The sequence below is a fragment of the Schistocerca piceifrons genome, chromosome 5 (assembly GCF_021461385.2).
Source record: "Schistocerca piceifrons isolate TAMUIC-IGC-003096 chromosome 5, iqSchPice1.1, whole genome shotgun sequence".
NCBI classification, from domain to species: Eukaryota; Metazoa; Arthropoda; class Insecta; order Orthoptera; family Acrididae; genus Schistocerca; species Schistocerca piceifrons.
In genome coordinates this window covers 106,281,120-106,425,298 of record NC_060142.1, presented here as the reverse complement: position 1 = coordinate 106,425,298, position 144,179 = coordinate 106,281,120, and the positions used below count along the sequence as shown (strand labels likewise).

At 43.9% G+C, this 144,179-nt stretch overlaps 1 protein-coding gene across 2 annotated transcripts; it reads right to left on the bottom strand.

Moving 5' to 3' along the window:
• Window positions 1–55,244: 55,244 nt before the first annotated feature.
• On the bottom strand, window positions 55,245–138,857 carry LOC124798594 (cytochrome P450 6k1-like). 2 transcript variants are annotated; one of them, XM_047262061.1, is made up of 8 exons: window positions 138,786–138,857; window positions 101,043–101,269; window positions 94,556–94,794; window positions 75,175–75,437; window positions 71,922–72,121; window positions 67,941–68,162; window positions 66,208–66,459; window positions 55,245–55,919 (listed from the first exon to the last, which is right to left on the bottom strand). In XM_047262061.1, the coding sequence occupies exons 2-8, from the start codon at window positions 101,260–101,262 to the stop codon at window positions 55,753–55,755; spliced, it is 1,563 nt and encodes a 520-aa protein (XP_047118017.1). In that variant the 5' UTR covers window positions 101,263–101,269; window positions 138,786–138,857; the 3' UTR covers window positions 55,245–55,752. The 2 variants fall into 2 exon arrangements, with proteins under 2 accessions (XP_047118017.1, XP_047118016.1); XM_047262060.1 differs by lacking the exon at window positions 138,786–138,857 and adding an exon at window positions 108,849–108,977.
• Between the last annotated feature and the right edge of the window lie 5,322 nt (window positions 138,858–144,179).

Here is a 144,179-nt window from a genome sequence, read left to right as displayed (position 1 = left end):
GTCTCCACCACGTTCTCTGTCCGTACGCAAACGCTGTGGAAGAGCATGTATTCCCTGCTGGTAAAAGCTCTTGTCCTGTAGGCGTAGCCATGTTTCCACTGCATGACTGACACTCCTATCATCTTCAAAGTGTGTTCCCTGTAGAGAATCGAGTTTTGATGCGACGGTCGTCACGAATAATGGCACCCGCACGATTCAGCACGTCTGGGAACAGTGGCTGTGACAGGACGTCCCGAGCGTGGCTGATCATGGAGCTCTGTTTCTGCATTTCTTGAGGCTGTAACTTTCTTTACCCATCCCCCAACTATACTCCTGTCAACTGCAGCATCGTCATATACTGCACAGAAACGTTTACGGATGTTTGCCACGGTTTCTTTTTCTGACATAAGAATTCGATAACATCACGCTGCTTGTAGCGTGAGTCATACGCAGACACCATTTTGACGCTGTACTGCGGCTCTGCCCACCGCGAGAGAAATAATTTAAAACCTGGTTTGATGAACCCTCTGCCACGCACTGAAGTGTGAATTGCAGAGCAGTCACGTATATGTAGATGTAGACGTACTTTGCTTACAGTTTTATCGAGGAGTCTCACTACGTATCACCAGTGAAGAGGATCCCGAAATATGAGTCATAGATTACGTCATAGTATATACAATTACATGCATTCGTATTCTCATTTACTCCATCGAGATATTTGCTAGCAAAATACTGCTTTGCGGGAAGAACCACACGTTTCACAGTACATAAACAATGAGTCGTACGATCAGCTCCCAGATACCGAGCACAGAAATTGCGTGTCACGCTGACTAGGAGAATGTCGTATCGGTGATGGCAGTTACAAGAGACGCAGATGAAAGCCCGCCGGCTCTGAACTGCTACTTTATCTCTGCGGCGTCATGACTTCCTGTCGTGCGGGAGCTGAGTCACCGTTGCCTAATGAGGGCTTTTGTCTTACCTCTTAGCGGTAGAAAGCACTACAAGTTTCCGTGTTTGATCAGCTTTCTACACCCACGTTCTAGACACGAAATAGACGTAATAGTGCGTTCAGTAGTAAACCAAGTTCCTTTCGAATTATTATTAATTCGGTTAGTTGCTACGCATGTTTAAAGAGGCAGGCAAATCTTTTTAAATAATGTAAATTTTTTGACATCGATGACTTTTGATAAGCGTAACACTAGTAACAGTTACTTTTCCAGTTTTCGACATACTAAAGGCGACGTTGGTTTTGGTCAGCCAGCTAATGTGATCCGTATTGAATTTTCTTAGAAGTAGAAACAATAGAAACTCGTGTACGGGTGAGGTATTTTAAAGTCAAAGCAGTGGACTATTATATTTCGCATCTGATCAGGTCTGTCACAGCATTACAATAACGATAACTAGTAAGACAGTTTAGTCAAAAGAACAATCTGCAAACTGTTATCAGTATCTTACTACAATGTATGTGATTTACGATTAAAGGCAGATTCCCTATTTTACTCAAAACGTGTATACACTTCTAGAGTCAACTGAACATACCAAATATCGTGACGTAATGATATTGCGATATCATACATGCTCATATGGTAAGTCAACAAAACACTGACAAAACTGTTTGTGCCTACATTATTTTTTGGCATGTAAGATGTGGCGGCAAACTGAACTGAAGCGTAGTCTAGATAGAAAGGTGACATTGTGTTTATTGAAGGGTGAAGTTAATCCCAGTTCTGCGAACTTCGTAATTTTTCACCTATAAGAACGGCATAAAAATCTGCAGGGGACAGTTTTTGCAGGTCTCCGAATAGAATATGTATGGAATCACGAGGATAAACGAGGGTCGTTCAATAGGTAATGCGCCACTTTTTTTTTTAAGCAGTCGATAATATACATGGATAAATGTCCTTGTTGGTGCTTCACATCTCATGTTTGTCCTGTACACCGGTGAAGTTTCGAACTGGTCTCGCGGTGGGCAGAGCCGCAGTACAGCGTCAAAATGGTGTCTGCATATGACTCACGCTACAAGCAGCGTGTTGTTATCGAATTCTTATGTCAGAAAAAGAAACCGTGGCAAACATCCGTAAACGTTTCTGTGCAGTATATGACGATGCTGCAGTTGACAGGAGTACAGTTGGGGGATTGGTAAAGAAAGTTACAGCCTCAGGAAATGCAGAAACAGAGCTCCATGATCAGCCACGCTCGGGACGTCCTGTCACAGCCACTGTTCCCAGACGTGCTGAATCGTGCGGGTGCCATTATTCGTGACGACCGTCGCATCAAAACTCGATTCTCTACAGGGAACACACTTTGAAGATGATAGGAGTGTCAGTCATGCAGTGGAAACATGGCTACGCCTACAGGACAAGAGCTTTTACCAGCAGGGAATACATGCTCTTCCACAGCGTTTGCGTACGGACAGAGAACGTGGTGGAGACTACGTAGAAAAACAGGAAATGGACATGACATGTTACTGTATATTGTCAACAAATTCTGACTCTTAACAATCCATATATGCTGAGAAAAAAATTTTGGACATTACTTTTTGAACGACCCTCGCACGTAACCGATTGCAATATAGGCACGCACACAGCAGGGATGTTATGTGCGAATGCGATGGAGGTATTGTCTGAAGCATTAGTGTCTTAGATCCAATTGTGATGGTGGTTCCGAGGCTGTGCAAACATCGACAGCTGTCATTCTCCTGATGCAGCTGCAGCTAATGGTACATTTGCACGTAATCGCTTTCCCTATATCTCATGATATATTGGGAGGAGTCCCAAAATTTTTTCTGTCGCACTTCCCTGACCTTAGCTCTTAGCTCTTTGTATGGAATCCACAGCTGAGATCGCAAAATGAAGCATTTCGCCGTTGTCAGTGGCCTCTCTGGCCAAAACAGCTTCCGTTCCGTGTTCCTTACTGTTGCAGTAAGCCATTTCTAGGCAGAGGTAGACCTCCTCTGCAAAAATGTTATAGGGATACATAGGTCATACGCAGAAGCGTGGTCACGGCTTACGCAGTACCAATGTATACCACGTAATAAAATAATTTATAACCGAACGAACAAGGAAATAGTTAATAAAATTGATGTTGCTGTATTGGAAGAAAGGCATTATGTTTAAAGTTTGACGTTTCGCCGACGATAAGGTCATTAGAGGCAGAGCGCAAGTACGGACTGGAAGGATGGGAAGGATATTATACGTACAGTTTAAAAGGAACCATCCCAGCATTCGCCTTTACCGATTTAGGGAAATCTCGGGAAACTGACGCATGGATGGGAGTGTGAACCGCTGTGCTCTAGAAAGCGAATCTATTGTCTGACCTCAGCACCGTCTAGTTCCATACTGGGATAAAGAAGAACAACACCTGTCACGCATCTCATTTCAGGCGGTCCGAGATAAGAAGGCGCCCTGTGTAGTGTTTACGTTGTTCTTGTGGTTGTGGTCTTCAGTCCTGAGACTGGTTTGATGCAGCTCTATCCTGTGCAAGCTTCTTCATCTCCCAGTACCTACCGCAACCTACATCCTTCTGAATCTGCTTAGTGTATTCATCTCTTGGTCTCCCTCTACAATTTTTACCCTCCACGCTGCCCTCCAATACTAAACTGGTGATCCCTTGATGCCTCAACACATGTCCTACCAACTGATCCCTTCTTCTAGTCAAGTTGTGCCACAAACTTCTCTTCTCCCCAATCCCATTCAATACTTCCTCACTAGTTATGTGATCTACCCATCTAATCTTCAGCATTCTTCTGTAGCACCACATTTAAAAAGCTTCTATTCTCTTCTTGTCCAAACTATTTATCGTCCATGTTTCACTTCCATACATGGCTACACTCTACACAAATACTTTCAGAAACGACTTCCTGACACTTAAATCTATACTCGATGTTAAGAAATTTCTCTTCTTCAGAAACGCTTTCCTTGTCATTGCCAGTCTACATTTTATATCCTCTCTACTTCGACCATCATCAGTTATTTTGGTCCCCAAATAGCAAAACTCCTTTACTACTTTAAGTGTCTCATTTCCTAATCTAATTCCCTCAGCATCACCCGATTTAATTCGACTACATTCCTTTATCCTCGTTTTGCTTTTGTTGATGTTCATCTTATATCCTCGTTTCAAGACACTATCCATTCCATTCAACTGCTCTTACAAGTCCTTTGCTGTCTCTGACAGAATTACAATGTCATCGGCGAACCTCAAAGTTTTTATTTCTTCTCCATGGATTTTAATACCTACTCCGAATTTTTCTTTTGTTTCCTTCACTGCTTGCTCAATGTACAGATTGAATAACATCGGGAAGAGACTACAACCCTGTCTCACTCCCTTCCAAACCACTGCTTCCCTTTCATGTACCATGACTCTTATAACTGCCATCTGGTTTCTGTACAAATTGTAAATAGCCTTTCGCTCCCTGTATTTTACCCCTGCCACCTTCAGAATTTGAAACAGCGTATTCCAGTCAACATTGTCAAAAGCTTTCTCTAAGTCTACAAATGCTAGAAACGTAGGTTTGCCTTTCCTTTATGTATTTTCTAAGGTAAGTCGTAGGGTCAGTATTGCCTCACGTGTCCCAACATTTCTACGGAATCCAAACTGATCTTCTCCGAGGTCGGCTTCTACTAGTTTTTCCATTCGTCTGTAAAGAATCTGCGTTAGTATTTTGCTGCCGTGACTTATTAAACTGATAGTTCGGTAATTTTCACATTTGTCAACATCTGCTTTCATTGGGATTGGAATTGTTATATTCTTCTTGAAGTCTGAGGGTATTTCACCTGTTTCATACATCTTGCTCACCAGATGGTAGAGTTTCGTCAGGACTGGCTCTCCCAAGGCTGTCAGTAGTTTTAATGTGTTTAAGTAAACACTTAAAAAATACGCAGCATGTTGGTACAAATCGTTATATCGTTTCTCAAAACATTTGCCTTTAAAATTTTTAACTCTTTTTCTTGTATTCGATCCAGTTCAGGAACCATGCAGTCTACTTTAGTGTTGGTGCTACAGAAACATGCTTTTGAAAGGATCAAGAACTCCTTGAGGGGATGCAAGTCACACACATTTTCGCCTAACATAAGGGAAAAATAATAAGTCTTTAGTCAGGTGAATACCGATAATGAGTCATAAATTCGATATTTTTAAGCGTCAAATTACCGATTGCTTGACTTGTCATATGACAGGCTGTCATTGTGATGAAGGAGAGTAATGCGAAGTTTTTCCTGGTTTCGTCCATGGCAAGAAAGATGTACAGTACCATTGACCATGTTGAGTTCTTCGATTTACCAAGGCAATGGTCGTGACACGTCCCGTGTAGCCATAGAAGCAAATTACCTTGTGACTGCATCACAAATGAAACACATATCCGCAAATAGTCATACTCCTCATCGATACATAGTAGGTGTTAAGGTTGTGAAGCCATAAGTGAAGTGCCCGGCTTGAAATGCATCTGATTTTCCATTAGTGTATTTCATGAACTGAGTAGTGACTGTGAAGAATCTGAGTGTAATAGTGATGATAACGAGTGCTTGCTTTCAGTAGATGAAGAACACTGAAAGAAGGGCAATTAACAACTGAATCTAAAGAGTTTGAGCGAAGGCCTTTAGACGTCGTCATGGGACTGTAGATGAAATGTGGATTCATCATCGTATGCCGGAGACCAATCCACAGTCGCAAAAAGGGACTGGAGATGCTGAAAAGTCCCGAAGTGGAGTGTATAGCTCTTAGTTGGAAGAGCGGTCAGGGCTGTTTCTGGCCTCAAGGGGTTACATCATCACGAACAATAAGGGTACACCTGCAGCGCAGCTGAATCGAGAGTGTTAAGAAAAAACAGCAGTTCACAGATAATAAGATCTCAGATAGTTAAAGAACATTAATCGGTGAATCCAATAATGTTCTTGGATAGATTCATTGCCCCCCCTCCCACCATAGACACACGGTAGTAACCACCAGAAGGAATGGGTAAATAGGTCAGTAAAAGGACCACATAGCATAAATTGCGCTATTCATCAAGAACGAACGGCTCATTATGTGGAAGGAAGTCGTAAGACATACAGTACCATTAAACAAACATTAACACTATTACCGTGATTTCGATTTAATTCCAAAGTAGAAAAATTTTAGTGAGATTTCGTATTAAATTTTTCGTCTCTATTGACTTTTTTGACAACGGGACATTAAGCAGTATTTTTTTTGCTTGCCATCACTTCAATTGAAATTTTACGTTTCTTGGTCCCTGTAAAGGGAACTGAGATTCTGATCCACCACATCTACGCTCTTTGCTTTCATTGCTCTGATATCCACGATCTGTGAACTCTAAGCATTGGTTACTAGTGTTTCCGTTTCTGTCTTGGAGTACAGATTGTTTGCATACATGCTTACGTAGTTTGTGACATCCGTCTTCTACATCTACATACATACTCTGCAAGCCACCGTATGGGCGACCTTACTCTGCGCCAAAACTAGTCGTTTCTTTTCTTGTTCCATTTGCAGACAGAACAAGGGAAAAACGACTATCTATATACCTCCATATGAGCTCTAATGTATTGTATTTTATTTCATGGTCCCTAAGCCAAATGTATATTGGCGATAATACACTGGAGATCCAAAGAGACTGGTACACCTGCTTAATAATATGCAGGACTCCCGCGAGCACGCAGAAGTGACGGAACACGAGGTGCCATGGACTCGACTATTGTCTGAAGTAGTGCCGGAGTGAATTGACACAATGAATTCTGCCGGGTTAACTATAAATCCGTAAGAGGACGAGTGGGTGCAGATTTCCTCTGAACAACACGTTGCAAGGCAACCCAGATATGCTCAGTAAGTTTCGTGTCTGCTGAGTTTGGTGGCCAGCGGAAGTGTTCAAACCAGAGTTTTCCTTGAAGCACTGTGTAGCAATTCTGGACGTGTGAGGTATAGCATTGCCCTGCTGGAATTACTCAACTCCTTCGGAATGCACAATGAACATGAATGGAGGCAAGAGATCAAGCAGGACGCTTATGTACGTGTCACCTCTCAGAGTCGTATCTTGAAGTATCACGGGTCCCATACTACACGTGCAAACAAAATGGTTCAAATGGCTCTGAGCACTGTGGGACTTAACATATGAGGTCATCAGTCCACTAGAACTTAGAACTACTTAAACCTAACTAACATGAGGACATCACACACATCCATGCCCGAGGCAGGATTCGAACTTGTGATCGTAGCGGTCGAGCGGTTCCAGATCGAAGCGCCAAGAACCGCTCGGCCACACCGGCCAGCTCGTGCAAACAAAGTTGACACTCGCCGTGGTGGCTGATGGGGGCGACCGTAAAGGTATTTCCCATTTACAGTCGCTCCCATCAGCCACCGCGCCGATTGTCAACTTTGTTTGGGCGAACAATATCACTCCAACTGCACACAGTTACAAAGCCTCCACAAGCTTGACCAGTTCCCTGCTGATATGCAGAGGCCATGGATTCATGAGGTTGTCTCCATACCCGTACACGTCTATCCACTCGATACTATCTGAAACGAGACTCGTCTGACCAGACAGCACGTTTCCAGTCGTCAACAGTCCACAGTAGGTGTTGACGGGCCTGAGCGAGGTGAAAAGCTTTGTGCTGTGCAAACATCAAGGGTACCCGAGTGGCACTTCGGCTCCGAAAGCCCATGTCGAAGATGTTTCCTTGAATAGTTCGCACGCTGAAACTTCTTGATGGCCCAGCACTGAAATCTGCAGCAATTTGCGGAAGGATTGCACTTCTGTCAAACTGAACGATTCTCTTCAGTCGTCTTTTTTCGGCTGCAGAGATGTCGGAGATTTAATGCCTTACCGGATTCCCAATATTCACGGTACATTCGTGAAATGGTCGTAAGGGAAGATCCCCACTTCATCGCTACTTCGGAGATGCTGTGTTGCATCGTTCCTGCGCCGACTATAACACCCAGTTCAAACTCACTTAAATCTTGGTAACCTGCCATTGTAGCAGCAATAAGCGATCTACGAACTGCGCTAGACACTTGTTGTCATACAAAGGCGTCGCCGACCGCAGTGCCGTAGTCTGCCCAATCACATACCTCCGTATTTCAATATGCATGTCTATACCAGTTTCTTTGGACTTCAATGTAGGATCATTCTGCAGTCAGCTCCAAATCCCAGTTCTCTAAACTTTCTCAGTGGTGTTCTACGAAAAGAATATCTTTTTTCTTCCAGGGACTCCCACTTAAGTTCCCGAAGCGTATCCGTAACACTTGCATGCTGATAGAACCTACTGGCAACAAATATAGCAGCTCGCCTCTGAACTGCTTCGATGTCTTCTTTCAGTCCGACCTGGTGCAGATTCCAAACTCTCGAACATTACTTAAGAACATGTCGCACTAGCATCCTATATGTGGCTTCTACAGACGAATTACGCTTTCTGAAAATTCTCTCAGTAAACCAATGTCAACCATTCACCTTCCCAACAACAATCTTCACATCGTCGTTCCATTTCATATCGCTTCACAAGATATTTAAACGATGTAACTGTGTCAAACCGGACACTAGTAATGCTGTACCAGAACATTGCGGGTCTGTTTTTCCTACTCATCCGCATTGACTTACATTGTTCTTCATTTAGAGCCAGCTGCCATACATCACACCAATTAGAAATTTTGACTAGGTCGCCTTGTATCAACCTAGAGTCACTGTACACCACAGCATCATCAGCGAACAACAACAGATTGCTGCCCACACAATCTGCCGGATCATTTATGTATATAGAAAATAGCAACCATCCTAGATGAACACTCGCCGTAGAGGAAAACATGCTGGGTTGTATTACTTAAGAAGTCTTCGAGCCAGTTAACAGTTTGCAGAGGGTACTGTGTCGGATGCTTTCCGGAAATCTAGAAATATGGAATCAACCTGTAGCCCTTCATCCGTAGTTCGCAGTATTTCATGTGAGAAAAGGATAAGTTGGGTTTCAGGTGAGCTGTGCTTTCTAAAGCCGTGCTGATACGTGGACATGAGCTTCTCGGTCTCCAGGGAATTTGTTATATTCTAACTGAGAATGCTCTAAAATTCTGCAGCAAAGCGAATTTAAGAATACTAGTCTGTAATTTTGAGGATACGTTCTCTTATTCTTCTTATATGTAGGTGTTACCTGCGCTTTTTTCTAGGTGGTTGACACTTATAGCTGGTGGAGAGATTCGCGATCAATGCAAAGTAAGTACCAGGCCAATGACATAGAGTACTCTTTGTAAAACAGAATTGGGATTCCATCCGGACATGGCAACTTATTTGTTTTCAACTCTTTGTTTCTCTGCGCCAAGGATTCTTATTGTTATGTCATACATACAGGACTCAGTGCGATGGTCAAACGACCGTTTATGGAAAAAGTTCAAGGCAATCGTAAAATGCGTTTTAGACAGGTACGTGCCGAGTAAAACTGTGAGGGACGGGAAAAACCCACCGTGGTACAACAACAAAGTTAGGAAACTACTGCGAAAGCAAAGAGAGCTCCACTCCAAGTTTAAACGCAGCCAAAACCTCTCAGACAAACAGAAGCTAAACGATGTCAAAGTTAGCGTAAGGAGGGCTATGCGTGAAGCGTTCATTGAATTCGAAAGTAAAATTCTATGTACCGACTTGGCAGAAAATCCTAGGAAGTTCTGGTCTTACGTTAAATCAGTAAGTGGCTCGAAACAGCATATCCAGACACTACAGGATGATGATGGCATTGAAACAGAGGATGACACGCGTAAAGCTGAAATACTAAACACCTTTTTCCAAAGCTGTTTCACAGAGGAAGACCGCACTGCAGTTCCTTCTCTAAATCCTCGCACAAACGAAAAAATGGCTGACATCGAAATAAGTGTCCAAGGAATAGAAAAGCAACTGGAATCACTCAATAGAGGAAAGTCCACTGGACCTGACGGGATACCAATTCGATTCTACACAGAGTACGCGAAAGAACTTGCCCCCCTTCTAACAGCCGTGTACCGCAAGTCTCTAGAGGAACGGAGGGTTCCAAATGATTGGAAAAGAGCACAGATAGTCCCAGTCTTCAAGAAGGGTCGTCGAGCAGATGCGCAAAACTATAGACCTATATCTCTTACGTCGATCTCTTGTAGAATTTTAGAACATGTTTTTTGCTCGCGTATCATGTCATTTCTGGAAACCCAGAATCTACTATGTAGGAATCAACATGGATTCCGGAAACAGCGATCGTGTGAGACCCAACTCGCTTTATTTGTTCATGAGACCCAGAAAATATTAGATACAGGCTCCCAGGTAGATGCTATTTTTCTTGACTTCCGGAAGGCGTTCGATACAGTTCCGCACTGTCGCCTGATAAACAAAGTAAGAGCCTACGGAATATCAGACCAGCTGTGTGGCTGGATTGAAGAGTTTTTAGCAAACAGAACACAGCATGTTGTTATCAATGGAGAGACATCTACAGACGTTAAAGTAACCTCTGGCGTGCCACAAGGGAGTGTTATGGGACCATTGCTTTTCACAATATATATAAATGACTTAGTAGATAGTGTCGGAAGTTCCATGCGGCTTTTCGCGGATGATGCTGTAGTATACAGAGAAGTTGCTGCATTAGAAAATTGTAGCGAAATACAGGAAGATCTGCAGCGGATAGGCACTTGGTGCAGGGAGTGGCAACTGATCCTTAACATAGACAAATGTAATGTATTGCGAATACATAGAAAGAAGGATCCTTTATTGTGTGATTATATGATAGCGGAACAAACACTGGTAGCAGTTACTTCTGTAAAATATCTGGGAGTATGCGTACGGAACGATTTGAAGTGGAATGATCATATAAAACTAATTGTTGGTAAGGCGGGTACCAGGTTGAGATTCATTGGGAGAGTGCTTAGAAAATGTAGTCCATCAACAAAGGAGGTGGCTTACAAAACACTCGTTCGACCTATACTTGAGTATTGCTCATCAGTGTGGGATCCGTACCAGGTCGGGTTGACGGAGGAGATAGAGAAGATCCAAAGAAGAGCGGCGCGTTTCGTCACTGGGTTATTTGGTAACCGTGATAGCGTTACGGAGATGTTTAATAAACTCAAGTGGCAGACTCTGCAAGAGAGGCGCTCTGCATCGCGGTGTAGCTTGCTCGCCAGGTTTCGAGAGGGTGCGTTTCTGGATGAGGTATCGAATATATTGCTTCCCCCTACTTATACTTCCCGAGGAGGTCACGAATGTAAAATTAGAGAGATTAGAGCGCGCACGGAGGCTTTCAGACAGTCGTTCTTCCCGCGAACCATACGCGACTGGAACAGGAAAGGGAGGTAATGACAGTGGCACGTAAAGTGCCCTCCGCCACACACCGTTGGGTGGCTTGCGGAGTATCAATGTAGATGTAGATGTAGATGTAGACTGTGCGTTAGTACGATTCTCCTGAGTGAACTATTTCTTAAACGTGGAATTTCAAACTCCAGGCTTCCGTTAGCTGTCTCCTACCGTCAAACCAGACTGGTCAACGAGTGACTAAGTTGGAGCCTTAGACCCGCTTCGCAATTTTACGTAGAACCATAATTTTTTCGGGTTCTCCGTCATATCTTTAGCCATGGTATGACGTGGTAGCTGTTGTATGATTCGCGCATAGATCTTTTCACAGACTCACGAATCTCTACTAATCTTTGCCTGTCGCTATTTGCGCGTTCCCATTTGAATCGAGAGTGCAACAACCTTTGACTCCTCAGCATTTTTTGGATTTCGTTATTAAACCACGGTGGGTTTTTTGTGTCCTTAATCTACTTACTAGGCACATACTAGTGCAGAGTATGATTTACAATCTGTTTAAACTTTGTGTAATGCTTCTGGCTTTTCGTCCATCACATTTGGCTCCAAGAAACTCTTGTTAGAGCAATTGAGAAGGCAGCAGTGAGTTGATGACGTCATGTGGTGTGAGTTACGGATAACACATGGTTTGTTCGGTACGGGTATCGTGAGAAAGAGCACCTAAATTGTGGTCCTTCTCCGCGATTAGTTCCTGCGTTCGGAATGTGCGCGCCAAAATGGTAATCTTTTATTGTTAATATTAGACAAATTACACAGCGCATTTACGTGCATTTCTTATTTAAAGCACCTCTCAATAGTGTCCTATCATTCCATTATTTCACAGATATTCAGAACCAACAGAATAATAAACAACTGCTTAACGAAAAGGCAGACGAAGCACTTCGGTGATCTTCAGATCGCGTCTAACTGGGATGACGGGCGAAGTGGTTCGGCAGTGAGATCAGAGCGGGTTCGACAGACATGTTGTCTGCCGCGGTCGGTGTTAGTTAAGACTTTATTAGCACTGTATGTTTATTTGATATACATAGTTGAGACAGTGTGACAGTAATTACGGAGATACGCAATTCATTAATTTGTTGAAGAAAAGAAATTATTTGTGACTAAAGTAGAACGTAATTGTGCAGTTTCACGTGCTCCGCTGATAAAAAGCGAGTGGCATACCATACAAACAAATGTATTGGAAATGTAATCATTTCTGAAATAACAGTTCCTCTCTAAGAGTTTCTTACAGCCTCAAAATGACGGATTCACGACCTACGTGCTGTTTTCTGCGCAGGGGACAACCACTATAGAAGACTCAAGGTTGATGAACATTTATTAGAAATTGCGCATTCCACTCAGGGCGGTGTGATATTCTCCATGCAATAAATGATATTCACTGATATTCAGTACTTTTATCAATATGATCACTCCAGGGATCAGTTCTTCGCCTCTTCTCTTCAATATTTACAAATCTGACCTACCAAACACCCACTCTAAAAAGTTCATTTACCCCGACGACATATGTTTAATTAGCCAATAAGTCGACTTCGAAACATCAAAACATCAGAGATTACTCTTGAAAACGACCTGAAAAAGATGGACGAATACTTCCAAGTATGGCGACTAAAATCCAACGCCATGAAGACAAAGACAGCCTGCTTCCACCTAACAACAATCAGGCACACTATGCACCAAGAATCGCTTTCACAAACCAAATATTGAGATAAAACCTCAACCAAAATACCTGGGAGTAACGCTTGACCGCACTCTCGCCTTCAGAGCCCAAACTACAGAATGCAAAACAAAGACTAGAAATTGCATAATCCAAACAACGACAGGAAATTGCAAGAGCATACTCAGTAGTTGGAGAGACTGTCACAGCAGTATCTACTAATATTCACAACTTAGTCAATGTTGTGGAAGTTCTCGTTTGAAATAAAAGGTCATTCAATTTAAAAAAAACGTAATTATGGACTCTATTACGAGGATGGAATACAACACACATTTAATTTTCAACCTAATCCCCTTTAGGTCCTAAGTATTTATGCCAGTGCTGGACAAGCTTCTTAGCTCCAGGTGCAAGCAATTATTCGTGGCAAGTGCATAACCAGTTATGCACTGCTGCCTAGACATCCTCACCATCAGCGAACCTTGAGTCACTAAGAGCTTTTTTCGGTGGCTTAAAAATGTGATAATCTGGAGGTGTAATTTCCGGTGCATAAGGGGGCTGCGCTAAGCAGATGAACTTCTGTGGTCCCTCCACACATCCATGTGCCTTCCTTTCATTTCTTATGTCAGATGTTTTGAACTCATCTGGTACATACTTTGTTGAACATCAGTACGTCATGTACAATACAGTGGACTAATCTGTCACTAATGTTCATAGTTCTGAAATATCGTTCGTCATACGCCTATTTGCCCGTATCATCTCATCAACTCAGGCAATCATGTTCTCTGTGACTCCACAGACAGAGCGTCCTGAACGGTGGGAATCTTGAGCACGTGTTACAGGTCGTTTGAAATGATATGCCCACTCGAACACTTGTGTTCGACTCTAACTATTTTCATTCTATTGCACTACTATCCGGCGCTGAATGTCGACCGGTTTCAACCCTTCATCTAAAAGAAATCTAACGACGCCTAGCTCCTCCATGTTGGCGCAAATCTGCAAGGGTGCTGCCTGCCATCTCGTTTCGCTGATTCCCAGCATCCCGTTCGCGAGGCAGGAGCGCCAGCTCCACTTGACAATAGTTCTAGTTCTAGGATAGCACCAAAATGAACAAAGAAGCACAGACTTTATAGAAGTTTTGTATTTTTATACAGCGCTTCCAGTTATTTATTGAGTGGTCAGTGCACTTAAGAGCAGTCACTGGAAGTCAGGTATTAACTTACGTTATTTGAACACTCATAGGCGCCTTACAACAAATGATCCACGTCCATCATCGTAAAATAAAACAGTACAACACAGCCGTACTACCTGAATCACTTTATGAAGTAGGAAGAACAGAAATTAGCGTATATGAAATTATATGAACTGTGAAAAAGGAATGAAAAATCGTTACAATTTTCGGACCAAAAAAGTGGGAAGGAAATGGCATAAAGCGAAAATCATAGGAAATGTGGAGACGCAAAGGTATCAAAAATATGGACACACAAAGGCAGAATCTGGGACTCGTTCGGGGAAAGAAGAATCAAATTTTATTAACACATTTATAGCTTGACGGCTAAGAGATACGGAAGAAAAATTTTCCAGGTTGTTCATTCACGCAGGGGAACAACAAAATGAATAAACGAAACTTAATATAACATTTGACAAGCGGGCACGACAACACATGACGTAGAAGATGTTGCGGACTAGCATCTTTCCTAGTAATGGACCCATTGATATTTTTAATGAACAACTAAATTATTGCCGTGTTACATCCACGGCTAAAATGATTACGTTTGTGAAAGACAGACGCCTTCTGTTGTAGTGATTCGTGTTACTCAGAGTAATACAAAGGAAAACGAAAATCGATTGTCTCGCTGTATTTAAATTTTGTAACCTGTAGACACGATGCACAGGTCGCCGAAGTGACGTGAAATAAAAAGACCTTCTCTCGCCTGCCCAGTAGGTAGTATCTTCTGGCCAGTAATGACATACGATCATTTCGTTTCATTGATTAGAACTTGAAGTGATGTGCTTTGTCATTTCTTGTAGTATCGTTTAGTTGCTGAGTGGTGACGATAGCAGTTTTCTTGTAGGAAGATACTGAAATGTGATAGTGGAATGCAACACTAAGATTAAAATATTCTGTTCGTAGTACGACCGTTAACTGTAGCTTTCGTTAAAACGGTTTTCAGTTAGCCAAGAGTTCCTGATATGCTGAATGTAGTTGCCGTTAAAGTCGTTATCTAATAGCTAAAAGTTAACAGCCTGGCTATGGAACGACAGAAACAGGCCGTAACGGCTTCTGGCTACCACCGTTAATTAATTGAGGTCTAGGCAGACCAATACTGCTGAAGCAGAGTCCATTTTTGAAGAAACTGAAGAACAAAAGACGGCAATCAGCCAAACCTTTGTGTCGCACAACGCAGCCAGTGAGATTTGTGTTGTGAAAGTGACGTGGCGGTTTTCACTCAGCTTAATATCTCCGATTCACGGTTATCGTTTGCTTCGTAACGCTGACTTTGCGCTGTCGCTTAGCGAGTGGCAAATTCCTAGCTATAAAACCTAGTAGTGTGGCTGAAGTAGTGGGTAAACACGCTATACGCGTTCCCGGGAGTACGGTCGTTCGAATCCTCATCCGGTAGTCCATATGTACATTTTCTTAAAACGCGTAAGGCCGATGATGGGATGGTTCGCTTCATAAGGCAAGGCTGAATTATTCCCCATCCTTCTCCAACGAGAGTCTTGAGATTCATCTCTAGTAACCGAGTTTGTTGACATTGTCAGCCAGGGGATATGCGTCTGTTGTAAATTTTTTATGTGTGTTGTAGACTGAAAATTCATGAAGTAAAGATCGTATAAGAAATCTTCTTTATCTCGATGGATTACGGGTTTCGTCTGGTAATCTAGCCATTCGTCCAGTTTGAGATACAACGCAGATTTCTTCTCATCTTAACAATATACAACAGCCTCGTACAGGTGCATATAATACTGTAGCAGGGCTGAAGAGTACATACACGAATTAATTACACAGTATATATCACAAAACTTTACTGACTAGTGTTGGTACCAACACGGCTTGAGACGTCGTTAATATCGTTCTATTCACACATGAAAAATTAAAAACAGCTTTTCATCGTCCGTGGCCAGTGTAATTGAACGATAGTCCGAAAACGGAAAATATACATTAATAAAGAGAAGAGGCACTGAAAATAGAACAATAGTTTCATCAGGAACAATCTACTAAAATTACTAAATATAAAGTTATCGTCTTACTAAAGGTGTTATGCCGTTAAAATTTAATAACTAGAAATCTACATGTTGTAATAAAAATTTAACGATCAAGATGTAAACGTACTTAAAATTACGTAGCTGACAGCAATACAGCTCGCCTTATAGTTAGACCAATGGGACTTTAACGATAATATATACCACTAAAGAGATCAGCTGACGTTATGTAAACCAAACGATGTAATTTTATGTAATACTTTATAATACTGGTACTTTGCAATGGATTTCCGCCCCTAGACACTGCTTCAAAATCTTTCGACTCCAGTTCATGTCCACAAACGAACCAAATTACAAGGAATATAGCCATAGTCAATATCGCCATCGTGCAATACTATGGGCCACAAATGAGATCAGACTAATGAGACACAATTTCAGTTTTTCCGTCATTGTAACGGTAATAGTTAATAACAACAGATTATACAATAATTTAACCGATGCCAAATGTGTGACAATACAAATGAAGAAAAGATGTCGCTTTTAGACCATTGTCCAATTACAGTTGCCACGAGTGATGAACAGCTGTTTTTAATTATATCATGCATGCATGTTGTCATTTTAAGATGTGAAGTTGTAAAGGCACCAACACTAATAAAGAATGTTTTATCGTAAGTATTCTGTAATTAGTTGTAACTAGTTGGGGTATACACTCTTGAACCCTGCTGTACTACTATGTGTAGTTTTGTAACCTGTAGTGTGTTGCTTACATGCTATATAGGACAGATGTATGGTGATAACAGGATATCAAGCTATCACTGAAGTACAGGTGAACAGCCTCCTGCCGATCTACAGGTGAATAGCGGCTGCTGGAAGGAACATTAGGATGGCGAATAATATTAGAACTGTGACTCACTGTCCCAGCGTGTCCGTATATTCAGGACTCTTATAGCAACATTATTTTGGAATGAAACACACTTCTACCTATTTACAACTGCAAGTCGCATCCTAGCCAACAGAAACATGGGATATACAGCATACGATATTTTTTACGGATGTGGTGCCAGTTATCTGCCTGAATACAGCATCTCAAGAGGAAAAATTGAACTGACCATTCACGTCCAGTCTAGTCCGTTGCCATGTACCGAGTGTAATGTGTGTCTGAAGAGCCAGTCAGCCGAGAAACCGCTCTCTGAACCCTCCACTTCTGGTCGCCCAACCCCAGTCGTGACCTGGCCGTGGCACAATGTGGTGCGAGTTGGACTAACTGCAATCCAACCACTTACGTAAACTCCTCAATTTAAAACATTCGAAACGGGGATGTTGTTTTCTCAGTAATCCTCGAATTTCTCACGCGAAATGTAGATTCCTCCCTTATATACGAGCTGTTTTCTAAGATAGAAGAAACACTATACAAGCAAAAAAAAAAAAAAAATGGTTCAAATGGCTCTGAGCACTATGGGACTCAACTGCTGTGGTCATCAGTCCCCTAGAACTTAGAACTACTTAAACCTAACCAACCTAAGGACATCACACACATCCATGCCCGATGCAGGATTCGAACCTGCGACCGTAGCAGTCGCACGGTTCCGGACTGCGCGCCTAGAACCGCGAGACCACCGCGGTCGGCTAACAGCTCTGATACTCCTGGGCATTGAGTACAGGTACAGCTGCCCATGCAGCTTCAACACGATACCACAGTTCATTAAGAGTAGTGACTGGCGAATTGTGACGAGCCAGTTGCTCGGCCACCATTGACAAGACGTTTTTAATTGGTGAGAGATCTGGAGAATGTGCTGGCCAGGGCAGCAGTCCAACATTTTCTGTATGCAGAAAGGACCGTACAGGACCTGCAACATGCGGTCGTGCATATTCCTGCTGAAATGTAGGGTTTCTAAGAGATCGAATGAAGGGTAGAGCCACGGGTCGTAACACATCTGAAATGTACCGTCCACTGTTCAAAGTGCCGCCAATGCGAACAAGAGGTAACCGAGACGTGGAACCAATGGCACCCCATACCATCACGCCGGGTGATACGCAGTATGGCCATGACGAATACACGCTTCCGTTGTGCGTTCACCGCACACGCAAAACACGGATGCGACCATCATGGTGCTGTAAACAGAAGCTGGATTCATCCGAAAAAATGACTTAGCCATTCGTGCACCCAGGTTCGTCGTTGAGTACACCATCACAGGTGCTCCCGTCTGTGATGCAGCGTCGAGTGTAACGGCAGCCATTGTCTCCGAGCTGATAGTCCATGCTGCAGCAAACGTCGTCGAACTGTTCGTGTAGATGGTTGTTGTCTTGCAAACGCCTCCATCTGTTGACTCAGGGATCGAGACGTGGCTGCACGATCCGTTACAACCATGCGGATAAGATGCCTGTCATCTCGACTGCTAGAGATACGAGGCCGTTGGAATCCAGCACGGCGTTCCGTATTACCCTCCTGATCCCACCGATTTCATATTCTGCTAACAGTTATTGGATCTCAACCACCGTGAGCAGCAATGTCGCTATCGATAAACAGCAATCGCGATAGGCTACAATCCGACCTTTATCAAAGCCGGAAACGTAACGTTACGCATTTCTCCTCCTTACACGAGGCATCACAACAACGTTTCACCAGGCAACGCCGGTCAACTGCTGTTTGTGTATGAGAAATCGGTTGGAAACTTTCCTCATGTCAGTTCGTTGTAGGTGTCGCCACCGGCGCCAACCTTGTGTGAATGCTCTGTAAAGCTAATCATTTGCATGTCACAGCATCTTCTTCCTGTTGGTTAAATTTCGCGTCTGTAGAACGTCATCTTCGTGGTGTAGAAATTTTAATGGCCAGTAGTGTATATATCTGATTTTATTACGATGATCATCTCTCCCTGTGTAGGTTGGAGAGATCCCACTCCAACGAAGAAACGTCTGATTACCGCTCCAACTCTTGAATCACATCCGTGATACTCTTGACCTCGAGTTCACCTGCCAGGTAGCACGTCATAGGTACGAAGCTGATAGGCTAATTAATTAAATTAATTATGAGAGTCCCACTGCATTGAGAGTGATTTTTTCCTGCAGACAGACTACACTCTCCGGGTAACACAGATGTTTCCGTGATGGCTCTGTTCGCTTCCCACAGGCTAGGTAGTCACGTCCTCTGATGCCAAAATGGCTGTTAACCGTAGTCAAGTAGTGTATGACTTCCAATGCTAATTGCGTTCTGCCTTTCGATAAACAAAGTGTCACCTTTCTATCTAAACAAAGATATAGATCAGTTTGTCACTACATCTTTCATTCCAAAAAATAATGTAGGCACAAAAAATATTGTCTATTTTTTGTTGACTAACCCTGTGTGTATGTATGATATCTCAATATCATTATGTCACGGTGTCGGTACGTTCAGTTGACCCTAGAACTGTATATACGTCTTGAGTAAAATGAGAAATCTGCCTTTAATTGTGAATCACATACATTGTGGTAAGATTTTAATAGCAATTTGCAGATTGTCCATTTGACTTAATTGTGTTATTAGTTATTGTTATTATTATGGAGTGACACACTTTATCAGATGCAAAATGTATCGGTCCACTGCTTTGGATATAAAATACCCTACCTGTACACGAGTTTCTTCTGTTCCCACTTCTATGAAACTGCGATATCGATCACATTAGCTTGCTGGCCAAAAGCAACAGTGCCTTTCGTATGTCTAGAACTGGAAAAGTAACTATTACAAGTATTAAGCTTATCAAAAGTCATTAATGGCAACAAAATTTGCCTTTATTTAAAAGAGATTTTCCTGACTCTTTAAACGTGTCCAAGAACTAAGCAAAATAATAATAATTCGAAACGAAATTGGTTTACTACTGAACGCACTATTTTGTGTACTCCATGTCAAGAGCGTGGGCGTAGAAAACCAATCAAAGTCGGAAACTCGTAGTGCTTTCTACTGTTAAGAGGTAAAACAAAAGCCGTCATTGGGCAACGGTGACTCAGCACCCGCGCGACCGGAAGTCCCCTGAGATAAAGTAGCAGTTAAGAGCCGGCGGGCTTGCATCTGCGTGTCAGATGAATTTCGTCAGCGATACGGCAGCCTCCTAGTCAGCCACAACTCATTGTTTATGTACTGCGAACCATACGGTTCTTCCCGGATAACTCTTGGGTGGCCTCCAGCTATTATTTTGATTTCACGCTTTTGTGCAGTGAATACCTTTTCCCTTAACGATGAATTACCCCAAAATATGATGCCACGTGAAAGTAGTGAATGAAAATAGGCATAATAGGCTAATTTGCTGATATGTTTATCACCAAAATTTGCAATAATCTTAATAGCATAAGTGGCTGAACCTAACCATTTCAGAAGATCATCGATGTGTTTCTTCTAATTAAATTTCTCATCAAAGCACACACCCAGAAATTTTGAATATTCTGCCTTAGCAACAGCCCTCTGTTCATGGTCTACATTTATCAATGATGTTATGTCATTTACCCCCCCCCCCCCCCATGAACTATAGACCTTGCCGTTGGTGGGGAGGCCTGCGTGCCTCAACGATACACATAGCCGTACCGTAGGTGCAACCACAATGGAGGGGTATCTGTTGAGAGGCCAGACAAACGTGTGGTTCCTGAAGAGGGGCAGCAGCCTTTTCAGTAGTTGCAGGGGCAACAGTCTGGATGATTGACTGATCTGGCCTTGTAACACTAACCAAAACGGCCTTTCTGTTGTGGTACTGCAAACGGCTGAAAACAACGCGAAACTACAGCCGTAATTTCTCCCGAGGGCATGCAGCTTTACTGTATGGGTAAATGATGATGGCGTCCTCTTGGGTAAAATATTCCAGAGGTAAAATAGTCCCCCATTCGGATCTCCGGGCGGGGACTACTCAAGAGGACGTCGTTATCAGGAGAAAGAAAACTGGCGTTCTACGGATCGGAGCGTGGAATGTCAGATCTATTGGTTATGAACTGTAGATTAAAACTGAAGAAATTGCAAAAAAGTGGGAATTTAAGGAGATGGGACCTGAATAAACTGACTAAACCAGAGATTGTACAGAGCTTCAGGGACAGCATAAGGGAACAATTGACAGGAATGGGGGAAAGAAATACAGTAGAAGACGAATGGGTAGCTCTGAGGGATGAAGTAATGAAGGTAGCAGAGGATCAAGTGGGTAAAAAGACGAGGGCTAGTAGAAATCCTTGAGTAACGGAAGAAATATTGAATTTAATTGATGAAAGGAGAAAATATAAAAATGCAGTAAATGAAGCAGGCAAAAAGGAATACAAACGTTTCAAAAATGAGATCGACAGGAAGTGCAAAATGGTTAAGCAGGCATGGCTAGAGGACAAATGTAAGGATGTAGAGGCTTATCTCACTAGGGGTAAGATAGATACAGCCTACAGGAACATAAAGAGACCTTTGGAGAAAAGAGAGCCACTTGTATGTATATCAAGAGCTCAGATGGAAACCCAGTTCTAAGCAAAGAGGGGAAAGCAGAAAGTTGGAAAGAGTATATAGAGGGTCTATACAAGGGCGATGTACTTGAGAACAATATTATGGAAATGGTAGAGGATGTAGATGAAGATGAAATGGAAGATATGATACTGCGTGAAGAGTTTGACAGAGCACTGAAAGACCTGAGTCGAAACAAGGCCCCGGGAGTAGACAACATTCCATTAGAACTACTGACGGCCTTGGGAGAGCCAGTCCTGACAAAACTCTACCATCTGGTGAGCAAGATGCATGAGACAGGCGAAATACCCTCAGACTTCAAGAAGAATATAATAATCCCAATTCCAAAGAAAGCGGGAGTTGACAAATGTTAAAACTACCAAAATACATCTACATCTACATCTACATCGATGCTCCGCAAGCCACCTGACGGTGCGTGGCGGAGGGTACCTTGAGTACCTCTATCGGTTCACCCTTCTATTCCAGTCTCGTATTGTTTGTGGAAAGAAGGATTGTCGGTATGCTTCTGTGTGGGCTCTAATCTCTCTGATTTTATCCTCATCGTCTCTTCGCGAGATATACGTAGGAGGGAGCAATATACTGCTTGACTCATCGGTGAAGGTATGTTCTCGAAACTTTGACAAAAGCCAGTACCGAGCTACTGAGCGTCTCTCCTGCAGAGTCTTCCACTGGAGTTTATCTATCATCTCCGTAACGCTTTCGCGATTACTAAATGATCCTGTAACGAAGTGCGCTGCTCTCCGTTGGATCTTCTCTATCTCTTCTATCAATCCTATCTGGTACGGATCCCACACTGTTGAGCAGTATTCAAGCAGTGGGCGAACAAGCGTACTGTAACCTACTTCCTTTGTTTTCGGATTGCATTTCCTTAGGATTCTTCCAATGAATCTCAGTCTGGCATCCGCTTTACCGACGATCAACTTTATATGATCATTCCATTTTAAATCACTCCTAATGCGTACTCCCACATAATTTATGGAATTAACTGCTTCCAGTTGCTGACCTGCTATTTCGTAGTTAAATGATAAGGGAACTATCTTTCTATGTATTCGCAGCACATTACACTTGTCTACATTGAGACTCAATTGCCACTCCCTGCACCATGCGTCTATTCGCTGCAGATCCTCCTGCATTTCAATACAATTTTCCATTGTTACAACCTCTCGATACACCACAGCATCATCTGCAAAAAGCCTCAGCGAACTTCCGATGTCATCCACAAGGTCATTTATGTATATCGTGAATAGCAACGGTCCTACGGCACTCCCCTGCGGCACACCTGAAATCACTCTTACTTCGGAAGACTTCTCTCCATTGAGAATGACATGCTGCGTTCTGTTATCTAGGAACTCTTCAATCCAGTCACACAATTGATCTGATAGTCCATATGCTCTTACTTTGTTCATTAAACGACTGTGGGGAACTGTATCGAACGCCTTGCAGAAGTCAAGAAACACGGCATCTACCTGTGAACCCGTGTCTATGGCTCTCTGAGTCTCGTGGACGAATAGCGCGAGCTGGGTTTCACACGACCGTCTTTTTCGAAACCCATGCTGATTCCTACAGAGTACATTTCTAGTCTGCAGAAAAGTCATTATACTCGAACATAATATGTGTTCCAAAATTCTACAACTGATCGACGTTAGAGATATAGGTCTATAGTTCTGCACATCTGTTCGACGTCCCTTCTTGAAAACGGGGATGACCTGTGCCCTTTTCCAATCCATTGGAACGCTACGCTCTTCTAGAGACCTACGGTACACCGCTGCAAGATGAGGGGCAAGTTCCTTCGCGTACTCTGTGTAACATCGGAGGCCCGCATCTCGTGGTCGTGCGGTAGCGTTCTCGCTTCCCACGCCCGGGTTCCCGGGTTCGATTCCCGGCGGGGTCAGGGATTTTCTCTGCCTCGTGATGGCTGGGTGTTGTGTGCTGTCCTTAGGTTAGTTAGGTTTAAGTAGTTCTAAGTTCTAGGGGACTTATGACCAAAGCAGTTGAGTCCCATAGTGCTCAGAGCCATTTGGACCATTTTTTGTAACATCGAACTGGTATCCCATCAGGTCCAGCGGCCTTTCCTCTTTTGAGCGATTTTAATTGTTTCTCTATCCCTCTGTCGTCTATTTCGATATCTACCATTTTGTCATCTGTGCGACAATCTAGAGAAGGAACTACAGTGCAGTCTTCCTCTGTGAAACAGCTTTGGAAAAAGACATTTAGTATTTAGGCCTTTAGTCTGTCATCCTCTGTTTCAGTACCATTTTGGTCACAGAGTGTCTGGACATTTTGTTTTGAGCCACCTACCGCTTTGACATCAGACCAAAATTTCTTAGGATTTTCTGCCAAGTCAGTACATAGAAATTTACTTTCGAATTCATTGAACGCCTCTCGCATAGCCCTCCTCACACTACATTTCGCTTCGCGTAATTTTTGTTTGTCTGCAACGCTTTGGCTATGTTTATGTTTGCTGCGAAGTTCCCTTTGCTTCTGCAGTAGTTTCCTAACTCGATTGTTGTACCACGGTGGCTCTTTTCCATCTCTTACGATCTTGCTTGGCACATACTCATCTAACGCATATTGTACGATGGTTTTGAACTTTGTCCACTGATCCTCAACACTATCTGTACTTGAGACAAAACTTTTGTGTTGAGCCGTCAGGTACTCTGTGATCTGCCTTTTTTCACTTTTGCTAAACAGAAAAATCTTCCTACCTTTTTTAATATTTCTATTTACGACTGAAATCATCGATGCTATAACCGCTTCATGATCGCTGATTCCCTGTTCTGCGTTAACTGTTTCAAATAGTTCGGGTCTGTTTGTCACCAGAAGGTGTAATATGTTATCGCCACGAGTCGGTTCTCTGTTTAACTGCTCAAGGTAGTTTTCAGATAAAGCACTTAAAAAATTTTCACTGGATTCTTTGTCCCTGCCACCCGTTATGAACGTTTGAGTCTCCCAGTCTATATCTGGCAAATTAAAATCTCCACCTAGAACTATAACATGGTGGAGAAACCAACTCGAAATATTATGCAAATTATCCTTCAGGTGCTCTGCCAGAACAGCTGCTGAGCCAGGGGGCCTATAGAGACATCCAATTACCATGTCTGGGCTTGCTTTAACCGTGACCTTCACCAAAATTATTTCACATTTCGGATCTCCGTCAATTTCCTTCGATACTATTGCACTTCTTATCGCTATAAACACGCCTCCCCCTTCACTGTCCAGCCTATCCAGACTATCAGCCTGTCCAGACTATCAGTTTAATAAGCCACAGCTGCAAAATACCAACGCGAATTATTTACAGACGAATGGAAAAAGTGGTAGAAGACGACCTCGGAGAAGATCAGTTTGGATTCCGTAGAAATGTTGGAACACGTGAGGCAATACTGACCTTACGACTTATCTTAGAAGAAAGATTAAGGAAAGGCAAACCTACGTTTCTAGCATTTGTAGACTTAGAGAAAGCTTTTGACAATGTTGACTGGAATACTCTCTTTCAAATTCTAAAGGTGGCTGGGGTAAAATACAGGGAGCGAAAGGCTATTTACAATTTGTACAGAAACCAGATGGCAGTTACAAGAGTCGAGGGGCATGAAAGGGAAGCAGTGGTTGGGATGTTATTCGATCTGTATATTGAGCAAGCAGTAAAGAAAACAAAAGAAAAGTTCGGGGTAGGTATTAAAATCCAGGGAGAAGAAATAAAAACTTTGAGGTTCGCCGATGACATTGACAAAGGACTTGGAAGAGCAGTTGAACGGAATTGACAGTGTCTTGCAAGGAGGATATAAGATAAACATCAACAAAAGTAAAATGAGGATAATGGAATGTAGTCGAATTAAGTCTGGTGATGTTGAGGGAATTAGATTAGGAAATGAGACACTTAAAGTAGTAAAGGAGTTTTGCTATTTGGGGAGCAAAATAACTGATGATGGTCGAAGTACAGAGGATATAAAATGTAGACGCAATTTGTTAACATCGAGTATAGATTTAAGTGTCAGGAAGTCGTTTCTGAAAGTATTTGTATGGAGTGTAGCCATGTATGGAAGTGAAACATGGACAATAAATAGTTTGGACAAGAAGAGAATAGAAGCTTTCGAAATGTGGTGCTCCAGAAGAATGTTGAAGATTAGGTCGGTATATCACGTGACTAATGAGGAGGTACTGAATAGGATTGGGGAGAAGAGAAGTTTGTGGCACAACTTGACTAGAAGAAGGGATCGATTGGTACGACATGTCCTGAGGCATCAAGGGATCACAAATTTAGCATTGGAGGGCAGCGTGGAGGGTAACAATCGTATAGGGAGACCAAGAGATGAATATACTAAGCAGATTCTGAAGGATGTAGGTTGCAGTAGGTACTGGGAGATGAAGGGGCTTGCGCAGGATAGATTAGCATGGAGAGCTGCATCAAACCAGTCTCAGGACTGAAGACCACAACAACAACAACATGACATTTACTATAAAGATTTGTATATACTGTGTTTTCTTAAAATTTAGTGGGAGTCAATTTGCAGAGAACCACTTAATAATTTTCTGAAAGACATCATTTGCAATTTCCTCAGCTGATTTTTCTTTGTTGGGTATGATTTCTACAATTGCATCATCAGCAAAAAGAACTAACTTTGCATCCTCATGAATACAGAGTGGCAAGCCATTAATACATATTAAGAACAATAAGGGACACAAGACTGAACCCTGTGGGATACCATTCTCGATACCTCACCAGTTAGGGGACTCTGCTGATTTTTGTAGAGACTAACTGTACTGTTAATTTCAAACTTCTGAATTCTTCCAGTTAATTATGAGTTAAACCATTTGCGCACTGTCCCACTCATACCACAATACTTAAGCTTAACCAGAAGAATTTCTTGATTCACACAGTCAAAAGCCTTGCAGAGATCACAAAATATCCCAGTGGGTAATGTTTGGTTACTGAGTGCACTTAATATTTGATCAGTGAAAACATATCATTTTCTGTTGAAGATCCTTTTTGAAAACCAAAATGACATTTTGTTAGGTGTTCATTTTTGCAATTATGCGATGCTACCCTTGAATACATTATGTGATGCTACTCTTGAATACATTTATTTTTCAAGAATTTTGGATAAAACTGTCAGAAGTGAGATTGGGCAGTAATTGTTAGTATCAGACCCATCCCCTTTTTTATGCAATGATTTAACAATAGTGTATTTCAGTCTATCTGGAAAGTGCCGTGTTTCAGTGGGGTACTACATATGTGGCTGAAAATCTTACTTGTCTGTTGGGCACAAGCTTTTAGTACTCTGTTGGAAACGCCATCAGTTCCTTGTGAGCTCTTATTTTTAAGTGAATTTATTGTTTTCCAAACTTCAGTAGGACAGGTGGGTTGAATTTCAATCGACTTGCGTAAGTATTGCCTCCTCCATATACTGCCTTGAGTTTTCTAATGAATAGCTGCGTCATAATTTCTCTACGACACATAAAATGATTATTAAAAATGTTTTCTACTTACGACTTTTCATTGAGTTTGATAGAAATACAGTCTTCCTGTGCTCTCAGTTTCTCATTTAACAATATTCCAAATTGGTTTATTTTTGTTATTAGATGTGCTAATCTCAGACATAATGCACATACTTCTGGACTTTTTAATAAATCTTCTTAATACAGTGCAGTAGTTTTTATAGTGTTTCACTGTTTCTGGATAATTACTCATCCTAGCTATCACATACATTTCCCATTTCTTTTTACAAGATATTTTTATCCCTTTGGTAAGCCATTAGTTTTGAGATGGTTTCTTACGATTATGTTTCACTGTTTTTCTAGGGAAACTGTTTTCAAATATACTTTCAAAGGCACCATGAAATAGGTTAAATTTTAAATTAGAATCAGGTTCCCCGTACACCTCACCCCAGCTTAACTGTCACAAACTTTCCCTAAATTTTTCAGTTGTTAAGTCCTTAACTGAATGCACTGTTCTGGAGGAGTATTTTGCATTATGTATAGAGCTATGTCATATACTGTAACGAGCTGTGCAACATGATCAGACAGACCATTCTTAACAGGAAATTTGTTTATTTGATTAAATTTATCTTGGTCTATCAAAAATTATCTATCAGCATGCTGCTTTCCTGTACCACCCCAGTAGGAAAATAAATAACTGATGTGAAACTGAAAGAACCAAGTAATACTTCAATGTGATGCTTTCTATCAGATTCTTTAAGATAATCTGCATTGAAATCCCCACAAACAATTACTCGCTTCCCTTTATCTGACAGATAGCACAACAAACAATCCAATTTTTTCAAAAATAACTGGAAATTTCCCAATGGGGACCTATACATGGCTACAATTATAAAGGTAACGGTATTTAGTTTAAGCTCACTTCTATATGGTAATCTACACAAAATTTTTAGTTTCCAAATTTTTCACACTATGACAGATTTTAACTTATATGTGACTCCTCCTCTCTCCATAGTGTCTCTACTTACATGTGCTGAAAGCTTATATCCACCTACATTTACCATTTCCATACCTGTGACTAGATAATGTTTGGACAGGCATAATACATCTGTTCCACCCTCAGTTTCTAAATCTTCTAACAAACAATGAGCCCATCTAATCCCCTGATATTCTGATGCAATATAGTAACATTTATTTCACTGTGCTTTTATGAGAGTCTTGCGACGTCCTAACATTATTTTTTACTGTACTGTTATGAGACTCTTGTGATATTTTAACATCTATATTACCTGCCTGTCTGAGTTACAGATTAAGCTTAATTTCAAACAATGTTGAATGATTGGACACCGATCTCAGCGTAAAAAAGAACTACTCCCATGAATTTCATTGACTCCCCCCCCCCCCCCCCTTAAAGGCCGGCCAGAGTGGCCGAGCGGTTCTAGGCGCTTCAGTCTGGAACCGCGCGACCGCTATGCTCACAGGTTCGAATCCTGCCTTGGGCATGGATATGCGTGATGTCGTTAGGTTAGTTAGGTTTAAGTAGTTCTAAGTTCTAGGGGACTGATGACCTCAGAAGTTAAGTCCCATGATGCTCAGAGCCTTTTGAACCCCCTTAAAGATTTTACTATCATCCCAGCCAATTTACCCCTCCCTTTGCTGTTAAAATGCAGGCCATGTCTTGTGAAGTTCTACCTATCAATACCATGTCGTTGTATATACACTGTGGTAAACCATGTCTAGTATTTCGGGCTCTTCTTCACTGGTGGTACATAATGTGAGACTTTCCTTTACGAAGTGATTTGAGCTGCATAGTTAAACTACAGGAATCTCCGTCTAAGTACCTTGTGTTGGGAGCTGTTCTTGATTCGAAGTCTGGAATAGTTACTTAACCTTCTTTGCTGAAAGAATTATGTAATTATCAAAAGCGTTGTAGTCGGATACTTGTTGACTATCATTTGACACGCAGCTGACCTTAAGAGTTCGTGGAATGATATCTGATAAACTGCTGATTAATATAACTTGTAGTCTGTCATCGATGTCCATCTAGGATTCGTCCCATGCTTTTGCTCTGGTGTTCGCCTTTGAAACAGAGGTCTACAGTGCACGCCTGTGAGGTAATGCCAGAATTGGAGGTAACCGGTTCGAAATCTGGTGTTGGAAGGATTTTTACAGCTAGTATTTGGCCGGCAAGCCTTTGGGAAGGTATTTGCACGAAGTTACCGATTGCTACACTTTGCGCCAATGTCGTGCACTAGACTTCAAATCTCTTCTCAGGATTTCATCAAGTAAGGACGTGTGACACTTTTATGGTGATTCGACCATCAGATGTGGATGTTAAGCACTGTGTGGTGCTGTTCGACTAAGCTGTGTGCTGTTATCGAGTTTCACGTACCTCTTCTTTCATCATACAACTCAAACACGAATTCACCCCACACAAGGACCAACTGTAGTCACATATACTCAGCCAATAAACGTAAGACATGACCCGCACACAAAGCAAGTGAAGGCGCAGTTGTGCAAGGTTAGATGGCAGTACCTGCCCGATGGGTCCTCCAAACAACAGAGCATCACTACTCTGTTCTCTTCTTCTTGCGAAAGATTTTCAATTTAGTATTTCTAGTTTCTTCTTTTCTTCTGTCTCTTAAAATAATGACTCCAAATCGGATGTTTTCTGTGACGAATACTATCGAGAGAAAACGTAAGTGATATTTAATGTGAGAAATCTATAGTGTGGAGTCAAATCACTCTGTTACTAGACTCATATGTAGGTCAGTTGCTGATTAGGATACTGTAGCACGAATAATGCTGAATATTTCCATCAGTAGATGAAGCAGCCTGCTCTGTGTCCTCAGCTCGACGTCATAACGTCTCATATACAGTCTTACTGATTTACTGCTAAGACTGACTATCAGTTTCATATTTTGCTCTACTTGTCTTACAACGCCATTCTCTATACTGACTTCTATCTTTAAACGTCCAATTTGTTATGTGGTTAATGCAGTAGTTTCCGTTGCCTCCTGCATCCTCATGCCTATAGCTGTACTTTCCCGTCCTGAGGACAACAATGTGCTTTGGATCTCTGCCCACTTTACTGGCCTGTTTTGACAAGCTGTTGCAGCATGAATGTGTCTCTGAATGAACTCTTTCGACTATGAGTGCAAGACGCCTCAGACATTGACTGCCTATGACAGCACTTCACTGTTTGTATTCGAAGCTTGTACATCTCCCCTCCACTTCTTCCTTCTGATTCTCTCCTTCCCACCTCTATGCACTTCGTTTATTACAGTCATTAGTAAAAATCCCACATTCCCCTTCCAATTTTAGTTGTGCACCAAAGGTCTTTATAAACAATGTCTTTTATGGGTCCCCCCAAGAAAAACTCCAGTGGTGTCAACTCTGGAGAACGAGCCAGCCACGATACATCTCCTCCACGTCCAATCCAGCGATATGGGAATTGTCTCTGCAACTCATTTCTAGCCGTCAGCGAAAAATGTGCTAGATACGCATCGGGTTGATACCACCTGCTAGGTGTACACACCACAATCAGTGTTCTCTCAACTAAATAAAAGCGCGAAATTTGCGGAAGCTGTCAACCAGAAAATTTACATGGGAGGGAATAATGGTCCAGTGCAAACACAAGTCCATACTGAATCTTCTCCAATTTACATGTGATCACGAAAGCAGTCCAACACATACTAAGTATTAGTTCGTTATTCGGCTGTATAGAGAATGACATGGTAAGGTGACCTACATTCCTGTACCACAACCGCTCTTTCCATTCGAATGGCTCCTGCTGTTAGTGGGAAAAGTGAATCATTCCCGCCACAGGCCATGGCCGCCGCGCGCCACACACCCCTACACAGAATCGTCTTAGGGAAAACTGGCTACATACATATTTAATAACTGTTAATAAATATGTAATAACTGTTAATAAATATGTAATAAATATTACGATTGCATTCTCATCTGGACAATATTTGACAATGCGTGAAGTATCGTTAATACACCCTGCTGACGGCTGTGGCTCTGGAAATAGAGATATTTGTATCATTCTTATGATCTGACATACTTTTCACTATTCCACGTTAAATCCATACCTTCTTTATGACTGAACATGGTCATTTCCTTTGCACATGTCGGGAAACACACACATACTTTATAAGCCTGATACTCATGGCAAACCTATCACGCACCCCCTACTACTAAGTATAATAGTTCGCCAGTAACTGATTGCCGGCGATACGAAATAATACTGACCGAAAATCCGCGATGGATGGACATGTCTCATACGTTTTTCCTGCGAGTGGTACCACTGTGTCTTAGAAAGAGGTGCCTAATCGTCTTACAAACCGCCATATGTTAAAAAACTCGATCGCAACGGACTGCAGTACCTGTATGTAGTTTGGGGACGCACCACAATGCGGTAGCAAAATCCTCGTCCTCCTCCCAGTTCCTGTACTGCCTTTTTTGTACTACCTCATGTTGCAGGAGCAGGCTTCGTTTGGCGCTGACATTACACGTTGTACACTGTTGACAGAGCTATGACAACATGTTCCCATTTCCACCAAATGGTCAAAACATGGACCTGTCGCACTAAGTCAGGTCATTCTGTTTGTACACAGGTTGCAGGAGGTGGCAGATATAGCTCTTTCCGACTTCTGCTCAGTTCTGACTTCTGCTCAGTTCAGACTTAAATTGCAAAGATCTCATGCGCAAAGCTACACAAATGGCAGCAGTTGCAAGAGGCATAGGGACTATCTAAAATTTTACTGTAGCAGATAGGTTCGAAAAGGGTGACTCCTTTCGAGGTATGGGAGTGCCCAAATATGATTCACTAGTGGCTGTAATCATTAAAAGAATTCTCCATAGGATCCAACGCTGGTATGTAGTGGAATGGAAAGACTTGATTCCATATCGCAGACAGCATTTCTACCGGAAAGTGTAGCACTAGCCATCTGAAAAGCCTGTATACACTTTACGACCTCAATCAGCACACCATCTGCCGTTTGTGATCATTCTCAATCAACCATCGCCTATAATCCAGTGGATATATTGCAGAACCTCTGACGTGGCACCAAGACAGAATGCATTACAAATACTGGAGGAATATCTAGCAGCGGCATGAGGGAGCTGCAAATACCGTCTTCATACTGCATTCCTTAGCCGAATCACTTTCTAAATTCGGTGATTTTCTTACGAGCTTACACAGTCGGCGACTTGTGACCGCCCTTTCGGTCTGTTAATATATGCTCCAGCGATCACCGTCTATATTCTGTGTAGCGGTATTTGCCTGGAAAATCCACTTCATTCGAAAGCAATGCCAAGCCAGTATAGGTTTTACCATGGATACTTGTGTGCACCTATAGAACCAGGAGCGATTGTGATAGAAAAATTACGACCTATAAAAGTTTCACTAACTTCATCCGATAGGGAACTTGATAAGATTTTTACCACACCTCTCTCCTCCCAAACATCGAAAACAAATAGTGTCTGCATGCCGGTATCAATCACATGTGACGACCCTATTGAATATTCTGGTATTGATCCAATGTACAGATCAGTGTAAAGTTGCACCGCCTGTACTGTAGGAGGGTGACCATATCCGACAAACTATAAGTCGCAAGAGACACCCACTGTCACCATCTGTTGTTGTTTGAAACCCTTTGTAGACTGCCATACGTTTTTTTTTTCCCGCCACAACTTTGAGATTTGTGTCAGGTTCTAAAATGACAGTAACACAGTCCGATCCATTGCTTCTCACAGAAAACTAAACGTTGCATAGTGTAAATCACGTTGTTGCTGCTGCTAACGTAACACACCACACAGACACTGGATGATTTTAAATAAAAGACAATTGCAAAATAAGGAAACTGTAAGAGTTTGGCAGGGTTGTGGAGCGTTTCCAAACTGCTGTCCAAAGGTGATGACAACCTCTATATTTAAACTCATCTGTCACAGTGGCGGAATAGCTGATGGCACTGCATTCTATTTTTACTGATTCCTCATATTGCAGTCATGTACGCGATCACTGTTTCAGTGCTAGCCATCCCCAGAAGGTGTTGCCCCTCCAGCAAAACTCTTACTCCATCTCAAACAAGCGATGTCAGTCAATCATTATGTGGTAATCAACAGCGTACCAGTGGACAGATGAGATGGAAAAGACACCATCGATGTACTGCAATAATAAGCATCACAGTTGATAGCGTGAACAATTTTAGCAATTTTACAGTAATTTCAACAGTGATCAATGATGCAACAGCATGTTTCCCAATTTCAGTGTCATCGCTAAACCACCCGTTCTGTACTTTGCGAGTATCATTGTGAATGTAGATAGATGACTGTGCAGTAAGTCCATTCATTGTTAATTGTCGAACATATACATCATGAATGTACACCAGACAGCGCTCTACATATTTCTATCACCTCGAGCATAGTGCATAATTTATGATCTATCTCTATATGCATGGGAGTCACAGGGCATTCTCGCAGTCATAGAATAAAATTAGAGACTGAAAGATCCCCTCACACTATCCTTGACCAACCTGGTCTGCAGCGCCGTTACGAATTTAATCTGCAGCTGACCAGAAGTAGACCGCTACACTCCGTGTCTTGTGAATGAATGGAGCTTACCGGGTTCTCGCCTGTCTCAGTGCACAATATTTCTCCAGATGCGCCCATGTCGAGGAGGTTAGCACCCCTATCGGTGTGTAGTAGTAGATTTGAAAAGAGTTGTGATGTAATAGTAGACAGTTAAGAAGAACAAGAAATGGGTGACTTTCATGCATGATGGGGCTCCAGAAAGATAGATTTCGAAGAATTTTATGTAAATCACCTACGTTATCAATTTTGAAGCATTGTTCTGGTATGTGGGATAGGTACCAGGAGGGTACTGGTAAGAGAGAACATAAAAACACACGCGCCTAAGGCTACACGGTTCCGCACTTAAAACAGGCTATAATGTTACATTACTTCAATTTCTGACGTATCAGCCTTGTGGAATGCAGCGCTGTTAATATTCCATTGTAAGAAATATATTTCCATCACATGACATACATCCTTCTTGCAGGTCTATCTATGATAAACTGTTGTAACAGACTGTAAAATGAAAATAAACTACTTCCTTAAAATATCGATTCAGTGTGATACGTGCACAATGTAGCATTCCAAAGATGTATGGCGTCTACTGTTCACATCCGATCGTAGTTCAGAAATTATACTATGCCCACATCAGTCCTACATAAAATAATCGTTAGTAACAGAGCTATCTTATAAGGAAACATATAGTGCATAGCAGCAGTGTTCGACATGTGAAATTTCACACCATGACGCCACTAACTCTGTAAACACCGATCGCTAACTTAGAATCTTCTTAGTTATGAAACTGAAGTGTCGATTTTATACCCAAGATGTAACAATGGAATGGAGTACATTGGATAAATCTTTGTTCATTTTGAGGAATGTGCCGAAACAGGGACATTTCATCACACTTGAGATGGAAGTCCTCTGATGACCGAGAGGTTTGCTGTTAACAATCGCAGTAGACAGTGCTCTAAGTTTCATACAGAACACGTGATTGTATACAAGTCAAACGCAGGTTATGTCACGTGGCTGATGCATCTTGACAGAACAGTGGAAAAAATGTTCAAATGACCTGCAACATCATCTCCCTCCCTCTCTAGAATGCATCACTCTGCCATTAAATCGTACCTCATTACAGCTCCATCTGAATCGATCACATTGTCCACTCTCTGTTCTCCTTCAGTGCATATGCATGTAAGTTTAGAAGCAGATGGTTCTCTGTTTTCCTGAAACACGTCAAATTCAGTAGTCAGCTTGTATCACTGTTACAGCAATAGACACACAGCAGGATGCTACCTCAACAGAAAAAAAAGTTACTCCTTCCCTGGTTCCCTTCGCTTCCATGTTGACGTTTTCTCAGATTCCTCATGCTGTCGCATACTTGTTCCCATGCACAAATTGTTTTGCGTCAACAAGAAGACACGCAAGTACTTCCTCAATTTCCTCACATTTTGGTGTATATTCTCTCAATTTATACTTATTTTCTCTCATTTTTCGCAATACTGTCGATTTTATGTCAGTTCTATCCATGCAATCCTGACATGACCTCTCGTTCAATGTTCTAAACTTGTAGTACAGCTGCCAACACCTAGCGCAAATGCACTATTTTTGTGATCAGGAGGCACAGTACAGCACTGTAGTCGATTGCATAAATTCGCATCCACCCACATATTCCACATTTGCAGTGCATTTGCTCCGTTTTCTGTATGCTTGTGGGTGTGCATGTATCACAGACACCTCGCAGTACCAGGTTCTTCCACTGATGGACCCAGCGTCGAACATAGAAGATGTCTTCGGACGTAACACATGGTTGGTCCACCTGCAAGTGCTATCCCAAATGTTACATGTGACAGATCCACCTCTGAACATCGGTCTGGATATATAGTGCACGGTAGATCCACATTTGAATACTAGCACGTATGTGGTAAATTGTGGATCTGCATCCTAACATGCTCTGTACATTGTGCATCTAGAGATGAGCGTAAAAAACAAATAAGGAAGCAGGTTAGGACCGGACACAGTAACATCTTTCTACCCAGAGGAAATGAGCTCGCCTTTGTACAACAGTTCAGACAGTGACTTTGGTCCGCTGACGGCGCTCTGGACACACATCGGTAGTGGATGACTTGTGACTGTCAGCTGCGGTGGATGACCACCTGATGTTGTGGGGAATATCTAGTGCTGCGAGGAGTATATACATTGCATGGGCTTATGCTGTCTGTCTTTGCGTTATATGTACGAGTGTCTGGCGGTCGACAGCTATATGCATGATGCAAAAGGGGCGATTTTGTATGGCGCAGGATACGAATTGTATGTTTACTACATCGATGTGGTACGTGGAGATCGGTTTCACGCTGAGATATACAAGCTTCCGTCCTCAGTGGAAGAACAGCGTAATTGAGCAAGACTCTTTCAGTATTTGACGATCTCTAGGCCACTTTTGCAGGGTTTAACTGTCAGTGCAATATGGCGATCTGTACAAAATAATTTTGCCACTGAAAGTCTCGTCTGCAGAAAGCAAAAGGCGGACAGTGCTTCCACACCAGCAGCATTAGCAATTTGGTGAGTAAATTCAGAAAGAGCCGATCAGAATGCTCCAATCATTTGCAAGACATTCTTTGTGCTGGGGCATTAGAGCTTCTACATAGCAGTGAGAATGTTTGCATTTCGGAGATGTTTGTTGAAAGCGGGACTTAACGATTTCCAGGATGGACGGGGTGCCACGTTAGGACCACCAGGAGGGGTGCATTCGGCGTTATTCTGGGCTATTTTCGTAAATAGGTCCTTTTAGACGAGAATTTCCATGGAGACAAGCTGAGACATCGTGAAAGCTCCTACAAAAGCGACTGTTAACTATTTCTATGGCACATTACGATTTCCGAGAGGTAGAATTTGCTCTTATTTACATAGACATGTGACAGCAGTATAACACTGGCAATCATTTAGCTGCATCTGCAGGGGTGAGCCGCTATACAAACATCTCAAACTGGATCCACAGCTCTGAAAGCTACATGTCAGCCAGAGTAAATACGTGCACAGTTAGATGCATCCTGCATGTCCCATTAGGATCGCTAGGAACAATGCACCATGTACTATTCTGGGATGCATTGCAATAGATTTCTATACCGTGTTCAGTGAGAGCAACTTTGCTGTTATTTACATAGCCACGCGGGATTAGCCGAGCAGTCTGAGGCGCTGCAGTCATAGACTGTGCGGCTAGTCTCGGCGGAGGTTCGAGTCCTCCCTCGGGCATGGGTGTGTGTGTTTGTCCTTAGGATAACTTAGGATAAGTTGTGTGTAAGCTTAGGGACTGACGACCTTAGCAGGTAAGTCCCATAAGATTTCACAAACTTTTTTTTGGTTATTTACATAGACATGTGACATCAGTATTCAGTGAGAACCTTCTATCTGCACCTACGATGGTGAGTCGCTCTGCAATTAATTGTTTGCTGCACTGCTGGTAGAAAGGCATCGCACCAGCAATGGAACACACATGCGCGTGGCCCAGAGGCGTTTCAAATAAGGGACTGGCGAGAAAGTATCATCTGACATGCTTGCATTGGGACCTTTGTTCGGAAGAGTTCGCTGATATGTTGCAGTTAACGATAGTTCGAAAGCGTTTTTTACATGGAATGAGTGTTTGTGAATTGCATAATTTGCGGCTGTTTAAGTGCTGTGAGCATGTTTGCATATCGTTACACATGCATTATTTTTTGACAATTTACGAGTTGCTTACATATCTGTTGCATTATTTTGTGAACAGGAGCGCAGGTTGCGCAGTGCATAATTTCGGCAGTTGACGATTAGCAAGCGTGTTTGCAGAGCGTTTTACATGCATTAGTTCGACAATTTACGTTTGCGTGTCTGTACACCAATGTACTGCATTATTCCGGTGATTTACGAGTAGTTTGCAGGTCTGTAGGCTATGTAATGTGATCCCAAGCACTTCAGACTGAGTGTTTTGTATCAGCATAATAAATGAACCATGTGAAGTTCGTCGCTAAATAAATTGTTCCAAAATAAATAAAGTACAGTCCTTCCTATCCAGCAGCCAGAACAGACAGCGTCCTTTTCCCATCATTTTTCCCCATACAGCCTGGGACGACAGCGCCCTCTGTTCGCAATACTGTGCACTTGGTCAGTTGGACTCAAGAACTCATAGTGAACACACTGGATAGAGCTACTGCCTATGACAACTCAAACTGTTTAAATAAACACTGCCTGCAAAGTAAAGACCTGTGTCCATCCTATCCAACAGCTGAGCACAGGCTGAGCCCTTGCCCCACCAACTCCTAGGAAGAGGTGGTGGTCAGATGGCTTAGGTCAGTGGAGGTAGTGTAAGTGGCTTTTATGACCGCTATTTTCTTAGGGTAGTGGAGGTAGCCCCAAGTGCCCTTTTTCCACTAAAATTTTAACTTCCCGCCATTTTCTGGGGCAAGGTAGGGGTTAGGTTAGTGGAAGTAGCCCCATTGACCTATTTTCCTGTCAAAATTTGAACTTCCCTGCATGACGTCATTGCGAGATTGCCATAAGTATCGCCGCCATCTTGGACCCTCCATCTTGAATAAATTTGGCAACAATGCAATGTGAAGTGGTAAGAACTTTGTCCCACTTACTCCCCTCCCCTCAAATATACTCATGTACCCTGATGATATGGCATTCCTTGTCCCTCATTTTAAACCTTCCATTCTCCCAAAGAAATCTTCAACATCACCTTAACTATTTTTTGTCATGCAGCTATCTATCGCACCTGCCAAGAATACCAAGGCATTAACAGTAGGAAAATCACCTGCTGATTTCACCTTCCTGACTTCCACCACACCATACACAGCGTGACAACTGTTGAACTGTATGAAATAAAATGGTCATAACGTTTGAACGGTTTGCGTTCGGACATTCAAACCGGATGGTTGGTCACAGGGCATGATGGTAATCAGTATGCGTATGCGCATGATTTAGGGACGAAGCCCACTTTCGTTTTCTATAGGTTCTTCAATAAGCAGAATTGGAGCATTTGGGGGACTGAGAATCCGTATACCGCGATCGAGAAGTTTCTTCACCCTCAACAGGTGACTGTGTGGTGTGAATTGTCCAGTCACGGAATAATCGTGTGATACTCCTTGATAGCATGGTACATGAAGGTTCTGGAAGATGATTTCAACATAATTATCCGAAGTGACCCTGATTTCGACAAGATGCAAGACGGAGGTCGACTCGATCGAAACAGGAAAGTGTTTGATGTCCTGGAGGAACACTTCGTGAACCGTATACTGGCTCTGAGGTACCCAATGGCCACTGGCATGGGCCTCGATTGGTAACCATATTCTTTGGATCTGAACACATGCGGCTACTTTTTGTGGAGCTATATTATAAACAATGTGTACATCAATAACCACAAAACCATTGTTGAGCTGGAAACAGCCGTTCAGGAGGCCATCGACAGCATCGATGTTCCGACAATTCAGCAGGTCATACAGAATTTCGCTATCCGTCTGCGCCACATCATCGCCAATGATGGCAGCCATATCTAAAATGTCAGAACCGAAATCTGAATATCTGTAGTGACGTTTACATGTTGAATGAAGTGTGTGCATGCCGTATATTGTGACTAATTTACGTTTTTTTCATTGTCTTCATGTACAACTATCTCATGCAGCTTACTAGAACACTAACACACTTGGAAATAATTTGCTACCGCATGATATCCTGGAAACTCAAAGTTCAACAAAAACAACTAACTCCAACAACCGACATGCCATACCTTCGGATCGCACCGTTTCACTAAACCTCGCACCTACAAATACCTTATCTGACTCATTCGTATCTCTGCCAATGCTGCTTGTACTTGTGCATCTTACATATTTTAAAATTCACTGAAGTTCTTGTGTATGATGTTCAACACATTTCATTCTGCAACCCCCTACCCTCGTCTACGTGAATATTTTACTAGCAAATTAAGTCCTCAAACTTCAGATGTTTCGTAGATGCATCTTTGTAAACACGTATGAACTGCGTCAGGAAATCCCCACCGTCCTCACATTTATCACCTACACTCGGCCACTATCTGGACGAACCTCTTTCTCTTAACCTTCATACACCCCAAACCTTCTCTGAAGGTGTTTATGGTCGCTAGCGCTACCTGATCCAAGAAATCCGTACATAAATCTATCCGTCGAGTCAGCCATGTGCTAATATTCCGTCTTCCGTCTCTTCTCCAAAAATATAAACTTTGTCGCATTCCCTTTCACCTCCTACGTATAGCGGCCAAACACTCGCAAAGAACTATTGTTTCCTTCCACCCACAAAATCGGCAAAGTACTCCTGCCACCTGCATTACCGCGTTATTACTGAACACGGCCGTTGTCACTTGTGCTTGCTGATCAGGCCATTGCCTTTGTGTCATAGAGTTACAGTTTATGAGTAGTCCACTTCTGACCATATTTTATGTAGTACTGGTAGCCGTTTTTCTCAAACCTATACACCATATCTCCAGACTGTAGGAATACTTTCTAATCATGGAGACTTTTCCGCACCGTTTTTGCACCTGAACATATCTCCTCCCTCTTACCGCTCTGTTAGCTGAATCGCTACACAGGACCAGAAAGTGACAATGGTAATACAACTAAATATTTTTATGTTGAATTTCAAACGATTTTCCAATAACCCATATTCTCTATTTCTGAAGATGAGGTTAGATTTGTTTATTACTTCATGATAGCATATGTGATATTGAGAAATTACAGCTGCATGGGATATGAAATCTGTTTGTTGGATAGGGTAATTTCTTATCATGCCTCATGTAAATCTCTACAAATAACTACTGATTAAAAACAGAGCTCCTGCAAGATACTATAATTCTTGTGGATGCAACGCGCTGTACAAATACAAGAACATATCTTAAATGACTCTATTTATTTCATATTGGTTCTTGACTAGTTTTTCAGTTCAGTCGGCACCGCTTTTCTTTTTACATTCATTCTTTGCAATTTGAGCTGCTCAGGTTCCATATTCGCGTCAAAGTTGTATATAACTTGATAACTTTTTGAAGCAGTCATTTGACTGGGTGTTGTGTGATGTCCTTAGGTTAGTTAGGTTTAAGTAGTTCTAAGTTCTATGGGACTGATGACCATAGATGTTAAGTCCCATAGTGCTCAGAGCCATTTGAACCATTTTTTGAAGCAGTCATTAGAATTGTTTTCACTCTGGCTTATGTTCGTGGACAGTTTTATTTCTTTCATTTGTATACACCATTGTATGGCATAGAAGGTGACGCATGTGTTGCATGTTCGTAATAAGTAAGATATTTAATCTGAGCAAACAGTATACTGGTATATTTTGAGATTTTGAACTGTCCACAATTTTCTTCCATACTTTACCTTTTGCTATTCTTTTAATTTTTCATATTTCTGAATAAAAATGTCATTGCTTTAATATGTTTCATTATACTCTCTGCAAGATAACAAGTAAGATTCTTAAAATTCACTATATTGTCAGGTGATGTTAAGCAGCTGAGAGAGTTTGCAGCTTGGTACACTATGTGATCAAAAGTATCCGGACACCCCCACAAACATACGTTTTTCATATTAGGTGCAGTGTACTGCCACCTACTGCCAGGTACTCCGTATCAGCGACCACAGTAGTCATTAGACATCGTGAGAGAGCAGAATGGGGCGCTCCACGGAACTCACGGACTTCTAACGCGGTCAGGTGATTTGGTGTCATACGTCTGTATGCGAGATTTCCACACTCCTCAACGTCCCTAGGTCCACTGTTTCCGATGTGATAGTGAAGTGGACACGTACAGTACAAAAGCGTACAGGCCGACCTCGTCTATTGACTGACAGAGACCGCCAACATTTGAGGAGGGTAGTAATGTGTAATAGACCGACATCTATCCAGAACATCACACAGGAATTCCAAACTGCATCTGTATCCACTGCAAGTACTATGACAGTTAGGCGGGAGGTGACAAAACCTCGATTTCTTGGTCGAGCGGCTTCTCATAAGTCACACATCACGCTGGTAAATACCAAACGACGTCTCGCTTGGTGTAATGAGCGTAAGCATTGGACGATTGAACAGTGCGAAAGAGTTGTGTGGAGTGACGAATCACGGTACACGTTATTGCCATCCGATGGCAGGGTATGGGTATGACGAATGCCCGGTGAACGTCATCTACTAGCCTGTGTAATGCCAGCAGTAAAATTCGGAGGCGGTGATGTTATAGTGTGGTCGTGTTTTTCATGAAGGGAGCTTGCACCGCTTCTTGTTTTGCCTGGCACTGTCGCAGTACAGGCCTACACCGATGTTTTGAGCACCTTCTTGCTTCCCAGTGTTGAGGAGCAATTCTGGGATGGCGACTGGATATGTCAACACGATCAAGCACCTGTTCATAATGCACGGCCTGTGGCGGAGTGTTTTTTTTATTTTTTTATTTTGATCATTGATCTTCTGACTGGTTTGATGCGGCCCGCCACAAAGTCCCTTCCTGTGCTAAAATCTTCGCCTCAGAGTAGCACTCGCAGCCTACCGTCCTCTGTTATTTTGCTGAATGTATTCCAATCTCTGTCTTGCTTTACAATTTTTGCCCTCTACAACTCCCTCTAGTACCATGGAAGTCATTCTCCCATGTCTTAACAGATGTCCTATCATCCTGTCCCTTCTCCTTATCAGTGTTTTCCACATATACTTTTCCTCTCCGATTCTGCATAGAACCTCCTCATTCTTTACCTTACCAGTCCACCTAATTTTCAACATTCGTCTGCAGCGCCACATCTCAAATGCTTCCATTCTCTTCTCTTCCGGTTTTCCTACAGTCCATGTTTCACTATCATACAGTGCTGTACTCCAGATGTACATAATCAGAAATTTCTTCCTCAAATTAAGGCCGATATTTGATATTAGTAGACGTCTCTTGGCCAGGAATGCCCTTTTTGCCATAGCTTTTGATGTCCTAATTGCTCCGTCCGTCATTGTTTATTTTACTGCCTAGGTAGCAAAATTCTTTAACTTCATCTATTTCGTGACCATCAACCCTGATGTTAAGTTTCTTGCTGTTGTCGTTTTTACTACTTCTCGTTACCTTCGTGTTTCTTCGATCTACTCTCCGTCCATACTGTGTACTCATTAGACGGCTCATTCAGTTCAGCAGATTATGGAATTCTTCTTCACTTTCATTCAGGACATCAATGTCATCAGCGAATCGTATCATTGATATTCTTTCACCTTGAATTGTAATTCCACTCCTGAACCTTTCTTTTATTTCTATCATTGCATCCTCGATATACAGATTGAATAGTACGGGCGAAAGGCTACATCCTTGTCTTACAACTTTTTTAATACGAGCACTTCGTTCTTGGTCGTCCACTCTTATTATTCCCTCTTGGTTGTTGTAGGTATTGTATATGACCCGTCTATCCCTATAGCTTACTCCTATTTTCCTCAGAATTTCGAACCTCTTGCACCATTTTCCATTGTCTAACGCTTTTTCCAGATCGACAAATCCTATGAACTTGTCTTGATTTTTCTTTAGTCTTGCTTCCGTTATTAACAGCAACGTCAGAATTGCCTCTCTCGTGTCTCTACTTTTCCTAAAGCCAAACTGATCGTCGTCTAGCGCATCCTCAATTTTCTTTTCCAGTCTTTCATACATTATTCTTGTATGCAACTTGGATGCATGAGCTGTTAAGCTGATTGTGTGATAATTCTCACACTTGTCAGCTCTTGCCGTCTTCGGAACTGTGTAGATGATGCTTTTCCGAAAGTCTGATGGTATGTCGCCAGAGCCACACATTCTACACGCCAACGTAAATAGTCGTTTTGTTGTCAGTTCCCTCAATGATTTTAGGAATTCTGATGGAATGTTATCTGTCCCTTCTTCCTTATTTGACCATAGGTCCTCCAAAGCTCTTTTAAATTCTGATTCTAATACTGGATCTCCTGTCTCTTCTAAATCAACTACTGTTCCTTCTTCTATCACATCAGACAAATCTTCGCCCTAAAAGAGACTTTCAATGTATTCTTTCCTCCTATCCGCTGTCTCCTCTACATTTAACAGTGGAATTCCCGTTGCACTCTTAATGTTACCACTCTTGCTTTTAATGTCACCGAAGGTTGTTTGGACTGTCCTATCTGCTGAGTCTCTCCTTACGACAAAAATTACTTTTTCGACGTCTTCACATTTTTCCTGCAACCATTTCGTCTTACCTTACCCACACTTCCTATTTATTTCATTCCTTGGCGACTTGTATTTCTGTATTCCTAAGTTTTCCGACGCATTTTTGTGCTTCCTTCTTTCATCAGTCAACTGGTTTCCCATGGTTTCTTCGCAGCCACCTTATTTGTACCTATGTTTTCTTGCCAACTTCTGTGATGGCCCTTTTTAGAGATGTCCATTCCTCTTCAACTGTACTGCCTACTGCTCTATTCCTTATTGCTGTATCTATAGCCTTAGTACTTTCGTATCCCACTTCTTTGCATATTGATTCTTCCTGACTAACGTCTTAAACTTCAGCCTACTCTTAACCACTACTATATTGTGATCTCAGTCTATATCTGCTCGTGGGTACTCCTTACATCCCAGAATCTGATTTCGGAATCTCTGTCTGGCCATGATGTAATCTAACTGAAATGTTCTCGTATCCGGGAGGACGACGGTTCAATCCCGCGTCCGGCTATTCTGATTTAGGTTTTCCGTGATTTCCCTAAATCGCTTCAGGCAAATGCCGGGATGGTTCCTTAGAAAGGGCACGGCCGATTTTCTTCCCCATCCTTTCCTAATCCGAGCTTGTGCTCTGTCTCTAATGACCTCATTGTCGACGGGACGTTAAACAGTAATCTCCTCCTCCTCTTCCCGTATCTCCCGGCCTTTTCCAAGTATACCTCCTCCTCTTGTGATTCTTGAACAGGGTATTCGCTATTACTAACTGAAACTTGTTATAGAACTCAATTAGTCTTTCTCCTCTCTCATTCATTGTCGCAAGTCTACATTCTCCTGCAACCTTTTATTCTACTCCTTCCCCTTCAGCTACATTCCAGTCCCCCATGTCTATTATATTTTCATCCCCCTTTACATACTGTATTGCCCTTTTAGTATCCTCATACACTTTCTCTATCTCTTCATCTTCAGCTTCCGACGTCGGCATGTATACCTGAGCTATCGTCGTCGGCGTTGCTTTACTGTGGATTCTGATAATAACAACCCTGTTACGGAACTGTTCACAGTAACGCACTCCCTACCCTACCTTTCTACTCGTAACGAATCCAACTTCTGTTATACGATTTTCTGCTGCTGTTGATAGTACTCTATACTCATCTGACCAGAAATCCTTGTCTTCTTTCCACTTCACTTCACTGACCCCTATTATATCTAGACTGAGCCTTCGCATTGCCTTTTCCGATTTTCTAGTTTCCCTACCACGTTCAAGCTTCTGATATTCCACGCCCCGCCTCACTGAACATTATCCATCCGTTGATTATTCAATCTTTTTCTCATGGTAACCTCCCCCTTGGCAGTCCCCTCCCGGATATCCGAATGGAGGACTATTCTGGAATCTTTTACCAATGGAGAGATCGTCATGACACTACTTCAATTACAGGCCACATGTCCTGTGGATACACGTTACGTGTCTTTAATGCAGTGGTTTCCATTGCCTTATGCATCCTTATGCCGTTTATCAGTGTTGATTCTTCCGCCTTTAGGGCGGTTTCCCACCCCTAGGACAAGACAGTGCCCTGAACCTCTATCCGCTCCTCCACCCTCTTTGACAAGGGGGTTGGCAGAATGAGGCTGACTTCTTATGCCAGCAGTCTTCGGCCGCCAACGCTGATTATTAATCAAAATTTAAGCAGCAGCTGGATTCGTAGTCGGGACCGAAGACGTTTTGATTATGAATCAAAGTCGCTACCCCTTTTTTTTAATAAAGAAAGAAAATTACCTCTCCCACTTCATTCCACTTCAGGTGTTGGCCCCTATCACTCATACTACCCCCAAAAACCTATCCAGCCTAAAAACAAAAACAAAGCTAGTGCCACCGCCACTTTCATCCTAAAGCTAACTAGGACGGCCGTTCGCCACCACTCCAGGTTCCGCCAACGAACAAAAATTAAATATGCCTCTGAACTTTGTATAAAAAAAAATAAAAGTAAAAGGAGAAAGGAAAGGATATAATACTTTATTATATTTTATTTGTTGTTCATTTTGTTCTTATTTTGTTCTTGTGTATTTATTTGGATTCGAACGCAGGTCTCCTGCCCACTTTTTTTTTTTAATCTTTTTTTTATTTATATAGATATCAATGTGTGAACAGTCATAATTAATCAAGCCTGGAAAACTAAAACAGAATGAAGACGCCATCGAAGATATGAAACATAAATAACATGAAAAGGAAGCTACCACGTCGTAGTGAGGCTTCCCAGGGACTGCGCCCACTGATAAAGGTTGTTCAATATATGCTCGTTTGCAGTTCGTTCTGACCTCATCTGCCACTGCCTGGAACATTCCAGCTGCACGGCGGGCTGTGAAAGGCACTCCATAGGTAGTTTGCGAAGCACTGTCGATATCTGGTATGCCCGGAAATAGCATGATGTCTTTCTTACAAATAGAGCCATAAGTCAAGGAAATTCTTGTGTCCATCACGACAGAGGTAATGGACTGCATGTCCACGTATCCAGGTGACAGAGTTGGTTCGAGTCTTGGGGTAAAATGTCTCATCCGGAAACAATAACGTGCGTGCAGATATATGCTCCAGCCTAACTCGCAAGAGATAAGCCAGCATCTGCCGCACTAGGTGCCAAACCGGTTCCGCCTCTCCACAGCTGAGGTGGTGCTCGTCAGAATCTACTTTATTACAACCCACACAATTGGGAGATTCTGCCATGTGGATATTGCAGAGACGTTCTTGCGTCACCAGCTTCCCATTAATGACTACGTACCATTGGGAAACAACATCGGAATCAAGCATGGCATCGTGTACAGTCTTCCACACCACGCGCCACCGTACGTCAGGATATTTTAGTTCGACCACATTTAGGGGGCGGCGTTGCAGCATGTCATGATATAGGCGTCGAGTTGTGGCCATTTGTGGTGTCGTGAGCGCGACACTCCAATAACTTTGTTCTAAATAGAAACGTCCTATATAAAAGAGGGGCGCTGGGATGTCCTGTAGTGGCACCGGCGCTCTTAGTGAAGCAGGTCGTAGCGCCGTCAGAAGCAGACTCGTGAGGCTCGTAGGACAACGGCGCAGCAGACATACATGTGAGCTAACATAGAGGGCAATGGCCCTATCATGGACGTTAACTAGGCCGAGACCACTTTTTTCCTTGGGGAGGGTAAGAGATACGTATCTGATCTTCAGTAACATACCAGTGGTGACGAAGTATCCCAGCGCTGCCATAATGCTTCAAGCCAAGGGCTTCGGAATGGGTAGCGTTTGGGCGACATGCGGTATGCGGGACGCAAGGTATACATTGGCATAATACGCCCGCTGAACGATGTTGAGGGATCGCAAGCGCTGATTTTCAACACCGGCCCTAATTTGGTTAAGAAGGCGTCAATAATTGAGCATCGTCGCGCGTCGCATGTCGTTCATGAAATCTAAGCCCAAGCAGCGTACAGTATCACTGAAGCGTAAGGGGGCAATGTATTCCTGCGGTAGCCCAATCCCGATGCTCAAGGCGACGGACTTGTCAACGTTGATTTGGCTACCAGAAGCTGTACCGTAGGTTGCAATCCAGTCCAAAGCCGCCGCCATGTCGGCAGCTCCACGTATGACGATCATCAAATCATCCGCATATGCGGTGCAACGATAGATGGAGTCGCAGAACTGTATCCCAGTGAGCCTGTCTCGGAGACCACACAACAAAGGTTCTAAGGCCAATGCAAATAACAATGTTGATAACGGACATCCCTGTCGTACTGATCGGCGGATCGGCATGGGTGCCGTCAGTCTTCCATTAACAAGAACTCGAGAAGTTGCACCATGTAGTAGGCGTGTCAACACTGTGATAAAGGGGTCGGGGTATTCCATGCGCCGTAGAACGGCCGTGAGGAAAGTGTGGCCCACACGGTCAAAAGCCTGGCTAAAGTCGATAGACACGAGGGCTGCCGGCAAACGTCTCACCCGTGCAAGGGAGATGAGATCTCTGTAACGACATAACGCAGTTCTGACGTTGTTGGGTCCCCCCAAGGACGTCTGATCGCCGGACAAGACGTGCAATAGTGTGCCGCGAATACGTTCTGATAGCAGCCTCGAAAAGATCTTGAAGTCGCTGTTCAATAACGTTAAGGGACTATAATCGCGGACATGATTCCGTCCCTTCGGCTTATGGATGGGGATAATCAGACCTTCCAAGAATGGTGCAGGCAATGTTATACCCGGGGACATCAATTCCTGGCAAATTTCAATCAAACACGGTAACAACAGTTGTTTAAAGGCTCGATAGAACTCTAATGGTAATCCATCGATTCCTGGTGATTTATGGGGAGCACCTTTACCAATGGCGTCGAGCACTTCCTCTTCTGTCACTTCTCCCAGTAAAGTCGGTACCATGTCTGGTGGAAATGTACCGTGGACGTGTGCTGAAACGGTGTCTACCGTCGCCATATCAGGGAGCACTGCTGAATAAAGTTGAGCCTAATGCCCATAGAAGGCTTCTGCTGTATCTGCTTGTTCTGCCACGTGTCGACCGTCGTCGGTTATCATGTCGGTTACCAGTGCCCTACGGTGCCTCCTGCGTTCTAGGAGCACGTGGTGCATAGATGGCCTTTCTGATTGTATCATGTCTGGAGCACGCGACCGTATAACAGCGCCTTGTAAACGATGGCGTGCTAAGGAGACGAGCTGCGCTTTCGCGCGATTGACTATGATCTGCCTGTCAGGTGAGGGCTCCATAGCAAGACATTCCCGTAGGACGGTATAATAAAAGTTTTCCGTGCTCCTCCTCCATGCCGCTGATTCCCGGCCGTAAGACATGAAGGTGCGCCTAAGAGCAGGCTTCGCACATTCAATCCACCAACTGAGGGTCGATCGGTAACGACCACGACGCTGTAAGGACGCGTTCCACGACTCTTCGACAGCACCTTTACATGCCGGCTCGTCCAGATGGGCGACGTTCAGTTTCCAGGAGGGCCTACTGCGCAACACACGTGCAGGTTGGAGGGCAATGGTGCAAATATAGGCTGTGTGGTCGGTGAAAGCAGTGGGCCAGAGCTCTGCTCCTCTCGTCGCCGTCGAAAGGGTGCTTGTGACGTAAATCCTGTCTAACCGACTTGATGAATGGCTTGTATAATGGGTGTAACCAGGAGCTGGGCCATGGATGTGGCGCCACGTGTCAATCAGGTGGAGGTCACGCACTAGCATTTCCAATTCCGCACACGGGACGTGATGTGGCTTCTGATCAGACGGAGATAATGTACAGTTAAAATCTCCTCCGATCACCATATCGTCTACGCGGCCCATAAATAGACGCGTAATATCTTCCGAAAAAAAGCGGGCCCGATCTCTCCGTCTCCCTGACCCTGAAGGGGCATATACATTGATGAGTCGTACACCGTTGACAGTTACTGCCATGGCTATTGCACTCGGTAAGTACAGTACGTCCGTAGCCGCCAAACCGTCCCGTAGCAGGACAGCCACACCACAATCGGTAGAAGAGGCGTGGGAGATGTGGGCGGTATATCCGTAGAAATCGGGGAAACTAGCGACACATACTTCCTGTAAGAGGGCCACGTCGATGTCCATCGGGTCAAGCATGCGTTGGTGGTGCCCTTATTGCGTTGATACTGATTGTGGCTAGGCGAAAGGTGTGCTGCCTAGCCTCTTCACCTAGGGTAGACGCCATGGCAATCAAAGCTAACCGCAAGAGATGCCGGACCCACCAAACCCGTTACAAATTATGAGTCTTTCACGCTAGGAGTGGCATCCCCAATGCCGCCCCCTCCCCTGTCACCCGTGCCCTCTTCAGGAAGTTCCTCAACATCGTCCGACCACAGTGGGTGCAACACGATGCTGTGTAGCTGATTGGCACCTAAATCTCTCTCACGTACGTCGTCTTTGGTAGAGGTAGACGGAGCGCCATCCATCGACGCCACCTGCCGCGTTTGTGGTGCAAGAAGTAACTGGGCACTCGTAGTATGGGCAAGTGAACCGTCTCCACCACTTAGATCCTCAGCAGGCGCAGCATCCATGCCGTTTGATGAGATGTCACCTTCTTGGCCGGCCGTGTGTAGGAGGCAATCGTCAGAAGTGGTCCGCCGACGTCGCTTGCGTCGTCGAAGCGAACGTTGCTTTCGAACGTGGACATCCGTATCCGAATGTGGGAGGCAATCCAGCGTCGTATCACCTTCCGCTAGGAGAGCCGCGGTCGGGACAATGTTCGCGTCCACGTCCATCGCGTTCTGAATGTTATGTTTCGTCTTGAGTCCGTGGGACTGTCGCTGCTGTTGTTGCTGTGAAGGGGGCGACATATGAGTTGGCACCGAGGGTCCTTCTTCTTCCTCCCTTGGTACTTCTGACGTCGATGGATGTGTCTGATCGCCCGTTTCGTCCTCAACTACGGTGCGCATCGTCGTCTGAGCGTACGTGAGGGGCAGGATTGTCGTCCCCGTCGGGGAAACGGAGTCTCCACTGGTATCTGCGTAATTCTACGTTGTAAGCAGCTCGATCGAACATGGCCTTCCTGCCCACATCCGGAACAGGTACGCGGTTGACCGTCGTACATGATGTTTGCACGACAGCTACCGATGTTCAAAGAGGGCGGCACATGCTTCTTGAGCTCAAGTTTAATTTGGCGCACACCATTGTATACCTTATACGTCGAGAAAGTTTGCCACTTTTCTGCAACGTGGCTGATAACATTGCCACATGGTCGCAAGGCGTCCTTGACAACTTCCTCTGGGACCTCGAAGGGGAGCTCAAAAACCCCTACAGTCCTTAGGCCCATGCCTTCATGATTCACCGTCACTGCACCGATATGCCCGTCAGAATGTTTGAATCTGAGAGAGTTCGAGTATTTAGAAACCACTGTCGCGCAGACCTCTGCACTGGTCATTTTGACATAAACCACGCTCGCCGTTATAGAAAAATGTATTCCGACGACAGTCGCCGGATCTAAACGTAGATCGTCGCGTATGAACTGTTCTATTTCATAGGCTCGAGGACGCGCGTGATCTGATTGAAAAGTAATTTTGATCGTATCGTGGCGCCATGTGTGTGCCATAGCCGCACTGAACTTGGAACAAATACAACTCGCGCCGCGAGAAGGTAAACACAAGCAAGCGCTCACGGTCGCGCACGGCGGGGCGCAGCGGACGTCCTCGCCCCACCGCAGCCGAAAGCAGACTGACCCCTGGACGAATGGTTGCATGACAGTAATATCCCTGTAATTGACTGGGCTGCACGGGGTCCTGACCTGAATCGTATAGAACACATTTGAGATGTTTTGGAACGTCGATTTCGTGCCAGGCCTCACCGACCGACATCGATACCTCTCCTCAGTGCAGCACGTCGTGAAGAATGGGCTACCATTCCCGAAGAAACCTTCCAGGACCTGATTGAACGTATGCCTGCGAGAGTGGAAGCCGTTATCAAGGCTAAGGTTGGGCCAACACCATACTGAATTCCAGCATTACCGATGGAGGGCGCCACGAACTTGTAAGTAATTTATAGGCAGGTGTCCGGATACTTTTGATCACATAGTGTATGTCTTGAACTGATGAGTGACCTCCCTGTGGGGGTTGTGAGTTTTAGGGTGAAATCGCTGAGATGTGTGGATTTCCTGATCTGTTTATCACCTACAGAAATAAAAGATTTGATAAACAACTTTCGTATTCTCTCTTGAAATTTTGCTGATTTATCTGATTTATCTTTCTTCATATAATAAACATAATTTTCTAAGACGAAACTATTAACTTATACTAATCCTCGTCGCACATGATCATAGCTGACTTCCATTTGTCAGCTATTGATCGTAGTGCCACGCCAACAGTCGGAAATGATATCTCATCTGTTCTGCATTTAATGTCAACCTTGTTGTCTTGCTAGGGTTATTTTAATTCTTCCACTACTGTACTTAACTCAAACTGAAAGCTTAGCAATCGCTATTCTGCATTCTGCACCTCTTTACAGATTTCCCCTTGCTTCTCCGTTTGCCATATGTCAAGCAGGCTATTCATTTCATTCAACTATTCTTATGTATCTCGCTTTCTTTCAGCGGGGACCTTAGACTTACCATCTGTCCCCACGCAACCTCATCTGAAGTAGGATGTCTGCTACAGTTTCTGGTCCGGTGAAATTGATGTTAGCTACAAGCTCTTGACCAAATCAGCACAAAATTTTATTTCATTATGTTACGTACTGTTGCAATGTTGGAGGCGCTATAAAACCCTTGAAAAAAATTAATTTGATGTTTAGTCTAGGTTTCAAAGAAAGATCAGTAGTATTGCAAGGCCCATTGTGTCATAGTCAGAAAACAGTCTTCAGTTAATACTGATCTCTTACCGTAACAAGACAGAATGAGTGTTTAATCATCTGTCATTTTTTTTAAAGTTAATGTAAAATCCTACCGTTCATCCTGCTTGTGTAGGTTAATGCAAGATGCACTAGCTTGAAGTACACAAAGTTAATTCAGACCAAGGTAGAATCTGTGCCGTGCATGACACACAGTGCAATTTTTACGTCACTTTTACTGTCATCCTGGCAAATGGTGGACTTCGTGCATTTCCGAGGCAAACTGTGTCATTTTGTCAATACTATTTATTTATTGTAATTTCATCCCTTAGGGCACTGCTGGTAATTGTGCCTCTTGCCACTCTCCAGTAAAATGAATTGTATAAGTAGTAACAGATTTTTTAAAACAAATTATAAGACATAAAATTACAGTATATTTTAACACTGTAGGGAAGCAGCTTACTCACCCCATATAGAATTCATATGCTTTCCATTGTGTGCCAGCCTAGTCCGCAGTAACTAGCTATGACGTCACAAATGTTGCGCAATACCTTAAAAGTAAAGTAAATGATCTGAAAAGTTAATAGCATGTCAGGAGTGATGCTAAAATAATAATGTGTTAAGTTCCCAGTTTAGTAACTTTAATAGTTTTCGAAATTTGGGCGTTGTACATAAAAATCATTGACGCAACAGGAAGGAGCTACAAACTTCAAAATTTATATTCGGATTCCTTTTTCATTGTAATTTAATGGAAACAGCATGCTGGATGTCACAAAGTAAAAATTTCGTTGAAATTCATGATTTTCTGTTTTTGTATCCTAAGAGTAAGGAAGCAAGATAGATTAAGTAAGTGATTAGATAAAGCTACGATGTTTAGATTTAGGTAGAATGGAGATACGCTATAATAACAAAGGTATGAGAAGTTTCCAAAAGGTAGCTATAAAACTATAGCTGTAGCGTCTCTGCAAAGGGCAAGTTCAGAGCTCATCTATTGCGTGCAGTGCAACTAAAATAATTCTCTCGCCAAAAGTAATTAGCCTAGCCACATCAGAATTTTATTACAGATACTTACCGGTGTGCTGATAGCACAATTAAATTGGGAACTTCATTGGCCTTCAGCGAATGAAGCCGTTAATTATTTAGTAACTTGAAGTGGTGCTTTACAGGCAGAGCGGCTAGTCAGGAAGGCAAATGCTGTCGGCTGTGCCTTGGGCGGTGCGCAGCGCGGCTATATAAATAAGGGCGTTGCGAGCTAGAGCCACTCACCCTCGACCGTCGCCTCTCCTGGACTCCCCATCTCCATACAATCCAAGCCAAGGCACGTTCCCGACTCCGTCTCCTCAAGCTCCTTTCCGGCCGTACGTGGGGTCTGGACCCTTACACAATCCTCCACACCTATAAATCCCTCATCCGCCCTATCCTTTGTTATGCCCATCCAGCCTGGATCTCCGCCCCCCCTACCTTTTATAAATCCCTCCAAATCCTTGAACGCCATGCTCTCCGCCTCGCCTATCGCATCCGTCTCCCCTCCCCCACGCGGATCCTGTATGATCTCATCCCCTTCCCCCACCTCCTCCTTTTCCTTGAAAGGATACGGATCCTGTACACCTCCCGTAAACTCGATCCTCCTCACCCGCTCGTCTCCCCAATCCTCTCCCATCCCCGCCCGCTGCCGCGCCTGTATTCCCACGTCCCGCCCGGTCTCCATCTCTCCACCCTCCTTACTCTCTCCCAAGGTGGCTTCCGCCAGCTCCCCCTCCCTGATGATGTCCTCCTCCCCTCCATCTACCCCTCCTATCAACTTTGACCCTGCCCCACCACCCACTTCCGGTGTCCTTTCCTTTAGGCACCCTCCCTCCCTCCCTTCTCTTCCCCTCCCTCCCCTTCTCTTTCCTTTTCCCCCATCCCCTCCCTCCGCCGCTCTTCCCCCCGGGCTTCCCCTCCCCCTTCCTCCCTCCCCCTTTCTCCCCTGCCCGTGGCATCTCTGCTCTCCCCTCTCCCTCTCCCACTCCCCTTCCTCCTCCTCCTCTCTTGGCGGGTCCCCGGACTCGCACACGCATGGTGAACATTCGCGCGCCGGAGATCATCGCCATCAGTGTCTAGTGTGTGCCGTCGTGTTTAGTGTTCAGTGTTCCCCGTCACACTCCCTCGTTCACCAGTGCCATCGTCCTCTTCAGAGTTTGTGCGTCGTCTCATCAGTTAGCAGTGTGGATTATCGACGAGTGTGAACGGCTCCGTGTTTGTCTCTATGTGTCTCCTGTTTTATTGCCCACATTCTGTAACTTATGTGTCTTCTCCTGTTTTCTCTGCTTGTATATTCTATGCTGAAGAGCAGCGTAGTGTGCTGCTGACAGCCTGCCTGTTGTACAGGCTTTAAAATAACAATAAAGTAAAAAAAAAAAAGCTTGAGCCAGGCCCCAGTTCTCTTCTAGGTTCGTATCAGAGCGCACTCAGTGTTGGAAGCCTCGTCGCGTTGCAAGGAACAGCCTTGGATGCCATATTACGTAACTCGGTATGCACGTAACAATGAGTTCATATTTGGGTAAAGTGTTAATTGCGGAACGACTCCAGTGATTTATTCTCAGTTTGCGTGTGTTGTATTTTCACATGTCGCTGCAGGATAGACCTTCTATCATTACTAGCGTGGCGTTTGATGAGTATTAACATCAAATTTTGGCGAGCATTCACTTTGAACATTTACATCGATAAAGATTATTGAACAGTTTCGTAATCTAGTGATAATACGATTTACGCAGTAGACTCTGAACAGCTCTGATAGTACAATAGCTGATAGTAGCAGTGCTTGGTAAAACATTTATCTGGAATTTTACGCTTTACCATTTTCAGAATGTAGTGAAAAATGTTATAGTAAACTGCATATACTATGAATCCCAGACATCCTACATCCTCAGAGTAACGAACTTCAGTGATCAATAACTTTATTTCTCCATCAGAGTGGGCACAGTGAAATTTAATTACAGGCATCACGTTTTTGCTAATCACTTTCTGGTTGCCAACATTGTAGTTAGAGAGCTTGTGTTGAGAACGGCGACAAATAATACAAAGAAATTAAAATTTTCCACCCGCCGCCCCACAGCTGGTAAAACAGAAGTTCAGCACACATGGTACCGAGATTATCATAAATATTACTGTTCTTGGAAGTATGAAAATACGAACTTCAGATCCTACACATTTTAGACAACAGTTAAGTTATTCAGATTATTTCATTTGTCTGAATGTCTATTTCATAAAATCACCTCAAAATGCTCTTTTACGAAAGCATAGGTCTCTGTCTTCCTGATGTACAATTTCTATACCATAGAGGCATCTCAGCATCGCTATTGTCATCTATGGAATAGGTACTCAACTGGGAGCCAGTTGTATAAAGTAACCATTAGATGGCCACTGTGGTTTCCCTTTTAGAAAATATTACGAAGAGCAGTTGCAGTAGCAATCATCATCTTACAGTTTAAGTGAAATACGTAGTAGTGTGTTTATTTATCAAAAATAAGTGCACAATATGTGCTAAAAGTTCAATATTGAATGTCAGTTGTCTGCATCTCACGCAATAGTAATTCAAAGAATAAAGCCGTTGTGTAAGGATTATCTACGACCTACAATGCTTAATTACATAGACAACACAGAACACAGTAATTACAATTTCAGGCACCAATACTGATCACTTTGCTCGTGAAGATCATTCTTCTTTGTTGTCCTCCTAGAAACGCCTTACAAACTGAAGATGGATTCCACTTTTAGCCATGAGGACTGGAGACCGTGGATGGTAATGCAGGTTTGCTACTGTCTTCTGAGTGGTTCGCATGCTATACTTAGAGAGGATGTTCGTGAGGCCCACTTTGGTTTGCAACAGGCCCATCCGCATACCTGAAACATGTATACAGATCAAATTATAGAGCTGGGGGGAGTGATTTTAAATCAGCATAAACTGTGCCTCCTCATTAGAAAGAAACTGCTTTTCTGTATCGTCCTGTCGTCGAAAGTATCCGGACACCCCCAAAAACAAACGATTTTCATATTAGGTGCATTGTGCCACCACCTACTGCTAGGTACTCCGTATCAGCGACCTCAGTAGTCATTAAACATCGTGAAAGAAAAGAATAGGGCGCTCCACTGAACTCACTCACTTCGAACGTGGTCAAGTGATTGGGTGTCACTTGTGTCATAAGTCTGTACCCGAGACTTCCACACTCCTAAACATCCCTAGGTCCACTGTTTCCGATGTGATAGTGAAGTGGAAACATGAAGGGACAAGTACAGCACAAAAGCGTACAGGCCGACCTCGTCTGTTGACTCTCAGAGACCGCTGACAGTTGAAGAGGGTCGTAATGTGTAATAGGCAGACATCTATCCAGACCATCACACAGGAATTCCAAACTGCATCAGGATCCACTGCAAGTACTATGGCAGTTAGGCGGAAGGTGAGAAAACTTTGATTTCATGGTCGAGCGGCTGCTCATAAGCCACACATCACGCTGGTAAATGCCAAATGACGTCTCGCTTGGTGTAATGAGCGTAAACATTGGGCGATGGAACAGTGTGTGGAGTGACGAATCACTGTGCACAGTGTGGCCATCTGATGGCAGGGTGTGGGTATGGCGAATGCCCGGTAAACGTCATCGGTCAGCGTGTGTAGTGCCAGCAGTAAATTCGGAGGCGGTGGTGTTATGGTGTGGTCGTGTTTTTTATGGAGGGGGCTTGCACCCCTTATTGTTTTGCGTGGCACTATCACAGCACAGGCCTACATTGATGTTTTAAGCACCTTCTTGCTTCCCACTGTTTAAGAGCAATTCGGAGATGGCGACTGCATCTTTCAGCACGATCGCGTACTTGTTCATAATGCAAGGCCTGTGGCGGAGTGGTTACACGACAATAACATCGCTGCAGTGGACTGGCCTGCACAGAGTCCTGACCTGAATTGTATAGAACACCTTTGAGATATTCTGGAACGCCGATTTCGTGTCAGGCCTCACCGAGCGAAATCGATACTTTTCCTCAGCTCATTACTCCGTGAAGAATGGGCTGTAGTTCCCCAAGAAAACTTCCAGCACCTGATTGAACGTAAGTCAGCGAAAGTGGATGCTGTCATTAAAGGCTAAGGGTGGCCTAACACCATACTGAATTCCAGCATTACCAAGGGAGTGCGCCACGAACTTGTAAGTTATTTTCAGTCAGGTGTCCGGATACTTTTGATCACATAGTGTACGTTTCAGACAGGTAAAATGCGGCCATTTGTGTACTTTGACACAACATTTACTCTATGAATTCCCTGGACTTGTTATAAACGTAAGCTCTAAACGTTACTGTTGTTTGTCCGCAAGGCATATCAGAATAAGTTCAAATGTTTCAAATGGCTCTGAGCACTATGGGACTTAACTTCTCAGGTCATCAGTCCCCTAGAACTTAGAACTATTTAAACCTAACTAACCTAAGGACATCACACACATCCATGCCCGAGGCAGGATTCGAACCAGCGACCGTAGCGGTCGCGATGTTCCAGACTGTAGCGCCTAGAACCGATCGGCCACTTCGGCCGGCATCAGAATAAGTATCCACGGATAAGGTGTCATGTGCTGGTGCTATGTAGGCATATGCTAGGCTCCGTTTTCCTTATTTTGCTCTCTCTCTCGTTTTTCCTTTTCTTTCTAACAACATTGGCGATATTTACTGACATCACAGAAGCCAGAGGTATCAGTTTCCGATTTTAAAATGTTTCGAGTTTCAGTATGAAACCAAAATGTTAAATGTCACCTGCTTGCTTCATCTGAGGAACTCATGGTGACAGTCGCGGAAGTAACTGCGGGATAGGATATTATCATGACTTATACAGTAATATGCTCGTTCTGCAATGTGACTTTTGCATCAGAGATGGAGGTTTCTCAATCAGCTGAGAAACTATAATTGTGTTAATTGAGAACTGGTGCTGAAATGCGCCACCGAGAAACCCGGTATTGGTTTTTAGTGTTTACATGGAATGACTTCAACAGAACGCTGCGGTGGATCCTTTTTCAACTGGGCTACTGACCAGTGGAGGATGAAGACCGGCTGGTTCCGAGCTCCCTCTTGGTGGCCCAGGCAGCCCAACACCCCCGGCCAGACCGGAAGCAAAGAGTCACACACCATGCCTGCCAAGACACTTCATCATGCACGAAGGTAGGTGTGTTCTGTAATGTTCGAGAGTTGTGTGTTTGCGAGTAGAGGAAGTATGTGTAAAATGTAAAAGAGGCTGCTTTATTCACAGCATCATAGCTTGGTAATTAACTTGCTATCGTTTAATTGTCAGGCGAGGTTATAATAGTAATTCGAAATGAAGTAGCAATGTTTCACGTAATTCAGAGTTGACACAGTAGGAAAGCAATGCTTTCTTTACCTCTAGTCTAGTGTAGCTCGTTCATACCTGCCAATCATTCAATTGATTCAACAGTGGGTTCTTGAAGAAACATTGTGTGTTGCATTAACTAACCGAAAGCCCATTTTTAGTACACAACTGACCCCAAAATGGCAACCAACCATAGATAAACAAGCCATCCTTTTAATATATGTCCCAAGAAGGCTATGACCAGGGACGTAAAATAATAAAAACAATAGCCACAAATACTGAATTTGAATTCAGCGTTATTGACAAAATTCTCTACAAGACTTGTAAAAGCAAACCAGATCACTATAGTATCCAATGGACACTGTAGATAGACTGCAAAGGATATTTTGTAATTTACCTGTTACAGATAAAATTTCTAGTAGTATGAGCAAAATTTTAAAGGCAAAGGGTTTTTCTTTGTCTTTATATATCCCACAGACACTGGGTAGATGTTTCTTTAATTCGAAAGGGAAACAAAACGGCCTTAACGGAAAAGTGTGGTTTATAAGATCATCTACAAAGAGTGTTAGTCCTCCCGTATACTGGTCAGACTGGAAAGCCAATCCGTACGAGACTAAAAGTACAATATGGAAGCTAGAGATTAAAGAATCCAGATTCATCCTTTGCCGAACACTGCTTAAACCAAAAATACAAGTATGTGATAGATGTAGAAGGAGATGTAGAGGGAAAGGGGTGAAGATTAAAAATATTATAAATTAAAAAAACGGATGTTTGTATTCCCACATTAACTATTAAATGCAGAAAATAATTTCAATTATGCAACCCTTTTAGACAATGTTACAAACTCTACGTGCGAGGAGAACCTGGGCGCCTCTTTTATAAAAGGATAATGACAATAAGTCTCATTTCTCTGCACATACCTCCACTTCAGTGTATGTCTATACGTAATTATTGTAAAAGGTGTTCTAAGAATTGTTTTTGGATGCAAATGTAACTATGGCAAAATTGTCAACAGAGATGATTTTTATACTTTACGTCAACGATCGGTCGATTAAGAAGTTGACGTGTTTATCTGTGCTTGGTTACCTTCACTGTGAACCGAGGATGTAGAATAATAACAACGTTTATGAAACACGACAAAAAAGCGTTTCATGTAGTTAAATGTAGTCAAAATATTGTAATTCTTTCAGAAGTTGTAAGGAAATCCATGTCTTCTATCACACCCAAAAAACTGATTTACATCCACATCTATAAACATGTTACACAAGCCGCCGTACGATGTATGGAGGAGGGTTCCACGTACCACTTACTAATCATTTCATTTCTTGTTCCACTCGCAAACAGAGCGAGGGAAAAGGACTGTCTAGAAAACTCCGCTCGAACCCCAATTTCTCGCATCTCATCTTCGTGGTCCTGTCCTTACGCGAAATGTGCGTTGGCGGCAATAGAATCGTTCTGCGATCGGTCTCAACGCCTACTAACTAAATTTCCCGAATGTCGCATCACGAAAAGTTCGTGGTCTACCCTCCAGGACTCCCATTTGAGTTCTCGAAGCACCTCCGTAACACTTACTTGCAGACCAAAGCTACCGTAACACATCTAACAGCGTACCTCTCAATTGTTTCGACAACTTCCTTTCATCTGGCCTGGTAGTGGTCCACAACACTCGAACAGTACTGAAGAATGGGTCGCAGTAGTTTTCTATACGATGTCTCCTTTGTGGATGAGCTACACTTCCCCAGAATTCTCCCAATACAACGAAGTGGAACCTTTGCCTTCCCTACTTCCAACCTGACGTGCTCGTTCCATTTCATATCGCTCTGCAACGTTACGGCCACGTATTTAATCGATGTGACTATGTCAAGCAGCGCGCTACTAATGCTTCATTCGAACGTTAGAAGATTATTTTCCCTACGCATCCGAATTAACGTACATCCTTTTTTGTGCATTTAGAGCAATGTTCTGTTCCTTGTAACAATTAGAAATTCTAAGTCATATTGTATGCTCCTACAGTCACTCAACGACTACACCATCTTGTACACCACTGCGTCATCAGCAAACAGCCGTAAATTGCCGCCCACCCAATCCGTCAGATCACTATTCATGTATACAGAGAATACGAGCACCCCTACCACGCGTCCCTGGGGCACTCCTCAGGCTGCCTTCAGGGACAACGAACTGGGTTCCATTATTAAAAACGTCTTTGAGCAATTCACGTGTCTGATAACCTCAACTGTATGCTCCGACCTTCGTCTGCAGTGGGGCACCGTGTCAGATGCTGTTCGGAAATCTAGGAAAATAGTATCTGCCTGTTGCCATTCATCCATTGTTTGTAGGATATCATGCGAAAAAAAGGGCATGTGGATACCAGCAGGAGCGACGCTCTCTAAATCTACGCTGATTTGTGGCCACATGCTTTTCTGTGGCAAGGAAATTTATTACGTACTAGCTCGTAATGTGTTCAAGAGTGTTGCAGCAAACCGATGTAAGGTTATTGGTCTGACATTCTGCGGGTCCAGTCTTTTGCCTTTCTTATACACAGAATTTAGCTGCGTTTTTCTCCATTCGCTTTGGAATTTGCGCTGGGAGGGTGGCGGGGGGGGGGGGGGGGGGGGGGAGAGAGAGATTCAAGATAGATGGAAGCTTAATAAGGCTCCAGACCGAACTGGGTATCCACCCGGACCTGTCGACTTACTTATTTCCAACACTTTTGGCTGCTTCCCTAAGCCACAGATACCTATGTCCTCTATGCGGGAGTTTGTAAGACAGTCAAAAGACGTTATGTTTATATGATCCTCCTGCAGGAATGATTGCTTAAACGTGAAATTTAAAACTTCAGCTTCCTTTTTGCTGTTTTCTACACAACCAGACTTGTTGACGAATGGGTGGACAGAAGCCATCGATCCGCTCTGTGATTTTACGCAGGACCGTAATTTTCTCGAGTTCTTGGCAAGATCGTTCGCTGAGGTATAATGATGGAAGGTGTATGCTTACCGCACTGATGTTGCTACGGGAGCACGAGTTTCTATTAATTTTTGGCTGTCAACATCTGTGCGCACTTTTTTGAACTGGGAGTGCTACAATCTCTGTTTCTTCAGCATTTTCATTATCTGATTAAAACCACGGAGTCTCCTTTTCGTTCTTAATCCACACACGCCAACATCACCGATCGGTGTCATGCAGAATAGACTGAATTACGGCGCCTCGTATCACATAAATAACTCGTGTTCTCCAGATAAAATTTTTGCTTAAGAGTATTACGCAAAGGACAGATCATTTTCAATCATGGTTAATACCAGAAATTATTTATTCATGGAAATAGAAAAGTTACGATACGATTCTCAACGCAAAATTTTTACAGTATTTGATACCTTTGCAAATAGAAGAATAGTGACACAGAGAAGCAATTTTTATATTGCAGTGTTTAGTGAAGTAAAAAAAAACAAAAAACAATGCTACCTCAGTATATCTGGTAGCAAGTTTTAATCCGTAGTGATATAATGACAGTTCCGATTTCTGCCAGTGACGTTGGTGGTAGTTGAAATCTATCCCCCCCCCCCCCCCCCCCCCCCCAAAGCCCTACCCGCCACCGGCCTTCCACCCAGGCTCGATCGTGTTGAAAGATTCAGTCGCCGTCCCTGAATTGCTCTTCAACAGTAGGAAGCAATAAGGTGCTTAAAACATCAACGTAGGTCTGTGCTCTGGTAATGCCACGCAAAAGACTCTTCCGTGAAAAACACGACCACACCATAACACCACCACCTCCGAATTTTTGGCTGTTGGGGCTACACACGCTGGCAGATAACGTTCACCGGGCATACACCGTAGTCAACCCTGCTATCGGATGGCCATACTGTGTATACTCTGTAACAAAGTATGACTGAATAAATGTTCTCTCGCATGGAAACCATGCATTTGCAGACATAAGTTCATTGGTCCTTTTTTGTTCCATATCCTCTCGTCGATCAATCCCTTGAGTTTGTATACGGTGGAAAAAGTCGTCCTGTATGTTATATACTATCGCGAAGTTTCATAACGGTTGATACACTGGTGGGTTGATCTTTTCTGGTTTTAGCATCTAAGCTGGTGTGTTCAATGTCTGGATCGGCAGTAAATGCAAGAATATTAGCAACTGTACTACGTTCAAATGGCTCTAAGCACTATGGAACTTAACATTTGAGGTCACCAGTCCCCTAGAGCTTAGAACTACTTAAACCTAACTAACCTAAGGACATCACACGCATCCATGCCCGAGGCAGGATTGGGACCTGCGACCGCAGCAGCGCGGTTCCGGACTGAAGCACCTAGAACCGCTCGGCCACTGCGGCCGGCTGCGTCCAGCTAAAAAGTGGGATGATTGGGTGGGGAAGCGGAGGACATTGCACTGGCTGTAAACTTTGAGCCTAGTTATGTCACCTGGCACTTTCATAAATGTATTGCCCAACTGACGTTATTATCTGTCTCATGTGAACTGTAGTCTGATCGAACTCTGGACTCTAAACATGTTATCTGTGTATTCCATCTTCTCTCAATATTACCTTATTTCTGTCAGAGGCATCTAAATATCGCGATATTAACATGAAATTGTTCATGATGTATATTAATGACCTTGCACAAAATATTAACAATAACCTCAGCCTTTTCATATATGATGCAATTATCCATTATGGGGTACTCTCTGAAAAATTTGCACGAGTATTCAGTCAGATATCGGCAAGATTTTCAAGTGGTGCAATGACTGACTGGCAGCTTATTATTAATATAATTAAATGGATTTTAGAAAAGCTGAGTAGTCGCATACAAACAGGTTCTAGTTTTTTTTGTGCATATATACCAGTTGATATGTTTCTGGCTCTCCCCATCATCAGATTTCCTGGTGTAAACACTGCGACAAATAATTTGTAGTGTCGGCAGACTTGCCAACACTACGTACACTAATAGAAAGAGGTGGCCAAGATGCACGCGCTAACTCACGCTGGGTGGCGTGAGGTCTGAAACAGGATACGTAATGAATACTATAAAGAAAAGTACGTAGCTGCTGGAATACTTAACTTTAATCCATCATTTGTACATCGCTCTTGACGATACAAGTGAGACTCTCTCTAGATAAATGCAATGTAATGCTAATGGCGCCTTGCTAGGTCGTAGCCATTTACTTAGCTGAAGGCTATTCTAACTATCTGCTCAGCTAATGAGCGATGCTTCGTCCGTGTAGTCGCTAGCAAAGTCGTCCGTACAACCGGGGCGAGTGCTAGTCAGTCTCTCGAGACCTGCCGTGTGGTGGCGCTCGGTCTGCGATCACTGAGTGGCGACACGCGGGCCCGACATGTACTAATGGACCGCGGCCGATTTAAAGCTACCACCTAGCAAGTGTGGTGTCTGGCGGTGACACCACATAATTAGTTATACATTTTTTTAAAACACCAAATGTTAACAAGGAAGCGTAAAATCGAACAAAGTGTTAGGACCAATACATACCACTTCATACCAGAAATAACTTTGACAGTTTGTTCCTTAATCATAAATTCACGAACCAAAAGGTGTGACATATAATTTAAACCTGGAAAAAGGGAATGTTTGTCGTGAGAAGGACTACGGAGTACTGCTACTTCAGTGCGCTCGCAGTTGCTATGGAAACCACTCGGTGCAAGAGCGCACCACCTCACGGCAGTGCGGCTGTGCAAATGCCGATGTTTTTATCAAAAGTCAAAACAGTAACCAATAACAAGTAAAAGTATATCTTATGTGCCTGCACATTGGTAAACACACATTGCAGTAGTACAAAGTACATTACAAAATTGTAGAAGAAATGTTTTGTCTTGGAAAAGGATGACTTGTCCAAGATTACAAAGGGATTTGTCTAAATTGGAAAAGTAAATTACAAAATTGTACAAAAAAGTATTTTGTTTTGGATAGACATGACTTATCAAAAATTACAAAAAGAAATGTTTAGATTTGTAGTTCCACTCTGCACTGTTCGTCAAACGAAAAAATGTGAAGACATTTGTCCCACCCTATAATTTATTATTACTGTTGTTCATATGCCAATATGTTTACTGCCCGTTAAAGCAGTAAAATAAAAACAACAAAAACACATGTAGTTTGTGTGCACGTAAAGAAAATAGTAAAGGGACGGTGGTTGCCTGCCACATTTAACCTCAGTAAAAGAAGCATCACTGTAATACCTGGGCACGAGATTGTACCTTTCAACAATTAAAAAATTATTTATCTACAAAGAATAACGTTACAAAATTTCAGAAAATTTGTCTTGATTCACTAATCAGAATGGTACATAGGGAAGGGACTGTACATTTGAAGGTTCAATTTTTTTATTCTTTTTAAATATTTTTATTAAATTTTTACGTGGTATTTGCTAATCACTGTAGGGCGCAAAGAAAAGTAGTAAAGGGAGAAGTGGTTGTCTATATACTCTATTTCAGAAAAGTGGTTAGGAGGGTGATAATAGTTTTTACGTGCCTCTCACAACGTATCGTCAAAATGACTAAAAACCATTCCCTACCTCTACTGATTAGTTCTTTGATTAACAGTTCTGGAGCCACTTGACTGAATGCACGTATTTCAAATTCGCCGGCCGCAGTGGCCGAGCGGGTTCTAGGCGCTACAGTCTGGAACCGCGCGACCGCTACGGTCGCAGGTTCGAATCCTGCCTCGGGCATGGATGTGTGTGATGTCCTTAGGTTAGTTAGGTTTACGTAGTTCTAAGTTCTAGGGGACTGATGACCTCAGATGTTAAGTCCCATAGTACTCCGAGCCATTTCAAATTCCTCCAAGATGTCCCAATTGTTCCCCTTCCTCTCTGTGTGTAGGACTGTCATGCTACTTTCTAATTCTGCCTGAGTATGGCTTTTATCGTTCACATGGGGACGTAATGCACTACTATCGCTGGCATACCTACGTTCTTGAAACCAGGATTTGAACTCTCGCTCTGTTTGTCCCACGTAAAAACATTCACACACTTTATTTTATGTACTCCAGTTTTACAAAACTTATTTTGCACGGATTCCAGACCGTGCCTCAACAGGTTCCCCAAATTGTTAACCGTTTGGAATCCTACCTGAACGTTAAGCTTTTTGAACAATTTTGCAATCTTTTGTGAAAGTAGTCCTAAAAAATGTTAACGCTATGTGTTTTACTTCTTCTCTACGTTCCATTTAGCCTGCTGCAATCTTAGCAAAACATTTTTCACCTAGTCTCCTAACATTAGCTTCATGTTACTCATTTGACAGACCGATCTGTACAATTGTCCCGATTTCCTTATTTATACCAAAAAACAACTAGTACCTGTTTCTTTGCGACTACCCAGTTTTTCTAAAATCCAGTTAATTATCCCACTTATTAAGTTTCAAGAACCAACTTTAAGTGATCAGTCTGGGGATACATTATAATCCCCTGAAAATTGCTCCTGTAAGATTCGTGTAGAATTAGGCTAATTTACAGCACTCACAGAACGTTTAAGTAGTCATTCTTACCGCATTCTGTTCGTGGATGAAACGGGAAAAAGCTTTTGAAACTGGTACAGAGTACCGTCTGCCATGCACTTCACAGAGGTTCACAGAGTATGGATGAAGATGTAAGGTAAGGGTAGCTCAGAAAACAGTGTATATAGCAACACAAGTCTTATTGAGACAGTCGACAAGTTTGGCTCCGGGCAGTGAATCACATCTCTTCTGTGACCATAGAGCGAGCGGCATTGCAGAACACAACAGTACACGATCGGCCATACGAAAGTCGGTATAAGATGGTCATACTGGCAGCCTGTGCTACCATGAGGTGACAATGCAACTTAATGCAGCCATCAGACGACTAAGTACTCACCTATGCAAATGCGTGGTCCCTCCCCGAAAGGCAGGTACACATAGGGGTGGCGCTTAGCTTTGGCCTCTTCGGAGAACCTCTCAGGGTCGAAGCGGTCGGGGTCAGGGAAATGCGTGGGATCGTGGTGGAGGCCCAGCACAGACAGCACTACTGGAGTTCCCTTCTCCAGAACGACGTCGCTGTCTGGAATCTTGTAGTCTTGGTTGCACTCTCTGTTCAGTACTGCTGCTGGTGGGTGTTTCCTGAGAGACTCTGGAACCGAAATGAAAAAAATCTAAATACTGAAAGACAGAAATGCGCTTAACTGATTCGAGAAAGTGATCACGAACAGTATGAGGGCGGTAGGTACTCGAATCGGCTACTTACGAATCGAGTACCACCGGCCTATGCGGAGTTGAACATCTGACGGAGAACTAGCCGAGAGCTTAAGCCTTCAAAGTCAGTGTCGCGTTGGCGAGAGAGACTTATGAATTGCTTCCGATTGTTGCTGGCACTCATTGGCTATCATTATCATTAAGTTCGTAGGGTGTTCAATAAGTAGTGCAGCACCCTCTCTTTCTGAAATCAGGTTGGTTTTGTTCAGGATTCAAACTGTTCCCCACTCCTTTCGCTACGAAACCGTATTTTTCAACATGATCTCCGCATCTCCGTTCAATGCGCCGGCTTTACGCATCATCCACCTATTGCTTCACTGTGTGCGTCCTTCATTGGGAGTCAGAAGGTGCGAGATCCACCAGGAAGCAGAGTCATCCATTTTCATAGTACGTATTAACAATCAGAGCACAACAGTACAGAGACTGTGGCTGTAGATGATTTTTAAATAAAAATTACTTAGCTAACATATGATTGAAAAAACGTTGATGAGTGTTAAAACATCAGACTGTCTTAAAGTTTCACTTACAGTGACAGCAATGAGATAAATAATACATAAGTTGGACCAGCTTCCAAGACCGGAACATAAGTGTACGAGAGGTATGGTTGCTGACCAATCATCGCGCTTCTGGTTTTTTTTTTTTACATCAGGTTTATTCTTATGATGAACGAAGTATAGCAATGTTTTAGGTACGCCCGTCAAAATGTAACTGAGAACACGACTACATACAACGATTTACAACGTTCTTCCGCTTTCCTGAAAAACGTAAATTTTCGAAAAGGTCGGTTTTTTGTAGTTGGTACTGTAATTTAATCGATACGGGGTTTTAGCACTGAACGCTGCGAATCTCTGGATAGAGGCAGAGTACAAATTACTGTAATTTTACGCAAAATTTCCGCAGCTTCTTTAGCTGAGCTCTTAGCTGGGTCGAACACAGTCTGAATCGTAACCAAATTTGGCAGCTGCTTTAGCTGACTTTCTCAGATGGGTCGAGCACAGTCTCAATCGTAACCACCACTTTCCTTAGATTAACTAAGCCGTAAATTCGAAAATCTCGACAGTTTATTGAAATCAGCTTCTATTGTTTCTCTTAATCCGTTTAATTTGGGGCCGGGATGCTTCCTCGAACAAGAACAAAGGTGAAACCCTTCCTCAAGAATTTCAATCGGAGTTAAAGTACAGTCTCCAAGGAATTCCATGTTCGCAGAATTTTTATTAGTGATATTTATTCCTTCCGTCTTCCGCCATCTAATAAGTGTGTGGGTGAACCCATTGACTCTCCTAACGTGAATGATGACAGTCCACGATGTGGAAGGTTCGCACAGCAAACCAATTGAAACTGAAGATAGATTTTCCTTACCAGATACAACCTTGTCGAGGTAAGTCATTTTGCCGATGGCGTCGTAGGAAATTTCACCGCCGTTTTCCTCGAGCACGGCGTCAATTTCATCTTGCAACTTGCTCTGTATGTCAGGGTTGAGCGCCAATTCGTGAAGCGTGAAGCTCGTCGCTGTTGAAGAAGTCTCGAAGCCTGCAGCGAAGAAGACGAACGCCTGCGCTGCCAAGTCATCCATCGACAACTCTATACAAAGATAAAAGAAAGTTAAAAGTCACAAAAGACTAAAACGTGAAATGTGAAAGGGAATATCATTGAATTATATAATACTTTCATTGTCGAAGACTGTGTACCAAAACAAAAAGGAATGTTTTTGGAGTCTGAAATTGTACTCTTCACCATATTTAGTTAACCAAATCAGACATGCTAGCGCTGCCAGCGAGGTAGTAAATGTATCAGTTGTTTCATTATTTCGCATTAGTCCCTTGAAACTTGTACAATTTCTTTGAAATATGTGTTCAGCCATAAAGAATGGGGTGGTCATTTGGCATTATTGGCAACAAGACACTAAGTAGTAGCTTCAGCTGTCGGATTGTAAAGGCTTTTCTTTCTCTGTATCTACATACTAGGGTCGTTCAATAAGTAATGCCCCACACTTTTTTAAAAAGCCATTAATATGCATACACAAACGTCCTTGTTGCTGCTTCACTTTTGATGTCTGTGCGCGGGTGAAGTTCTGAACCATTCTGGCAGGTGGGAGAGCTGTATTACAGCGTCAAAATAACGTCTACATACGACTCGCGTGACAAGCAGCAAGCTGTTATTGAATTCTTGTGTGCAGAAAAAGAAACCGTGGCGAACATCCAAAGACGTTTGTGCGCTGTGTATGGCGATGCTGCAGTTGAATGGAGTATAGCTGAGCGATGGCTAGAGAGAGGCGCAGACTCAGGAAATGCAGAAACAGAGCTCCATTATCAGCTGCGGTCGGGACGTCCTGTCACAGCCACTGCTCCAGACATGCTGAATCGTGCGGATGCCATTATTCGCATCGACCGGCGAGTCACAACTCGACAATTGTCTCTACACTTTGAATATCATGAGAATACCAGTCATGCAGTGAAAACACGGCTATGCCTACCGGACAAGATCTTTTACCAGCAGGGAATACATGCTCTTCCACAATGTTGGCGTACTGCCATAGAACGTGATGGAGATTACGTAGAAAAATAGGACATAGACAACACATGTTGATGTATATTCTCACCAAATTCTGACTCCTAATAATAAGTATGTTCTGAGAAAAAGAAATGTGGGGCGTTACTTTTTGAACGACCCTCGTACACAGTATGTAAGCTGCGTATGGTGCAGCGCAGAAGGTACTTTCTACCAATGCTTGTCTTTTCCTTTCGTGTTCCACTCGCAAATTGAGCAGGGGAAAATGACTGTCTGTATGCCTCAGTACGAGATCACATTTTACTCATTTTTTCATTGTGGGCCTTGTCCGAGTTGTATGTTGGTGACACTATAATGATTCTGCAATATATATATATATATATATATATATATATATATATATATATATATATATATATATGGTGGTATCTGATCTTTCGGACATTTACGAAAGAACAGATACCATGAGTGACCATGCAGCTTGTTAGAACGGAATTACAATGAAATGAATACCCGTAGCTGCATACAGGCGTTGACATAAGTCAAGGTTCAAATGGTTCAAATGGCTCTGAGCACTATGGGACTCAACTGCTGTGGTCATAAGTCCCCTAGAACTTAGAACTACTTAAACCTAACTAACCTAAGGACATCACACACATCCATGCCCGAGGCAGGATTCGAACCTGCGACTGGAGCGCTCGTGCGGTTCCAGACTGTAGCGCCTTTAACCGCTCGGCCACTTCGGCCGGCACATAAGTCAAGGGGGTCAGTTGAAAATGCGTGCCCCGACCGGGACTCGAACCCGGGATTTCCTGCTTAGACAGCAGACGCTCTATCCATCTGAGCCACCGAGGACACAGAAGTTTACGACTGCCGGGACTTACCTCTGGCATGCCTCCCGTGAGACCCACATTGCCAACTTATTGTCCCGCACTATGTTCATAGCGCCCCTGCCTATTGTACTCATTACTCGCGGCTTTTTGCCGATTCCCGTAAGAGCTGAGGCACTGTTTGTGCATCCGCACAGAAGAAGATGGTCAAATGGCCGGTGAGCCTTAACTATTTATATATATCTGAAGATGGTACCTGTTCTTTCGGACATGTCCGAAAGAACAGACACCATATCCATACAAGTATATAGTTCTGGCAATACCGGCCATGACCTCCTTCTTCTGTGCGGATGCTCACATATTCCTTGAAGTTTTACGGGACTTGGTAAGAATGTCATCCACGAGTAATGAGAGTGTTCGGATGGGACACTACGAATGTAGTGTACACGGCGAGAATGTGGGTCTCGTGGGAGGCATGCGCGAGATAGTCCCTGCAGTCGCACTATCCTCTGTGCCGTAGGTGGCTCAGATGAATAGAGCGTCTGCCATGTAAGCAGAAGCTCCTGGGTTCGCGTCCTGGTTAAGACACACATTTTCATCTGTCCCCATTGATGTATATCAACGCCTGTCGGCAGCTGAAGGTATTAATACCTAATTTAGATACAAATATATCGGGGAGATTGCAAGGTGTGCAGAGCCATGAGAGAATTAACGACCCATTAACAACAGTTGAGCTGATATTCTGGAATGTCTGCTTATTGCTATAGGAGGATTCCTACATGTGTTAAACCGAACGACAACGGCCTTGCCGCCGTGGCAACACCGGTTCCAGTCAGATCACCGAAGTTAAGCGTTGTCGGGCTGGGCCAGCACTTGGATGGGTGACCATTCGGTCTGCCAAGCGCTATTGGCAAGCGGGGTGCACTCAGTCTTTGTGAGGCAAACTGAGGAGCTACTTAATTGAGAAGTAGTTGCTCTAGTCTCGTAAACTGACATACGGCCGGGAGAGCGATGTGCTGACCACATACCCTTCCATATCCGCATCCTGTGACCCCTGTCGTCTGAGGATGACACGGTGGCCGGTCGGTACCGTTGGGTCGTCCAAGGCCTGATCGGACGGAGTTTAATTTTAGTTAAACTGAATGCTAAACTGGTTCCACATAGGAAGGGGTCAGTAGAAGGAAGTACTAACCCACAAGAAAGTATGTTGCTTTTCTGCATGTTATATGTCTTGTTACATTCAAAGTCAAGATCATAAATACAGTGAGACAAAGCACTTTATCTAGTAGGCTGTAATTTATAGTGGTACTCATTACTAGCATGTCCTGCATTCGAAACCACAACAGATAACGCAACGACCCTAATTCTTATTAAATTGAGGGTTTAGGGTTATCTCTTTATTTCACTCAAGTTCTCATACAAACTACGGAATCACGACTCACAAACAATAGAAGACACAATCATCAGTTATGTGATTCGTAGACACACAGAGAATATGATGAAGTTACTGTCATGTAACGAAGTCTTTGTACTGTCAGGCAGAGACCACCTGTTCGGATAGCCGTGCACGTTATGGCGTTGATACCAGGATAGGAGGTGCGGCGGTCCCGGATCGTTTCTGCCTGGCGGATTAATGACGAGGGTCGGTGTGCTGGGGAGCCTGGATGTGGTTCTTTTTTGCGGTTTCCCGCATTCGTCTAGGTGAATAACGGGCTGGTACCCAATTCCTGCCTCAGTTGTACGGTTCGCAAACGTTTAAAAACCTTGCTCACTTTTATGTGAACATCACTACAAACAGACAGTTGAGGAGCAAATATTTCGTCTTGGAGGGCTAATGGTATGATGACAGGAAGGATATGTGGTAACCGCTCTAAATCCGTAAATGTATGTGCCGACCCTGCGCCGATCGGTACAAAGGCACAAAAGGAAGAAGGCCTTCAGAAAGAGAGGGCACTGTGTGTGCAGGTAAACACTAACGAGAAAAAGAAGAAGAGGAACTTACTGTCGGTGGTGCCTACTCCTTTCTGCTGTCCATTCTCCACTGTCTCTCCTTTGTCAGGGTCGACGTATCCCTTGTTTTTGAGCTGAATGAGAAGGTCCATGAAGTCTTTCCTTCTAAAGTTGTTCTTCTCTCTGTAAGCGACAGTGTCTGCAACCATCTGCTGGAAATATTTGCTGACATCCGATCTTCCTCCTTTGATTCTAGAAAAGAAATATAACAGTTGTTTATTATTAAAGCAAAAAAAAAAAAATTAAAATGGCTGGGAGCACTATGGGACTTAACTTCTGAGGTCATCAGTCCCCTAGAACTTAGAACTACTTAAACCTAACTAACCTGACACCACACACATCCATGCCCGAGGCAGGATTCGAACCTGCGACCGTAGCGGTCGCGCGGTTCCAGACTGTAGCGCCTAGAACCGCTCGGCCACACCGACCGGCTTAAAGCAAAGATTCTATCAACAATTCCTCCTTTTCCACTGTGGAAGGAGATTACTTATCTAACATATCCCACATTTTATATACAGTGGCCAATGTAAGAGACAAGTTACTTAGTTTGTGAAGATTAACAAGAAGCGAGAAAAGACTGTGAACCATTCGTACTACAGTGGCAGGAAGAACGATGTGTGCTGCCACATGACTGCTAGCAAGCCTATGTCCATTTGTTCCATAGTGTGGTGTCAAGAAAAGTCTAATCGGCAGATGGACGCAATCCAAGCAGATTCCTGTTGATAGTGTTCAGGTAATGCCGATAACTATAAACAAACGTCGGCTGTTGGAGATTTCATGGACGATTATGGTGAACTCATGTGGCAGTTTTCTTTCCTTTAGCGATCTCTTAATACATTACTGACCATGAAAAGTGCATCACCAGGGAGAATGGCAAACGTACTCAGAGGATGTATATGACTTTAGCGTGTGCATTCTATTGTGAAGGACGCAAAAGGAAAAGTAGGCTTTAAAAACCCATGGGCGACGAGACCAGTAGAGACATATAACTCCTACATCCGTTGAGCATTCTGCCCCAGATGAACGTGACTTCATACACGAAAATTATGTAAGGAGGAAGCCTCTACAGCCGTCCATAACAACGAAGGTGTTGCTAGTGAAGGATTTTCTACACAAACTGACCTCTCCATTATGTCCCATAAACGTTCGATAGCTGGCCATAACATTCGCTCGAACTGTCCAGGACGTTCTTCAAACCAATCGCCAACAGTTGTGTCCTGGTGGCATGGCACATTATCGTCCATCAAAATTTCTTCGTTGTTTGTTAACTCCGTGAAAGGCTGAAAATGATCTCCAAGTAGCCGAACATAACCACTGTCAGTCAGTGATTGGATCAGTTGGAGCAGAGGACCCAGTCCATTCCACGTAAACATAGTCCATATCATTACGAAGCCACCGCCAGCTTGCACAGTGCATTATTGACAGCTCGGGACCATGGCTTTGTGGGGAGTGAGCCACACTTGAACCCTATCATCAGATTTCAACAACTAACATCGGGACTCATCTGACAGGGCCACGGTTTGCCAGTCGTCTAGGGTCCAACCAATATGGTCACAGGCCCAGGAGAGGAGCTGCAGGCGATGTCCTGCTGTTGGCAAAGACACTCGCGTCGGTTGTCTGCCGCCACTTTTCGCTTGACTGTCCTAACGGATACGTTCGTCGTACGTCCTACGTTGATTTCTGCGGTTATTTTATCCCGTCTTTTTTTTCTGTTAGCACTACAACTCTACGCAAACGCCTCTGTTCTCGGTCGTTAAGTTAATGGCGTCAGCCATGCCTTGTCCGTGGTGAGACAAAATCATCAGAACAGAAAAGCAATTACTGTAACACCAGGGTGGCTTGAGGGCCATGTTCTGATCATTCACCAGTTACGCCCCAAGACTGCAGCTGTTTGTTTCAACACAGTTTTAGCAGAACCACTGCCGAAGAACAGTTAGTGACTTGTAATCGGAAAGATCGAAATGAAAAAGATAAATCGTCTTTGAGCACGGTAATTGCAACAACGTAGCACTCCGTCGTGCTGCACATCGGTCGATGCGAATTTGACGATGCCCAAGAAGATGGATAAGAAAGTACGACACTTTCCAGTCACAGATGCCCATGGAGGTAATCAAAAATCAAATGTTCAAATGTATGTTAATCTTATGGTACTTAACTGCTAAGGTCATCAGTCCCTAAGCTTACACACTACTTAACCTAAATTATCCTAAGGACAAACACACAAACCCATGCCCGAGAGAGGACTCGAAACTCCGCCGGGATCAGCCGCACAGTCCATGACTGTAGCGCCTCAGACCGTTCGGCTAATCCCGCGCGGCGCCATGGAGGTAATCGCCAGAGATAACCTCTCGTTTCAAAGAAGTTAGCGCACCAAAGTGACCGACTACATATAGTTGAACAAAGATTTCAAGTGAGGAACCCCACTGAACATCAATACGGTCATATTCTAAGAGCGCACGAAATGGTAAAATGAGTGAAAGTTGCTTGTTTCACTCTCCTGATATATTCAATGACTGCATGATGTTAACCACAAAGTATAGAACAGTTGAGTTCATTGCTTTGTACAAACAAAGATTTGTAGGTTCTCACGTTCCACAGGCTGAGTTATCCCACAACACTTTTTGACTTCATAACTGTTGGTTTGGCTGTTTTTAGAATCTCAAACTGGCAGACGTGCTCTTGGCATCATTCTTGAATGTTTGGACCACTGTCATGAAAACACCCTGTAGGCAGCGATACTCAGCGAAGTAGTGCAAAGCCATAAGAATTTACTTTTTCGAGCAAGTCCAGTATCCCCACGATTAGTGTATAGAAGCATTAATAGTCCATGAAGACGTCGTGGAATGGACGTAACTTCAAAATATTACTTTTGAGACCCTGAGAAGTGAATTCGGCAGCAACACAATAGGGATGCGCTATGTTTATGATATGAAGGGTGTTGTCCATCACATCCAAGCTCTGAAAGAGGACGATTAGGATTTAATGTTCTATTGACAAACAAGACACTACAGACGAAACGAAAGCTTGAATTGGGAAGCGATTTCAGACGTGTCTTTCTAAAGGAATCTTTCTGACGTTTGCCCTAAGGGATATAGAGAAACTACAGAAAAGCTAAATCTGCGTAAGTGGGTGAGGATTTGAACAGGTACCCTCTGGAGCATGGTACCAGACTCTTATCCATTGCGCCTTGAGGCTCCTCATATCAAAGTGATTCGTCTGGTGGAACGGAGCGTTGCAGGTCTCACCTTACATACTCCATTAATGTTGGGCTGACGAAGTTCAGAACGAAAGCGATGCCTGCTTGCCAAGAAGGCTCAAAAATCTTGCGTCCCCACTGCCGGAACTCGTGGTCTGGGTTCCGCTGGCAGTTGCACTCCTGACCGAAGGCGACGGAGGAGATGACGTCAGTGGTGAACCGTGCTATCAGCTCGCGCACCTCCACCGACTCCCCGCGGTCCACCATCTCCCCAATCACGTCCACCATCTCTTGCCCGCAGTCCTGGATCGTCTGTCACAGACACAGATACACTTCGTTGGTTGGTTGGTTGGTTTTGGGGAAGGAGACCAGACAGCGTGGTCATCGGTCTCATCGGATTAGGGAAGGATGGGGAAGGAAGTCGGCCGTGCCCTTTCAGAGGAACCATCCCGGCATTTGCCTGGAGTGATTTAGGGAAATCACGGAAAACCTAAATCAGGATGGCCGCACGCGGGATTGAACCGTCGTCCTCCCGAATGCGAGTCCAGTGTCGAACCACTGCGCCACCTCGCTCGGTCCATACACTTCGTCAGTGTCCATAATAGAGAAGAGTGTTTCAGCAAACTTGCATTTTTTTGTAACTGGATTAAAGTTTTTTTATAAGAAATAACTTAATTCTTTATTCTTAACGGTACTAAATCAACAGTATTGATGTTTATTTCTGGTGTACCTCTGAAGATGTTATAGGATCAGTACTGTTAACAATGTACAGACCGATCTTGCTAGATGGGGACAAACTGCAGGACGCAATCCCTGCAGGTATAAGGGACAAAAAAAGTAATGTAGGTATAAGGCCAGAAATGCGTTCTGAGGGAGGTATATGCACTTGAACTGGAGAAGGGATTTCTGACAGTGGCCGCGGTATCAGCACCAGGCACATGGCCCATCAGCTTAGGGTAAGCCAGACGACCATGTCGGACATTTCCCATGATAACTGGCACTACCTGTACCACATGCGACACGCGCAGGTGGTACTACCAACAGCCTTGCCTCTGAAGCACGGTTCTGTCGTTGGTTCACTGCACAGGCCACCCATGGTTCTGGAACTTCAATCATCCATCTCTCCCAAACTGAGAATGTTTGGAGCATTATAGGGAAGGCTCTCCAACCATCTCTGGGCTTCGACAGTCTAACGCGCCGATTGGACAAAATTTGACCCGATATCCATCAGGAGGACACCCAAAAACCCTGTAAACCAGTGCCAAGCTGAACAGCTCCTTGCATAAGGGCCAGAGGCGGACCAGTGCGTTATTGACTTGCTCAGTGTGCCCTGTCTCTAGAATAAATCTTTCAATTTTTCTGAAATTATTTGTTTGTCTCTACATGGTCCGCCCCGATAGCCGAGTGGTCAGCACGGTGGTCTGTCACGGCAAGGGGCCCGGGTTCGATTCCCGGTTGGGTCGGAGATTTTCTCCGCTCAGGGACTGGGTGTTGTTTTGTCATCATTATCATTTCATCATCATCAGTGGAAGGCAACAGGAAACCACCACTGGAATTACTTCCCTAGACGATCATGTAGTGGACCTCTCTGACGAGGCTTCCCCCTAGACAACACCTGCCGTAAGGCAGAACACGAAGTTTGTCTCTACATGTGCATCACATCTACTAATTTCCATCCCATTTGGATAATTCCTTCATGGTGCGTCGTTTTTTGCCTCAAAGAGCACATATACATATATCCATGTGTATATTTATGCAGATACACATAAATACATACATGTAAATGCATTTATATGTGCATGTATATATGCACCTCCCAAAATAAAAGAAAGACGTGCTTGCAACTTAAGAGTTAAACTGCCAAGGAAACACAGAAATAGTTAAATAGGTAAGCTTGCTGTCTGCAGATGTGTAGCAGGAGACAGTTACAGGCTTAAAGTGTAAATTCAGGCTGCCTGTGGCGCAGTTGTTATTCATTTGTTTCTTTTGAAGAACCAGCAACAGTGTGTTTCAGCCCAGTCAGGTTCCTACACTCGCCTGCTACATCAAGTTACATATTTAGCTCTTTCTGTGTTTTCTTAGTAGTGCTGGGATGGAAAGGACGCCCGCATGCTGTGTGTGGATGCAGGAGGAGCTGTCCATAGTGTGTAAACAGCTGAAGCAGCTTTTGGGTACGGTCAGGCATCTTCAGGCTGCTACCTGAGATGCAGCAATGGCGGAGCATCTGGCATATGACATAGGACACTTCAGGTGTCTCTTGTTTAGCTCACAGGCTCTGCCACTGAGGCATCTCCAAGTGGACCCAACGGGGTGATCCGTCATCGCTGCAGGCTGAGTGGCGGGCTGTAATGCATTCACGTTGCTCCAGGTGGAGGGTCAGTATGGAGGCTGGCCATTTGGCCTCGCCCATTCACCCTGTGACTGGCTCCTTCAGGAGGGTCTGGTCAGGCACACGGGGTGAAGCGTTTGCCAGTTATTGGGAGCTCCAATGTTGGTGCGTTATGAAGCCTCCTAAGTAAATAACATTCAAGACCAAAAAGAAAGCCAGAGTGCACTCGGTGTGTCTATTGTGAGGCATCATCTGAGTTGCATGCGAGGCCCTGCCTGCGGCTATCGAGAGTACAGGACGCTTATGTCAGCACCAGTGAGGTCTGCTGCTTGGGTTCTAAGGCCGTCCTCAGTTCATATGGGCAGCTGGCAGAGGTGGTGAAGGCTGCTAGCCTCACGCATGGTGTGCAAGCACCGTTGTTCTCAGAGTTGGTCGGGGTCTTTTGGTTTGGAACTGAGTGGAGGGTCCCAAAAAAAGTCTTCGTTGACTCTGTAACGGTCTTGGCTGTAGATTTTCTGGACCTGCGTTATTGGGTGGAGAGCTTAGGCTCCTCCTGATAGACCAGGGGTGTGCTACGTAGACGAAGCAGCTACTCTAGTAGCAGAGTACTTATGGAGTGCACATGTGGATTTTTTAGGCTCGGTCGTGATTTGAGGCACTTGGATGAACACTCGCCAGTGGACATTCAGGTAACGAAATTTGACCAGGTTCACAGTAAGGACACGCTACTGTCAAAATTTTATCAGTAAATTGTCGAAGTATTCGTGGAAAGTACGCGAATTTACTGATTCCCACACTGTCGGACACTAATTATAATCAGGAATAAGAGTTGGCTGAAACCCAAGGTAGAAAGCTCTCAAATTTCTAACGAGTCACGGAAGGTGTATCGCAAAGAGAGATTAGTTGGCATATTAGGATGAGTCTTCATTGCAGTGTACGAAAATATTGTGTCTAATGAGATCGATTTTGAGTGTGACAGTGGAGTTATTTGGGTGCGTGTAACAGATCTAGGTTAAACCAAGGTAGATGTTGCCTGTTTTTACCGGTCATACGATTACGCCGTAACAGTTTTAGAGTCATTCAAAGACTGTCTATGCTCAGTATCGCGGAAATACTCAGATCATCCCATATTAGCCGGAGGTGACTTTAACGTTTAGACCCTGTAGCTTCAAAAGGCCTGACCTTATCGACGGTGTCAGTATAGAGACAGGGATTAATGACCGTGATGTCGTCATAGCGACTTTTTTTTTTTTTTTGGTCATCAGTCTACTGACTGGTTTGATGCGGCCCGCAACGAATTCCTTTCCTGTGCTAACCTCTTCATCTTAGAGTAGCACTTGCAACCTACGTCCTCAATTATTTGCTTGACGTATTCCAATCTCTGTCTTCGTCTACAGTTTTTGCCCTCTACAGCTCCCTCTAGTACCATGGAAGTCATTCCCTCATGTCTTAGCAGATGTCCTATCATCCTGTCCCTTCTCCTTATCAGTGTTTTCCACATATTCCTTTCCTCTCCGATTCTGCGTAGAACCTCCTCATTCCTTACCTTATCAGTCCACCTAATTTTCAACATTCGTCTATAGCACCACATCTCAAATGCTTCGATTATCTTCTGTTCCGGTTTTCCCACAGTCCATGTTTCACTACCATACAATGCTGTACTCCAGACGTACATCCTCAGAAATTTCTACCTCAAATTAAGGCCGGTATTCGATATTAGTAGACTTCTCTTGGCCAGAAATGCCTTTTTTGCCATGGCGAGTCTGCTTTTGATGTCCTCCTTGCTCCGTCCGTTATTGGTTATTTTACTGCCTAGGTAGCAGAATTCTTTAACTTCATTGACTTCGCGACCATCAATCCTGATGTTAAGTTTCTCGCTGTTCTCATTTCTACTACTTCTCATTACCTTCGTCTTTCTCCGATTTACTCTCAAACCATACTGTGTACTAATTAGACTGTTCATTCAGTTCAGCAGATTATGGAATTCTACTTCACTTTCACTCAGGATAGCAATGTCATCAGCGAATCGTATCATTGATCTCCTTTCACCTTGTATTTTAATTCCACTCCTGAACCTTTCTTTTATTTCCATCATTGCTTCCTCGATGTACAGATTGAAGAGTGGGGGCGAAAGGCTACAGCCTTGTCTTACACCCTTCTTAATACGAGCACTTCGTTCTTGATCGTCCACTCTTATTATTCCCTCTTGGTTGTTGTACATATTGTATATGACCCGTCTCTCCCTATAGCTTACCCCTACTTTTTTCAGAATCTCGAACAGCTTGCACCATTTTATATCGTCGAGCGCTTTTTCCAGGTCGACAAATCCTATGAAAGTGTCTTGATTTTTCTTTAGTCTTGCTTCCATTATTAGCGGTAACGTCAGAATTGCCTCTCTCGTCCCTTTACTTTTCCTAAAGCCAAACTGATCGTCACCTAGCGCATTCTCATTTTTCTTTTCCATTCTTCTGTATATTATTCTTGTAAGCAGCTTCGATGCATGAGCTGTTAAGCAGATTGTGCGATAATTCGCGCACTTGTCAGCTCTTGCCGTCTTCGGAATTGTGTGGATGATGCTTTTCCGAAAGTCAGATGGTATGTCGCCAGACTCATATATTCTACACACCAACGTGAATAGTCGTTTTGTTGCCACTTCCCCCAATGATTTTAGAAATTCTGATGGAATGTTATCCATCCCTTCTGCCTTATTTGACCGTAAATCCTCCAAAGCTCTTTTAAATTCCGATTCTAATTCTGGATCCCCTATCTCTTCTAAATCGACTCCTGTTTCTTCTTCTATCACATGAGACAAATTTTCGCCCTCGTAGAGGCTTTCAATGTATTCTTTCCACCTCTCTGCTCTCTCTCCTCTGCATTTAATAGTGGAATTCCCGTTTCACTTTTAATGTTACCACCGTTGCTTTTAATGTCACCAAAGGTTGTTTTGACTTTCCTGTATGCTGAGTCTGTCCTTCCGAGAATCATATCTTTTTCGATGTCTTCACATTTTCCTGCAGCCATTTCGTCTTCCTATTTATTTCATTCCTCAGCGACTTGTATTTCTGTATTCCTGATTTTCCCGGAACATGTTTGTACTTCCTCCTTTCATCAATCAACTGAAGTATTTCTTCTGTTACCCATGGTTTCTACGCAGCTACCTTCTTTGTACCTATGTTTTCCTTCCCAACTTCTGTGATGGCCCTTTTTAGAGATGTCCATTCCTCTTCAACTGTACTGCCTACTGCGCTATTCCTTATTGCTGTATCTATAGCGTTAGAGAACTTCAAACGTATCTCGTCATTCCTTAGTACTTCCGTATCCCACTTCTTTGCGTATTGACTCTTCCTGACTAATGTCTTGAACTTCAGCCTACTCTTCATCACTACTATATTGTGATCTGAGTCTATATCTGCTCCTGGGTACGCCTTACAATCCAGTATCTGATTTCGGAATCTCTGTCTGACCATGATGTAATCTAATTGAAATCTTCCCGCATCTCCTGGCCTTTTCCAAGTATACCGCCTCCTCTTGTGATGTGTGACTATGGTTACTAAAGTTAATAAATCAGTCAAGATGGTTAAGAGAGTATTTTTGGTAGAAGGAGCTGATAGGCAGTTGCTAGCATCCGTCTTAGACAATGAGTGGAGACCATTTAGAACTGATATCATGAAAGTAGAGGAGGAATTATTGGCAAAGTTTAAACGGTTTTGCAAATCGCGCTCTGGAGATCAATGCCGAGAAAGTGGATTAAGGACGGAAAAATCCACCGTGGTTTAACAACAGCTTTGGAAAATGTTTAGGAACGAAGATCGTTGCACTTTCGGTTCAAAAGAGAATGAGCGAATAACGACTGGCAATAGTTAATAGAGGTATGCGTGGGTAAAAAGAGCTATGGGCGAAGCATACGACAACGACCACCGTCATACATCAGCAAAGGATTTAGCCGAGAACCCAAGAAAACTCTGGTCCTAAGTAAAACGGCTAAGCTGGTCGATGGCTTCTACCCAGTCAGCCATTGGTCAATCTGTTGTAACAGTCGAAGATAACAAAAAGAAAGAAATCGTTCATAAGAAGGAGCGTACAAACATACCATCGTTTGATAGTCGAACAGACTCTCGTGTGGAGGACACAGAAATAGGCATCTCTAGGGCAGAGAAACAACTGAAAGAGATGAAAACAAATACATCGCCCGGTGCGGATGGAATCCCAATTAGATTTTACAGAAATTACTATGCAGCTTTGGCCCTTTACTTAGCATGCACGTATCGCGAATCTCTCGTCGAGCGCAAAGTCCGAAGCGAGTGGAAAAAATAATTAACATGAATGCAGATGCTAGCGAAGCCTACAGGTTTCATTGCTGTATTTGACCACTAACAGCACATTTGTAATGTCCCCAACATGTTGCACGTGTCAGTCGTGGCCTGAACAATGTTCTGTGTAGCTGTAGGTGCATTATGTTGGAGCTAAGAGAATTCTAATCTGTCGTGCTTGCACGGTCGGTGCCTCCATAACGCAGGCGGCTGAAGTGGTTGGTATTTCAAGAGGCATCATATTGAAGATTTAATCGCATACAGGAAAAGGAACTACATCATCGGATAGATAACACCGTGCGTAAAGTGTGTTTAAGTGATCATGACGGAAGGCCGTGAGAAGGATTTTCACGAAAAATAAGAAGACAACATCTCCAAAAGTCCCTACAAAATTGAATGGCGCACTTGCAAACCCTGTTAGCACCAAAAAAAAAAAAAAAAAAAAAAAAAGATGCGGAAGGAGCTCCATAAGCATGGAATTTCTGTGCGAGGTGGAGTTCCAAAATCACTCTTCAGTGAAGCTAATGTGTGTGCTTATGTATGTGTGTTTGAAGTTCAAGGGCACTCAGCGGCGAGTTTATCAGCTTCCTTAAAATATTAAAAGAAACGAATGTGAGGAAAATATCTAAAACTGTAAACCCACAAAACGACACTCAATCACTCACTCCTACTTTATTCGTGTTGATCCACACAATCACTCTATCTCACATGCCGTAATATAGAGGAGAGAAGGTAAAAGGTGGTGTACCTCGGATGGAAACACAGATAAAACGAAATGGTTCAAATGGCGCTAAACACTATTGGACTTAGCATCTGAGGTCATCAGTCCCCTAGACTTAGAACTACCTAAAACTAATTAAGGACATCACACACATCCATGCCTGAGGCTTGATTCGAACCTGCGCCGTAGCAACAGCATGGTTCCGGACTGAAGCACCTAGGTAAAACGACAGAGCAGCTAAAATAACAGTATAGAGAACTGTGACTTGCTGACCACATACGAAAAACAATGGTCAGCCAGTTGTAAAATACCTTAAAGATGCTGAAACGGAAAGTAAAACAAAAAATACGAGAGAAGAGATAAAATAACAGCTTAGAGAAAAGTTACTACCTAACCACACGAAACCTGGGTGAGCTGTTCACCATTTTAACACTTTAAAAAAAGCTCCCTAAAAGTTCAGGAAACACAAAATCTCTGACACATTCGTTTGACTGTCACTTAAAAGAGACCGCAGGTCTGTTGGCATATCTGCCCCTCTCTTCTGGTCTGAAAATAAAACAGAGTCTTGTAAAAAGTGTCGTACAGTGATCTGAACGCCACAAGCACCGTACATTGAAGGGTCCTCTCGCCACAGCAAGAAGCCACGCTTAGAGAGCTGTGTCCTATAGGAAGATGAGTGAGGAAAACCTCATCCCACCTGTGTGGCTGGAAGGAGGCATGCCGTGTCCACGTTGTGGGCTCTACCGGATGCAGCTTCTTGTCTCACTCCCAGTCACTCTTCCACACCCTCTTCCACACACTTGTACCTCAACAGCGAGGCAATAGCCCGTAACTAACTGAGTAGTGCATCTGTGGTCTAGGGGCCTACACAGCCATACTTTCCATTGCCAGGCATAAGTGGATGACATCCTGCTCCTGGCACTTTCACCTACAGAAATACAATACGCCATTGCATGGATCCGACAGTATGGAAGACCCTCTGGAAACATCCTCCAAACCCCAAACCTGAGAACGAGCATAAGTCAAGGCCTACAGTAAATTATGGGCATTGAAGTCTCCCACTGAGAAAAATGGTTGGATTAGTTTTTGTATAAGATCTGTGAAAGCCTCAGTGTGTGTTGCATCTTGTGGAGTTAAATACAGCAAACAAACAGTGATCTGACACACCAAAATATCAACTGTAACTGCCTGCAGGCCAGCAGCCAAGAGAGGAAAAGGAGTGGTGCATGTTATTGACAAACATAGACCCGTGTCTAATTTCCCAGTAAAGTCATCGTTGCCATGGAGGATATAGCCCTGTAATACAGGGCATGATGCTTTAAAATGCGTTTCCTGTCAACAACCACATGGGAAATTCCTGTGACAGGAGTTTCAACAGAAGTGAGTTGACAAACGCAGTACTAGTGGTGACACTAACAACCTCCCCTTGCATGGCAGCGTTGGTTTTCTGTAAAGGTTTTTTAAGAGCTGAAACAAAAGAGGTAGCGGACATGGGGGCAGCAGGCCTTAGGCATCTTTTGGCCTCACCATACGCGATGCGCTTTATAGTTTTAAACTTTTGTACCTTCTTTTTCTCAAGATATATGCTGCAGTCCCTACTCCAGACAGGGTGATCCCAAAAGCAATTAACCATTTCAAAGGAGAAGAAACTCCTACTTCGTGGGTGGTTCTACCAAGTAGCTTCTCCCATATGGTCCAGTGTACTGTGCCCAAAGCGCTGGCATTTGGAACAGGGCACTGGCTTGGATAGATAAGGCCGCACATTTACATGAAGAAAACATGCCTTGACTCACATTGGTAACTTCACACTACTGAAAGTGAGGCTGAAAGAGTGGATTTGATGAGATCACCATCTATCCTTTGTATGATATTCTGAATGTCACCAATACCTTCTTGGGCCTACTCAGCTTTTCATGTTTCTTTAGCAATGCTCATCAGATCCCTACATGACAAAACAGTTTGCTGTAGTTCAGAGTGGTGTATAGCTCGGTTTCAGTGTCATATTATCCATGGCTTTTCGCGTTCTGCCTATTTTTCAGTTGTTGGAAACTAGAGGTTTCGACCAACAGTGTCCCATTATGGATCCACTTGACAGATTTTAAAGTATCTGCCACGCTCTCTAAGCTGGTTTGAGTGATAAGTTTCTCAAAGCTTCCTTCTCTTCGTTTAAGCATGAAAAACACTTTCTGGGCCAAAGCATACGTTCTGCTACAAAAGACTGGCATACCCTGAAGAAATCTAGAATGTTGGGGCTCACCTCATAAGACCGCTGTAGAGACTGGGTGTTGATAGCTACAAGTGGCCCATCTGTTCTGCTAGGGTGGTGGAGGAGAAAATTTCAAGGGTTCCACCTCGGTCACATGAGCAACTAGAATAGTAAGGGTCCTCTCACACGAAGTCCCACTGGCCTGAATAAGCCTTATACAACTGAGGTGCGACAGTTCCTCAGTGGCTGCCCACTGACAACCATTCCACCTCAACAACGTTGCATGTCATCAGCAGAGCGCAGCACACCTTGAGAGTGAGGGTTTTATAGAGGTTTTAACGACTCTGTTGCTGAGGTCGGTCAAGCCAAAATCCCCATTCCCAGTGGCACACAATGTACCATCATGGAGCCATAAGAAATTGGAATTTGTGGTGGGGACTATGGGCCCAAACTGATGGGGTCATCAGTCTCTAGGCTCACACACTAATTAAAGTAATTGAACCTAAGTTATACTGAGGACAATACACACATCCATGCCTGAGGGAGGACTCGAACCTCCTCCAACATTTGGTCAAGTTTGTGTCCCATGTGTGGAACTTGGCGGGTGTTCAGCGATGATTTGAGTAGCCATATCATACTACTCTATGGGCCCCATGGTTCCTCTGCAAGGTCGCATTACAGGCAAAGAATCTGCTTGCTTATGAGATCCATCCCAAGGTACAATGCTTGTTCCCCAATGATGATGTTGTGCGAGATGATACTGCCCCATTCCCACAGCTTGTATTGTCCAGAACTGGTTTTGTGAGCAGGGGATGAATTTCACATCTCCCCTGGCCACCACAGTCGCCACATCTCAATAGTATTGAGCCTTTGTTGACTGCTTTCGAGGGAAGAGAGCGTGATCATCATTATCTGAGCTTGCCAGTGTTTTGTAGGAATAATGGTATAATAATACTATTTTGTAGGAATAAGGCGAATGAAAGCTGTTTAGAATGCCAATGGTTTTCCTACACCTGTAACGTGTTGTGTAGACTCAACCAATTAGCGAGGTCTCTGAGCATGTGGAGACAGCGAGATCGAAAGTGACACCACAGTATTCACTGGTTTGTTTGAAGCGAGTCCACACCTGTGGCTACACAGAATCCCCATGGTACCATGGCCATAAAAGCAGCAGCACTAGGTCAGCCTCATTGTAAGGATGGCGATTATTGGCGACTGCCTTGTTGGACCTGTGATCCTACATCAACGCTTCACAGGCGAGGTGTACAGAATTCTGCACTGCCTGCGTATGATCCTGCAGGAGGATGTTCTTTTGGTGGTGTGAAGGGCAATGTTGCCACTACGTGATGGTGCTCCACCCCACTGTCCTCTTTAGTGTCGGAGTTCAAACAGGTGTATAGACAAGAAATTCCCATTTATCTGGTATGTTCTTAGGGGTGCTTTCAATGACTGAAACCTACAGAGTCAAAGATCGTTTAAGATTTCCACTATACCCACGTAATCGTTTTTACTTCCTAATTTCTCACGTATTGTTCGCTACACTTTGTGGCCTTTTAGCAGAATCACCCTGAATTTAGTCTTGGGCATGACGTTGGATGTTCCATGAGGCTATTTGCAAACGATGCTGTGGCCTGCAGGAAGATTGTAATGCCGTAAGACTGTAGCGAAATGCAGGAAGATCTGCAGAGGATCAAAGATTGGTGCAGAGACTGGAGATTGATACTGAATGTAAATAAATGTAGCGTATTGTGCAGAACTAAGTGAAGAGACCCATGTGGTTCGACCTATAATAGAATGACGATAGAAAACTGATTGTAGGATAGACTGGCACCAGGCCTGTGATTTACTGAGACTATCTTAATGAAACGTAATTCAACCACGAAAGTAGAGGTTACAAAACTATTGTTTGACCATTTCTTAGGTATTGTTGATAGGTCTGGGCTGTTACCAAGTAGGATCATCAGAAGAGAGAGAGAGAGAGAGATGATCCAAAGAAGAGTGACACATTTCTCCAGGGGCTCGTTCATTTGGGGTGTGTGCATGACAGATATGTGAGTAGTAGGATAATGTAAGTACTGGCGCACTCTGTTCTTGCATGGTACATACATTCAGGGACAAACTTGACTGGTTTATGACCATCTCATCTCCCCTTAATCTATTGTTCTTTTAACAGATTTATGACCACCTGTGGATAATCCATCCTTCTGAGAAGCCCCTGCCCACCCCCTCCACCTTTCCCACCTCTCTGGGAAATCCCCTCACATTACAAGCACACCTTTGATATTAAATTAATGACTAATGGTAAATTAATTAACCCTCCCCCTATGGGAAATTCCCCAGCCCTCACCCCCTCACCCTCTTTGAAACAAGAACACTTTCAGGCCTGAGTTAGTCGAATAGTCTCATTCTGCTCTATTAAGCTGACTGACTAATTAATTAAATCAATAACCTTTTGTGTGGGACAGTTTCCCTTTGTGGGTACCGCTCCCTTCTGGAAATACTGATTGATTGGCTATTTGGTGGGAAAGCAATTGCAATACATGGAATACTGTCTAAACAATTTCTGGCAGACAAGGTGATGTGTCGATTATTATTTATTAAAATAATTTATTGGATACATAGTGAGGTAGAGAATATAGTTTATTTATTTAAAGAAATTTGTGGGAAATCATTTACAGTGTATAGAATATTGTTTAAACAGCTTCTGGTAGACAAGGTAATAGATTATATATTGTTTATTTGAACAATATATAGGATACAAGGCAATGTCGTTATCAGGAGAAAGAAAACTGGCGTTCTACGGATCGGAGCATGGAATGTCAGATCCCTTAATCGGACAGGTAGGTTAGAAAATTTAAAAAGGGAAATGGATAGGTTGAAGTTAATTATAGTGGGAATTAGTGAAGTTCGGTGGCAGGAGGAACAAGACTTCTGGTCAGGTGACTACAGGGTTATAAACACAAAATCAAATAGGGGTAATGCAGGAGTAGGTTTAATAATGAATAGGAAAATAGGAATGCGGGTAAGCTACTACAAACAGCATAGTGAACGCATTATTGTGGCCAAGATAGATACGAAGCCCACACCTACTACAGTAGTACAAGTTTATATGCCAACTAGCTCTGCAAATGACGAAGAAATTGAAGAAATGTATGATGAAAAAAAAGAAATTATTCAGATTGTGAAGGGAGACGAAAATTTAATAGTCATGGGTGACTGGAATTCGAGTGTAGGAAAAGGGAGAGAAGGAAACATAGTAGGTGAATATGGATTGGGGGACAGAAATGAAAGAGGAAGCCGCCTGGTAGAATTTTGCACAGAGCACAACATAATCATAACTAACACTTGGTTTAAGAATCATGAAAGAAGGTTATATACATGGAAGAACCCTGGAGATACTAAAAGGTATCAGATAGATTATATAATGGTAAGACAGAGATTTAGGAACCAGGTTTTAAATTGTAAGACATTTCCAGGGGCAGATGTGGACTCTGACCACAATCTATTGGTTATGACCTGTAGATTAAAACTGAAGAAACTGCAAAAAGGTGGGAATTTAAGGAGATGGGACCTGGATAAACTAAAAGAACCAGAGGTTGTACAGAGATTCAGGGAGAGCATAAGGGAGCAATTGACAGAAATGGGGGAAATAAATACAGTAGAAGAAGAATGGGTAGCTTTGAGGGATGAAGTAGTGAAGGCAGCAGAGGATCAAGTAGGTAAAAAGACGAGGGCTAGTAGAAATCCTTGGGTAACAGAAGAAATATTGAATTTAATTGATGAAAGGAGAAAATATAAAAATGCAGTAAGTGAAACAGGCAAAAAGGAATACAAACGTCTCAAAAATGAGATCGACAGGAAGTGCAAAATGGCTAAGCAGGGATGGCTAGAGGACAAATGTAAGGATGTAGAGGCCTATCTCACTAGGGGTAAGATAGATACAGCCTACAGGAACATTAAAGAGACCTTTGGAGAAAAGAGAGCCACTTGTATGAATATCAAGAGCTCAGATGGAAACCCAGTTCTACGCAAAGAAGGGAAAGCAGAAAGGTGGAAGGAGTATATAGAGGGTCTATACAAGGGCGATGTACTTGAGGACAATATTATGGAAATGGAACAGGATGTAGATGAAGATGAAATGGGAGATATGATACTGCGTGAAGAGTTTGACAGAGCACTGAAAGACCTGAGTCGAAACAAGACCCCCGGAGTAGACAATATTCCATTGGAACTACTGACGGCAGTGGGAGAGCCAGTCCTGACAAAACTCTACCATCTGGTGAGCAAGATGTATGAAACAGGCGAAATACCCTCAGACTTCAAGAAGAATATAATAATTCCAATCCCAAAGAAAGCAGGTGTTGACAGATGTGAAAATTACCGAACTATCAGCTTAATAAGTCACAGCTGCAAAATACTAACACGAATTCTTTACAGACGAATGGAAAAACTAGTAGAAGCCAACCTCGGGGAAGATCAGTTTGGATTCCGTAGAAACACTGGAACACGTGAGGCATTACTGACCTTATGACTTATCTTAGAAGAAAGATTAAGGAAAGGCAAACCTACGTTTCTAGCATTTGTAGACTTAGAGAAAGCTTTTGACAATGTTGACTGGAATACTCTCTTTCAAATTCTAAAGGTGGCAGGGGTAAAATACAGGGAGCGTAAGGCTATTTACAATTTGTACAGAAACCAGATGGCAGTTATAAGAGTCGAGGGACATGAAAGGGAAGCAGTGGTTGGGAAGGGAGTAAGACAGGTTTGTAGCCTCTCCCCGATGTTGTTCAATCTGTATATTGAGCAAGCAGTAAAGGAAACAAAAGAAAAATTCGGAGTAGGTATTAAAATTCATGGAGAAGAAATAAAAACTTTGAGGTTCGCCGACGACATTGTAATTCTGTCAGAGACAGCAAAGGACTTGGAAGAGCAGTTGAATGGAATGGACAGTGTCTTGAAAGGAGGATATAAGATGAACATCAACAAAAGCAAAACAAGGATAATGGAATGTAGTAGAATCAAATCGGGTGGTGTTGAGGGTATTAGATTAGGAAATGAGACACTTAAAGTAGTAAAGGAGTTTTGCTATTTGGGGAGCAAAATAACTGATGATGGTCGAAGTAGAGAGGATATAAAATGTAGGCTGGCAATGGCAAGGAAAGCGTTTCTGAAGAAGAGGAATTTGTTAACATCCAGTATTGATTTAAGTGTCAGGAAGTCATTTCTGAAAGTATTTGTATGGAGTGTAGCCATGTATGGAAGTGAAACATGGACGATAAATAGTTTGGACAAGAAGAGAATAGAAGCTTTCGAAATGTGGTGCTACAGACGAGTGCTGAAGATCAGATGGGTAGATCACATAACTAATGAGGAAGTATTGAATAGGAGTGGGGAGAAGAGAAGTTTGTGGCACAACTTGACCAGAAGAAGGGATCAGTTGGTAGGACATGTTCTGAGGCATCAAGGGATCACCAATTTAGTATTGGAGGGCAGCGTGGAGGGTAAAAATCGTAGAGGGAGACCAAGAGATGAATACACTAAGCAGATTCAGAAGGATGTAGGTTGCAGTAAGTACTGGGAGATGAAAAAGCTTGCACAGGATAGAGTAGCATGGAGAGCTGCATCAAACCAGTCTCAGGACTGAAGACCACAACAACAACAACAAGGCAATGTATGAAATATAATTTATTTATTTAAGGAATTTGTCAAGAAATTGACTACGCTATGGAATTCTATTTAAACAAATTGTGAGTGACAAGGCAGTGTGGAATATTAAAAAATATATTCGCTATTTTAATCTAACTGCGCAAGGAATAGTGCCATGAAAGACTCACCACACATAATTACACTGTTACAGATCGCACTAAGCAAATCTGGTGAAAAAAACCTCCTGATCATGTCACTGGCTTTCAACGCACCACGAATGCCACTGGTCAGGGACTCCCGAAGCTGCTGGAACACACTAATCTTCTGCTTATGAAACATCAGGTAGTGGCATTCCTTTGAAATTTGATACCAGCTTCATTTCCTTCCCCTCTCCCTCTCCATTTCAAGTGGTTATGTCCTGTTTGTGTGAACCAATGTATGCAAACACACAAAGACCAAGATGTTCTTCACAACCCTTCTCCCATCCCCTTCCCCTGCCCCCTTCGCCACCCATGGAGACCTGGCATGGGTAATCGGTATATACTCATATCACTCATCCAATTACACACAATCTCTCTAGATGCTTGCATGTTAAGGAGTTTAGCACTACTTTTGGAATATAGTACATGTGAGCCTGATACACTTGAGAGAATTGTGGGGATATAACAGACTATTAGGAAGAAGAAGAAACATTTGAATTATGCATGATGGGACTCCAGATGGAAGGAGTTTGAAACATTTGTGTAGATAACTTGTGCCAACAAATCTGTAGAATTTTTGTAGTGTTTGGATTCAATATCAAGAAGCTACTGGGAAGAGAGAAATGATCACAGAACATAAACACAAATGCATCGGAGCATTGTTTAACATGTAAAATTACATGTCATGCTATTCTAATTCCATAAACAGAATACAATCTCTTCAACACCAACAACATCTGTCAAGCAAATGTTTACACAGAGATTGCAGTAGCTCACAAACCCCTGTCACTAACTTAGAATCACTGCAGTCATGAAACTGAAGACTCGATTTATATCCATGATGTGGCAGAGAAATGGAGTACTTCGTGTACATCTTCGTTAATCTAGAGTAGGATGTTGAAATAGGGTTTCCATCGATGGACATGATTCATCACACATGTGTTGGAAGTCCTCAGCTGACTGTGGTATAGAGAGGTTTGCTGTGAACGACACCAGGTAGATAGCTCTTTCAGTCACATATACAACATGGTATTGTATTTGAGCCAAATGCTAGTTATATCTCACAACTAATGCATCCCGAGAGAACAATGGAAAAAAGTAGAGAAATGCGTGATAAATGACCTGCAGAAATATCTCCCTCTCTCCAGAATTCATCGTCAGCCTATCATTAAATCTACCTCATTACAATCCCTCTCAACAGATCACACTATCTACTTTATATCATCCTTTAATGCAGATCCATCTCAGTTTAGAGGTAGATCATTCTCTTTTCCTTGAAAACATCAAAGACAGTAGTCAACTTGTACATATCCCTGCTACCTCAAAAGACATAGAGCATAATTTTGTTAAAAAAACAAGCCATACAGAAACTGTTTGTGAGGTTTTTGTTAGCTGACACAGAATAGCTGTGATTGGTGGAGAGTACAGAGAAACACATTATAAATATCGTTTCTTAGAATTTAAAACACCTAAACAATCTCTGCATGGGGTTCAACATTAATCCATTCAGTAGATGTAGATCACAGTCCCCCACCAGGTAATACAAGGCTCTTTAGCTAAGGTCACGTTATAAGTATCTATAAGCTGGTTGCCAATAACTTTGGGATCACACCTGGCCTTGTGATCCGACATACATAAATTTATTACTCAACATTTCGTGGTCATCCACGTCAAACAATCTATTCCAGCCATCTTATCGCTGTCTACGAAAAATAACTGTTTCTCTGGTTCTCAGTGCTTCCATATAAACTTTTTCTCTTATTCCTCCTGCTGCCACATTCCTGCTCCCAAGTACTACAATTTTCTAGCATCAAGCAGACATGTAAGTACTCCCTCACTCTCCTGAATTTCCACACAGCCGGTCAATGTGGCCGAGAGGTTCTATGCGCTTCAGTCTGGAACTGCGCACATCGCTATGGTCGCAGATTCGAATCCTGCCTCGGGCATGGATGTGTGTGATGTCCTTAGGTTAGTTGGGTTTAAGTATTTGTAAGTTCTAGGGGACTGATGAGCTCCGATGTTAAGACCCATAGTGCTCATAGCCATTTGAACCATTTCCCCGCATTTTGGCGTATTTTCCCTCAATTCATACGTATTTTCCGACAATTTTCGTAATTTTACCGATTTTGTGTCACTTCTGCTCATGTGTTCATGACATCACTTTTCGCCACGTATTCTAAAACTGCTTGTAAATGTAGTACAGTTGTCAACATCTAGTGCAACTAAGGTATTTGATATCAAAGGTATGCTTCTAGTGTCGAGGGATTTGCGAGAGGGTTGGGGAGGTGGAGGGAGAGGGGAAGCGGTGGAGGGGGTTTCTCAGAATGATGGATGATAACCAGTGGTCATAAATCAATTAACAGAACAACAGGTAAAGGGGAGGGTGAGGGGTCATAAATCAATCGAGTTTGCTCCTGAATGTATGTAACCTGCACTAGTAAACTGCGCCAGAATATATACTTTGTGTCATTGACAGCATCACTGTTCATATTAAGAGGCACCAGTACAGTACACTGCAAGAAGAGACGGCCGTCAGACCTCCTCCCACATACGTCTCATGAAATGACGATAGGGAGAGAAATCGCAGCTCATAAGAAAGTTTATAGTGAGCGATTTTTGACTCGCACTATTTGCGAATGCAAAAGAGAAAGGGAAAAATGACAGGGGTACAAATGGTACTCTCCACCACACAATGTAAGCCGGCTTGAGGAGTATGGATGTACATGTGACAATAGAGCAGAAATCCTACTTCGGATACTCATTCTCCAACATGCTATAAAAACATTATGTACATTACTTTTCTTGTGCTGAACCTAAAGCTAGTACAAGCATATAACCCAGTTCAAATGTTGTAAAGAGTTGCATGCAAAGGAAGTGACTCTCCATATTCTGTACTAAATTGTCTGCACACTAAATTGCCCTTCAGCCTAAACATACAGTATATAAATAGTATTCTGGCAGGCTATCACGTCGTTATTATGACGAGTAGATGGCGTAGTGTTTTCAGCCGGTATCCTGGACTGCAGTTCAGTCCTCATCTCATATCCGTTTCGATTGACTGTTAAGACTTTTTGAGTCTCGTACATGCATAGAATGGGAAAATTACACACTATATGGCAACCTAACTGTGAGGGGACAGAGGGTGAATTTCTGTCGTAATCCTACATAGACTTACAAAGTGTACTGAAACGTTACTGTATACTTTAATCCGTAGAATGGTGGCTGATCAGCTCCATGTCATCTAATAGCATCACAGAAAATGGGGATCTAGGCTCAAACGCAGACATTGTGAAATATGGGTATGTAAGGGGAAGACCCAAGACAACTAAACGGTATTATTATTAAATAACGATGTCTCAATCCTTTCAGACCCATTGGCTTCCATTGTGTACATTAATGTTTAATGTGTCATCGCTGAAAAAGAAGTACTTTCCCCCCAATGGAATCCTGAGGCACACATTTGTGAATATTCAGCCCTCTCATTATGGTAAGGCGCTGCCAGCTGTTGGGCGTTACTATGAAAATATTAACATGTCAAAGTAGCAATGTGCACCAGCTCGTCACCACTGGAATACACAGATGTGGTTGGTTCGATGTATTCCACTGTTGTTGTTATTTTGCATGGTAACTACTGAATGATCTTTTTTTTACTACACCAGAGAATCTTTCACAATTAGTTATTTTAGTCCATAAAATGAAGCCAAGTCTACAAAGTATGTTTTGAAAATGGGTACATATTTTTGTAAAACTTTTCCTTCTAAAACCATTAAAAAATCGCCTAAGAGCATTACCACGTAAAGAAAAATTTTCCTTCCTTCAGAAACATTTCAGATCTGAAAGGGTTAAAGGAGCGGTGATCGATTCTGAACCTATAGGCTCCAACAATGTTCAGATTGTGCGCTTTTCCAGCATTCCCCACACAAGGAAAAATTCTCAAGCTTTGAAGAAACAGTTTTTGCATCAAGGATTCTTGATCTATAACAGAAAAGGGCTATCCACGGGTAGCACAACAGCTCACCTTAAACATGCCCTTCAGTTTCCCGGATGTGAACGTAGGGCTCAATTTGATTCTCAGCTGGCGCCACTTCTTTCCTGCCAGGAAAAATAGATGTTTGTTGAGAGGTTCTTCATCGTCAATGAACAGTCCCCTGTCGTGGAACGTCCCGAAATCCTTGATAAGGACGTGGCGAATGAGTTCAGGGTCACGGATAAGCAGCAGTGGTCGATGGAATCCGTAAAACCCGACGTACCTCTCTTCTGAAACGAAAACGAAGTACAGTTACGAATTAAATTAACGACAGATATCACCTCTGGGTAGTAACACATACATCCTACCACAATTATTGTCGTATTGACCCTCAGTCTTAAGCAGATCAACAGCTAAGACGACACGACGAGTGCGTGACATATCTAAATGCAGGCGTGCTCTGTGACGAGAGTCCCAGTAAACTTGGCCAGACTATGTTTGGCATGGGTGCGGCGACCCTGGTGTCCCGCTGATGGTGGATTATCAGCTCTGCTTCATCTGGTAGGTGGGCAGGTAACGGGGATCTTGGCTTCATCTACATCTTCATCTACAGGGATACTCTGCAAATCATATTTAAGTGCCTGGCAGATGGTTCATCGAACCACCTTCACAATTCTCTGTTATTCCAATCTCGTACAGCGCGCGGAAAGAATGAACACCTATATCTTTCCGTACGAGCTCTGATTTCCCTTATTTTATAGTGGTGATCGTTCCTCCCTATGTAGGCCGGTGTCAAAAAACTATTTTCGCATTCGGAGGAGAAAGTTGGTGATTGGAATTTCGTGAGAAGGTTCCGTCGCAACGAAAACAGCCTTTCTTTTATTGATGTCCAGCCCAAATCGTGTATCATTTCTTTGACACTCTCTCCCATATTTCATGTTAATACAAAACGTGCTGCCTTTCTTTGAACTTTTTCGATGTACTCCGTCAGTCCTATCTGATAAGAACCCCACACCGAGCAGCAGTATTCTAAAAGAGGACGGACAAGCTTAGTGTAGGCAGTCTCCTTAGTAGGTCTGTTACATTGTCAGTGTCCTGCCAATAAAACGCAGTCTTTCTGTAGCCTTCCCCACAACATTTTCCATGTGTTCCTTCCAATTTAAGTTGTTCGTAATTGTAATACCTCGGTATTTAGTTGACTTTTAGATTAGACTGATTTATCGTGTAACCGAATTTTAACGAGTTCCTTTTAGCACTCATGTAGTTGACCTCACACTTTTCGTTATTTAGGGTCAACTGCCACTTTTAGCACCATTCAGATATCTTTTCTAAATCGATACAGCGTCAGCACTGGAAATCTTTACAAAGGTAGAAAAAAATCTCAATGAGTGCTAAATGGCATAGGAGCGTGCGACTGCTGAGGACAAACAGTTGTCATGGAATTACCTTCGGCCAGTAACCTGATTTATGTTCTAAGAAGCTTACTGTGGTAGTTGGGTGCGCAGTAAGTACTATAACTTCCTCTAAAAAGCCTGTTACAGGTTCGGGTGGCTTGTTGGACAGTGCAACAAATGTAATCTCGTGGGCTGTTTGCCGCCAGAAAAATTTTCGTATAATTCAGAAAACAATGATAATGGAAAGTCACCTGTCGAAATGTGTTATACGTTGTGAAACGAGAGCAAAAAAAAATCTATAAAAATTTCGTATCTGTATACATAAATAACATTCAGTACAGCACGAACTGCGAATTCCATGTGGCGATTGTCCTTATAAAGCTAAATGCTTGGAAAATTTCTCTATCGTGATGAAGTTGTTCAGTACACTGAATTACAACAAAGCAGACCCGCCGTGCTAGAACATAATTGATCTTGATGCAGGTGGCGGAAGTAGGAATGGTAGTCGGCGAGTATCAGTGAAAAAAAAAAAAAAAAAAAAAAAAAAGGTATGAATAAAGGTAGTCAGTGAGCAGTATGAAACTCTTGTACGTGTGTTAAAGTTAAGTATAACGGCACTCTAAGGATTTATTACGCCAGATACCAACCACCTCTTAATACGGACCTACGTTTCCGTCTCGTTACGATATTTTAAATGCCAAATCTTAGTACAGCAACTGTGGCGTCTAACGATCAAGCTACATGTGATTAATTTAGCAGGCTGCTCCAGAAACAGTGAAGTGTTGTTAATCTTCTGCACAATATCTTAACTACACAGGTAAAGTGAGTAGTTACCCACCTCCTCGAAGGAGACAAAGATCTAAGGTCCTGAAAAATACTGCAGCATATTACTTTTTTCGAGCTAGAAAGGCCATCAAAGCTCTGCAGCCGCTATCCATCGCAATTTATTTCAAAGATACGGTCACAAAATGCATGTAAGAAGTTTCTGTATCCACACAAGCACACTGGCAAATGGTGAAGGCAATGACACATGCTGTTATAAATAAATCTGCGAATGGAAAATCAGTTCATGAAAACTCAGAGTACAGCGTTCCAGAGTCAGTAGGCACGACTGGCAAAGTCGAGGGACTCAGGTGATGTGGAAGGAGAAATTTACTAAGTTTTCGGAATTAAGAACTGGATGGGTTCCGACAGGAATTGAAATTTGCCCGAACACCTCTTTTTTCTCATCATTCTATGAAAGTGTGTTCGCCATGCTGCGATGTCCTCCCTCTCAACCAGAAATGTTCTATTTTTAATTTTTTTTAATAGGAAGCTAACATTTTCGTTTTTCTTCTTGACAGAATTGAGCTACGTTATTTATTGACACTTATTCATCTGATCAAACTCTTCGATAACGTATATTGTATGGCTAGAGAAGGCCGAAATGCACGCGTTGAACTCACGCAGGCTGGCGTGAGGTCTGAAACAGGATACGTAATGAATGCTATAAAGAAAAGTACGTAGCTGCTGGAATACTCAACCTTAATCCATCATTTGTATACATCGTTCTTGACGGTACTTTATAAAGAATATAAACTGTTACTGGCGCCTTGCTAGGTCGTAGCCACTGACTTAGCTGAAGGCCACTCCAACTATCTGCTCGGCAAAGGAGCAAGGCTTCGTCAGTGCAGCTAAGTCGTCCGTACAACTGGGCGAGTGCTAGTAAGTCTCTCGAGACCTGCCGTGTGGTGGCGCTCGGTCTGCTATCACTGACAGTGGCGACACGCGGGTCCGACATGTACTAATGGACCGCGGCCGATTTAAAGCTACCACCTAGCAAGTGTGGTGTCTGGCGGTGACACCACACTAACCATTTCAGAAGCTAAGAATATGCAGAGTTAGTAACGGAATATGACTGTACAATGCCGAGTCACGTGCGTTGGTCGTGTACTGTGGAGTACTGTCAAACACCTTCTGTCCGGTCTGCACTAAACAAAGCTTGGACTTGCCTTCTGCCGTCGACTACTGTAAAGCGAGGTTATTACTAACTTGACATTTAGCTAATCTAAAGTAAACCTGATAAAGAGACGAGATGAAGTGAGTAAACAAGCAGACACAGATATAACGGCAGCGAGACTGCTGTTGCGCTAAGCGCGGTAGGTACCCAAGGGGGTGGGGGGGACTGGGAAGACGCCCTCCGGGCCTTCGCCACGGGGAGAAACCGTGCACTTACTTCTATGCTCTGTGATCACAGGTCCCCGAGGAGGCGGCGTGTGATGCCGTCCATCTCTCTCAGCGGCAGGCGGTCCCCTGGGCCGTGCTGTTGCTGTTGGTGAATACGCAGGGACCGCGAGGTGAGCCGGCAGTCACGTGGCCAACAACAAGGGGTTTGTAACGTCACCGCGGGCGATTTTCCCCAGGAGAGTGGATGTTGCAATTCAGTGTGAGGTTGGGGGCGGGGAGAAGACTCAAAGGCCGCAGATTACTTCATAGACGCTGCGCAAGTGTGCGTACTAATAAAGGGTGTGGAACAGGCAGCAGCACCACATGAAACAGTGAAACGAAACGAGACGAGGAGGTTCGTCTAAACACCCCCTCTGTACACATACAATACATTAGGCACCGACGGTGGAAACTATAGACCTACCAGCTACTTTTAAAAGTTATAACTTCAAAATGGCTTGAGGTGAGCGACAGGGTGACAGTCGAAAAAACTGGAAGTTTTTTTATTGCGGTATCAGAAGGTATGTAGATTGAAGAATTAGTCCCCAAAATATTATGCGCGAACTTTAAAAAGTTACGATTCTGTGAGCGTTTGAAGCCCAGAATTCACTGCAGGCCTCAGCGAAAGAGGTCCGGTTCCATGCGTACCCTTCCTATTTATACCGATTTGAGTAAACCTCATTGGTTGGAGCGTTGTTTGTGCGGTATTACTCGAAATGTGACCGAAACTTTCAATAGTCTTATTTGGAGATGCTCTCCAAAAATAACATGAAGCCGAAGCGAAATAGTCAACGTCGCTTCAAATTTGGCCGCATGTCTATTCAGTGTAGATCCTTCTACATTAATGCACGTGGTAAATGCCATTCAAACCAAAACTGGCGACGGAATTCGCCGATTCTGTGAAGACAGAGACGCCAGCGGCGATGCACTCAGCGACGAAGAGGGCTTTGAGGACGTAAGTGAGGGCTTATTAGGTCAAAGTAGGAGAAAGCGGCCGTCCACTAGCCAGGGCGATAGTTATTACTGACGAGGAATCGATGCTATCCCTTAAGTTCCAAGCTTTCTCCCTTTTTTGTATGATAAATATTTGTCAAACTTTAAAGGCGGTTTTCTCAAGCGGCCATCCACTAGCTGCAGCGATCGTTATTACTGACCAGGAATTGATGATATCCCTTAAGTTTTAAGATTTGTCCGTATTTTATATGATAAATACTTGTCAAACTTTAAACACGGGTTTCTAAAAACTACACCCACGCTACAATTTTCGTCCGGCTTTAATAATTTTTCGACTCCCTTGAAGCAAATCCTCTTCACTCCACCGTAGCCGTTTTTTTGTAAATTGATGTTTAGTATTTTATTCGGCCAAAAAAGAGGGGTCAGTAGTGGGACGAACCTAGCTGCAGTACGATGCATTCGAAAATGTTGTGTCACGATTTCATGGCATGATCTAACTGAAATGTTCCATTCTTCTGCGGTCTCTCGGACAGTCAGTCTTCCACTGGAACGCACGACTTCGTGAAGTTCCTGACTTGAGCGTCGTCAGCAGACGTCGAAGGGCGTTCTGAACGAGGATCATTTTTAACTTTGACCCCCCTTATGAACCATCTCTAACACCGGGTACTCATCACTGTAGGCTTCCTGCATCATTTGGCGAGTATCTGTAAAGGTTTTCCGAGTTGCACGCAACATTTAATGCAGACGCGGTGCTGCTCTATCTCTGACATGTCGAAGTTCCCAAACTATGCGACACATACAACAAAGAAACAAACGGTAGTTCCAGATTAAAGACAGGCGTGTGTAGGTATGTCAGCCGCATTTCTCTCCAATACACCACTGGCGCGAAATTACAAATTTTCCGGAATTTTTTAATTGTTCGGCGCTGACAACCGCAAATTCCGCATTGCCCACATCCCAATCGCGTGCTACAGAAAGAGGAGCCAGCTTCATCAGGTTAAGACAGCCACCTCTCCTACACCATACCGCTAATCAGTGCGATGATCAATTCCGTCCGCTGGACTGGACAACGGGCACCACAAACCGTCATTGTTCCATTTGAAAATGGTTACCAGCTTCTCGTGCCGCTCTCTGCTGTATAAACAAAATTTCATAACCGTCCAAAGTCAAAAAAGTTAGGGTGGCACACAGAAACACTACGCTTCAGGTATCCACCGGAAAGAACGGAACAACGGAACTTACTGTGAAGTGTTACACACGTCGGTGAGACCCCATCCAGCTCGCTGATGGCTCCACATCTTGCTAAGCCGCCTCTTTCTGCCTACTGTGTATGCGTTGGCTACACCGCCGTAGTCGCCTTGGAAAGAGCACAATGAACAAGGCGGTGCCCATACACAGCAACTTGCCAACTCTTCCACAACCTTTTGCAGAGGCCAACAGCTTCATTAGTGACTGACTGCCGACTTCCGAAATCCGTCCGTGAGGTTTCAGTATTCACCACCTGCATGCCATAAGCATTTGCAGTCGACTTTGGCGAGTCGCGGGTAGCTCCACGAAGTTATGTAACAATGAGCCCTTCCAGCCAGTCAGGGTCAGCAACAAAATTCACGCGTTTCTTCCTACACGCTAACTGCACTCGCTGCGAGGTGCTGCTACCTGCCATGTCTTCCAGAAGGGTTTCCCCAACAGTTTCTGGTGATGACCAGACAACTGAACCATTCGCCCTTGAGCCAGCCGCCTCGGCCTCCACAGCAGCACACTGAAGAGAGACCAGTCCGTCTCTCTGAGGCTACCGACCGCCTCAGACACCAGTCTGTGGTGTCCACAGCAGCAGCAGAACGAACACGCAGTTGCGGACAGGAAGTGGAACGTTGGAAACGCACAGAGCACGTCTACATCATCACATATTATGTCCCAGATTCTCTTAACAAATAATGAATATAATTATAGTCTGTTTATCACTGACAAAAATTTTAATTTCTTACTTGGCAGCTGATTGTATATGTTCTGCATGGTCTGAGCAATACATTCGTGGCCGAAAAAGTTTCTCCAGAAGTTTCCAAACGGAACTGTAGGTTCTGCGTACGGCACCCCCTTGTTCTTCCAGTACCTGTAGCTACTGGAGAACCAGAGGTAGAGGGCGAGCACGGCCGCCGACAAGACGACGACCAACTCGGCGATCCACGAGTCCAGGAGCAGCGCCATCTGGAGCCTGGAAAAAAAGTACAAAGCGGGGAACGGCGTCAACGTCCATTGGACTTACAGTAAGCTACGCACGACGTGGAAACTTATAATGGTGTGGGTGAGAATGGAGTGCACGAATGATGCTCTGCTGGAGATGGGTGAAGGTGCAGAAGGTAGCCAAATGTTGTGAAAGGCCTTTATTTTTAACCATAAGGAGACGTATTGCAGTGGCCCAGAGGCGACGGACGTTGAATGTGACACCTGGGCACGCCGGTCTGAGCACTCCACTATAAGCACTTCTCGAAGAGGCAGACCCGTAGCGAGGGGCTTTGGCCGTCGCCACATTCCGGGCGGCCGGCTGTTTCCGAGTCAGCATTGCCTGGCAGCGTTTGGAGTGAGGTGGCCGTGGCGGAGCAGGCGGGTGACCGGCCCAGAGGGAGCGGCAGTCACTTCGGGGCGACGAACCCAGAACCGACGGCTGTGGCGCTGCGTCCCATGGCGTCGGACCCCAGCGGCTCACCGTCGCGAGGTCCTCGCTTTGTACCGTGACGCTACGGCATGATCCTTGGAGGGGGGTCTCGTGGAGACGACGAAGGACTGAAGGCGGTCTGGTGGCTGGGACTGTCAGACAGCTGTCTCTGACACGCAGCCTGTCTGAGTCAGCAGAGTGGCAGGCGGCGTCATGAGACAAGCCCACACACCCGGCAGGTGTCAGTCCGTACTCCAGTAGTGCCTTGCCGGTAACCCAGTCCGCCGGCTAGGGGGTGTATATGTACGGTCAGTGCTTAATTTATAAAATTTTAGGTCTTTCAGTCCATATGTGTTGCGCTCGTTGACATACCAAGACAAAACAACGATGCCCCTTCGGAATTCACCCAATCCACCTTCTGTCAGGGAGCACAATTACATTTCTTTGCCATTTATGGGCAATTTTAGTTATGAACTGGCAAAACTTTTCCGGGGAGTGGGCTCTCGTATAGTATTTTCCGCGGCTACCAATCTCCAGTTTATGTACATACATAATGAATCACCTAAAAAGAACAACCTTTTGGCTTCGGGGGTATATCTGCTGGAGTGTCGCGATTGTAATGCAGGATATGTTGGACAAACAGGCAGGACCTTCAAAATTAGATTCCAAGAACATCTTCTTAATAGATGGGGACAGGTAAAACAGAGCTCTGCCTTTGCCCAACACCTTAAAGCCACAGTCTTCCGCAAGTACAAAATCTTAAGATTTTGCATTTTGCGCAAAAGGGTAAGAAGTTAAACGTTTTGGAAGAAATTGAAATAGTTAGGCATATGGAAGACAAATATTTGTCTCTCCTTAACGGCCAAATAATTGGCGCCGATCAGGCCTTTTTAGAAGTTATGAAATCGGTGTTATTAATGTAATCCTGGAGCTCTCGTAGTCCTGCCTACTGCCTAAATATGAGCCCTGTTCCTCTCTGGTCTTAGAAAATCCATTAGGTTTTTTTTTTTTTTTTTTTTTTTTTTCTCAAGTAGGATACTTGCGAGTTTGTCGCTTTAAATGACGAGGTTACACATTTCAATGTAGCTATAAAAAAAAGGGGGGGGGGAGTTTACCCGCATAACGTCCGTCTTCCACGTTGGTGTGTATTTTTTAAGCCTAATAATTTTACTTGTATTTTATAAAAAAAAGTTTTCTTGCTAGATGCTCTAGCTCCGAATGACGCAGTTTTATTTGAAATTACGGTACTGTGTTTTTAATGTTCTCGTTCTAGTGGTATATGATACGAAAAATCTGTTTATGTACTGCATCTGTGTGTTGTATTATACACCCTGTTTTCTAATTTTGAATTTACCGTCTTCATTATATTTTAATTCGCCAAAATTTTAGGATAAGTTAAGCACAATTGTAGCCCCTAGTAATTCCATCTGATCAATGTTTTATGTGAATTACATTTATAAACTTATAGTGGGTTTGTATATCCAGTTTACGATCTCTGATTTTTAATCACTGCTGCGTCGCAGCGCCACCTCCTGAGGTGATTCTGTCTTAGAGGCTTCAGTACTGGCACACGACGCTGGGGCGCATTATGCTTACTACCTGAGCCCCCTTCTTACTGTTACTCGCTCCTGTGAACGGGAACGCGTTATGAGGATCTTGGTGCCTCTCGCGTCCATCTAGAAAAGGTAATGATTTTACTATTTTATATTTATAGTTTTTACCGAGTTTAACGAAGGCAATGTTGGCCTGATATATTCGACGATGCCCTTTGGCTACACTGACTAAATGATTCTTAAGAAATACCAAATTAAGATATTTGCTCTTTCAATAGGTGATCTGTTTATATTTTCACTAGGTGATCTGTTTATACATGCTTATAGGTTATCCAAGTCTGCACAACGCGATCGCGATTGTTAAATAGATGTATTTCTTCTCTGTCTTCTATTTAGATAACCTGAAGATGCCTAAATAAGGCGAAATGCGTCGTTGAAAAATAAAAAAACTAAAATTGCAAACAAGACTGTTTTTAACCAATAAAATTATAGGTGCAAGAACGCACCCCTTCGAGCACCCAACACCGCACGTCCTTCCTTCCCTCCCTCCACCCAACCGCCTCGCCCCTTTCCGTACCCGACGCCACCCCGACCCCGCCAGCCTCTGCCACATGCAGGTCTTAAAAATCACAGGTGTCGAGTGTCGAAATTATTTTTACTAACCAATGTTCTGAAAGTCAAGTTTTTAAAGAACTATCTCATTTAATCAAACCATCAAAACGACAAGATGTAATATAAACAAGATTTCGTCAAAGCAAATTATACAGATGCTTATGTTCAAACACTCGTTAAGTAATTTATTACATCTACATTTACATCTACATATCTATATCTGCACAGCCACTCCGCAAGCCACAGCACGGTGCGTGGCGGAGGATACCCTGTATCACTACTAGTTATTTGCTATCCTGTTCCACTCGAAAATAGAGCGAGGGAAAAACGACCATCTATATGTTTCTGTATCAACCCTAATTTCTCGCATCTTATCTTGGTGATTCTTACGCGGAATCTATGTTGGCGTCAGTAGAATCGTTCGGCAATCAGCTTCAATTGCCGCTTCTCAAAATTTCCTCAATAGTGTTTCTCAAAATAACTCAGCCTTCCCTCCAGGGATACCCATTTGAGTTCCTGGAGCAACACTTACGTGTTGTTCGAACCTACCGGTGACAAATGTAGCGAACCTCTTCAATGTTTTACTTCAATCCGACCTGGCGCGGCTCCCAAACACTCCAGCAATCCTCAAGTACAGGTCGCACCACTATCCTGTATGCAGTCTCCTTTACAGATGGATCACAATTTTCCACAGTTCTCCCAATAAACCGAAGTTGACGGTTCGCCCTCCCTACCAAAGTTCTCACATGCTCGTTGCACCTCACATCGCTTTGCAACGTTACGCCCAGATATTTAAAACATATGTCTGTTTCAAGCAGGACACTAGTACTACTGTATCTGGACATTACAGGTGTGACCTTTCTATTCATCCGCACCAACTTACATGTTTCCACATTTAGGGCCAGCTGCCATTCACCCCACCAACTGAAAATTTTGTCTAAATCGTCTTGTATCTTCCTACAGTCACTAAACTTCGACACCTTACCGTACACCACGGCATCATCAGCAAACAACCGTAGCTCATTGATACACTTGGCACGAGACGTCGCCATGCTACTAGATCGCCGATGTTGCTGGCAATCATAAACAAAACACTGTTGACAAGAAGGCTACCGATTTGGACCAATCACAACTTTGGAACGAAGCTCAACTTAAGTTGGGTGCAGAAACCCACACACACCCACACACACACACACACACACACACACACACACACACACACACGGTCGGACACTATCATGCCTCTTCTCATCACACCGACGTTCATCTTCCTTTGTCACGTTCTTGGCCGAGCGGTTCTAGGCGCTGCAGTCTGGAACCGCGAGACCGCTACGGTCGCAGGTTCGAATCCTGCCTCGGGCATGGATGTGTGTGATGTCCTTAGGTTAGTTAGGTTTAAGTAGTTCTAAGTTCTAGGGGACTGATGACCTCAGAAGTTGAGTCCCATAGTTCTCAGAGCCATTTGAGCCTTTGTCACGTTCAGGTACAGCGGTAAATTATAGTTACACTGTGGTTTAATACAAGTTTTCTATTTTCAAATTACCAGAGCGAACTTGTTCCAGTGATTTCAAAAAACAATTCTTTGGGAGGTATGTTACGGCAAAAATTAACCCCCTGTATGCGGCCGAAGGAGGCCTTTTAACGTGGAAGACGAGTACTATCTCATACATTAGCCCTTTGGAAACTTCCCGAAGGCTCTTCATCTCCCACAGAGCTGCGTCGCTATTGAGCAAGATGTCGGTCTGACAAAACGCTACATTGCTTGACTGAAACCCGCGCCCAGAGTATGCTCGTTCTGTCACCCCATCAACGCTCAAAAATATTTAATCCTCGTTTCAGCTCTGTTTGTAGACAATTTTAGACAAGCTTTATACCTGGTGATAAGCTCACCATAAAGCTGAATCACCTGAATCTATGTGTGTGTTAGTACGAGCCGGAAAATAAACAGCAGTCAATTGCTTGGCTGTTCTGACATGAACCGACCCTGACAAAAGTGCTCCCTTATCAAGACTTCTATCAAAATGACTACCTCTGTTCCTTTGATTACACTAATCATGGCTTGACCGTTCCCTTAGACAGTCAAACGATAGTTAGCGCAAAATGGTATTTCCATACTATAATATAGACGATGCCTACCATAAATAAATACACATGCTCTAACGGGTATAAGTAAAGACATTTTTACATGTTGTACACTGATACATACGCACACAATATGTTGTTTATGTTTCTCTGCGTCAAACATTCGTCCCACAAGCACATTACAAAATTTACGATCTGACGCTTTCTGCACCGCGTAACTGCACCACCAAGTGGACTGCTCCTGTCAGTATAGACCAACCGTTTTGCGTCAACACGTCCACATTGTAACATCTGACCTGCTGCCCAGAGGAAAATAAGCATTAGTGGCTTATTGATGCCACACCTACTCGGAGATACTAGCCTACCTAAAAACATACAACTTGTAATAGCTATAATTTTTAGTCGCAAATGATGTAAATATTGATGTAATGTTGTTTGCTACACAGTCCTCAGTCACCAATAGAAATGTCTGCACTTATACCTGTTACACCCCATATGTAATAACTACAGCGGAAATTTATATAAAAATTTAAATGTGGTTAGTTCAAGACATTAAAGCTCTTAAAGTTCTGCACCAATTGCTTCGAAATTATGACGCAACAGTGCATTCGAATTCAGGTATATTTTATACGTCTACTTTTAATATATATCTATTGTGAATAGATACGTAATATATACTCTTCAAAATAATAAGAGAAAAACGTCTACAAACTTGTGATATGTTAAATCTATTTTGACGTAGGGGTTACTTGTGGTCTTACTTCATGGTGTGAGATCTTCGCTTTCACTGTAGACAACAATTAAAATCATTCGCCATGTATTCGCTGTGTTATGCACTACAGTGTTAGGTGACTCCTCAGAAGAAAGTGAGTACTGGTGCACCAGTGTTTTCTAATGAGGTACACAGATGGTAGATGTCACTTGTGGACGTTGTATTTAAACGGGCGCATAGACTGTGGCATTTGAATTAAGTACATGTTGCAAGGGCGGTCTGTTTGAAGCAAAATGGATGAAATTTCTGTAATGTTGCTATAGATGCCAATGCCTCTCAGTGTGTCATCCATAGGTTGCGGACATGGTATAGGGAGAAAGGTCAATGCACAAGGCTATTTGGGTAAGTTTACACACCCGGAAACTTCTCCATTAGGCGTCAAACGTTGTCATCCACAAATTTATTTGCATAGGGACAACATGGAACTCAAGAATCTTGCAAATCAGTGTGTCGAGTATACCAAATTTCGGCCATTGCCTCTCACCACGTACGAGGCAGTGGTCGATGGCTTCACTTAGCTACCAAGAGCAGCGGCGTTTGTGTAGAGTTGTCAGTGCCAACAGACAAGCACAGAAATGACCGCAGAAATAAATGGGCGACATACGAGGTACGTATCCGTTACGACAGTGTGGCGAAATTTGGCGTTAATGGGCTATGACAGCAGACCACGGACGCAAGTACTTTTGCTTACAGTATGAAAGCGCCTGCAGCGCCTCTCCTTGGTTCGTGACCAAATCAGTGGAACCCTAGACGACTGGAAAACAGTGGCTTGGGGAGATGCGTCAGAATTTCAGTTGGTAAGAGCTGATGATAAGGATCGAGTGTGGTGCAGATCCCACGAAGCCATGGACACAAGTTATCAACAACGCACTGCGCAAGCTTGTGGTAGCTCTGTATGTGTGTGGGCGATGTTTACATGGAATGAATTACGTCCTCTGGTCCAACTGTACCGATCATTGATTGGAAATGGTTATGTTAGTCTACTTGGAGACCATTTTCAGCCATTCATGGACTTTGTGTTCCCAAACAACGATGGAATTTTTGTGGATGACTACGCCCGTGTCTCCAGTCCACAGTTGTTCGCGTTTTGTTTGAAGAACATTCTTGGACAATTTGAGCGAATGATTTTGCCACCCTGATCGCTCTACATGAATCCCATCGAACGCTTATGGCAGGTAATCGAGAGATCAGCTGGTGCACAAAATCCTGCGCCAGAAACACTTTCGCAATTAATAGACGGCCATAGAAGCCGTATGGCTCAGTATTTTTCTATCAGATCTCCAACAACTTGGTGAGTCAATTCCACCTCCTACTGCTGCACAAAATCGGTCAAAAGGCAGTCCGACACGATATTAGGAGCTACCCTACGACTTTTGGCACCTCGGTCTATAATCCCTGTAGTCATCCGTGGTTTTTTACGTAGTTCTTTCATGTCCTTTCTGATTAATTTATATGGAAAGAGTTTTCAAATAATGACATGAGTTTACTATGGAATGAATTAAATTTTATGTTAGCATTTGGTTCATTATACATTTTATCCTAGAACGTCTCTTGTAAACTATTCTTAAATGCATTTGTCCTGGCTTTTCAGTTATTCGAACTGGTTTCCACTGACACGATTAAATACTGTGAGGCATTGTCTTATTTATCCTTAGCATCTGAGCGTCATGATAGGAGAGAGCATTTGTTACTCAGTACACACTAACTTTCTTTCTCTGACCTTCACCAAAGTAGACATTATCAGTTAGGGTCCTACTGTCTTTACCCATAATCACCTTCCGCCCCGACGTCGACGACTTTCAAAAACGATAGTTCCAATGGCTCTAAGCACTATTGGACTTAACATCTGAGGCCATCAGTGCCCTCGACTTAGAACTGCTTAAATCTAACTAACCTAAGGACATCACACACATCCATGGCCGAGGCAGGATTCGAACCTGCGAACGCAGCAGCAGCAACGCGAATCCGGACTGAAGCGCCTAGACCCGCTCGGCCACAATGGCCGACATGACGAATTTACTTGTAACGAGAACATAGAATGAAAAGTAGCACCACTGATGTTAAATACTGACATGCTAGATGTACCGCACAGGGTACTTGTAGCCAAAAGCGCACCGACCTGTAACGGGCAAGCAGCGTCTGGTAGCTGGGCCGGCGGTGGCGGCTGCACTTTCCGGGGTCTGAACTGCGCCGCAGTTGCCGAGAGGAGACTGTCCTGCCGTCACCTGGATGCCGCGTTTAAATCTAGGAGGACGCGGCGTGCATCGTGACGCGTCAGACGCCGCCTGCGATAACGGTGGCGGATCCACCTCAAGGCCAGAGTCCGTTTCCCAGTCACCCACACGGGAAGACACTACGATGCACGCATTCGATTATACTGCGCTCTGCACGTACCTGAAATATCGGTATGAGGCTGATTTTCTTTCATTTACACAGACCACACTTCGTTGGCATTTGTAACAAATATAGCGAACAGGGCCAACTCTTCCCTGCTATAAGCTCAGTAACAAACTTGACTACGCGGTGTCAGGCAGCCGTTCTCATGACGTCACAATCGTACCGTTGCGCGGATACGTATGGACATTTCGGCGTGTTGAGCTTATTTTAAGTCTGAAACTTGTGTCGGAGGTTTAGTAGCCTGCGATGGTGTCTCCAGCATTAGTAAATAAAAGTTTAAGCGGAAAACGTGCCTTGTTTTAGCTGACTTTTTGGGGTGAGTCATCGATCTTCTGTATGGGTTAATACGCCCCCCACGAATTCCTCTCCTGTGCCAATCTCTTAATCTCAAATTAGCAGTTGCACATAACGTTCTCAGTTATTTCTTGGATTTATTCCAATCTGTACCCTCTTCTACATTATTTCCCCTCTACAACTCCGTCAAGTATCATTGAACTGTTTGTGTGAAATCTTATGGGACTTAACTGCTAAGGTTATTAGTCCTGAAGCTTACACACTACTTAACCTAAATTATCCTAAGGACATCACACACACCCATGCCCGAGGGAGGACTCGAACCTCCGCCGGGACCAGCCGCACAGTCCATGACTGCAGCGCCTTAGACCTATCATGGAACTAATTCCCCGATTTCTAAACACATCTCATATCAGCCTGTCCCTTTTTTCGTCTCACTGTTCCTCAGATATTCCTCTTCTCGCCAATCCTGGGGACAACCTCATCATTTCTTACCTAACCAGTCTATTTAATTTTCAACATCCTCCTACAGCATCAGAGACGTGTGTTGCGTTATCGACCAACCGGGCACCGGGTGAATGATGATTATTCCGAGGTGGCACCAAAGTCTACGGCCTTTTGCCTCACACAGGGAGCAAGTCGAACAGCATTTTGAAGAAATATAATGTGAAGTATCTTTTTCGATCACCAACCACGATCAGGGTGCTTTTAGATTTCGTAGAGGATGATCGTGGATTCAGTAAGGCGGGTGTTTAGCGTATTCCTTGCAGTTGTGGCGTGTTATACATAGGCTAGACTATCAGTGCTGTGGAGGACCGGCGTATTGAGCATAAGTGCCTCACACGCTTACAACAACAGAGCAACTCCGCCATTGCACAACATTTTCTTGTCACGGTCCCGTCATCCTATGGAATGTAACAACACGGAGATTATGGCACGCACTTCCAGCTATTCGGACGGTGTTATTAAGGAATCTGCTGAAATTAAAATAGCAAGTAACCTTATAAATACATATGGTGGGTTTTGTTATATTCTACTTGGAATTCTGCTCTCTTTTGTCAAAAAACAGAGGGACACATTTTATGGTACCACACCAGTCTATTATTAATTTCGTTATCGATAACTCCTGAGGTCGGTCATCTATGGTTTGTGATGGCGCTAGTGTTTACAGTAGTTTGTGTGTGTGTTTTTTTATCTTTAGTCGAGGTTATGAACTCCCTTGCTCAGTGCTCACCGTTTTTTACGTTTACTCGAGGTTGTAAACTCCCTTGCACAGTACTTGCTTTCTACAGTATTGCCTTGAAAGTGGAAGGGTTTCCTCCCGTCGAAATATCGGCTGTTATCGATGATTTCGTCTGGCTGCATTCCTCTAAGTTATTTAAACATTGTCTATGGCGTGAGAAACTCAGGAGTACACCACCGTCTTATTACCTTTCTAATCTAAGGCCTTCGTTCTTTGTCTTCCGTCGTTACCAGATAATACGGTAACGGCACTGGTGTCTTACTAGTTGCAGCACGAACCACTTGTAGCGGTCGATTCGTGGATTCTGATGTCCAAGGCTACGAATTAGCGCACTCTCCAAAATTTGTGCAGTGTGCTGAAATTCCTTAGCTTGCTCCTGAACCCCGTGGACCACTTCCTGTCATTGTGCTTCCGGTTTTATCAGAAGGGGTGGACGTGCAGCGGGATGTGACAGATCTTTCTCAACGCCTTCTTCTGCTGCTGTAGCAATCACTAGAGACATATCTGCACTTGTAGGCTGCGTTCCATGGATGTTCGTTGTTGAGTAGCTCACTGAGGATGACACCAAGATACTTAGCTGTACTCGTCCAATGTACTGTTGTGCCAGAGAGGGTGATGTCCGTTGTGGCTTGTGGAAGTCTTTTCTAGAGTAGCAGAGCATGACTCTTACAAGGGAAATTCCCCATCACACACCCCTCAGATTTACTGGTAATATGGTCCATTGGATAGCGCGTCACTCATCCGCGTATAAATTAAGAGCGTCGATAAGAGATTCCTATCATAAGACACACATACTAATGCCGTTTATGACACATCAGACGTGTTTTCCGGCGGAGGATCCGGTTCACTTATCGCCTTGTCATCAAACGATTGCAGTTCTCATTCGAAAGCCACTTTATAACATGCTACTTGCGTAGAACAGATACGAGGTACCTCACACCTCGCTGTTACAAACGGACGTTACACCTTGACACAGACACAAATTTGAATACAGAGAGGAAAAAACAATTGGCGCTACGGGAATCCGAACACGACTCTCCCCCCTTGCAGTCCCATATCGTGACTACGTGATCACGACGTCATGTTTTTTTCAGCATAGTGTTATACTTCTTTTGCTTAAACTGTTCACTGTTTCTATTCAGCTTTTTTTCCACCGTTCTGTATACCTTTCTCCTGTTTTCGCGCTTGATCCGTGTTCAGTTTTTGACGGGCTGTCTGCAGAGCCCTCTTACTGCCAAATCTGAGGTGGGTGCGATCGGGAGTTTCGCTTATTAGCTGCGTAGAAGCCAATGCGCCATGTGCTGTCCACTTCTAGAAATCACTGCAGGCTTGTTGGGGGCGTCTCTAAATCGCTTCGTAGTGGCTGAAGACTACAAAGTTTTTTTAAACATACTTTACATTTTCTACGTGACGTAAACTGTTTGAGTAATGACCCGCGTGGAAATAGGGAATTTGCAGGAAAATACCAGACACGGTGGTACATTGGGACACTAAATCACAATTTTAATTATTTAACGGGCAGTGATGTTGCCGCGTAAGTGTGCATATTAAATAGACACAATTTACAGTAGACACCTGCAAAGAATGCCTGCGAGAGCTGAGGGGGAGAGCGGATAAGCAGCACTTTGCCTCACTCTAGACGCTGGTCTGATTGCAGTCGAACCCACTTCCTGATTCAAGGCACGTGACGTGGCTGTGAGATCCGGCACAGCAATTTCTCTGACCGTACCTGTCCTATCGGGCGCTAGTCACTGGAGCTGCTGAGATCCTGCAGGGCATTGAAAATGGCTCTCTTGAACTCATCGATTACATAATCCCATGACAGTCGTCGCACCTAGAGCAGCACTAGGAGAAATTACACAGAACATTAGACACCAGTCTACCATGGGAAAACATCCTAAAGCTGTAGAATTAAGTCACGCCTGGCAGACGTTTCTGCTTCTTATGCGAGGCATGACACGATTTTCTCTCGAACGACCAACATTCAGGTGCCATTTCTGGATGACAAACCCACCGTGGAAACTCTCCTTATATGCAGGATGTAGATGGTGTTACTCATACCTGCAGTAGCGCTGGAAATCCGCGTATCCCAGCACCCCAGCATGATGTTTGTAACACGCTGGATGCCTTCGTGGTGCCCCAATTTCAATTACCAGCAGTACTAATTCAGCTTTGAATAATCACATCCCAGAATGCCGAAGGAGGATCAATGCGAGGGAAATAAATTTAATTTAAAAATGGACAGAAGAGAATTACTGGCGGTTAACATTCCGCCGACGACGTCGTCATGACACACTCCGCACAAACTCCTATTGAACGACGATGGCGAAGTATATTCGCTGTGTCCTTATCAAAGAAACCAATCCAGAATTTGACTTCAGTAGTTTAGAGAGAAATACGGAAGTCGTAAATTAGACTAGTCTGCAAAGGTTCAAATGGCTCTAAGGACTATGGGACTTAACATCAGAGGTCATCAGTCCCCTAGACTTAGAACTACTTAAACCTAACTAAGCTAAGGACATCACACTCATCCATTCCCGAGACGAGATTCAAACCTGCAACCATAGCAGCAGCTTGGTTCCGGACTGAAGCGCCTGGAACCGCTCGGCCACAGCGGCCGGCAGTATGCTAAGGATTTGAACGTATTTCCTCCGGAAAGCAAGAGAAAGATTAAATCATTGTTCCCAAAAAATAAAAAGACGATTGGAGACGGGGCTGTGTGTCACACCGTGCTGAATGTCAAGCAAAATCTACCAAAGAATTGTCATGAGGCCATGATGTGTAACTTTATTTTTCAGTAGTTATTCTGCTACTTAAAGTTAAGGAAACAGAAAGGCTAGTTATTAATTACGTCGTTAGCGTTACAAGTGTGCTTTGTAGTTGGAAATATTTTAAGACACTTGTTGAGAGATACGAGTTTCGTCGTTCCAATATAGTGACCGTCATCACAAACCAAGTTAAATTGTACGTAGTCAGTTTTTGCGGCAAGACTGATATGGGAACAATGGTAGCAAATGCTTACAATTCACAGAAATATTCCACAACAGACACAATTTTTGTAAGCAATGACTTTCTTGTGGTAGAACAGATTTTCAGTTCCTATTCTGAGAATAAAGTAACATACAATTTCATTCGAAATACTCGTAAGGAAGAAGACACTTTGTGTCCCATAGTCCACAATACCAGTAGAGGCGAAAAATTTAGTACAGAATCTCATAGAAAATTTATAATTTTATATGTGAAACGAAGTCATGGTAATGATGCCAGCGTTTGTTTACTGATACAGTATCTCTTACAGCCCCCTTTCATACAATGGGCTGAACGTTTTTCGTGAATACCATAACAACAGCATGATTCGTGATGTATCTTCGAGTGCTTGCTGTGGGCTTCTATTAGTGAGCCAGTCCTCCTAGGCGTTAAGGGAATGAGATGAGGAGGCGCTACTGAGCCAATCCGAAAACTTCAGTCTCTCGTCAACGTTCTTTAACTGACTGGGGTCTTATTCCCTATGAATTACTATCTCTATTAACAGGTAGCTTCGCCACAGGTGTACCCTTTTCTTTACACCGAGGTATAAATGGAACTCCTTAGACCAAAATGAGTCTTCATAGCTTTTCCCCTACAACCAAACGGCGTACACTCTATTTGAAGACTTTTCAACGTCTGCATTCGTCTTTTCCTACTGTGGACTGGCCTCCACAGTCTAATGGTGAATCCATATTTCACCTACAGAGTAAAGTCCCATGACAACATCAAGAGTCCGACATTTGCACTAACGTATTCAGATTCAGTTTTGAAATGCCCATCTTTCGGCGCTCTTGATCTGATGCATGGAAACAAATTATGGCTATCAGTATTACACTCAGATTCTTCACACGCAGTACGCAGTTTATGAGAAACGCAAATGAAACATTAGATACATCGCATACCGGGTTTCATAGCCTTAACACCCACTTCGTCTCGATGTGGGGAAAGGTGTTTCGATTGTGAAGCGTTCCCCACATTGCTTCCTTCTTTGGTTACATCAGACATGTCACGACTATTGGCCTAGACGATAGTGATGATGATGATCATGATCATGATATGGTGGTGAGGTCGCACGACAGCAAAGTATTTAGCATCTGTGGACTGACTACTCTACATAATCTGATTCGACATCATGTTCGTCGTCGATGGTTGTGTCTCTTTTCTCTCAAGACCGAGGATGGCAATGTTGTGGTGGCACAGAAAGACACATTACATGCTTTACATCAATTCTGTGTGGCCTGTGTGAGGTACTCATTCATGTCACTATGTCATACGATTTGTTTGTTCGAGCTCTGGTTCCTAGACATGCACTTACTCATAATCCTGCGAGTTTAGATGCGCGACGTCTATAACCCTGTTGTCAGATCGCCTTTTGGTAAGTCGCTTGGATTGGATGGTCTGCCTAGAAAGATTTATGTACGTTTTTGTCGTTTGTTGGGTACTACTTTCACATTGTTTTTGATAGAATTGTTGAGAGAGGGATTAGTGCCCATCTCGTTTGAAGTTAACAAAGTCGTGTTAATTCCTAGGAGTTCTCCTCAGGCAGGAATTGATAAATTTCACCTGATTACTTAGATTTTGATTATTAGTCGGTGGCGAGGGCGGTGAATAGCCGGTTGTCTGGGTTGCTGGAGAAAGTTGTTGCAGGCCATCAAAGATGTATTCCTGGTCGTACAGTTCTGACTGGAGTAGCTGAAATTCTAGGTGTCATACTTGTGGCCACTGTTACTTCTGTACCTAATGCTCTGTCTTTTTGGATTTTGACAAGGCGTTTGACGAGATGAGCCATGGCTTCCTTCTGCAGGTACTGGAGGCCGATGGGTTTACAACTGACGTGCACAGCGTCTTGTCTAATTTGTTTACGGGTATCCAAGCTTCTGTAGCTGTCAATGGCCAACTGACACCCTCAATTAGTATCGATAGGGATTTTCCTTATGGAAGCACGTTTCCACTGTCGTTGGTTGTTATATCACTTGTGCTCCTTTTTCCAAGGATCGTCGCTCCGTTACGAGTATGGAATTTCTTGGGTATGACGATCCCGATGCATATATGTGGAGGATCTGGTTGAGTTACTCTGTTCTCCTGCTGAAAATTCGTTGGTCTGGGCTATGTTGGATGGCATTTCCCTTGTATCTAGCATCCGAATCAATGAAGGCAAGTGCTGGATGATGAAATTATGGAGTTTCGAGAATGCTGTCATTTCGAGGGCGACAGTAATCGATCTTCGAGAGCCATAATTGAGCAGTCTCTACTCGAAATGCCTAAACTTAACTGGAACATGTAAGGTGCTATCTTGGAAATTGAACGGGGTTCCTTTAATCTGCTTCAGAAAATTCGGATCCTCGTTACCAACATTTTTGGCAAAGCATATCACATCGCTCAGATCTCTCTGCTTCACACAATGATGGCTAGGAAACTAAAGTAACTGTCTAGTCGTTATTTATGGAAGCATCACATCTTTCCATTGCGATATGAGGTGGCTGGGCGTGCGTATTTCCTCGTGGATTCGGACTTACCGTTATTCAATGAAAAGCGTCTGTGTTATCTGTGTGGCCAACAGTGCTGACTATCCCTCAAGCAATTCGCACGTTCAAAACTAGTTTATATTACTGTCAGTTATTAGGGGGCTGATTACAGGGGCAGCATCTCACCACCACATTTTTGTTAATGCGTCACGAAGGGATTAACTATACGGCGCCTGTTGAAAAGGCATCACCGCAAAGTTCTTGGAAGACGCTGTGGTTTCATCTTAACTTTTCTGTTGTATTAGGTGGTACACAACCTGTCACCCATCAATAGCGCCTATTTCGTACATGTCTTAGTGTCACGGACTAATGCAGTAGCTGTCGCGCCGTATACACGCTACAACATAGATTTGCCTGTCATGGTCACGAAGTGAAATGTCACTGGCTTAAAAGCAATTAGCGTATCTGACTCGATCTGATGAGACTGCCTTTTCGACTGATATCCTGCTGTGTCCAGACTCTTCCGAGGGCAGATTCAAATACGACTGCATCGCTGTTGGGCCACTACGTTCATTACATTTTGAATGATGGGGGCGACACGGACCCACTTGCCACACAGCAATATGTGGCCACTGCGTTTTGGAAGTGTTTGTTCCTGCCGCAGCGTCGCGACTTATTCACCAGCATGCTGAACCTCATGCTTCGTCGTCACGGTATCGGTTGAGGTAACCGGCCCTTGTAGCATTCTAATCGTGGCCGCTTTTGAGGTATACTTTTTCACAGTTTATCTCATTTTTGTGGCAATGTTGGTCTTTTCAAAAAATGTAGTAGCTGGCAACGTCTGAAAAGGGAAAAAGTCTTTTTCTTATTTTGGTAAGTGTAAGTCGTGGTACCATGTAAGAATAACTCCAGTTTTTGTTTTATTTCTTTTTGAGTAGCAAGTTTAACTTGCAATTTTAGAGAATTAGTTGGAAGGGAAGTGGTCTGCGCGACAGACGCTCATATGGGTGATCCACGTACTGTTGTTGGTAGGACCAGGGACCTTTTTTTTTTTTTTTTTTTTTTTTAAGAAAATGTGCTAAAGCGTCTGGCTACGAGCCGAAGGGCTGTAGGATCTAATCCCAGCACGATTTCTTTTTTCACTCTACCTTGTAACCTAGCATTCACCTCTCAAGACGTGGAGATCGCACGAAACGAAACGTAAAACGCTGCAGGGGACGCAGCTTTGCCTCCAGTTTGGATCGAATTCTGCCAGAGATACTTTACTGAGTGGTACTGAGCAACGCAAGTTTCATACAAATGGAATATACAGGGTGTTTCACAATTCATGTTACATACTTCTAGATGTCGTAGACAGGATTTACCACACCCATTTTTACATAGGAACCCACGTCCAGAAACGTCATACAACGACGGTACGGAACATCAAAGCTATAGACGGTGTCACCTGTAAATGTATGTATATACAGGGCCATTCCGCGATGGTGTTACAAGCTTTCTAGGATGATGGAGAATTATACATGTATCAATGTGAGGTAAGGGACCATCTACCGGAAACGAACGAGTTGAAAGTTACAAACGAAAACCGTTCTGATTTCTCTGACAGTGTAATACATCTACCGGCACTGTTATTGCTAAAATTGTAGGGTACACCTTTCAGAGGTGTTAGTATGGACCAAAACAAGGAACAAGGGAAAAGTATCCAGTAAACATGGGCTCTAAAATGCGTATCTTAACAGCTATGAGCACCTGTTCATCTTCGGCACTGTGAAACACATCTCCTCTACTGAATAAGTGCTCGTATCTTTTAAGGAATGCATTTTAAATCCCATTTTACTGTACATTTTCTCTTGTCTCGGTCCATACGGCCACCTCTGAAAGTTGCCTACCCTACAATCTTAGCAACAACAGTACCAGCTCATGTATTTCAGTGTCCGAGGTATCAGGACGGTTTTGCTTATAACTTTCAACTCGTTCATTAACCGTACACTTCTCCACATATATATATCCAGGGTGATTCCGTGATGACGTTATAAACTTTCTATGATTATATATATATATATATATATATATATATATATATATATTTATTTATTTATAACTAATCTACTAAGTCTCTCCTCTACAACCTGCAGTACTGTGTAACATGAAGTGTGAAGCACCCTGCAGATCAAATGTCACTGTAAGTACACGGCGTAATCATCGTTCGCAAAAATTTAATTTCGGAGGCCACTATGTTGTTGTGTTCAATTAAAAATTGTCTACCGACATTCTTACACTTGCATTTAAATCTTACATTTATCAGGCAGAACATTACTGCCACTTAACTAATAACCGGTATGTCCACTTTTGGCACCGGGCACAGTTGCGACGGTTCGTGGTATGAAGCAATGAGGTCTTGGTAGGTCGCTGGAGGGACTAGGCACAATACCTGCTCACATGAGTCACCTAATTCCCGTAAATTCCGATGATCGGGAGGATGAGCTCCGACGCCACGTTCAGTCACAGCCCAGATGTATTTGACTGGGTTCAGATCTAACGATCTGGGGTCAGGACCCCAACTGGAACTCACCACTGTGTTCCCCGAACCACTCCATTACACTCCTGGCCTTATGACATGGCGCATTATCTTGTTGAAAAATGCCACTGCCGTCGGGAAACATGATCGTGATGAATGGGTGCGAGTGGTGTGCAACCAGTGTATGATACTCCTTTGCCCTCACTGAGACTTGCACGAACTCCACTGGACTCACGAATTTCCTCTTGAATGTTCCCCAGAAAATAATGGAACTACCGATAGCTTACCTTCCCCTGGAAGACGACGGATTCGCGGCGTCCCATCGATATGATGAGGAATTCTGCTTCATCAGACCATGCAACATTCTCCCACTCCGCCAACGTCCATTGTCGATGGTCACGTGCCCATTTCAGTCGTTGTTGCCGATCTCACGGTGTTAACATTGGCACATGCATGGGTCGTCGGCTGCTCAGGCCAATCGTTGGGAATGTTCGGTGCACTGTGTGTTCAGACACACTTGTACACTGTCTAGCATTAAAGTCTGATGTTAGTTCCACCACAGTTCGCCGCCTCTCTTGTTTTACCAGTCTGTCCAGCCTACGACGTCCGATATCGGTACTGAGCGATGACTGTCCAATCCCACGACGTCTGGTCGTGATTTCACTTTGGTTTCACCACGTGTTGAAGACGCTCACTACAGCACTGCTCGAACACCCGACAAGTGGTACAGTTACCGAAATGTTCGTGCCAAACCTCCAGTTCATCAAAATCTGCCCTCCGTCAAACTCAAAAGATAGATTGCGTATTGCGTACATTCCCCATTCTACACACGGACAGCTCACTCGCTGATACTACATGCACGGTGCACTTCTCTAACTAACAGTCGTTCCTCACCAGGTGAGGCTCCTATTGCCTGGACGGGTTTATATCGATAGTAGATCGCTGATCAAAATCTCCTTGCTCATCAGTGTATATCGTTTAATATGTGTCTAGCAGAACCTGTAAAATTTATTTCTTCAGTTAACGTTTTTGTGAATGTTGCTAATGCTGGTATTCACCATTGTCGTAGAATTCAATATGTGTCTCGCCGACCTAGCAGATCCTGTAAAATTTATTTCTTCAATTAACTTTTTTGTAAATGTTGCTAATGCTGGTATTCGCCATTGTCGTAGAATTCATATGTTGTCCAGAAGACGAATCCTTTATTAAAGTCCTTTAGTTTGGTTGAAGAACTGTCTAGTTTATTATATTTTTGTGGGAGAATCGGATATTTGGGATTTTCCGTCTCGACAGACGCTCTGTGTTCTTAAATCAACGCCACAAGCTGCAACACAAAAAGCCTCTACGTTAGAAAGGTTTTTTCTTACAATGGTATTTTTCTTCGTTGACATATCACTGCGTATCTTGCTATCATCGCTATTGAGTATTGCCGCCTTCCGCAATCTTTCGTAACGAAAGTGTATGTAGATGCTAACGATTCACCAACATCGTCTGCATGATGCTTTAAGTATTTACAAACATTGTGGATTAGAGATTCGCTCTGTCGCCGAAATTTGGTCGCCGTTTTCAGCCGCATTCTCCCTGATATGAAAATGCGTTCTGTAGGAGTTGTTTGTGAACCCCACCCACACTGTACTGGGGAAATCTCTCTTTTCTCCTGCCTTTTCATTTTAAACTTACGCGAACACTTCCACTCACTAAAGAAATTGCACAGATCATACCACAAAATAAAATTCTTTATTTCGGGTCAAACTGCTGAAACTACACCTGCCTAATATCGTGCACGGCCCCCTCGAGCGCGCAGAAGTCTGCGACGCGACGTGCCATGGACTTGACTAATGTCTCAAGTAGTACTGCAGGGAACTGACACCATGAATCCTGCAGGGCTGTTCATGAATCCCTAAGAGTACGGCTGGGTTGAGATCTCTTCTCAATAGAGAATTTCGCTGCACAGTGCAGACGAAGTGTAACATCCGTGCTGCACAGAATTTAGCAGATGACGGACCCTAGTTCTCCGAATGCAGCCTTGGAAAAAAAATAAATGAATAAAATAAAATAAGTGCAGCCACCGGCTTTCACACACTCTGAACGAAATATTATTAGTCACAAATCGAGAACGATTAAAGCAATGCTCGGATGGAAGGTACCGTTGTTTTTCTCGTGTAGCTCTCCATATGTTTCACATGTCGCCTTAGCTCCCCCCCCCCCCCCTAACTTTACAATGAAAATTACTAGCTGCATCCGAGATGGCGGATTCCATAATGGCCGCCGTGCTGGTAACATACCCTCACAGACTAATGTTCATGTCTGGAGAGTTTGGTGGACAGCGGAAGTGTTTAAAATCAGAAGCATGTTCCTGGAGCCACGCCGTAGCAGTTCTGGAAGTCTGGGGTGTCGCATTGTCCCTGTGCTACACATGCCATCCATGACGAAATAGGTAACTTCGTAGCGGATCTGCCGCCTCTATATCAACACACCGCCGACGGCGTAATGCTGTGCAGTAAGCCTGGGACAGTCATGTTCACCGCCAATGTGCATGAATGTTACGAGGATTTTATCGACTATGTGAATTTTACCAACCGTGTGCTTTTTACCAACTGGATTTTTATCAACATACACTAAAGAGCCAAGGAAACTGGTACGCCTGCCAAACACCGTGTGGGGCTCCCACGAGCTCGCAAAAGCGCCGCAACACGACGTGGCATGGGCGCTACACTCCGTCTGCACCGCGCAGCGAAATTCCACCACGCAGCTGAGTCCACGGCCACCGTTTCCCATGCAGCACCGCGTGGAGGTGCGGGTGCGTGGAGAGCTTTTGTCCTATATTGTGTAACATACAACTGTGATTACTCCTTGAAATTATAATTCACGAAATTTAGAAATGAAAAATTATAACATTTTAGGGAATGAATAACACCTACTTGTAAACACTTTTATTGTTCCGAGATGATTGCTTTCAACAGTCTTATGCTGCCACCATCTGATCTAAACAGAAAACATAAAAATAATAAGGGGGGGGGGGGAGGGAGAGTACAATTAGTTTCATCAATTATATAAAATACGAAATTCGACATAACGTCGAACATACAATAAAACTGGCATGTTATCTTAGATGCACTCAAAGCATGAAAGACACTCCACACACATCATGTCCTGATAACAATCCCGTTGATAAAATGCACACAGCTCATAAAATGCACACAGTCGATAAACTGCACAGAGATGATAAAATTCTCTTACGATCAATGAGTATCGGAAGTGAACTTGACTCTCCCAAGCTTGCCGCACAGCACTATGCTGACAGTGGAGTATGAAAACGCACAAATTTGCAGAAGTAAAAAGAGATACCCAGATCAACTTCTTAATGACCAGTTAAAGTCAGCAGATCAGAATTTTCTTAGCGTTTTGGTGATGTATTATAAGTTGAGTTAAGGCTCTGGAGGTGAGTGTAGCTTACTACACTCCTGGAAATTGAAATAAGAACACCGTGAATTCATTGTCCCAGGAAGGGGAAACTTTATTGACACATTCCTGGGGTCAGATACATCACATGATCACACTGACAGAACCACAGGCACATAGACACAGGCAACAGAGCATGCACAATGTCGGCACTAGTACAGTGTATATCCACCTTTCGCAGCAATGCAGGTTGCTATTCTCCCATGGAGACGATCGTAGAGATGCTGGATGTAGTCCTGTGGAACGGCTTGCCATGCCATTTCCACCTGGCGCCTCAGTTGGACCAGCGTTCGTGCTGGACGTGCAGACCGCGTGAGACGACGCTTCATCCAGTCCCAAACATGCTCAATGGGGGGACAGATCCGGAGATCTTGCTGGCCAGGGTAGTTGACTTACACCTTCTAGAGCACGTTGGGTGGCACGGGATACATGCGGACGTGCATTGTCCTGTTGGAACAGCAAGTTCCCTTGCCGGTCTAGGAATGGTAGAACGATGGGTTCGATGACGGTTTGGTCGTACCGTGCACTATTCAGTGTCCCCTCGACGATCACCAGTGGTGTACGGCCAGTGTAGGAGATCGCTCCCCACACCATGATGCCGGGTGTTGGCCCTGTGTGCCTCGGTCGTATGCAGTCCTGATTGTGGCGCTCACCTGCACGGCGCCAAACACGCATACGACCATCATTGGCACCAAGGCAGAAGCGACTCTCATCGCTGAAGACGACACGTCTCCATTCGTCCCTCCATTCACGCCTGTCGCGACACCACTGGAGGCGGGCTGCACGATGTTGGGGCGTGAGCGGAAGACGGCCTAACGGTGTGCGGGACCGTAGCCCAGCTTCATGGAGACGGTTGCGAATGGTCCTCGCCGATACCCCAGGAGCAACAGTGTCCCTAATTTGCTGGGAAGTGACGGTGCGGTCCCCTACGGCACTGCTTAGGATCCTACGGTCTTGGCGTGCATCCGTGCGTCGCTGCGGTCCGGTCCCAGGTCGACGGGCACGTGCACCTTCCGCCGACCACTGGCGACAACATCGATGTACTGTGGAGACCTCACGCCCCACGTGTTGAGCAATTCGGCGGTACGTCCACCCGGCCTCCCGCATGCCCACTATACGCCCTCGCTCTAAGTCCGTCAACTGCACATACGGTTCACGTCCACGCTGTCGCGGCATGCTACCAGTGTTAAAGACTGCGATGGAGCTCCGTATGCCACGGCAAACTGGCTGACACTGACGGCGGCGGTGCACAAATGCTGCGCAGCTAGCGCCATTCGACGGCCAACACCGCGGTTCCTGGTGTGTCCGCTGTGCCGTGCGTGTGATCATTGCTTGTACAGCCCTCTCGCAGTGTCCGGAGCAAGTATGGTGGGTCTGACACACCGGTGTCAATGTGTTCTTTTTTCCATTTCCAGGAGTGTATATTGGCTGTTTCATAAATAAAGTGTCTATGTACAGACATGTAAGCGCTTATAGTGGAACAGCCTGTAGGTAACATGCCATTACCCCCAAACCTTATTGGTAACCTATCACACATACAATCGTCACCCTGTATGACGAACGTACACTTTGCTTCCAACACTAAACGGGTATCTCATTTGGCAGACATTTAGTATTTCATCGTCTAGCGCATTAATTTGAAGCTTGGTCACCATACGCCACCAATGACTGCATATATAACAGATTCTATCTCATCCCTTAGCCATAATACCAAATATCGACCCCGGACACAGCACAGCCACTCGATTTTCGTCATTGCTGTTTCCTTAAATGCTCTCGTTTACAGTAATTCTTGACGCACAGCATGGATAGCAGACATCCTCTTCGCGCTCGATGATCCATTAACGTACACACTATTATGACCCATTCATAGCTTCAATTTTATTGCACCAGTCTAAATTACTTTTATAGTATATATCATTTCAGTTGACTCTGTAACAGACACCTAGCACACAGCAAGGCTTTGCACCTGAATCAGATGATGTTTGAAGTTAGAGCCGACCCGCGTGATGTTTGCCTACGCCCCCCCCCCCATTCCCCCTTTTCATGGGTGATGTACTTCGCTGGACCCCTCCAAGTCGGGCCGATTTACCATCAGCGTTCGAATCAGTCCGTTTTCTTTCTACGTCACGTATGTTCGTAAATTAAAGGTAAGAGTTTTTAAAATTTTTGATTGTTACTGTTGTTCTCTTAGTGTCAATAAACACACAGTACGTATTTGCTACAGATGTTACGTGGAGCATAAGCCAATGCTAATTTTATATTCATGGTCAGATGGCATTCCTAATTGTGATACCAGGAACTTTGAAAAATCCACCTTTATTTGTCGAGTACTGCTATTCATTGCTTGTAGCCACAGGATGTGATCATTTAGCCTGTGCTACACACGCCACCTGTCGTGCGGAATTGCCGTGCGGTTTGAGGCACGATGTCACGGATTGCGCGGCCCCTCCCGCCGGAAGTTCGAGTCCTCCCTCGGGCACGGGTGTGTGTTTTGCTATTAGGATAAGTCAGTTAAAGTAGTGTGTAAGTGTAGGGACGGATGAACTCAGCAGTTTGGTCCCTTAGAAATTCACACACACACACACACACACACACACACACACACACGCACACGCACGCAACCCAACGGCTAAATAGGATCAGCCGCCTCTATGTCAACACCACACCAGCGCCGTAGTGCTGTGCCGCAAGCCTGGGAGAATCATGTTCACCACCAACGTGCATGGATACTACGAGGATTTCATGGACTGTGTCCAGTTTATCAACTGTGTGCTTTTGACCAACTGGATTTTTAGCGATATATGTACACGTGTAGAATTGCCTATTCTGCTCTGATTTCATGCGCTGTGGCGGTGAAGACCATACAGACCGCGACAGATGGGAAAGAGTCTTTCCGAACGATGAAGCTGGCAGAGGAACTTCACTGAAGAGCCAATGAAATGGGATACCTGGCTAATATCGTGCAGGGACCCCGCGAGCACGCAGAAAAGTCGCAACACGATGTGACGTGGACTTGGCTAATGTCTCAAGTAGTACTGAAAGGAAATGACACCATGAATTCTGCAGGGCTGTCCACAAATCCGTAAGAGTACGAGGGAATGGAGATCTCTTCTGAACAGTACGTTGCAAGGCATCCCCGATAAGCTCAATAATGTTAATGTCTGGGGTGTTTGGTGGCCCGTGGAAGTGTTTAAAACTCGAAAGAGTTTTCCTGGAGCCCCCCTGTAGTTACTGTGGTCGTGTGGGGTGTCGCATTGTCCTGCTGGAATTTCCCAAGTCCGTCGGAACGCACAATGTACATGAATCGATGCTGGTGGTCCGACAGGATGCATACGCACGTGTCACCTGTCAGAGTCGTATCTAGACGTATCAGGGGTCCTATGTCGATCCCACTGTACAAGCCCCACACCACTATAGAGTCTCTACCAGCTTGTACAATCATCTCCTAACATGCAGGGTCCATGGATTCATGAGATTGTCTACACACCCGTACACGTCCATCCGCTCCATATAATTTGAAATGAGACTCCTCCAACTAGGCAACAGTCCAATGTGTTGACGGGTGAGGCGTAAAGCTTTATGTGGTGCAGTCATCAAGGGTACAGGAGTGAGCCTTCGGCGCCGAAAGCCCATGTCGATGACGTTTCGTGGAATGGTTCGCACGCTGACACTTGTTCATGGCCAGCATTGAAATCCCCTGAAAATTGCGAAAGGGTTGCATTTCTGTCACAACGAACGATTCTCCTCAGTCGTGGTTGGTCCTGTTCTCGCAGCATCTTTCTCTGGCAGTAGTGACGTCGGAGATTTAATGTTTTACCCGATTCCTGATATTCACGGTACACTCGTGAAATGACCGTGTGGGAAAATTCCCACTTCACCGCTACCTCGGAGTAGATGTGTTTCATCGCTCGTGCGCCGACTATAACATCACCTTCAAACTCACTTAAGTCTTAATAACCTGTCATTGTAGCAGCAGTAACCGATCTATCAACTCCGTCAGACACTTGTCTTATACAGGCGTTGCCGACGCAGCGCGGTATTCTGCCTGTTTACATCTCTCTGTATTTGAACACGCATGCCTATACCAGTTTCCTTGGCGCGTAAGTGTATATTTCTCTTTGCGTGCAAAAATAAACAAATAGCGACAGTACCCCAGAGGGGTGGCTACAGACAGAGTCTGACTATTAGTGAGTGGCTGATTTTAGGCTGGGCAACCTATTGCCAATGTCTAACGGAAGGGGATACCACTACATTAATTTCCGAAGCAGTTCAAGGTATGCCCCTCCATGTAAACGAGTACGCAGTCAAAGCCTCGTCTCACTCGGATCTCCGGGAAGGGAACACACTGACACAAAACATACATGAAAGGAAGGAGGAGAGAATGAAGGAAGGAAAGAAAAGGATGGAACGTGGATTGCCCTCACTCTGCTACAAGCAGGAAAACTGAAAAATGCAATCCAGAAGATGAAAAGGGACAGATTAGATGCGTTTGGTATGTGTGAAGTAAGATTGTGAAAGAACGGAGAGGTATAAAGTGGAGGTCATAAGCCTTTCTACTCAGGGGAAACCAAAAATTGAAAACAAAGTAGGAATACTGCTGTGAAAGGAAATAAAAAAAAGGTCATAAAGTTGCAGTGTATTGATGGAAGATTGAAGATGATAGTACTGCATGGTAGTTCGAAAGATGTATTAATACAGGTATACATGCAGACCATCCGGCATAGAGATGAGGAAGTGGAATAATATTATGAGAAGACTGAAGAACTTATTGAGAAAGACAGTATAAATGCCTGAATTATTGTTATGGGTGACTAGAGTGCAGTGATGGGCGAAGGAAGAGGCGAAGACAAGGTGGGAAAATTTGGATCATGGGTAAGAAGTAAGAGAGGGGAATGGCTAATTAGCTTCTTCAAAGAAAATTCACTAGTATTGTATGACATATTATTTGAAAATGACAAAAGCACACGTTATACATGGATCTCAAATCTGAAATGAGAAATGTATTAAGCGGATTATATCCTGATAATACAAGAAAGGTCCAGGAACTATCTGAAGAATAAAAAACGCTTACCCATGAGCAAATATAAATTCAGGCTTCAATCTCGTAATGTTAACAATACAAGTGAAGTTGAAGAAAATGTGGCGATGTGAAGCAAAAGGAAGATTAAACTTGCAGATACTCAAAGAGGTAAGTAACGCTTCAGAACGGGAAGAAAGGTATACGAAAAAATGGAAAAGAGGTATACATGAACAATGAGTAGATGACAAATGGATAAAAATGAGAGGAGGACTCACGGACTCTGCCAAGGAAGCACTAGGAATTAAAGTGTTCAAAAGACTCAGGAAAGAATGGATAATCGAAAACATGTTGAAAAAGATGGAAGAAAGGATAAACTAGAAAAATGTGGAAAATGAAGAGGGCAAAAGAGGAACAAGGAACTTAATAACGAATTACGAAGAGAAACTGAAAAAGCAAGGGAAAGACGGATGAAAGAGAATTGCGCGAAAATAGAGAAAATGGAGAGAGAGGGAAAGTGTGAAATGATGTACAGATTGGCTAGGGAGATAATTTTTAAAGGAAAAGAAGGAAGACTAACATGAAAATAAAAAACATGGTTGGTACATTAGCTGAAGGTCCACAGGATGTTTTGAGCAGATGGCAAGAATATGTAGAATGGCTGTGTGAGATGAATCATATACCCAGTGGAATCAGCTTAAAGTGGAAGAACAGGTACCAGAAGATGGAAAGCAGTACTGCATCTTGGAACAAGAAGTTGGAAAAGGGCTGCATGAGTTGAAGAATCAGAAGGAATGTGAAATCGACAACTTGTCAGCAGAAATGCTGAAGAGGTTGGGAAACAGCTGAGGGAAGGAAACAGTATACCTCTGTAATGAGACATGCGAACGCTTGTTTCAGTTCATAGCGCTGTGGAATGTGGAAAAAACCGCTAATTGGCATTCTTAAGAAGAAGAACAAAACCAAAAATGCAACAGGAGCGTAATATGTAAGAAATTGCCCACGCAACCTGCCACTGACGATGCCTTGCAGAAAATAAAGGCGAAACGCGTATGGCACTAAAATTGTGTTTTATTCAGTTGCTGTCAGACGGTCCATAAGTAGAAATTATCAATATACCGTAATATTACACGCAAGCGTTCATTGAATTCGAAAGTAAAATTCTATGTACCGACTTGACAGAAAATCCTAGGAAGTTCTGGTCTTACGTTAAATCAGTAAGTGGCTCGAAACAGCATATCCAGACACTACGGGATGATGATGGCATTGAAACAGAGGATGACACGCGTAAAGCTGAAATACTAAACACCTTTTTCCAAAGCTGTTTCACAGAGGAAGACCGCACTGCAGTTCCTTCTCTAAATCCTCGCACAAACGAAAAAATGGCTGACATCGAAATAAGTGTCCAAGGAATAGAAAAGCAACTGGAATCACTCAATAGAGGAAAGTCCACTGGACCTGACGGGATACCAATTCGATTCTACACAGAGTACGCGAAAGAACTTGCCCCCCTTCTAACAGCCGTGTACCGCAAGTCTCTAGAGGAACGGAGGGTTCCAAATGATTGGAAAAGAGCACAGATAGTCCCAGTCTTCAAGAAGGGTCGTCGAGCAGATGCGCAAAACTATAGACCTATATCTCTTACGTCGATCTCTTGTAGAATTTTAGAACATGTTTTTTGCTCGCGTATCATGTCATTTCTGGAAACCCAGAATCTACTATGTAGGAATCAACATGGATTCCGGAAACAGCGATCGTGTGAGACCCAACTCGCCTTATTTGTTCATGAGACCCAGAAAATACTAGATACAGGCTCCCAGGTAGATGCTATTTTTCTTGACTTCCGGAAGGCGTTCGATACAGTTCCGCACTGTCGCCTGATAAACAAAGTAAGAGCCTACGGAATATCAGACCAGCTGTGTGGCTGGATTGAAGAGTTTTTAGCAAACAGAACACAGCATGTTGTTATCAATGGAGAGACGTCTACAGACGTTAAAGTAACCTCTGGCGTCCCACAGGGGAGTGTTATGGGACCATTGCTTTTCACAATATATATAAATGACTTAGTAGATAGTGTCGGAAGTTCCATGCGGCTTTTCGCGGATGATGCTGTAGTATACAGAGAAGTTGCTGCATTAGAAAATTGTAGCGAAATACAGGAAGATCTGCAGCGGATAGGCACTTGGTGCAGGGAGTGGCAACTGACCCTTAACATAGACAAATGTAATGTATTGCGAATACATAGAAAGAAGGATCCTTTATTGTATGATTATATGATAGCGGAACAAACACTGGTAGCAGTTACTTCTGTAAAATATCTGGGAGTATGCGTACGGAACGATTTGAAGTGGAATGATCATATAAAACTAATTGTTGGTAAGGCGGGTACCAGGTTGAGATTCTTTGGGAGAGTGCTTAGAAAATGTAGTCCATCACCAAAGGAGGTGGCTTACAAAACACTCGTTCGACCTATACTTGAGTATTGCTCATCAGTGTGGGATCCGTACCAGGTCGGGTTGACGGAGGAGATAGAGAAGATCCAAAGAAGAGCGGCGCGTTTCGTCACTCGGTTATTTGGTAACCGTGATAGCGTTACGGAGATGTTTAATAAACTCAAGTGGCAGACTCTGCAAGAGAGGCGCTCTGCATCGCGGTGTAGCTTGCTCGCCAGGTTTCGAGAGGGTGCGTTTCTGGATGAGGTATCGAATATATTGCTTCCCCCTACTTATACTTCCCGAGGAGATCACGAATGTAAAATTAGAGAGATTAGAGCGCGCACGGAGGCTTTCAGACAGTCGTTCTTCCCGCGAACCATACGCGACTGGAACAGGAAAGGGAGGTAATGACAGTGGCACGTAAAGTGCCCTCCGCCACACACCGTTGGGTGGCTTGCGGAGTATCAATGTAGATGTAGATGTAGATGAACTGAGGAAGGCAGGACTAAAAAAGTTGAAGATGTAAAGACAGCGGTTTCCAGTTAAGCAAAGCCTGGGATCCAGCTTGGAGTATGATCAAAACATAACGACAGTCTACACCGAAATCCGCTCCTGTCGGGACACCTGAAGAAGAAGAAGAAGAAGAAGAAGAAGCATTGTCACAACGACAGCAAAGTTCCGCAAGCGGCCGTAGCCGCGGAAGGACTGCGCGGCCCATGATGTGTCGCGGGTCGCCGCGCTTCCCCCGCCACCCAGCGCCGCCCTTCCCCATCACCGGCCGCTGACCGCTCGGAAGTGCCCAGACGGAGATTACGGGAGAGGGGTGAAGATTATTAAAGTCGACATCCATCAGAGATCAATCAGACACCAAGAACGCCTGAAGATGGCAAGAAGTCGGCTTGCCGAAATATCGCGCCTTTTGACGACGCTACCCGGCTGAATACCCGAGAAATTTTCAAGATTTCTGTACGGCGGGATAACCTTATATCACACATTCCTGGATCTCTAATTGCCGTGCGGAGTGACCGCGCGGTTTGAGGCGCCTTATCACTAACTGCGCGGGGCCTCTCGCGGGAGGTTCGAGTCCTCCCTCGGGCATGCGTGTGTGTGTTGTTCGTGGCATAAGTTAAGTAGTATATAAGTGTAGAGACCAATGACCTCAGCAGTTTGGTCCCTTAGGAATCCACACACATTTGAACGTTTGAACGTCTCTAATTGTCCTTGCTTTCAAAAAATGGCTCTGAGCACTATCTTAGGTCATAAGTCCCCTAGAACTTAGAACTACTTAAACCTAACTAACCTAAAGACATCACACACACCCATGCCCGAGGCAGGATTCGAACCTGCGACCGTAGCAGCCCCGCGGTTCCGGACTGCAGCGCCAGAACCGCACGGCCACCGCGGCCGGCGTCTCCTTGCCTTCCCTTTTCGTTTCACACGATAATTTACTGAAGTGACAGTTGCCATGGGATAGCTATGTTCACATGTTCAGATGGTGGTAGTATCGCGGACACGAGGAATGAAGGGGCAGTGCATTGGCTGAGCTGTCATTTGTACTCAGGTCATTCATGTGGAAAGATGTGCGACGTGGTTATGGCCGCAAGACGGGAATTAGCAGGCTCTGAACGCGGAATGGTACTTGGAACTAGAAGCATGGCACATTCCATCACGGAAGTCGTTAGCGAATTCAGCATTCCGAGGTCCTCGGTGCCAAGAGTGTGCCAACAATACCAAATTTCAGTCATTACCTGTAACCATGTACAAGGCAGTGGCCAAGAGCGGCGGCGTTTGTGTTCATATCTCAGTGCTAACAGACAAGCAACACTACCTCTGCTTGAAACAACCGCAGAAATAAATGTGGGACAAACGATGAACCTATCCGTTAGGACAGTGCAGAAAATTTGGCGTTAATGGCATGTGGCACCAAACGACAGAGGCGAATGCCTTTGCTAACAGCACATCACCTGCAGCGCCTTTTTTGGGCTCGTAACCAAATCAGTTGAACCTTAGATGACAGGAAAACAGTGGTCTGGCGAGACAAGTCCCGGTTTCAGTTGGTAAGCGCTGATGTCAGCCTTCGGGTGTGGTGCAGACCCTACGAAGCCATGGCCCAGAGTTGTCAACAAGACACTGTGCAGGCTGGTGGCGGCTCCTTAATGGTGTGGACTATGTTTACATGGAATGGACTGGGTCCTCTGGTCCAACTATACCGATCATTGGTGGTAAATACACTCCTGGAAATTGAAATAAGAACACCGTGAATTCATTGTCCCAGGAAGGTTAAACTTTATTGACACATTCCTGGGGTCAGATACATCACATGATCACACTGACAGAACCACAGGCACATAGACACAGGCAACAGAGCATGCACAATGTCGGCACTAGTACAGTGTGTATCCACCTTTCGCAGCAATGCAGGCTGCTATTCTCCCATGGAGACGATCGTAGAGATGCTGGATGTAGTCCTGTGGAACGGCTTGCCATGCCATTTCCACCTGGCGCCTCAGTTGGACCAGCGTTCGTGCTGGACGTGCAGACCGCGTGAGACGACGCTTCATCCAGTCCCAAACATGCTCAATGGGGGACAGATCCGGAGATCTTGCTGGCCAGAGTAGTTGACTTACACCTTCTAGAGCACGTTGGGTGGCACGGGATACATGCGGACGTGCATTGTCCTGTTGGAACAGCAAGTTCCCTTGCCGGTCTAGGAATGGTAGAACGATGGGTTCGATGGCGGTTTGGATGTACCGTGCACTATTCAGTGTCCCCTCGACGATCACCAGTGGTGTACGGCCAGTGTAGGAAATCGCTCCCCACACCATGATGCCGGGTGTTGGCCCTGTGTGCCTCGGTCGTATGCAGTCCTGATTGTGGCGCTCACCTGCACGGCGCCAAACACGCATACGACCATCATTGGCACCAAGGCAGAAGCGACTCTCATCGCTGAAGACGACACGTCTCCATTCGTCCCTCCATTCACGCCTGTCGCGACACCACTGGAGGCGGGCTGCACGATGTTGGGGCGTGAGGGGAAGACGGCCTAACGGTGTACGGGACCGTAGCCCAGCTTCATGGAGACGGTTGCGAATGGTCCTCGCCGATACCCCAGGAGCAACAGTGTCCCTAATTTGCTGGGAAGTGGCGGTGCGGTCCCCTACGGCACTGCGTAGGATCCTACGGTCTTGGCGTGCATCCGTGCGTCGCTGCGGTCCGGTCCCAGGTCGACGGGCACGTGCACCTTCCGCCGACCACTGGCGACAACATCGATGTACTGTGGAGACCTCACGCCCCACGCGTTGAGCAATTCGGCGGTACGTCCACCCGGCCTCCCGCATGCCCACTATACGCCCTCGCTCAAAGTCCGTCAACTGCACATACGGTTCACGTCCACGCTGTCGCGGCATGCTACCAGTGTTAAAGACTGCGATGGAGCTCCGTATGCCACGGCAAACTGGCTGACACTGACGGCGGCGGTGCAAAAACGCTGCGCAGCTAGCGCCATTCGACGGCCAACACCACGGTTCCTGGTGTGTCCGCTGTGCCGTGCGTGTGATCATTGCTTGTACAGCCCTCTCGCAGTGTCCGGAGCAAGTATGGTGGGTCTGACACACCGGTGTCAATGTGTTCTTTTTTCCATTTCCAGGAGTGTAGTTATGTTCGTCTACTTCGAGACCATTCACACCAGTTCATGGACTTCATGTTCCCAAACAACGATCGAACTTTTATGGATGACTATGTGCCCATTCACCCCATGAACCATGGACCTTGCCATTGGTGGGGAGGCTTGCGTGCCTCAGCGATACAAATAGCCGTAGGGTAGATGCAACCACAAAGGAGGGGTATCTGTTGAGAGGCAAGACAAACGTGTGGTTCCTGAAGAGGGGCAGCAGCCTTTTCAGTAGTTGCAGGGACAACAGTCTGGGTGATTGACCGATCTGGCCTTGTAACACTAACAAAAACGGCCTTGCTCTGCTGGTACTACAAACGGCTGAAAGCAATGGGAAACTACAGCCGTAATTTTTTCCGAGGGCATGCAGCTTTACTGTATGGTTAAATGATGATGGCGTCCTCTTGGGTGAAATATTACAGAGGTAAAATAGTCCCCCATTCGGATCTCTGGGCGGGGACTACTCAAGAGAACGTCATTATCATGTGGAAGAAAACTGGCATTCTACGGATCGGAGTTTGGAATGTCAGATCCCTTAATCGGGCAGGTAGGTCAGAAAATTTAAAAAGGGAAATGGATAGGTTAAAGTTAGATATAGTGGGAATTACTGACGTTCAGTGGCAGGAGGAACAAGACATTTGGTCAGGTGAATACAGGGTTATAAATACAAAATCAAATAGGGGTAATGCAGGAGTAGGTTTAATAATGAATAAAAAAAATAGGAATGCGGGTAAGCTACTACAAACAGCATAGTGAACGCATTATTGTGGCCAAGACAGACGCGAAGCCCACGCCTACTACAGTAGTACAAGTTTATATGCCAACTAGCTCTGCAGATGACGAAGAAATTGGTTAAATGTATGATGAGATAAAAGAAATTATTCAGATAGTGAAGGGAGATAAAAATTTAATGGTCATGGGTGACTGTAATTGGATAGTAGGAAGAGGAAGAGAAGGAAACGTAGTAGGTGAAAATGGATTGGGGCTAAGAAATGAAAGAGGAAGCCGCCTGGTAGAATTTTGCACAGAGCATAACTTAATCATAGCTAACACTTGGTTCAAGAATCATAAAAGAAGGTTGTATACATGGAAGAACCCTGAACATACTAGAAGGTATCACATAGATTATATAATGGTAAGACAGAGACTTAGGAACCGGGTTTTAAATTGTAAAATATTTTCAGGGGCAGATGTGGACTCTGACCACAATTTATTGGTTATGAACTGTAGATTAAAACTGAAGAAAAAAACTGCAAAAAGGTGCGAATTTAAGGAGATGGGATCTCGATAAACTCACTAAACCAGAGGTTATACAGAGTTTCAGGGAGAGCATAAGGGAACAATTGACAGGAATGGGGGAAAAATACAGTGGAAGAAGAATGGGTAGCTTTGAGGGATGAAGTAATGAAGGCAGCAGAGGATCAAGTAGGTAAAAAGACGAGGGCTAGTAGAAATCCTTGGGTAACAGAAGAACTATTGAATTTAATTTATGAAAGAAGAAAATATTAAAGTGCAATAAATAAAGCAGGCAAAAAGGAATACAAACGTCTCAAAAATGAGATCGACAGGAAGTGCAAAATGGCTAAGCAGGCATGGCTAGAGGACAAATGTAAGGATGTAGAGGCTTATCTCACTAGGGGTAAGATAGATACCGCCTACAGGAAAATTAAAGAGACCTTTGGAGAAAAGAGAGCCACTTGTATGAATATCAAGAGCTCAGATGGAAACCCAGTTCTAAGCAAAGAAGGGAAAGCAGAAAGGTGGAAAGGGTATATAGATGGTCCAAACAAAGGCGATGTACTTAAGGAGAATATTATGGAAATGGAAATACCCTCAGACTTCAAGAAGAATATAATAATTCCAATCCCAAAGAAATCAGGCGTTGACAGATGTTAAAATTACCGAACTATCAGTTTGATAAGTCACGGGTGCAAAATACTAACGCCAATTCTTTACAGACGAATGGAAAAACTGGTAGAAGCCGACCTCGGGGAAGATCAGTTTGCATTACGTAGTAATATTGGAACACGTGAAGCAATACCGACCCTACGACTTATCTTAGAAGATAGATTAAGGGGAGGAAAACCTAAGTTTCTAGCATTTGTTGACTTAGAGAAAGCTTTTGACAATGTTGACTGGAATATTCTCTTTCAAATTCTGAAGGTGTCAGGGGTAAAATACAGGGAGCGAAGGCTATTTACAATTTGTACAGAAACCAGATGGCAGTTATAAGAGTCGAGGGACATGAAAGGGAAGCAGTGGTTGGGAAGGGAGTGAGACAGTGTTGTAGCGTCTCCCCGATGTTATTCAATCTGTATATTGAGCAAGCAGTAAAGGAAACAAAAGTAAAATTCGGAGTAGGTATTAACATCCATGGAGAAGAAACAAAAACTTTGAGGTTCGCCGATGACATTGTAATTCTGTCAGAAACAGCAAAGGACTTGGGAGAGCAGTTGAACGGAATGGACAGTGTCTTGAAAGGAGGATATAAGATGAATATCAACAAAAGCAAAACGAGGATAATGGAATGTAGTCGAATTAAGTCGGGTGTTGCTGAGAGAATTAGATTAGCAAATGAGACACTTAAAGTAGTAAAGGAGTTTTGCTATTTGGGGAGCACAATAACTGATGACGGTCGAAGTAGAGAGGATATAAAATGTAGACTGGCAATGGCAAGGAAAACGTTTCTGATGAAGAGAAATTTGTTAACATCGAATATAAATTTAAGTGTCAGGAAGGCGTTTTTGAAAGTATTTGTATGGAAGTGAAACATGGACGATACATAGTTTAGACAAGAAGAGAATAGAAGCTTTCCAAATGTGGTGCTACAGAAGAATGTTGAAGATTTGATGGGTGGATCAGATAACTAATGAGGAGGTACTGAACAGAATTGGGAAGGAGTTTGTGGCACAACTTGACTACACGAAGGGATCGGTTGGTAGGACATAATCTTAGGCATCAAGAGATCACCAATTTAGTATTGGAGGGCTGCGTGAAGGGTAAAAATCGTAGAGGGAGACCAAGAGATGAATACACTAAGCTGATTCAGAAGGATGTAGGTTGTAGTAGGTGCTGGCATATGAAGAAGCTTGCACAGGATAGAGTAGCATGGAGAGCTGCATCAAACTAGTCTGTGGACTGAAGACCGCAACAACAACAACTTGTCATTTACTATACAGATTTGTATATACTGTATATACTGTTGCTCGTGACTGACATGAGGAACATTCTCGACAATTCTAGGGAATGATTTTGCCATGCAGATCGCCCGACATGAATCCCATCGAAAGTTTACGGTACATAACGGAGTGGTCGATTGGTGTACAAAATCCAGCACCAGTAACACTTTCGCTATTATGGATGGCTATAGTAGCTGCATGGCTCAGTATTTCTTTAGCAGATTTCAGCGAATTTTTGAGTCCATGATACGTTGTGTTGCTACACTATCCCTGGCAAAAGGAGATCTGACACGATATTAGGAAGTATCCCACGGCTTGTGCCACCTCAGTGTATAATCCCTGTAGTGATCCGTGAGTTTTTGAATGGGTGTTTCATGTTCCTTTTAATTAACTTAAAAGGTTTTTTAAAATAATGCTATGAATTTACCATGAAATAAACTAAATTTTATGATAGCATTTGGTTCATTATACATTTTATCCTAGAACATCTCTTGTAAACTATTCTTAAGTGAGTTTGTCCTGGCCTTATGAATTATTCCAACTGAGGTGGTGGTAAGTTCCTTGAACCAAACTGCTGAGGTCATCGGTCCCTAGGCTCACACATCACATAATCTAACTTAAACTAACTTATGCTAAGGACAGCACACACACGTATGCCCGAGGAAAGGTTCGAACCTTCGACGGGGGGAGCCGCGAGAACCGTGGCAAGGCTCCTCAAACTGCGCGGCTTCCCGTCGCGGCTGTTCCATCTGATTCCCACTGAGGAGTATATACAGGGTGAGTCACCTAACGTTACCGCTGGATATATTTCGTAAAACACATCAAATACTGACGAACCGATTCCACAGACCGATCGTGAGGAGAGGGGCTAGTGTAATTGTTTAATACAAACCATACAAAAATGCACGGAAGTATGTTTTTTAACACAAACCTACGTTTTTTAAATGGAACCCCGTTAGTTTTGTTAGCACATCTGAACATATAAACAAATACGTAATCAGTGCCGTTTGTTGCATTGCAAAATCTTAATTACATCCGGAGAAATTGTAACCTAAAGTTGACGCTTGAATACCACTCCTCCGCTGTTCGATCGTGTGTATCGGAGAGCAATGCAACATACATCGCGTTTCTACAGAATGATCTGCCAACGTTGCTCGAAAATGTCCCACTGGAAACGCGTCGACGCATGTGGTATCAGCATAATGGTGCGCCTGCGCATTCCGCAATTAACACTAGGCTGACCCTTGACAGGATGTTCGACGGGCGTTTCATAGGACGTGGAGGACGCATAAATTGGCCAGGCCGTTCTCCTGATCTTACACCTCTGGACTTCTTTCTGTGGGGTACGTTAAAGGTGAATGTGTACCGTGATGTGCCTACAACCCCAGAGGATATGAAACAACGTATTGTGGCAGCCTGCGGCGACATTACACCAGATGTACTGCGGCGTGTACGACATTCATTACGCCAGAGATTGCAATTGTGTGCAGCAAATGATGGCCACCACATGGAACATCTATTGGCCTGATATGTCGGGACACACTCTATTCCACTCCGTAATTGAAAACGGAAACCACGTGTGTACGTGTACCTCACCCCTCATGGTAATGTACATGTGAGTCAGTGAAAAAGACCAATAAAAAGGTATTAGCATGTGGACGTAATGTGCTGTTCCAGTCTCTTCTGTACCTAAGGTCCATCACCGTTCCCTTTGGATCCCTACGTAATTCGGTGCTCTCCGATACACACGATCGAACAGCGGAGGAGTGGTACTCAAGCGTCAACTTTAGGTTGCAATATCTCCGGATGTAATTAACATTTTACAATGCAACAAACGGCACTGATTACGTATTTGTTTATATGTTCGGATGTGCCAACAAAACTAACGGGGTTCCATTTAAAAAAACGTAGGTTTTTGTTAAAAAACATACTTCCGTGCATTTTTTATGGTTTGTATTAACCAATTACACTAGCCCCTCTCCTCACGTTCGGTCTGTGGAATCGGTTCGTCAGTATTTGATGTGGTTTACGAAATATATTCAGCGGTAACGTTAGGTGACTCACCCTGTATATTGTAAGGTACTATCTTATTTATACTAACTAACTGTGACTCATGATCAGAGACAGCATTCGTTACTAGGTACACAATTATTTTCTTGCTCTGACCTTCACCAAAGTAAACATTATCAATTAAGAGTCCTTCTGTCCTAACCCACAGTCACCTTCCGCCTCGACGTTGAGGACTTCACTTGTAAGGAGAACATAGAGTCAAAGTGGCAGTATTGGTGTTAAATACTGACAGGCTGTATGTACCGTACAGGATGCTGTAGCCAAACCCACACCGACCTGTAACGGGCAAGCAGCGTCTTGTAGCTGGGTCGGTGGAGGTGGCTGCACTGCGCCACAGCTGCCTAGAGGGGACTCTGTAGCCGTCGCCTGGCAACCGCGTTTAAAACCGCGAGGACACGGCGCGCGTGGTGACACGTCACGCCCCGCTTGCGATAAAGGCGGGGACCACATTAAGGCCAGACAGCGTACGTGGGCCAGTCACCCGCACAGGAAGACACTACGGGACACACATTCTCTTACTATGCTGCGCACATACCTGAAATATCGGTGTGAGGCTGATTTTCTTTCATTTACATATACAACAGTTTGTTGGCGTTTGTAGTAAATATAATGAACAGCGCCAACTCTTCCCTGCTATAAGCCCAGTAAGACACGCGAATACTCGATATCAGGCAGTGTTCCGATGACGTCACGATCCTACCGTTGCGCGGATACGCAAGAACACTGCGGTTTGTTGAGCTTGTTTTAAGTCTGAGACTTGTGTCTCAGTGTTAATAGCGTGTGATGTGTCCAGCAGTAGTAAATGAAACTTTAAGCAGAGAAACATGCCTTGTTTTAGTTGACTTTTTGGGGTGAGTCATCTATCTACTGTGTGGGTTAATGCGAACGTCACAAATTCCTCTCCTGTGCCAACCTCTTCGTCTCAGAGTAGCATTTGGACATAACTTTCTCAGTTATTTCTTGGATGTATTCCAATCTGTGTCCTCTTCTACATTTTTTCTCCTCTACAACTTTCTCAGGTATCATGGAAGTCATCCCCTAATTTCTAAACACATCTCCTGTCAGGCTGTCTCTTCTTCGTGTCAATATTTTTCACATCTTAACCTCCTCGTCGATCCTGCGGACAACCTTATCACTTCTTATATAATCAGTCTACTGAACTTTGAACGTCCTCCTATAGCGTCAGGTCTCAAACGCTTCGATTCTCTTCTTTTCCCCTCTTCCCACCGTTCATGATTCGCTCTCATAAAACTCTGTGTTCAAACGTACATTCTCACAAGGGAAATTCCCCATAGCACCCCCTGAGATTTAGTGGTAAAAGGGCCCAGCAGATAGCCCTCTCAAAAACTGAACAAGGATCAAGCACGAAAACAGGAAGAACGTGTACTGAACTATGAAAAAAAAAAAGCAAAATAGAAACAGTCAACGGTCCAAGGTCAAGAAGAGCAATATATGGCAAATCGAAACAGCACCGGCGTCGTGCTTAATTGATTACGGTGTTGGACTGCCACGCGGATGAGTCGTGTTCAAACCTCACTTGAACCAATTTATTTATTTATCTATTTTTCGCTGTCCGCCGTATACAAATTTGTGTCAATGTCGTGGTGTAACGTCCGTTTTCCACAGCGGAGTGTAAGAAAGGGACCTATAATGACAGTTGACTCTGCACAAATACTCTATTAGCTGCCGAAAGGAACTTGCTTTCAAATGGGAACTGTAAACGATTGATGACAAGGTGACAAGTCAACCGAATTCTCCACCGGGAAACACGTCTCGTGTGTCACACACGACATTAGTGAGAGTACATATGTCTTATGATAGGAATCTGTTACCGACGCACCTAATTTGTACGCTTGCCCGATTTAGGTGTTCGAATGAATGAGAATGTGATCACCTCCAAGGGAGTGAAGAAAACAGAATAGCTTATCAGCTAAACTGTAACAAATGAACACAACAGTTTCACAATCACACACTTTCTCTGTGCTTTGCCAAAACATGTTTTTAAGGTTTTTGAAGTTCCGTTCCGTTTTCGAGGTTTCGACTCTTGCAATTCTTTGTTGTAATATAGTTCAGACACATTTATGTGTTGTTTTCATTTCTGTGAGACGTCTATGTGATACCTCGCCTACTCTCACACCTCATCACGTTTACTTGCGACAGCACAGTATTCTTACTACATGGCTCATATTCTATAAACAGCGTATAGTGTGACAACTCTCAAGATTACAGATTCGTAATGTTACGAAAAAAAAAAATTAAATGAATGACACGAGGGATGTTTGAACCATGACCGCTTGATTACGACGCCATGGTTCTTCCGTGTTCTTCGATGTTACACTTGTTAAGCTTGGAACGTTCTGTGATCCCGTTTTGATTTCTTTTTTCACAGTTCAGTGCACCTTCTTCCTGTTTTCATGCTTGATTTGTGCTCAAGTTTTGACGGGATGTCCAATAGGCAATCTTACCAATCTGAGGGGTAAGCGATGGAGAGTTTCCCTTCTAAATCATGCTCTGCTACTATTGAAAAGACTTCCGCCAGCCACACCGGACATCACCATCTTTGGCACATCAGTACAATGGACGCTCACAGCTAAGTTTATTGATGCCATCCTCGATCGGCTGCTCAACAGCATACATCCGTGGAACGCAGCCTATAAGTGTAGATACGTCTCTAGTGATTGCTACAGCAGCAGAAGAAGGCGTTGAGAAGGATCTGTCACATCCCGCTGGACGTCCACCCCTGATGCCTACACGCGAAGCATAATAACAGGAAGTGGTCCACAGATTTCAGGAGCAAGCTAAGGAACTTCAGCACAAGTTTTGGAGAGTGCGCTAATTCACAGCCTTGGGCGACAGAATCCATATATCGACCGCTACGAGTGCTCCGGGCTACTACCAGTGAGACAGGAGTGCCATTACGGTATGACCTGATAGCCACGGAAGATAAAAAAACGAAGGGCTATGCGTTTTTATGTCCTTACTTCGCCCACCATGTGTTATTTTGCTTTTTAGAACAAGTGAATTCAGTCCACTCCAATACTTGTCTCAACGTGGAAGTGGAAAAGGATGGTTGTCTTCCGTTCCTTGGTTAGCGGGAAGGTGGATGGTACGTTGGCACATGCCGTTTATAGGAGGCCCACTCACACTGACTGCAGGCTGGTAGTTGTCACCATCCGGCTCAATGTGAAGGGCTGAGTTAAGCCACCTCGAAGTCACCTTTCGTCAGAACGGTTATGGTGAGAGAGAGATGAGACGTGCGTTGTGCTGTCGACGAACTGGGCGAGTGACGATAATACCGAGGCAACACCAAAGTCTACGGTCTTTTTGCCTTACGCAGGGGGAATTTCAAACAGCATTTTGCGGAAATATAATGTGAAGTCTGTTTTTCGATCACCAACTAAGATCAGGATGCTTTTAAGTTCCGTAAAGGATGAACCTGGTTTGCGTAAGGCGGGTGTCTACCGTATTCCTTGCAGTTGTGGCACTTCATATGTGGGCTAGACTATAAGTACTGCGGAGGACCGGCGTATTGAGCGAGAGCACCAGCAGCAGCGAGTACTGTTTGTATAAAGCGTTTATTTTGCATTTTGTTTACGACCTTCCACTAAGGAAGGGATTCTATTTGTGTTTATCTGCTCTGCATAGTAACTAACAGTTCTTGATAAAACTTTACGTAGTTTTCGTGTTAGATTTCTTAGTGTTTTCTTGATCGTTTGGAACAGAAAGCGCCCTAAAACCGTCTTTTGTTTTTTTCGCGGCCGTTAGCCACTAGTCACTTGAATCAGCAGTTGTCTTGTGACAGCCAGAGCGAGAGCACCAGCAGCAGCGAGTACTGTTTGTATAAAGCGTTTATTTTGCATTTTGTTTACGACCTTCCACTAAGGAAGGGATTCTATTTGTGTTTATCTGCTCTGCATAGTAACTAACAGTTCTTGATAAAACTTTACGTAGTTTTCGTGTTAGATTTCTTAGTGTTTTCTTGATCGTTTAGAACAGAAAGCGCCCTAAAACCGTCTTTTGTTTGTTTCGCGGCCGTTAGCCACTAGTCACTTGAATCAGCAGTTGTCTTGTGACAGCCAGAACGAGAGCACCAGCAGCAGCGAGTACTGTTTGTATAAAGCGTTTTTGTACTTATTTGCTGCGCTTAGCTTTTAAATAGTTTTTCTGGGAAAACCTAGCGTAGTTTTCCCGTCTCGTATTTCAGTGAGTGTTTCTAGATTATCAGAGTAGCTCATCAGAGGATTATCTTGGGAATTTGTCACCGTATAGAGTAGGGTAAACATAGTCATGTGTAGGGACTGTGGTTGTTGTGAGCGGACGCAAGGAGAATTGGCCACTCTTCGGGGGCAGGTGGAGGCTTTGTCTGTTAGGCACATCGAGCTCGAGGCGCAGGCGTCGGCTCGTAGTGGCGTTGGGGCAACTGTGGTGAGACCTATGCCTACTTCGGTGGCCTTGGAATCACATGGAACCCCTGATGTCGCTGCGTCTTCCGGCAGTGAGCATCTTACCGGTCAGCCATCACTCCAGGGTGAATGGCGGACAGTGGTGGGCTCGCGCGTGCCTGGCCGAAAGGCGAAGGTGGGATCTGGCCGCGTGGCAGCTGCCTTACCCCTTTCCAACAGGTACGGGGTGCTTCCTAGTGGTGAAGACATCGTTTCCGAGCCACCACAGGATGCCTCGCCTGTTGGGCCAGTGGCTGATTCTCCGGCATGGTCCCGACAGTCACAGAGGGCGGGCCTATTAGTTATAGGGAGCTCCAACGTTAGGCGGATTATGGAGCCCCTTAGGAAAATAGCGGGTAGGTCGGGGAAGAATGCCAGTGTGCACTCGGTGTGCTTGCCGGGGGGTCTCGTCCGTAATGTGGAGGAGGCCCTTCCGGCAGCTATTGAACGCACTGGGTGTGACCGGCTGCAGATAGTAGCACATGTCGGAACGAATGACGCCTGCCGCTTGGGTTCTGAGGCCATCCTTGGTTCCTTCCGGCGGCTGGCTGATTTGGTGAAGACAACCAGCATCGCACGCGGAGTGCAAGCTGAGCTTAATATCTGCAGCATAGTGCCCAGAGTGGATCGCGGTCCTCTGGTTTGGAGCCGTGTGGAGGGTCTAAACCAGAGGCTCAGACGACTCTGCGACTATAATGGTTGCAAATTCATCGACCTCCGTTATTGGGTGGAGAACTGTAGGGCCCCCTAGACAGGTCAGGCGTGCACTACACACCGGAAGCAGCTACTAGGGTAGCAGAGTACGTGTGGCGTGCACACAGGGGTTTTTTAGGTTAGAGGGACCCCCCCTTGGGCGAAACGATAAAATACCTGACGGCTTACCAGAGAGGACATTATCATCGTTGATAAAGAACGTCCGTCCTCAGAGACCAAAAACAGGAAAAGTTAACGTAATATTGGTAAACTGCAGGAGTATCCAGGGCAAGGTTCCTGAATTATTATCTCTTATTGAAGGAAATAGTGCGCATATAGTATTAGGAACGGAAAGTTGGTTAAAACCGGAAGTGAACAGTAACGAAATCCTAGACACAGAATGGAATATATACCGCAAGGATAGGATAAACTCCAATGGTGGAGGAGTATTTATAGCAGTAAAGAATTCAATAATATCCAGTGAAGTTATTAGCGAATGCGAATGTGAAATAATCTGGGTTAAGTTAAGTATCAA

Coding starts and splice junctions, on each gene's coding strand:
- LOC124798594 (XM_047262061.1), bottom strand. CDS start 101,262: ATGGCGCTGCTCCTGGACTCGTGGATCGCCGAGTTGGTCGTCGTCTTG. Junction 75,438..94,555: donor AACTGAAGGGCATGTTTAAG/GTGAGCTGTTGT, acceptor TGTCTGTGACAG/ACGATCCAGGACTGCGGGCA. Junction 68,163..71,921: donor AGGAGTAGGCACCACCGACA/GTAAGTTCCTCT, acceptor ATCTTTGTATAG/AGTTGTCGATGGATGACTTG.